This window comes from Barbus barbus (assembly GCF_936440315.1).
Source record: "Barbus barbus genome assembly, chromosome: 26".
NCBI classification, from domain to species: Eukaryota; Metazoa; Chordata; class Actinopteri; order Cypriniformes; family Cyprinidae; genus Barbus; species Barbus barbus.
In genome coordinates this window covers 26,135,532-26,279,710 of record NC_136754.1, presented here as the reverse complement: position 1 = coordinate 26,279,710, position 144,179 = coordinate 26,135,532, and the positions used below count along the sequence as shown (strand labels likewise).

At 36.7% G+C, this 144,179-nt stretch overlaps 5 protein-coding genes and 1 pseudogene across 8 annotated transcripts; 5 read left to right on the top strand and 1 right to left on the bottom strand.

Moving 5' to 3' along the window:
- The first annotated feature begins 29,774 nt into the window (after positions 1–29,774).
- LOC306846721 (regulator of G-protein signaling 4-like) lies at positions 29,775–31,368 on the top strand. Its single transcript, XM_079380303.1, has 4 exons — positions 29,775–29,896; positions 30,058–30,197; positions 30,306–30,472; positions 30,565–31,368. The coding sequence occupies exons 1-4, from the start codon at positions 29,856–29,858 to the stop codon at positions 30,736–30,738; spliced, it is 522 nt and encodes a 173-aa protein (XP_079236429.1). The 5' UTR covers positions 29,775–29,855; the 3' UTR covers positions 30,739–31,368.
- Positions 31,369–39,202: 7,834 nt separating this feature from the next.
- Positions 39,203–56,536, top strand: LOC306846510 (carboxyl-terminal PDZ ligand of neuronal nitric oxide synthase protein-like; the record flags this gene model as incomplete). Its single annotated transcript, XM_079379942.1, has 10 exons — positions 39,203–39,307; positions 39,616–39,687; positions 41,586–41,678; positions 41,827–41,885; positions 42,451–42,559; positions 49,586–49,664; positions 52,645–52,748; positions 54,113–54,244; positions 54,559–54,730; positions 56,196–56,536. 10 exons carry the CDS (start codon positions 39,203–39,205, stop codon positions 56,534–56,536), a joined length of 1,266 nt encoding a protein of 421 aa, XP_079236068.1.
- A 4,852-nt stretch (positions 56,537–61,388) lies between these two features.
- Positions 61,389–78,745, top strand: LOC306845838 (discoidin domain-containing receptor 2-like). Its single transcript, XM_079378818.1, has 17 exons — positions 61,389–61,585; positions 62,877–62,967; positions 66,083–66,185; positions 66,271–66,502; positions 67,140–67,287; positions 67,958–68,060; positions 68,140–68,323; positions 71,034–71,274; positions 71,436–71,501; positions 71,970–72,106; positions 72,804–73,005; positions 74,013–74,239; positions 74,322–74,443; positions 74,582–74,779; positions 77,257–77,491; positions 77,572–77,721; positions 78,350–78,745. The coding sequence occupies exons 2-17, from the start codon at positions 62,898–62,900 to the stop codon at positions 78,479–78,481; spliced, it is 2,550 nt and encodes an 849-aa protein (XP_079234944.1). The 5' UTR covers positions 61,389–61,585; positions 62,877–62,897; the 3' UTR covers positions 78,482–78,745.
- A 477-nt stretch (positions 78,746–79,222) lies between these two features.
- Positions 79,223–100,304, top strand: LOC306846688 (xenotropic and polytropic retrovirus receptor 1 homolog). Its single transcript, XM_079380240.1, has 15 exons — positions 79,223–79,617; positions 84,727–84,778; positions 91,411–91,512; positions 92,064–92,284; positions 92,659–92,808; positions 92,960–93,043; positions 93,134–93,215; positions 93,419–93,615; positions 94,062–94,241; positions 94,380–94,548; positions 94,646–94,840; positions 95,105–95,265; positions 95,386–95,525; positions 97,274–97,495; positions 98,797–100,304. Exons 1-15 carry the CDS (start codon positions 79,549–79,551, stop codon positions 98,849–98,851), a joined length of 2,079 nt encoding a protein of 692 aa, XP_079236366.1. The 5' UTR covers positions 79,223–79,548; the 3' UTR covers positions 98,852–100,304.
- A 1,527-nt stretch (positions 100,305–101,831) lies between these two features.
- LOC306846509 (lipoamide acyltransferase component of branched-chain alpha-keto acid dehydrogenase complex, mitochondrial-like) lies at positions 101,832–106,199 on the bottom strand (annotated as a pseudogene). Its single transcript, XR_013786010.1, has 6 exons — positions 106,028–106,199; positions 105,811–105,886; positions 104,330–104,503; positions 104,106–104,230; positions 103,786–104,002; positions 101,832–102,887 (listed from the first exon to the last, which is right to left on the bottom strand). The product of XR_013786010.1 is annotated as a lipoamide acyltransferase component of branched-chain alpha-keto acid dehydrogenase complex, mitochondrial-like (transcript).
- An 8,508-nt stretch (positions 106,200–114,707) lies between these two features.
- LOC306845668 (dual specificity protein phosphatase CDC14AB-like) lies at positions 114,708–134,602 on the top strand. Of its 3 annotated transcripts, XM_079378594.1 has the most exons (15): positions 114,708–115,107; positions 115,470–115,560; positions 115,675–115,750; positions 118,042–118,134; positions 118,333–118,412; positions 119,422–119,488; positions 120,096–120,158; positions 124,809–124,896; positions 125,027–125,257; positions 128,296–128,434; positions 128,525–128,690; positions 128,770–128,867; positions 129,775–129,903; positions 130,005–130,386; positions 134,042–134,602. In XM_079378594.1, the coding sequence occupies exons 1-15, from the start codon at positions 115,071–115,073 to the stop codon at positions 134,069–134,071; spliced, it is 1,770 nt and encodes a 589-aa protein (XP_079234720.1). In that variant the 5' UTR covers positions 114,708–115,070; the 3' UTR covers positions 134,072–134,602. The 3 variants fall into 3 exon arrangements, with proteins under 3 accessions (XP_079234720.1, XP_079234721.1, XP_079234719.1); XM_079378595.1 differs by lacking the exon at positions 130,005–130,386; XM_079378593.1 differs by lacking the exon at positions 134,042–134,602 and having other exon boundaries at positions 130,005–130,665.
- Positions 134,603–144,179: the final 9,577 nt, after the last annotated feature.

The following is a 144,179-nucleotide window of genomic DNA, read 5'->3' as shown; positions in this document are numbered from 1 at the left end:
AATACTGTGAATTCAGACATACAGTTTTCACATACTGTTTTCAAACAACTACACAAGTATACATATTTGCATGCAGACATATTCTTGTGGGCAGAGTTCCAGCTCCAAGTAACGCAGCTGGTCTTTTCAGAACATTGTTCAAAGGCTCAATGGAAATTTGACATCACATTATATTGAGATGAAACCTGTTTGAAATATATATATATATATATATATATATATATGGCGAGTCACTGAGAAATTAAGTGGACCACAAAACTGACACTTCTCAAATCCTCACTGACAGTACAATGCAGACGGACACAGGTTCTGTTGAATAACAACACCAACAAAACCCACAGAATAATAAAACGGAGACTATGGGGACTGTTCTGAAAATGTACTGAGAAAATAACAAGCAAGTACCAATTAGTTATAAAGATGAAAGACTTCAAAACAGACCTAACATTATGCTAATATCACAATGTAATTAAATATGCATAGCAATCAGAGAGAAAATCTCTGACAATATTTGCAGACTGACAAACATAAATCCCATTCAGGTCCCACAGATCTATACTCATATGCATGACGAATAGCACAACTGTCGATTCATTCAAGGGTGCGTTAAACTCAGAAACTGTGTTGGATGAGTGTTTGTATTCAAAGTTCTTTATTAAGTATTTTATTATTATTCTTTATTAAGTTTTTATTAATTAAAATGAAAAGCAATGTGATACAAATGTATAAATCGTATTCACGTAATGACTGCATTCAGTCACAATGAAAACACAAATTACACTTAATTTTCATTCAGCAAAATATAACATCTTCTTTCTTTCTGTTGGTTTTGGGGTGAAATACGACACTGGCATCCTCTTGATAGGTTTTGTGAGCTTCACCCAAGCTCTTATATTCTCTCTTGAGTCTGGTGAAGCACAAAGAATGATCTACGAAATATAGAATGTCACAATGATGTGACATTTATACTGTAGGTATATGTATGTATTTATTTTTTTGATAAGATTTGAAATATCTGGAGATCTGAGTATCAGCCCTCTACATGCGTCTTAAAAAGGCTGCATCTTCACTCAAAAAAAAAAAAAAGAAGAAGCAGCTAGAAGTGAAGGACATTACGAAGAAAATGCTAGAAGACCAAAAATATTCTTCCACGTTATTTTTCAGTTTTTAAACATCACCACTTGCTTTTACCTTGAGAGGCTGAAACAATAAATCTATTCAGTGGGTTTCTCTCGTTTGCTGGGGTTTAGATGCTACCCTGGGGGCTCGAGGTATGGGCTGGTGTTAATGAACAGTTGAGCTGTAAAAGCGCTAAAAGCCTAAATGATCAATACAAAAAAGCGATGTGCAAAAACAGGAAGGAATGTCTTGCCTGGATTTTCAGCACCGGGTTCCAAGTCATTCTGCCATATCCTTGAATAATAGCTTTTCTTAACAGAATGCCAGTGATGTCCTACAATTCTCACTCAAACAGGGGAGAGAAAATATAAGAATCAGCAGGCACACACACACATGTACTGTATGCAGCAGACAGGCAGCAATACCTGGTGTGTTTTAGTAGCTCTCTTGCTGTGAACTACATATTCAGTGAGTTCTGCCACATTAATGGGCCACAATGCAAAATATCATGACAAAGACCATCCTAAAGTCTTTGAAGTGAAATAGACGAGGACTATTGTTAGGTTTGAAAGAACATTCCTCTGGCATTCAAATTTGATCACGGAAGCTCAAGCATGTCCTACATACTTGATGAGTGAGAACCAATGACTTGTAACCAAGACTTGGAATAAACTGATAAATTCATAAGGATTTATTGATCTCTTTACAAACATGCATCAGAGTTTTGGATAGAAAGACTTTCAATGGAGGAAAGATAAACTTTCAGATTTCTGGAAAGATTAGCAGGAAAGTTATAGAATCAGTGATCTTACAAAATTCAGATTTGTGTTTTTCAGTGTTCAGTCAGTTCAGTTCAATAACTGTGTAAAGTTAATCAATTATGAAACAAGTTCAATTCAGCTATAAGAAGCTCAGTTCAAGACAATAATGTTAATATTCAGAGTTTGGATATATAGAGTCAGTTTAATGTGGATTCAGTTTAGTTGAGTAGCAGGGCTGATGTTGCAAAATTCAGAATAAATTAGATTCAGATATAAAGAAGCAACTTTACAGAAAACAATATTGTTATTATTCAGTTTGTTCAATTGACCCTTCACAAAGTTCATCGATGTTAATCTACTCTCCTGTCTGGTTTGTTTGCTAGACACAATGATTTGGCATTATGATTGGTCAGATCGCCTGTCAATCAAAGTCCCAGAGAAGGGTCAATGCAGTTACGATGTTACTGAATATTAAGTGTCACTTGAACCCCAGAAAACCAAAGGCGACAGCAGCAAAGAACCCAAACAGCCTTAGGAGCCTTTTGGGCTTAGGTTTGCGGGGCACCGGTGCAGGTGGTACTCATGGGCCCTATTTGAAATCGCGTAAATAGCACAAATAAATAAATAGAACAACGATGCAAATTAAACATTGTTTAGCCTACATTTTTTCAAGTTTGTAGGTGTTCAAGTACAGAAACTATATAATTAAATGTAAAATATCATTGCAGTCTTCACTGTATAGATTGCCCTGACACACCAAGCCGACGCTCGACTGCCAAGTAGGGTTTTTTTCTCACGCACTGGTTCGCCAGCTGAACAGCCAATCAGAATGATCAGATGGCCCGACTGACCTACGAGCTCCGACGCCGATTCAACATGTCAGATCATTAAACTGTTACGTTGCCTGTCCGAAATCAGTTTTGTGAGGTGCTTTTGTGCAAAAACACTGCCTGCAAAGTCATTGGCTCATAAGGCAGCGAGGCAGCAAGTCAGCTGCCTAAGTTTTCTGATGCAGCCCTGGTGTCAGAAGTTTGCATGAGAATGGCGTAGGACAGGGCTGGGCAACTTCGGTCCTGGATGGCCGGTGTCTTGCAGAGTTTAGCTCCAACCCTAATCAAACACACCCAGCCCTGGAATAAGACGACATAGAGCCCTTTCGTCATGAGTGGTACATACAGTTCATGCTATTTAAAGGGGTCATATGATGTGATTTCTTGTTTTCCTTTTCTTTACTGTGTTATGTAGCTGTTTGTGCATGTATAAGATCTGCAGAGTTACAAAGCTAAAAGTCTCTCACAAAATGATTTATTCTATCTAAAAGAGAAGGCTGATCCAGACTGGGCTAAAACGGCTCATTCAAACACTCCCCCACATGTCTACGTCACGATGTGGAAATATTTGCGTAATGCTGCCCAAATGTTCACGCAAAGAAAGAAGGTGTGGTTTCAGTAACCTCAGTAGTGTTGATGCAGCCATGTCAGGGAGACGCTGTGTGTTTCTATGCAAAAGCACTTTATTTGGCCTTCTGAAAGTAGAAGCAACTAAGAATCATTGTAACGATTTGTTTACAACATAACAGCACAACCCAAATGTTCGAATTTGTACAACGCATTTTATGCACGACGGTTTTGTGAACCTAGGAGAGTACAAGGCTGGCTGTGCACAAAGGCTATTTAAAAAAAAAAGAGGGTAAATTCCGACTTTGCTATGACAATCTGACGCTTCTGAATCAGTGACTGTAAGTATGTTTTGTTATTAGTTTAAGTATTTGCTATTGACTGTTCAAATACGGAGTTTTGCGCAGTGTAGAGTAACGCATTTTGTGTGTGTGTGTGTGTGTGTGTGTGTGTGTGTGTGTAAGAGAGAGAGAGAGAGGGTCACATCACAGTGGAGTCAGCTATCTTAACCGTGGCTTGTGTACTACAAATACATACGAGCAACATCAGTGTATTTGTGGTGTTCGACCAATCACAATTGGTCGAACCAGCATCACCAGCAATTACCAGCAATACCAGCATTGTGTCAGCTGGCCAATCAGAGCAATCTGCACTTATTAGAAGGAGGGGCTTTGTAGAAAACGACATGTTTGAGAGAGGCAGGGCATAGAGGAAATACAATAATGTACAGTATTTGAAAAATAATGTGTTTTTTGAACATTAAAGCATGTCAGCACATTCTGTTACACCAAATGTACAAAATAATGATCTTTAAAATAGCATCAATGTGAAAATTCAGAGAAAAGAGATTGTTCATCACATGCAGAGAAGAGAGCTGCGTAAAAAGATAAATGGATTGGTTTCAGGTACCACCACCACAAAAGTTCAACTTCTCAAAACCAGAGGAATGGCCAAAGTGGAGTAAATGAATTGATCCAGAAAGGGGGATGTGGTGGTGATATGGTTAACTACTGCCCCCTAGTGGGGGAGTGGGGAGTTTAGGCAATAAAGTTGCATGTCTTGACATTCGTCTCACCTGGTCTGTTTTAACACGAAACTCATGAATAGCCATCCTAACACAACATTTTTGTGCTTGAATGTTTAAATTGACGAGGTCTATTTCTTCGTTCAATCACAAGAACGTGCAAAAGAGCGTCAATTTAGTGTTTGCGTGCTGAGACTCAGCACTCTGAGTACTCCGTGAGTACTCATTTTAAGTACTGAATTGAATGTACTTAAAATCTCTTGTATACATTGGCCAGGTTAAAAAACACGCGCAAATGATAAGCTTTTGTGACGACATGCAGAAGTGGCCCATCAACTTTCCTGAGTGCTTTTTCATGCTCGTCTCGGGCAGTTGGTTGAAATCCCTGGGAGGGCCCCCCACAGCAATGGGCCCCTATGATCGTCACTACCTTTCACCCCACTAGCTACGACCCTGTTTGGGGGACCAGTTCTCTCTGGTCTAAATTAACAAACACAGTATGCATCACAAGTCAGATTTGTGAGCTAATGTTATTCAATTTTATTTCCATAATTTTATGCTTGAAGATGAGGATAAGTCACCAACATTAAGTGTGCAAGTAAGAGTTGCTGTTGTTTAGCCAGTAGTAGATGACTTGCTTATTAATGGCCATAAACACAATCAATGTCCTTCTTGGTAAAACTGTGTTTAGGTTCCAGCTGGTCCTGGTATTAAAGGTTTGTAGGTTTTTGAGTTCATAAGTTGTCCAGATTTTTGACTGGTAGTCACTACAATTTGAAAATCTTTTTTCTGCTTTACCATCATGCATGTGAATTCAGAACAATTGTAGAAACTCCCTCAAGAGAATTCATCTCAGCATGAAACATCAGGATTTTCATCCTCGTCTCTTTTCTTTCTACTTCAGAATGATACAATACTGAAAGTAATGACGAAAAACCAAGCAAAAGGATGTTATTTACGCATTACTCACACCAACAGAGCATTATGCAAATGCATGCTCACGCCCCATCAAACAGCATACCATTAGAACCTCCACTGGAGGAATTATGCAGCTTCCTCTGACTAGAGCACTTATTATATTCAACAATAACACTGGCTACAACAAAAGATAAAAGTCAAACTTACAATGGAATAAAAAATGAGCATTGCTTTTGAGCACTGCGCAAGCCAAGAAGAGAATATTTAATAATCTTATTAAAGATAATTTGAATGGAATCTTTGATTGTTAAACAGCAGCAGCGTGTTATCTGTTATCAGCGCAGAGTGAAACTGTAGGGGATTCAAATGCTCACCAGCTGTAGCCTCTGGGAATTTTAGTTTATGAAAAACTCATTAAAAAATAACAACACACAAACACCACTACATAAATCAGATATCCACACAACTGCACCTAAAGGAAACAAGAGGGGACAGCTTTGCAATTAAAGGACATGTAAAAAAAAGTCTCCGTGTCAGCATCTGTGCAGTCCACCGAGACATTGGAAGTCATAGCTTTCAAAACCTGGTGATAAATAATCGCACAATTTACTGCTCCATAGCCGATCGTGTTGGAAACAAGCAATGCAACACATTTTCTTTCAACATCTGTTAGACTTGACATAGCTTTCTTGTGTGTTGTTTCCATATTATCTACAAATTAAAGTAATTAAAAAATCTACAACGTAATCTCCAGATCCCTAAACTCTGGAAATTAATATCAAATACAAAGTCCTGTTATTAAAGTTGCTTTACCAGGTGGGATGTAACAGCAGGTGGTTTGAGTTGTAACACTAATAGAAAGCATGAGCATCAGTTTCGATTTTGTATATTCATTTATTTTAATAATGAATTTCATTAAAATTCAATTAAATTCATTTTCAATTAAATTAATTGTTAAATAATTTATATTAATTATATGTGTGTGATATTAAATAAAAAGTATTTTGAAAATGATATTAAAATAAATAAATATAAATGTATGATAGTATTTACAATACATATAATATTATAAAACAATTATTATTTCAAACACCAAGCAAACTGTCAGTTGTAACCTACACTATTTCATTTTTTATTATTTTTTATCATTTCTTGTTTATCACACACACACACACACACATACGTGTGTGTGTGTGCATATATACACACAGTGAATTCAGAAAGTATTCAGACTCCCTTCACTTTTTTTCAATTTTGTTGTTGCAGCAGTTATGTTATGTTATGTTATGTTATGTTATGTTATGTTGTTACAATCTACAAGTGTTTAAATTCTTCTTTTTTTCCCCTCATTAATCTACACTCCATACCTCATAATGACAAAATGAAAACAATTTTGGAAATGTGTGTAAATTTATTAAAAAGAAAAAACTGAAATATCACATTTACATAAGCATTCAGACTCTTTACTCTGTACTTAGTTGAAGCACCTTTGGCAGCAATTACAGCCTCAAGTCTTTTGGGGTATGACGCAACAAGCTTTGAACACCTGGATTGGGGGAGTTTCTGCCATTCTTCTTTGCAAATCCTCTCAGGCTCGGGCAGGTTGGATGGGGACCATCGGTGGACAGTCATTTTCAGGTCTCTCCAGAGATGTTCGATAGGGTTCATGTCAGGGCTCTGGCTGGACCACTCTAGGACATTCACAGAGTTGTGAATAAGCCACTCTTGTTGTGTGCTTATAGGGTCATTGTCCTGTTGGAAGGTGAACCTTCTGCCTGTCTGAGGTTCTGAATTTTCTGGACTAGGTTTTCATTAAGACTATCTCAATATTTTGGTGCATTGAGCTTTTCTTCTACTCTGACGAGTCCCTCAGTCCCTGCCGCTGAAAAACAGCCCCACAGCATGAGGCTGCTACCAGCACACTTTACTTTTGGGATGGTACTCTGCAGGTTATGAGCAGAGCTGGTTTCCTTCAAACAAGATGCTTAGAATTGAGGTTCATCAGACCAGAGAATATTATTTCTCACAGTCTGAGGGACCTTTAGGTGCTTTTTGCAAATTCCAAGTGTTTTCATGTGTCTTCACTGAGGAGAGGATTGAGTCTGGACACACCGCCATAAAGCCCAGATCGGTGGAGTGTCGCAGTGATGTTTGTCCTTCTGTAGGTTTCTCCATCTGCATATACGATCATGGAGCTCAACTAGAGTGACCATCAGGTTCTTGGTCAGCAGTCTAGACAAGTATATAAAACAGTATATGTGTATTGCAGTTTTAGAAATGTACAAATCTTTATCATTTTTTATAATCTGCTGTTGCAGTGGATGTTTCAGACCCATCAGTCTCACACACACACACACACACACACACACACACACACACACACACATATACATATATATATATGTATGTGTGTGTGTGTGTGTGTGTAAACAGATTAAATGAAATAATAATTGAACAATGACAGAATTTGCCTTTATTCTAACATTTTAAAGTTTAGGTTTGAGTAAAGTGACAGAATCATTGAATAAGTCTCCAGATATCACACAGAACAGAAAAAATAAGGCAAAAATAAATAAATAAAATAAAAAGGGCAGCAGTAACATTCTTCAATATATATGATGTTCATTTACTATGTCATCTAAATGAAGTTGTATAAATATTAAAGTCTACAAGTACATTCCCTTGTTCTTGAAAAAAAGGACAATTTAGCATACTTTTAAAAAGATTTCTTCTTAAGGAAACAATATACTTTAAAATAATATATTTAAGTGTGAACTAAATGTTTTTTGGACACTTAATGTCATGTTAATGGCGGTTAAATTAAAATGTATAATAGTTAAAATTTATATTAAATTCAATTAGCTGAAATTTAGAGTATCTTTACATGTAATTTCATAATTAACTAACAATACTACAATACTACTCTAAAATGTTAATGTAATTCTGTTGAATTTCATGTAATGTATTTAAATATATCTGTAATTTCTCATTTGTAATGGTGATGTTGCTATTTAGTACATTAAAATACATTAAATTTAAATGTATTATTATTGAATAACGCTACGTTTCTAACAACTTAAACATTACATGTGTTTTAGTATGTCAAAACAAGTGTTATGAAAATAAGTGCACTTCTTTAAAAAATAGATAATTTAAAAATCATTCAAAATGTACTTTGAAAGTAAATCATTTCTTTTTGACAAACAAGTGCACTTTTTAATATTGTTAAAAAAGTGTAAGAAATAGAGTCATGAAAGTGTATTGGTTCACTTAAGTGGCCTTTTATTTCATTAATATTTTATCTGTGAGTAAAGGTTTTAAAAAATCTACTTTTAAGATTGTAATTACACTACAAAGTGCACATTCAATCCATTTAAAGTCACTTGGTTGTAAAGACATTTTGAATGAATTCCAGGTTTATTGTAAAGAGCAGAATCTGTCTCAAAAGTATCTTGAGCTCAAAGCTCTGCTCACAGTCTTCAGATGAAAGCGAGAACCCCACACCAAGCTCAGAATCAAATTAATGACAAAATCTATCATGTCTGCTGCCAGCCTGTCACCATTAATTCACTTAGAAACTTGGTTGAATGAACCATGGTGACTGCCAAAATATCAATCTCCCCCAATAGCAACTCAAACATAATCAGTGTGACACCTCATTTAACTGAATCTCGAGTGTCACGTGTTGAAGTGCAAACCTACAGAAGGCATAGGTTAAACTGTGTAATATAGACTTTTATCTAAAGTGGAGTTTGCTCACGCTGATGGGGGTTTGAGATGAAACGATATCTCAGTCCGGTTCCGTCCTCATTATTCTTAATTGAGGTGTTCGCGAGTCCTCTTCTGGCACTCTTTCTCGCTCCACGTACACAGTCATTGGAATTGAGGGTGGTCGTCTAATAGGACTGCCAGGACGCTTTGAGGCTTTGATGGAGAAATTGAGACAAATTTGTCTTGAGAGACAGCAGCGAGCCATTTTGCCATGCTTTGCCACTTGAAAAAATCTCTCCCAGCACGGCTATAATTTATTTTCTTAATTAGTAGGCATATTGTAAAACGAGCCAAGAGTCGTATATGTCTGAGTTGGATGTATTTTTTACAAATTAGTTCAGTCATCTGATTTAATGACATGATTATCTGACGACGTACCCATCATAGCTGGTTTTTCCTTGCTTTTATCGTCCTTGGCTTACTCGCCGGCACGATTATCTGAAAAACTGCTTTGGCACCAATGCTCTGTTCCCAAATCTAGTGAGAAGCCTCCTCAGAGGCGCACACCTGATGCAAAGACTGTTCCAAAAGGTAGGCAGCATAATTATAAAGCATAATTACACTGCCTCCAGATATACCTGATTTTGCTTGAATTCCAAGGCAACAGCACATGTCTGCTTTGCAGAAAAGAGGATCCCAGAATACACTGCATCAAGCTCTGTGAGCAGAATAAATCAAAGATGGTAGATGCTGTTAGAGAAGTGTGGATTACAGGAAAAAAAAAAAAAAAATAGTTGATATTTTATCATATTTTATATATGATTTTACACACTTTTGTTTGTGCTGGTTTATTCTTATTAGTGTAACATCAAACTGGCAATGAAAGAGTAGTTTTTTTAGAGCGTTCCAAATCAGTCACTTCAAGGTTCAATCACTTATTTTGCTTCAGATGCAGCTTTTGCTTAAGAAATTGCTTTAAATTACTTTTTTCCACATCAATCTACATGCCATACTCCATAATGGTAAAGCAAAACAACTGGTTTTTAACATCTTTGCAAATTTATTAAAAATAAAAAACTTAAATGATTCCATTGCATAAGTGTTCATACCCTTATCTGGGACAGTTGGAATTTAGCTCAGGAGCTTTCATGTTGCTTGTAGATGTTGCTACACTTCGAGTGAAGTTAACCTGTGGCAAATTCAATTGAATGGATATGATTTGGAAAGGCACACACATCTTATTAAAAGTTCTAACAACTGATAATGCATTCCAGAGCAAAAACTAAGCCCTGAGGTCAAAAGTACTGTCTGTAGAGCTCAGAAACAGGTTTGCATCAAGCCACACATCTGGGGAAGAGTTCAGAAAAAAATTCTGCTTCATTAAAGGGTCACGGAAGCATGAAGTCTCTGTTACCCTTAATGGAAGAAGTTTGAAACAACCAGGATTCTTCTTAGAGCTGTCCTCCTGGCCAAACTGAGCAATTGATGGAGAAAGGCTTTGGTTAGTGTGGTGACGAAGAACCTGATGGTCACTCTAGTTGAGCTCCATGATCGTATATGCAGATGGGAGAAACCTACAGAAGGACAAACATCAATGCAACACTCCACCGATCTGAGCTTTATGGCAGTGTGGCAAGACTCAATCCTCTCTTCAGTAAAGACACATGAAAACACTTGGAATTTGCAAAAAGCACCTAAAGGACCCTCAGACTCTGAGAAACAAGATTCTCTGGTCTGATAAACCTCAATTCTACATTTACATTTATTCATTTAGCTGACGCTTTTATCCAAAGCGACTTACAATTGCTATATATGTCAGAGGTCGCACGCCTCTGGAGCAACTAGGGGTTAAGTGTCTTGCTCAGGGACACATTGGTGTCTCACAATGGATTCGAACCCGGGTCTCTCACACCAAAGGCATGTGTCTTATCCACTGCGCCATCACCACCCCATTCTAAGCATCATGTTTGAAGGAAACCAGCTCTGCTAATCACCTGCAGAGTACCATCCCAAAAGTAAAGTGTGCTGGTAGCAGCCTCATGCTGTGGGGCTGTTTTTCAGCGGCAGGGACTGAGGGACTCATCAGAGTAGAAGAAAAGCTCAATGCACCAAAATATTGAGATAGCCTTAATGGAAACCCAGTCCAGAGCATTCAGAACCTCACACTGGATAGAAGGTTTACCATCCAAAAGGACAATGAACCTAAGCACACAGCAAGAGTGGTGAAGAGGCAAGGAGACGAATAGCAGATAATTGCCAAATGCTGATGAGCAAAGCTTGTTGCATCAAACAAAAAAGACTTGAGACTGTAAAAGTGCTTCTGAAAAATATTTAGTTAAGGGTATGAATACTTATGCAGTGTACTTATTTCAGTTTTTTATTTTTTACTGGGACAATTTAGTTTTTGCTTTATTAGTATGGTGTATGGAGTCTAGATTGATAAAAAAAAAAAATACATTTGCAAATTCAAAATGTTTATAAAGATTGCTGGTCATGCTATTAGAAATGCATTAGAAATAGGTCTTTGACTGCTTGTTGGTGTTTTTTTGTCAATTTTGAGTTTTTCATTAGTTAAGTACATTTTTCTCCCATAAGACCTGATGGCAATTATTTAGTTTGACATTATTACTAGTCACGATAGACAACTTGACTAATGCATATTTTATTGTATTGTATTTTATTTTATAATTTGTTATTTTTATTTTATTTTATGAAGTTGGTCACCATATTCTTATAATGACCCTCCTGCAGAAACATCACCCAGATATGGTCTTCAGCGATCCTCTGATTTTGAACCCAGTTGTCCAAACAGAAACTCAACTCAGCCTGGGTCACATTATCCTATATAGAGGGCAATTTACACAGTGATAGATTCAAGGTGACATGATCTCATTTAGACTCCCATAACCCACCCTTCAACTGACAAGATGCTCAGACACCCTTGTTTGTCCTCCGAGAAAACTTTTGTCTAAGTGTGGAGCCTCATTTCAGATGTATTTACAACCTGCGTTTCACTGCGGCCATAAAGCGCTGAGAGAAATACGACTGCAGCTCCACCCACTGAGCGACTCTCTCACCGAGACACATTACACACACGCATAATGATTGTGTTGCATTAAAGTCCCAGCGGATTCCCTTAGCCCAGTTTGTATGTTCTCTCTGTACATGGATCATTTATGTGCTAGAATAATTATGACACAGTTTGTATTAATTAGGCCCTTTGGTAATACAATTACATTGTCTAAAAGTGTACATATTAAGACAGAACACAATAAAATAGATTTTCACATTTTCAGTAGTGCTTACCTGTGCAGATCTCACCTATACAATGCAAAGTGTCCTGGACGGTTGCCAAGGTGTTGCTAGGTGTTTGTAAATAACAACACTTTTTTTTTTTTTTTTTTACTGTAGAAATCCCTTCTAACCCTATCTGTTAGAAGGGATTTCTACAGTAAAAAAAAATAAAAATAAAAATAAATAAATAAATAACAAATGAAATAAAATAATGTAGATATAATTAACCAATATATTGGTTAATTATATCTGCAGTATTTTATTACATTACAGTTCACCTTGTTATCATTATTTCAGTCTGTATTGTCACACAATATACCAATAAAAAGATTTGAAGATTATTATTATTATTATTAATATATGCAATTACTATTATAGTTATAGTATATTATACTATTATATAATTTTAGTTGAAATTTTAATAATTTTGTTTTGCTATTTTTATTAGTTTTTGTTTTTATTTTTTTTGTAATATTTTTAAAAATGTATTTATATTTCATTTTAAAGTTGCTCTTACGTTTATAATGTGACATATGGGTCATTGACATATTATCTTTATTAAAGGAAAAAAACTTTTAAAAATCTAGTTTAAAACCAGTGTTAATTTTGTATTATTTAAATGATATTTATATTTAAAATTAATATTTTGAATAGCTTTTAATCTTATATATTTACAGTTTCATTTAATTTTTTTTATATTCTTTTGCAATATTTTATTCACTTTTCTTTTAATATTTAGTTTTCTTTTCATTTATTTTAATCTCCATTGTAGTAATTTTAGTGCTTAAACTTGTTTCAGTTATTTCTGTCAACTGCTGTTTAATATTTAAGTAGTTTTTCATCTAATATAACATATTTTACTTTATTTCAAATAACATTAACAAAATTGTCAATTAATAGTTAACAATAACAACACTGCCTCAGTGTTGCTAACTCCAGTTTAAGAAAAATCACCTTGTTTACTTGTTGTACAAAATTAGATGTTAATGCGTTAATTATATTCATAAATCACAAGACTAGCACTCACATCCATCACACAGAGAGATGAATGTACATGGAGGCATTATCATAACATTAAGGTTGAATTATAAGGTGAAAATCACTACGCCAACACCTATATGCTTATTGGTCCTGCACAGCTTGAGTATATGTATTAATTATACAGCTCAGATCCTCCACTATTACAATTACCGAATGCTTTTGTCACTCAGACTGACAGTAATGTTTGCAGGTTTAATGAAGAAACACTTTCCACCCCATGTCCATCTGTGCTGAGAGAGTTTTTCTGTTTAAATAATAAAACCAAGGGTCACATCATTGTCCCGGGCCGCTCTGTATGCTGATGGTCAAGTGGCTCATTTGAAAATGATCCCTTTTCTCAATGTCAGCACTTTCATCATTTAGTCACTGATTTCACTGCATGCAATCAAACTGTTAATTAATGCAAAGCAGCAATCAGTACTAATTCACACTTGAATGGTTTAGTTCAGCCTCACTTTCCAAGTGCTTTCCACACATGAAATGTTTTATAACTGCATTTAATTAACCCGTCTAAGTCTTCATTACTTACTTTTTGTTGTATTCTTGTAAAGAACAATATGTTTCATGCTGCATTAATGTGAGTTGCACAATCTGCAATGCAAGCAACAGCGATTCACTCATTTTGTTTGCGTTGTGGGATACACATCAAGTTCATCTGAGACTTCAGGGTAAATTGTTCAGTGTACCACCCACTATGAAACATAATGTAACTGCTAATGTGTACGATGTGTAATGTGTACGTAATGGAAAATAAACCTACTCTGAATGACAAAATGCATTTGATCATTCAGACAAAGGTTGTTGTTAGTATTCATGGCTGAATTAAAACTCTCTTTAATTATGTTCTGCAATAAAGGAGACATATCATCAAAGATCAAATGAGAGGAAAGTCTAATATGTCTCTGTGTGAGAATGGGTTTATGGGTCTTTTACTGGTTATATAGTAAGGTGGTTTTACAAGTGTGAAATATACATTAAAAACTGTGTCACTCAAAACATTGATTTTTGTTGCTGCTTGCTCAGTCTACTTAATTAAAATGAGCTAATGCAACATTTCTTGATTTTTTGTCACAAGCTAATTTCATTACAAGCAGTCAGTGTTAAATGAATGTGCTTGCGCTGGGACAACATGAGTAATTTTGGTTCTTTCAGGAGAGGGATTTATAGGTCCCAGTGTTAAAGTATGTGTTTTTGAGCAAGATGAGAAAAGGGGGACTTGTTGGTGTTTAATATACTGTTATGTTGGGAAGAGCGTTGTGAGTTTTGAGGCACAGGCTAATCAAGGTAAAGATTGATCTATATTCTGCTTTAGTTAAACATATTTACGTAGCCTAACTGTCCTCTCTTCTTTGCATTCTCGTGTGAAAAAGAAGTGTACGAATATGCCCTTGTAGTGTAGTCTTAAAAGTATATTTTTAAAGAACTGTAGCAGAGTTCATACTCATAAAATAAAAGAGCACTTAAAGAATCTACAAGTTCAACACAGTTTCGAAACGCAAAACATTACAGCCACAACAGAGACCCTAGAGACATATGCCAGTAAAAAACAAGAAACTGTTGATTTGTGAGGAGAGCAGTTCCGTTTATTTTGAACACTTCAATACTGCATTAAATCAAGGTCAACACAACAGCCTCTTAAACATCTACAAACACTCAGTTGCTCATAAAAGGCATAAGTAATGTCCTTCAAAATGGTCTCTTCAGAATAACGGATAAATAAAATATTAAGTAAAATGAAATAGTCAAAGCCTAAAAGTGTTAGTTTTGGCCTCATCATTGGCTGCATGAGCCACATCATATCCTCATCAGATGAAACGCCTGCGATTCAGCAACTAATGCTATCGCATTTGTGTAAAGTATAGCCTTGTTGACAAGTTTGTGTGCGCAATCTCACAAGATCTACACTGAAAAACTCCTATTGTCCATCATGTTATTTGATCTACACAACAAAATTGCGTTTCTCTTCTAAATTGATTCCCTTGCTTTCAATCGTAATTCTCTAAAATGTGCAATCTGCTAGATTCAATTATTTAGGGCAAATGTGGGCCGATCAAGTAGGCAACTCAAAAATGATTTTTGCTGAAACTGTAGTTCCCAGCATGCATTGCTTGGGACTTAACAAGGAGTTCAGTGTTATTTAATGTGTTTTTATGCCAGATGAGAAAAGAGGGAGACTTGGTGTTTAATATTCGATTATGTTGAATAAGAACCTTTTAATTTACACTGGGTTAAAATTGTGAAGAAGAGTAGAAAATTTGCTTTGGCTGTGGATGTGTAGAACACGTTTTTGTTGTTGTTTCAAGGAGTGTTTAGCATTTAGCATGCTAATATGTGCTACTGCAAAAAATGAATTCATTCCATAATTTGGAATTCATGTGAACAAATGTTGTTTGTTTAATGTACCTAAGTGATTCTTGTGGGATCGATATACAGTGCGTGATTAAATCATGTAAATCCAATAAGCTTTTTTTCAGTGTAGTAACTTCAATACTCTGTAGATGGCGATATCGCTTCTTTTATAGCAGAAATAAACTTCTGAAGCAAAAGTTACTTATTCAAAAATGTACACTCTCAGAAAAAAAGTACAAAAAGCGGTCACTATACCTTTCCCTAAGGTACTAATATCTACCATGTGAACTTTAGGTACTAATATGTAACTTTAAGGTACTAATTTTTCCAAGTAGAGAGTAATACTTGCTAATTTCTTTGATATTTAAAGTGCAAAGTAGCCAAAATGATACTTAAGTACACTAATGACATTTAGCATACTCAAATGCTTTACACCACTGTAACTATATCAGTGATGTCTTGGGTTTGTCCAATTCCATTTTAATCTTCATACGGTAATTGAGTCTGATTTTAAGACTGAATGTAGTCAAATAATGACTTTTTTGAGTGTGTATATTCATATATGATCGTATAACTGAATTGTTTTATATGTCTTGTCGAGCAGTAGTACAAAAGAAAACTAGAACAGGATACTCTGTCCTCGCTGGCTGTCCAATAACTGTCCAGTCACTGAGCTCTGAATCTAATTCACACAATCCGCTGAAGGCCTGTGATGAAGGGCAGTGTCTACATGAGCAATTATTTGAGAACCTCTATGAATATAAAGTAAATGATACAATCATTAAATCCAAGTTTTCAGATGAGCAGTAAAGCCGCTGTTCTTCATTACATCAAATTGCCCTTCCCTGAAAATAAAGCAATGGAGCTGTCAAGCTAAAATGAATTGAGCGGACACCTCACATTTCACATATAGCTTTTTACATTTTAACAAGGATTTCACTGACTCATGCATTCATATTTTTACCTTGTTCTCTACTTGAAATGACATTTAAAGAGTCAAAGACATCTGTGTCAGCAAGGGTCATGGGTTTAAAATGTATGAAAACTTCAGTTTTTTTGATATTTTAGTTGCTTGTGTTATTATTTCAATTTTTCTCTAATTTGAACCATGTTTCAGTCTAATCCAAGCTATTCTGGAGGAAATGTTGAGTAGCACTCGGCTGCTCTCTAGTGGTTTCAAGAGGCTGCCAGGCCTTTTTTTTTTTTGTCTTGGTGACAAGTTTACTATAGAGAGGTATTTCCACTAGGTCGAGAAGGACTGTTGCTTGAAAAACACACTGAAAGGCGATAGCCACTCAAATAACATCCTTTTCCCACTCCTGTGGTCTTATAAAACACAAAATAAAATACTAATAAATGAATAAATATAAAAATACATTTGCAAATTTGATTTAAAATGTTCAAAATTGGATTTCTTTTGATTTTCATATTGGATTTTTTTTAATATACAGTATAATGAGTAAGTCATATTCGGAATCGGCTATTAAAATGTCTATAATAATATTTATAATAATTATAATTAAATAATTATAATAGAATAGAATAATTATTCAATAACAGTTCTAAAACATAAAAAAATATTCAATATTATGTATAAAAATTTCAAATTGATTTGGCCAGTATAGACACTGTAATTAATTGTTTTACAGTTTTATATAATATAATTATATAAAGAATTACATACAATACATTACATACATTGTCACGGTCACCAGGAGTAAGGAGCGAGGAGACTCAGGAGATAACTTCTTTGCACGGTAACTCACCAAATGCACGGAGCGCTATTTACAACTTCCGGATAAAGATAAGCCAGCTCGTAATCTTCCGGTGAAGCTCATTTTATATGTGCTATGTATAGGTAGAGACTCTCACAGAAACCTCTCCTGCCTCATTCTTATCATAAACTGAAAAATATCTTCAATATTTTGAAATGTTTAGATTTAATTTAATAACTAGACTATATCGTTTAAGTTTTATCCAACACAGACCCAGTTTTGTTAGTCTGAATTTAGTCTGAATGACACCGGCTCGTCAGATGATTCATTCGGTTGCCACAGTCAATCATAGCAATGACTCGCGGCATGATTTAACGAATTCCCTCATGTAAATTTAACATTCGCATTTTGTCATTCCTGAAACAGTATAGGTGGACATTTGGTCATCTTAAACAAACAAAACTTTTCTCCTAATTGTGAATGGATTATGTAGAGAAACTGAGCAAATGGCGCTCCTCTTACGGCACAGTACACTTGACCGGAAATGACTGAGCTGGCTTATCTACAACCAGGAAGTAACCGTGCATAAGGTCAGTTGATGCACACAAAAACAATTAACAGCCAACCTGAAGACAGGGAAACACAGGGCTTATAAACAGAAGCTAATCTATATAATTAATAAAACAGAGCTGGGAACTAATGAACTAATAAGCAAAATGAGGACAGGAACAGGAACTAACCAAATATGGGCACGAGAGGAGGGGAAACACAAGACACAGAGAGACAAAGTCTGACAACAATATATAACATATGGCATATGTGACAACTTGCCCCAAAATATGCAACTATTCAGAAGTTTGGGGGTCAGTAAGATATATTTATTTATTTATTTTAGAATAATTTCTGAAGGATCATGTGAAACTGAACACTAAAGTAATGATGCTGGTAATATATCTTTACTATCACAGAAATAAATGATATTTTTCAGTAGTTTTGATCAAATAAATACATGACACTTCTTTAAAAACATGAAAAATCTTAATGACCCCGAACTTCTTGAGTGTAAATTAGACATTTCATCATATGGGCAAGTTTGTGTTTTGCAACGAAATCCCTAACTGTCTTTTTAAACTGTAATTATTAGTCAGAGCATTGACATTTGACATCCATATCATCTTTTTATTAATAATAATCTTTGATTCAACCTACAAGACGGGAGTTTCAGTGACCACAGGGAGGATGTGACATGTCACACAGAAACCAGCTCTCACATTCATTTAACTATCAAGCCATCAGTCAAAGTTCTTGTCAGTGAGCTGTTTTGTTTTGTGTTTAGATGTTGTCTGTCAACTGAATTAATCATCTCTGCCAGATAGTTTGCCAACTGTTGTTGGTTAAACACATGTTGCTTCAGGAAATCCCTTGAGATTTGAGCTACACAACAGAGATTGGGCAGGAGAGTGTCTGTCACCATCTAGCTCTCAGACCCATGTGTTACTCATCAGAGAGGGTCACAGCGCTGCGGCTGAATCTCACAGGGGATTGTTGCGTTAAACCGTTGCTCTGTTCGACTGAACGCTGCATTCATCCCATCTTTTGTAATGGGGAATCTACAGAGGGGGAAATGGGCTGTGATAGTCTCTAGGGACAGAAGGGCAAAGGGGTGGACCATTAAGAAGATGCAAAACTTCCTGTGTTGTTGTTGTCTGAAGATAGACTGGGCCTTTCCTTGTGAAAAAGTACATACATACATATATACATGCATACATATAAGAGTACTTATTATTCAATTAGTTTAACTTAAGAGTGCTTTTTTATCCATTCAATTAGGACTTAAGTCTATATCTATCTATCTATCTATCTATCTATCTATCTATCTATCTATCTATCTATCTATCTATCTATCTATCTATCTATCTATCTATCTATCTATCTATCTATCTATCTATCTATCTACACACACATACATAAGTAAAGTAATATTTATAAAGTATATTGTCATTTCAACTGAATCGTCATGTATTTAAATATAATGTATTTTTGTAATTATACATGTTTAATGTTTAATACATTTAAAATACATTAACTTTAAATGTTATCAAATACACTAAATTTAAAGTTACAATCATTTAAAATTATAATCACTACACTTAAAATTTTAGTCAGTGCAGTTTTAAATTATTTTGTGCTTTTTAACTTAAGAGTGCTTTTCTAACCCACTTAATTAAGACTCGGATTTATGTGTAATTTTACTTCTATTGAATTTAAAATATGGTTAAACTTGTGTGCATGTTACATATTTAAGTCTATTTGGAATTTCACATTTGTAATGACAAAGTTGCAATTACATACATTTACGATATATTGACTTTATAGATAATAACACACTACAGTTAAAATAATTGTACTCAACATTTGAAGTGGAGCAAAAAAGTTCATCAAATAGTCCTAACGCAATTTTGGTTTTAGGTTTTAGCACAACTTTGATGAAAGGTTTTGATCCACTTCCAATGTTGAGTACTAGTCAACACATCAAAATAAGTGTAATCTTTAAAGCACAGTGAAAGATTATAAAATATATTTTAAAATGTACTTCAAAGTAAAACTTTTAATTTGACATAATTACAAAGAGAACTTTTAAAAGTGTAGGCTACATAATTGTGTCGAGACACAGTCATGAAAATATACTCTATATTTACTTAAGTATTTTATCTGAACATACAGGTTTTAAAATATATATATACTCTTAAGATTTGAAGTGCACAAGCAATACAGTTAAGTGCATGTCTTTTTCACGAGGGGTTGTATTCTCGTTTTTCATTCAATTTATAGCCATAAGATAACACAATGTCTGATAACAACGAAACATTTTAAAACAACTTCTGATATGGAAACTGTACAATATAAAGGCACCTATTTCACATTTCATTTGATTAACTGTTTAAAACTGAGTGAATCAATATCAAAACCAAAAATTAATTTACATGATGCAATTATCTAAAGTGACATCTAGCTCATATATTAAAGGGACAGTCCCGCTAGAGTAAGCTGAGGTTAAGTGTCTTCATCAAGTGGTGAACATGACCTTTTTAATATTATTCTAGACCTTTAACTGTTACACCACAACACCCCCACCTAATCAACAATGCCTGTGTGTTTCTGTCTACTACCAATTTTATTAAACATTAAATGGATGAAGAATTTCTGTGTGTGTGTGTGTGTGTGTCTATATCTATCTATCTATCTATCTATCTATCTATCTATCTATCTATCTATCTATCTATCTATCTATCTGTCTCTCTATATATATATGGTAAAAAATGATAAATGTATATTTTTTACACATAATGACCAATTGTACAGTAATAAACTTGACCTAAATTTTCTCCACAAAAGTCCCCGTCATAATGTGATTATGCTGTAGATGGTTGCCAGGGTGTTATGTAGTTGATAAGGTGTTTTTGGGCAGTATTAGAGTGTGTCTTTAGTGGTCTGGGTGGATTCTTACTTTTCCAAGTCATGATATCTCTTTTGATGTAAATGTATGATGCTTGGAAAAATAAATAAAAAGCATGATTTGAAGTACCATTGTAGTATAAACTGTGTAGTTTGTAGTATAAACTGTGTAGGATGATTTCAAATACAATAGCAATACTCATATTTATTCTTGTTTTAGCGAACCGAGACTGAAATGCAATCCAGAATGTTCTTTACTATAAAATATACATGTAAAATAATTGTGTAGTTTCATTCTAGCAATGAATCATGTCTCCATCCTGTGCTAAAAGACTTCTTTTACTAAGGCAGCTTTGCAATTATGCTGCTAACAAAAGCTGAAGGTTCTTCAGAAGCCGCGTAGGCTGATATTTAACGACCCTGCTCTGTGGGGTCTTTCAGACTGCGAGCCATTAGTTTATGGATTTATGTATTGTGTAAGTAACCTCCCACAACTCATTATGTCTTTGAAGTGTGTAGGCAAGAGAATGTCATGCGTAGCACTGACCTGGCCATTCCAGTTTCACCTAGTTTTTGTGACTTCTGCTTTTGCAGTGCCATGAACAAAAATATTATGACAATAATAGTGGTTGAAATTAGAAGGATATATATTCATAATCAAATTCAATCAGTTGCATTATAATTTAGGAAATCATGTGTTTGTATAAATAAATAAATCATATAGAATGAGGAATGACAGTTTCTTGTCAAGTTGACTAAACAAAAAAAATTTAAGTCAGCACTTAAGTACATTTTTTAAAAAGTGCATTTTGTGATAATGACAAAGGAAATTTTAAGTTATTATATTTCAATAATCTTTTGTTCTGCTTTAAATAATTACACGATGTGTTGACTAATTATAAATGTACTTTACATTTACAGTTTAACTATTTTAATATAATTGCAACTTCATTATTTCAAATGTGTAATTACAAATAGATTTAAATATATGATATACCAGTTTTAACAGAAATGACATTAAAGTACAGTTTACCATGAATGTTTGTCAGTATGTATACTTTAACCATATTATAAAGACAATAGTAGTAATTATGAAATGTCATATAAACTTAAGTCTTAATTAAGTGGGCCAAAAAAATAACTCTTCAGTTCAGCTAACTGAATATTAAATAAATCTAAACTACAATATCGAGGGTTGAGAACCAGAAATGGAGACATATAGATCAAATGAAAGCTCTTAATGAGCTCTTTCTACTGGCAAAGGTACTCATCCATAAGTGTACAAATTTGTATTATAAACAATTGAAATCAGTACACAAATTCAGATCAAATTATGGTAAAATTTTTGTTTTGGCTCTCCTGTAAAGTTGGTGAAATGTCACTTACTTCTGGTTCTCACCCCTCGATATATTTTAATTTAATTGCAATTAAAAAGCAGTTGTCCTGAAAGCATTACATTCAGTTCAAACTTAAATATATATACAGTATATATTAGTCGGCTTTATTATTTCTATAAATACTTGTAATTTCACGAGATGATTGGAAAAACTAATGAGGAAAGAAAAGTTCATTTAAAACTGCCTGCACTAGTGATGTGATCTCTATAAAGACAATCACTCATCGGTGTATCATGGATAAACCCATTGCCTCCTTTTGCCCTTACTGGCCAGAGAGTCACATGCCAGCTTGCTGTCATAGAGACTGAAATACATGTGTAAATATCCATCTCTCTTTTATTCTTTCTTCTAATGAAAGCATCTTCCTGAAGCTTTAGCTGTGTGTTGAAGCCGTTTAAACAAATATCAGTGCTCAACCGGCACAGTTTTTACAATGTTCCCAATTAGGCGTTTTGTATGAAAACATCCTGTGGTGAGGCCATTTTCATTTGTTGGCCTGTTATCTTTCCAGGTACCTCCGGGAGTGCTTGATTCTGAAAACTAAGGAAAATTGATCTACTTGATGCAGACCACCGTTCTATGCAAACACCCCTGCTGTTCTTCACTGAAAACCCATCAAATGATTTTGAATGCAACTTGTATTCTCTATTGCCATAAAACGGCATACTGAGAATATGCTTTGCATGGAATATTCACACCATACAGAAGAATACATTTTATATCAGCTGCAACAGAAAAAAGTGCAAAATACACTGAAAAAATGGCAACCTGCAGTTTTTAGCAAGTAAAATTTACTGTCATTAAAGTAACTTAATTTTAGTTAAAGTAGTCAGCTTATCCATGTTATCTGTTACTGTTCCTCCAGTTACACAAATGGAGATTCTTATTTTTAGCAACAAGACCCTTTGAACCTTCATATTTCAAAACCTCTACTGGCTGACTTGAGGGAAAGTTGAAATTTGTTTAGGCCCTCAGTTTCTGGGACACTTGCCAGTTTGTGATGGCCTGGACCTTCAAGACAGCTATATTCCCATAAATTCAGTTAAATTCCAGTTATCCAGAATGTTGGGCAAATCCCATATTCTGGTGAAGAATAGCTTGGGCAGTCCCTGCTGAGGTCTAGTCACATGTCAACATCTACGTATATCCTGTTAATCATCATCTGTCATTTTTAATTCATATATTTTCTGTGGGTTTTTTAAACTGACGTTTTTCAAAAATTCTGAAAGACACTTTTATGTTAGAACATCAGTTTGGAAATGCAAATTTGTTTGTCAAAACAAACAGTTCTGATTACTTTAGGTTTCATTCTAATTATACAAGAGTTTGGGATTTTTTTTTCAGTGACTTTATCTTTATATTGATACACAACTAGGTAAGTGGCAAGGGGGTGCATTTATGAGTGAGTCATTGAATCATTCATACAACCAATTCATTCAAAAAATCAAGTGACTATGGCCCTGTTTACACTTGGTATTAAGATGCGTTTTGGTCGATCGGATCACAAGTGGACAAATACAGGTAAATACAGGTGTAAACAGGGTGTGAGATGTTTTGAGCTTGTCCACTTTCGACCACTTCCAGAGATAGTCGAACTTTAGCCCTCCTGCTCATGTTTTGATGCCGACAAAGGTATCCGCCCATTTATCCGCCTCTTGACGTAATCAGCACCACAGGGGGTAATCTGGTCAGAAGTGGTCAAAAGTGGATAGAAGAGACGGATTAAAACGCCAGGTGTAAACGGGTAAGTGTCTCGATTGTCCACTTGTGATACGATCGACCAAAACGCATCTTAATACCAAGTGTAAACAGGGCCTATGAGTAAGTCATTCACTCAGTCAAATTGTTCAAAAACACCTATTCATTCAGGAACAAACACCATGTAATGTGGTAATCAAAGGAACGTGAAGCAGATGATCAAATATAGCGATTTTATTCCAATTAGCAAGATGAAGATATCCAAACAATTATTATATATGACTACACATGCCTACAGACTGAACATGTAATATGCATGCTATGTTGCTCAGAAATGTGCAACAGTTGATTCTACATTGACTTTGTTTGGAACTATTTTTGCAGATAAAGTAACTGGCAATAAACCTAAAATTTAAGTTACTCAATATTAACTACTTGCTTATAAAACCAGTATCACACTTGCAAAAACGAAATGAAGCATCACACATTTGCAAGTCATCATTATTCAAAGCATTATGAAGTCAAACCATTATTATTTTTCAATTGCTTGTAATTTAATCAATTACTGACTGATATTGATTGTGTTTTACCACTACAGCACACGAATTTGGCAACCATGGATTTGTTAAATTCTGTTATGAAAAGCAACGTCAGAAGATGAGTGGTGATGATTTCCCAAGGGAAATTCTGTTGAATATGCCATCATGACAAATGTGTTGGTGGGGGTTTAATCATCTGTTTAGTCAACAAGTGCTTAAAACAATGACAATGTTTTTGTCAGCATTTGTGTAAAACGTCACACATTAACTTTATATAGAATGTGACAGCATACAAAAAGAACTAATGAATGGCTTCACACTTTTGAAAATAAACTGAATTTTAAACTTGCACAAACCTTGAAACTGTGTTCCTGTATTCAGACTGTTGAAAATAAAATTTAAACACATTTGAAAAAGTCCTTGATGCAAACATTCATTTCTAGAACATCATAACTGACACGTATCTGTTTTGATGATTTTGAGGTAACAGATAAATGAATGCAATAATAATAATAGTTATAATATATAATAGTTATATGTAAAATGAAAGAAATAGGTACTTTATAAATTTCTCTGGCCTATATTATTTGACTGAGTTTAATAAAATCAATTTTCCTGCCGTGATACAGAACACTGCAGAGCTGACCTAAATGTCTATTAAACAACACATTTTCATTATTGTTATAGTGTGATTAGATTAGAAAAGGGTTTGGAATTGGTCCGTTTATAGTTATCAGACCAGGCTTATGAAGACATAATATGTTCCATAAAAATCATGATGAGACAAGGTCTCTGTATTCCATATTGATCATCATGTGACCTAATTATAGGTATGCTTTTTTACTCACATCTTGGCACCATTGGTTTGGCATCAAATGTCTCACATCCTTTTCAACGTATTTAACACATATTTCATTCAAAATTGATGAGCTTTTCAAAAAGTAACATTATAACCAAACAACCTGTAACCTAGAAATGGGCAAAACATAAAACCAATAAGATGTGAAATTGACATCATACTGGGATTATTGTGCCGTTGAAGTGTTCCTGTAAGCTGAACGAGCCAACTTCTATGGAAAAGTTGGGTTTAAATAGAAACGGCACTGTGGTTCACATTTCCTTGTTAATTATTTCCATTGTTCAACGGACCAGGAAGCCAAACTCCAGAGACAGGCGGTTTTCCTGCAGCAGCAATTCACAAAAAGCTTGGCTGTGTGCATCACATCCAGATAATCAGGAACAGCTATAAGAATCTGTCAAACTCAATACAATATATATCTTTCAGTACATTGTCAAGAACACCCCCCCCCCCCCAAAAAAAAAAAAACACTAGTTTTCTGAAACCACCTGAGACTAAAAATAAAAAGGTAAAGATAAAATCGCAATGCAAGAAAGACTAATGATTATAAGATCTGAAGTCAATATCGTAAGATGCAATGCAGCGATTATGTGATATAGTGGAAATACTGTGAGAAATAAAGTCCTAATTATGACAATAAAGTTGCAGTTGTGTGATGCACACTTTAAATTATGAGAAATAAGTTAAAAAATAACATCAATATGTGATATACAACCCGAATTCCAGAAATGTTGGGACGTTTTTATAAATTTGAATAAAATGAAATCTAAAATATTTTCAAATCACATAAGCCAATATTTTATTAACAATAGAACATAGAGAACATAAAAAATGTTTAAACTGAGAAATTTTACACTTTTAGCTACTAAATGAGCTCATTTCAAATTTTATGCCTGCTACAGGTCTCAAAAAAGTTTGTGACAACACTGTATCACTCATCGACATGATTCTGTCATTGACATTACTAGATGGGCCCAGGATTACTTCCAGAAACCACTGTCGGTAAACACAATTCGCCATGCCATCTGCAGATGCCAACTAAAGTTCTAAATGAAGCCATATGTGAACATGGTCCAGAAGCACCGTCGTGTCCTGTGGGCCAAGGCTCATTTAAAATGGACTGTTTCAAAATGGAAATTATTATTAAATATTGGCAGCCACTATGAATGTTGAAAGGTATATAAAGGTTTTAGAACAACATATGCTCCCCTCCAGATGACGTCTATTTCAGGGAAGGCCTTGTGTATTTAAGCAGGAAAATGCAAAACCACATACTGCAGCTATTACAACAGCATGGCTTCGTAGTAGAAGAGTCCGGGTGCTGAATTGGCCTGCTTGCAATCCAGATCTTCCACCTACAGAGAACATTTGGAGCATCATTAAATGAAAAATACGTCAAAGACGACCACAAACTCTTCAGCAGCCGGAAACCTATATCAGGCAAGAATGGGACCAAATTCCAACACCAAAACTCCAGAAACTCATAACCTCAATGCCCAGACACCTTCAAACTGTTTTGAAAAGAAGAAGAGATGCTACACCATGGTAAACATGCCCCTGTCCCAACTATTTTGAGACCTGTAGCAGGCATCAAATTTGAAATGAGCTCATTTTGTGCATAAAATTTTAAAATTTCTCAGTTTAAACATTTGTTATGTTATCTATTATCTATGTTCTATTGTGAATAAAATATTGGCTCATGTGATTTGAAATTCTTTTAGTTTTCATTTTATTCAAATTTAAATGTCCCAACATTTCCGGAATTCGGGTTGTAGAAAGTCATAGTGAGAAATAGTCACATAAATATGTAATTGTGAAAAACACAATTGGAATGATGTGAAATAAAGTCACAATTATTAAAAATAAACTCTAAATTATAAGAAATAAAGTGTCAGTTGTGAGATTTAGAGTCAATATTGTGAGATACAAAGTTGCAATTATAAAAAGAAATTGCAGTTATAAGATGTAATTATAAAATATGAAGTCTAAATTATGTGAAATGTTGCAGCTGCAGTTGTGATATTTAAAGTTGCTTTGTGAGAAATCAAGTATATATTGTGAGCTACAAAGTTGCAGTTGTGATAAAGTTTCAATTCTAAGAAATGAAGTCACAATTGTAAGAAACAAAGTTTTAGTTATGAGAAACAAATTTGCATTTATGAAAAAAAGTTGCAAATGTGAGAAATCGCAATTACAAAAAAGTGACAAATGTTAGTTGCATTTGTGACAAATAAATTCACAATGACTAAACAAAGTTGCAATTTCTCAGAAGCGGAAAAGGGCTTCCACAGGAAATTCATTTACGGTGACAACTTATGACTATTTGTATCATGCATATAATGACAATTATAAACAAATGGCTTGTTTTCAGAAATTTTTTCTTTCCCACAATATTTTTCCAGCCATGATTTTGCAGGGTGTATATTATTTTCTGCATGGGCACTGGTAAAGAAAACATGTTTACATCCAGTCTAAAGTGACAGTGGACAGATTGGGGACGAGTCTCAATAAGACATGCCACAGCTGGCCTGAGACACACGCTGTAACACTCTGTCCCCAAAAACACTGACCTCTGATTGAGCATGTAAACAGAGCACTACATATTTGTCCTCCAAATTAATGTAATAAAGTTCACAGTTGCTGGAATCAAATCTCTGGCACTGAGAAGTCAATACCAAAGCCAGTCAACAAAACATGTTATTGCTAATGGTGATGGTTACAGGTTCACTTAAGAGAATCACAAATGAGATCTCTTCCATTATTGTTGTAACAGCAATATATGAAGAGGAAACGAAGACTTGAGTCGGCACGAAATGAATTTGAAATATTTATATATATATATATATGTATTTGAAATATTTTCAACCGTTTCAACAGAACAAAAGACATGTCAATACTCTTGTTTCATCTCACAGAAACATTGGTAACACTTTATTTCGATAGTCCACTTTAGACATTCTGCTAACAGTAAGTAACTTTACAACTACATGTCAACTAGCAGTCATTAGAGTATTAGTAGACTGTCTGGTTAATATCTTCTAACACTTTATTTTGATGGGTCCACAACATACAACATACTGACTATGAGAAACTCTGCAAGTGTCAACTTATTCTACTAACCCTAAACCTACCCTACTGAGAGTTAGTAGACATGTAGTTGCAAATGAATGAGAATTAGTTGGCATGTAGTTGACATGTAGTTACAAAGTTACTTATAGTTAGTAGAATGTCTAAAGTGGACCATCGAAATAAAGTGTAACCGAAAAAAAATTCACTCTACAATTATATTTCTAATTCTACTTGATCTAAAACTTGAAAACTAGTGATATTAAATAATATTTTTGATTATAATTTTTTATCTTTTGCGTATAAAGCACATTTTCTGACATAAAAGAACAACCTCAAGGCAACAGCATTTCTTCTGGGATAACACTCATTGCTTATCAAAAGAAATACAGAAGCATCTCCTCTCAGCACGATAAATAATTTATTTACACGCAACTCAAAAGAGCATAAAGAATCACATGAGGTTACATCTTTTGCTTTGATCCAAAATCATTTAGAACAAAGGAAATCACAATTCGAATTTCACCAGAACAGATTTCTCTTTAAATTTCCAGTTACCCTGTATTCTCCCACATATTCTCCGTCTCTATTTCCTGTTTGTACGACAATGCGTTTAAGACCCTCTGCTTTCATACCAGACGGGTTCACACAATGTGAGTCAATGGCATCAGCAGGGGTTTTAAGGCACGTGGGTGGGCTTCCTCCTGTCTACACAGATGTCTCCACTGAGACTTCCTATATGCTGCAAACAGCCCCTGCTTGTGCACGCATGTGGTTAACGCGTTTTAACTCATGTTAAAACATCAGTCTATAGTTATTTATAATGACATGTGGGCAGCTTGTTAGTCAATATAATATCTTTGTATTCACACAGTATTTATTCAAATCACAAAGCATTAAAAGTAATTAAATAAATGATTGTAAAGTGATTTCACACAATGGCATCAAAAATTAAAACATCTAAAAGCATAGTTCACCCACAAAGAAAAATTGTGGAAAACAAAAGAAGGCATTGTAAAGAACTGTTTTCGTCAAGTCAATGGAATATAAAAACAACACTGGATCACACTGACATTCAGTGTATGAAAAATAAGCACTGAAACATCAATATATTCGTTGGTTTGGAGCAACATAAGGGTGAGAAAATGTTATAGAATTTTCCTTTTTGTCTGAATTATCCTTGTGAAGTTCAACTTTTGGCATTGCATCCATTTCCAATGTTTTATGAACCAACTGGAGACGATTAAGCACAAGGGAGGAAAAAGTGAATCTTTAAGGCAGTGCCTTCTACAGGAAATGATTCACTGGAGACTAAAGGCTGCTTGAAGGGCAGAAGCTCCCCCTCCCTCCACAGCCTGCGTTTCATTGGCCGAGTCAAGTGATGTCATGGATGGTGCAATTGTATAAATAGCCCAGCACTGCTGACATTTAGACAGAATCAAAAGTCTCTGACAACACTAACTATCAGACATCCATCCACTTGAGGAGCATCTCTGGACATCTGTATTAACATGTGTCGATCACTAGAGCATCTGCCAGCCTGTCTGGAAAGGTATGTTTCATATTTACTTAAAAATAACTACTGGTGGAACAGCTATAATGCTACTGTTTTGTTTTAAACTAGACCTTAAGCCTAAATCACCTAAAAAAGTCACTGTTAAATAATAATAGTAGTTTCCCCACTGAAATGATGAATACTTTTGTTCCTCACAGGGCAAAGGAGCTCAAGGCTCGGTTTGGAAATTTTCTACTAAAGCAAGAGCTCAATATCATGGGCCACTCACAAAAAACTGACAAACTAACACCGGAGGACAGACAGAAATGGTCTTTCCATGAACTCCTGGCTCACAAAGGTAAATTCCTATCATCAAGAACGGTGGCAATATAAAAGCACAATGTTCTCAGGCTGTAGAATGGAAACTATCAGGGTCGTCTAATGTTTTCTTTATGTTTCTTCACAGAGGGGCTGTGCGCTTTCACAACGTTCCTGTCTTCTGAGTACAGTGAAGAAAATATTGCTTTCTATGTGGCCTGTGAGGACTACAGGAACACAAAGAGCTCCTTGAAGCTGTGCGCCAAGGCCAGGAAAATCTATGAGGAGTTCATCGCCTCTGACGCACCAAGAGAGGTACGTTTTCTAAGAATATTAACAGTTCAAAAGACTCGCACTTAATAGATTTAATGGAAAAAGTCTAATCATTCCTAATTGCATATTTTCAGGTTAATCTTGATCAGGAAACTAGAAACATCACCTTGAAGAATATGGAGCAGCCCACACTGTCCTGCTTCAACCTTGCCCAGAGTAAAATTTACACCCTCATGGAGAAAGACTGCTATCCTCGTTTCCTCAAGTCAACAGTCTACCAGGAACTCATCACACAGCGTGTGGGTTAAACTACCCTAAAGATGGCAGCGGAGGAATGTGTCCCTGATACACATGGCATTTGTGTGACATGATGGCCGCTGGATGGTCTGAACCGTTTTCCTGAGGTTCAGGAGGACTGGACACACGGACTCAAAAGCCGACTACAAGGCCTCGGGCATTCAAGAACATTGATTCTATGAACACCGCAGTGGAGCACACAGAGATCAAGATTGTAGCACTGGATAATAACTGTGAAAGAATGACTTTTGCACAATTATGTGTTTAGTGTGTATTTTGTATTGCCTATGAGTATTTATTGAAAAGTTGTATTGAAAATAGTATTTATATTTGATGAACAATTGTGGGTTATTTATTGAACTTTTGAGTGAAAAAACAAATAAATTTTTTTACATGCAAAGATTTGTCTTTAGCACTGCATTTTTGGGTACATGATCATTAACAGCAAAATGTATTTTATTATGTGAAGCTAAAAGGTAATGGCTATTTTAATGTCATGACTGCAGTTCCTCTTCACACACATCCTGCTTACATGGGTTATTTTATTTTGCTTTTTGGATTTTATTTTAACGTCATTTATTTTACTTTAATTACATTTTATTATTGATGGTATTTTTATTAAATTTTTTTATGTTGTGTGCATCTAAAGGAAACAGATGTTTTAATGTCATAATACGTAAGCGACATCCCCCCTCTGCTCTTCATCTTCCACGCATCCCACTCACATGGGTTAATGGAGGCTCTTAGTCACCTCCAGCACACAAAGCCTGGCACCTTTCTCAGTGAGCGTCATAAAAAGACTAAAAATCCCCTCTATTCACATATACATAATTAACTGCTACCAACAGGATCATTAAATTTTTCCAGAATATACAGCCAAGCAGAGGTGTTTTTTCCAGGAAAGCTATGTGGTGATGAGGCTGGTCTCCATGGCGACGGCGTGGACCACTCATCTCACCCACTCCACGCCTCTGCAGGAGTCTGTTTATCTTCTGCAGTGATGGCACTGAGAGACAGCGGCCCACTCTGACTCACCTGCTCTGAACCCCCTTATGCTGCCCTTTAAAACTGGTGTCTGCAATCATTCTCACCATTAAGATTTGAACAGAAAACTGGCTCGATAATGCTCGTAGAACAGACTAAACAGTCATAGAACAGGCTTATGAAAATTGACCATAATGTTAGTCTTTTTTAAAACCTTTTAGTTTTGAAGAGTGCTTTTTATTCTCTTCTTCTTAAAAAAATGAATGCCTTTTAGAACTCAGAATCCGAAACACTGATCTTATCATCAAAAGTATTTTTCATCTCCAATAATCCATATAGACATGGCTAGACACCCCAGGTAAATAGGGTAAAAAAATAACATTTTTTGTTTTAAAAGTTTTCTGAAATGTTATGTTTAAATATGCACATGATACATTATGAGAGAATTAAATATGCGAGAATTTGCAGAATATAGGACCTCTGAAGTTCAAAATTCTTGTTTCATTTTTTGACATTACAGTTTGTACAGGAAGGATTTTGAATATCTCCTTTTATCTCTCCATAAGCCTGAAAATACTGTCAACAGCCAGAAAAGGAATGGAATAAAATAACGCATTTTTGATTTTTTTTTATTTTCTTCTATTTCTGAAAAACCAAATAGCCCAAAATCTAAATATTATCCAATGCGTATGAAAAAACAATGTTAACAGAACGATGAAAGAGAGAGAGAGAGAGAAAGTGTTCCCAATATTACATTATATTGAGGGTCTTAAAATATTATGTCTACCCCTATTGGTAGATGTAGTAATTACATTTCTAAAAAGGATCTGTCTTCATTGAACACCATTTAAACGTAGTTGTGAATTCTAACAAAATAATTCAAAAATTATATGAAACAATGTATATATAATGTTCCCAGGAAAGTTCTTCTCGTGAGAATAAATGGCAGATCCAGAAGGTCCTGTGCCAGCCAAGCAACTGCCATTGAGATGAATGGGAAAGCTGATGAATTTCCACATATTAGAGACTTCCTTGTTATTACCATTAGATAAATGTATATATTGTTTCTATCTAACAAAACTATATGTTTGTGTAGAAACTGTAATCTGAACACTTCTAATCAATTTTGAAACTACAATTACTGTAGTTAAAAAACAAGAGTCCCTCAGTCCCTTAACAAACTGTTGTTTTTTTTCGTAATTTTATTAAATATATTTATTGCAAATAATGTGACGACAGTAAAACCTCTCTAAAGAGGCCTGTGGATTGCTCGACAGTGAGCTCACTCTGCCAGTGCTAAATCCAGGACTCTCTCTTACAGGAAGAGGACATTTACATCTTCTAAAGTGGTCTGGGGATGTGGTGCACTTTCTATTTTGGCTGTATGATTATGGTAAATGCTGATGAAATGAACAACAATGTCAACAGACTGCTATGTCACAGCTATTTGCAGTAAATACTGCCACCTTTAGTCACTGCTGATGTTTAAGGTGACATACACCCACCTCCCCGCAGAAGTTATTCATAACTCAGGGCTGTGTGTGGTGAAGTCACACTTGTGCATTCAGATACAATAGAGGAGCGGTATATGGGAAGGGGATAGATTTCAGAGAAATGATCAATGTTTTCTGTTTCTATTGTTCCGCATGACTGTGGATTATTTGTAGCCACTATTCCCGAACACGAGCTGGTGATGAGGAAGTCCTCAAAAATCTGTTGGCCACGAAGGTGGAGTGAGGGTTTTAACTACTGTTTATGTTTAATCCCGTACTTTACCCTCAACATTTGTTTAAACATAAACACAGAGGGATTATGGGGATTTGTCACACTTGAATGATTCAGATCAAACTAATTTTAATATTACACAAAGATAAACCAAGTAAATACAAAATGCAGTTTTGAAATAATGATTTCATTTATTAAGGGAAAAAAGCTGTCCAAACCAAGCCTGGCCCTGTGTGAAAAAAGTAATTGCCCCCTAAATCTAATATCTGGTTGTGCCACACTTTCCAGCAACAACTGCAATCAAGCATTTGCGATAACTGGCAATGAGTCTTTCACATCACTGTGGAGGAATTTTGGCCCACTCTTCTTTGCAGAATTGTTTTAATTCAGCCACATTGGAGGGTATTCAAGGATGAGAGGACTAGGGTGACCAGACGTCCCGAAAAATTCAGGACAGTCCCGAAATCTAAGATGCTGTCCCGAATCCCGAATCCCGCTCTAATTGTCCCGAAAATTATACTGAAGCAAAATCTTAAACAGTTATTGTCTGATAAAACATAAAAAACTGTCCTTGGAGCAAGGTTGAGTCATCCTGCAGCCTGGCAACCAGCCCCCGCCGGCTGCTCATTGGCTGCAGCATCTTGTTTTTTTTTTTTTTTTGGTTCATTAACTTCAGTTTGAAGTATAAAAATAGCCTAACGTTACTTCTATATTATATAAAATTATATGTATATGTAGGCTACTTATATTAATAAAAACATGATTGGTTCAGTCACTTTCGTTTTAAATTCATTATCTTTATTATTCATTACCCCCCCACCGCCGCCCCCCCCCGTCCCGTCCCGTCCCGTCCCGAATTTCAGCCAATCTCATCTGGTCACCCTAGAGAGGACTGTTTAAAGGATTAGTTCACATTTAAAAAAACTTTTGCTGATAATTTACTCACCCCCATGTCATCCAAGATGTCCATGTCTTTCTTTCTTCAGTCGAAAAGAAATTAAGGTTTTTGATGAAAACATTTCTCCATATAATGGACGTCATTGGGACCCAAACGGTTCAAGGTCCAAATGACAGTTTCAGTGCAGCTTCAAAGGGCTTTAAACGATACCAGACGATGAATAAGGGTCTTATCTAGCGAAACGATCGGTCATTTCAAAAATAAATAAAAAAGTTTAAGTTTTATAAGCACAAATGCTCGCCTTGCTCTGTTCTGTGATGCGCGTTCATGACGTCACGTAATACGCAATTACGTTGAAAAGGTCACGGTTGACTTAGGCGGAAGTACTGAGTCAATGTTTACAAATGTGCGGAAGGAGGACCATATACACATATTCAAATGTCTTTGTGTCAGTTTATCGTTTAAAATGCCCATTTCGTGTGCGTATCCTGGGTGTTTTAATATTAAAAAGCCTACTGACTCGGTCCTTACAGCAAAAGAACCAAAACCCACAACGACACTGGCCAAACAAATAAATATAGTAAACAAAAGGATAGCATCGACAGATTATATCCCTGTTTTTGTCACAAAATTACGCTTTATTATGTACGGAAAGCACATACTCTATCTATCCCGCTCTCTCTCCCTCACAGACGCACAGATTGCACACACGTTAACATAAGTGCTAATGTTGTTAGCGCTACTCTGACAATTTTATCAGTAACAGTTTAACAACTTAAAAACTACATGACTTCTCACAAGCGAGGTATAAACAACAACAGCGCTGTTCGTGAAGAAAGTTAACTTTAAATTTCACTATAACTAACGTTAGAGACATTGCTGCCGAACACTTCTGAGAGACGCACATACTCACAGAGGTAATCTCTCTCTCCTCTCATAACTTAGTTATTAACTGCATTAGTCTGCTATCAACGGCTCAAGCCTCCGTTACGGTTTAAATTTACGTTTTGGAATTAGCAAGGGATGCATTGGATGAGATGCGGAAGAAATAATATCTCGGGTGTGCATTATTTTTCTAATATGCCTAATATCACACTATATTGCCGAAAGTATTGGGTCACCCCCTTCTAATGAACATGTTTGGCTACTTTAGTAATTTCTATGAGTACAAATCTTAATATTTAAGCATATAATGATATTCTAGGGAATTGTGTGCTTCTAATTTTATAGCAACAGTCTGGACAGGACCCTTTTCTATTCTAACATGACAGTGCCACGGTTCAAAAAGATATGATTGATTGATTGAGTCAGTGTGGAAGAACTTGACTGGTCTGCAGAAAGCCAAGTCCTAATCCCGGCTGAACACCTCTGGTGTGACTTTAAATGTAGACCTTGAGCCAAAAACTCATCACCAAACACCAATGACTTGTACATAAGGGTACTGTCATTTTAGACACGTCCAAAACTGTTGCAACAGAGATGGAAATACAATTTTTAAATACATGAATTATGCATCCATCTTTGGTGCCACAGTTTTGTTAGTGCCTTTTTCTGTTCTAAAGAAGGGGGTGTCCAAACACTTTTGTCCTTATAGTGTCTACACAAGTCATTGATGTTTGGTGATGAGTTTTTGGCTCAAGTTCTGCATTTAAAGTCACACCAGAGGTGTTCAGCCGGGATTAGGACTTGGCTTTCTGCAGACCAGTCAAGTTCTTCCACACTGACTCAATCAATCATGTCTTTTTGAGCCGTGGCACTGTCATGTTAGAATAGAAAAGGGTCCTGTCCAGACTGTTGCTATAAAATTAGAAGCACACAATTCCCTAGAATATCATTATATGCTTAAATATTAAGATTTGTACTCATAGAAATTACTAAAGTAGTCAGACATGTTCATTGTGACTCAATACTTTTGGCAATATAGTGTATATATATATATATATATATATACACACACATATACACGCACACAAAATATTTTTGGAAGTTGTAATTTAAACAAAGATTAGTGGAGTATGATTTACCAAAAATAAATAAAATTACAGCATAATGTACTGTATTCATTTGAAGACATTTTCTGTAAAATTACTGTATAATATACTGCCAGAAAAAATTATATTTATATATATATATATATGTGTGTGTGTGTGTGTGTGTGTGCATGTTTATGTGTTTTATGAGGACACAAATTTGTATAATGACATGGGTATGACAGAGGTATTACAATATGAAGGTGGTTTATGAGGACACTGCCTATGTCCCCGTAATTCAAAAGGCTTAAAAACCATTACACCTATGGAGAGTCCCCATAAACCACAAAAACCAACATGTGTTTGTATGTGTCTGTGTGTGTGTGTGTGTGTGTGTGTGTGTGTGTGTGTGTGTGTGTGTGTGTTTTTACAGTGTTCTTTTAATCTTTGAAAATTTCATGTTTAATTTAATTTGTTACTTACCATTTCTTTGTAAATAAGTGTGAAATTTCCAAGCAATTTCAGATCGCAAACTGTTTATACATTTTTCTTTTTTTCAGTGTAGCTTACTCATTTCTCAATGATAAGTAAAACATCTTCCAGTTTAAGCCTCGAATGCATGATGGGTACTTTAGCTTTACTGAAAATGCAACAGTTACAACCTATTTGGCTTCATTTAGCTTCATTTAGCATCCTGCTGTTATCAAGCTAACATTTTTCTAAGGGAACATTCACATTCATCCTTCACATTGTGTCTGTCCTGTGTTCTTTATTTCTTCATCTCCGAAGGGGGCTGTTACACTGATTTGAGCTCAAATTGATAAAAGATGAACTGTGGAACAACAAGCCTCACAGTCCCCTGAAGTAATAAGATCAAAAGCTCAATAGGTACAGTGCGTTCTGAGACAGAATCTCCTCACCTGTTTCTGTACCGTGAAAACATAGTGTGTCAAGCAGTGTGCATGTTTGCTGTGTTATTGTGCGCACTTATTTATAGTCACATCACAATCAAGTTCAGCATGATGACGCAAGTCTCTCAACACCTTGAGAGGTAGACCCGTGAGCCAAAAGAACATAAAAAGAACATTAAGGTCATTGTTGTCTCTATAAAGGGAGAAAGTTTTGATAATGACGCCTGAATTATCAAAAGCTGCATCAGTGAGGCAGACTACGTGTTCATCTTGTTAGGCAACACCACATTAAAATGCTAATTGAAGGCAAAGAGAGCAAAAAGACAGTGCAGATTTAAAAGTGAAATTATGTTATTACCAAGCCAGAACTACAAAAATCTGGGTTTTACCATAAAAATGTACTGATAACCACCATGCTAAGGTGGTAAAGCTGAAAGCTATTGAACCAGAGTTATTATGGCCTGTCCATAAAACATTTCCAGCACTCAAAATAATATTTCAAACACTAAATAACATAAAATGTAATGCAAAACATCCAAAAGTAAATTATTGTTGCCAATTTTTTTATTTTTTTAATATATAATCATATGATGTGTCACACAGCAACTTCTGGGAAAGTCCTTTTACTGTTTTAAAACGCAGCAATTTATTGCTGTTACTTCAAAAAACATAAATTTCACAGTATTTTACAGTGAAATTATAATGCAATTATGTTAATAAATAATACAATATGTGAATAATTAACAAGGGGCCGTTTAGCAAGTGTACATTCGAGGTGGTGATGCGAAGCCAAGTGTTTTGTTATATTTTTGTTTTGTTTTTTTGTATATTGAAAGGGTAATTTATATTAACCAGTTAACAGGTATTAACTGTATTTCTTCTCTAAAATTTACAAGCATTTTTTTTTTAAGTAAATCATTACTAACAGTAACAACACTGAAACTGCTTACAGGGAGGAAGTGGGCGTAAGAACAACATCAACAAAGAATTTTATCAATGACATTAGGTAGGTGGAAAGAAGACATTTAGCAATAAGAGTAAAGAAGTGGAAAGAATAAGAAACATTGTGGTGATGCTATTGCATAATATCTAATTTGGTCTGAAATGACTTCTTAAGTTAGTTTCAAATTCCACAGGTTTCTATGTTTTATGGGCACACCACCAGGTTAATTATTGAAATTAATAATCGTTGTGGGGACATTTGGTCCCCATAATTTAGGGAATACCAGGAATGCACACACACGTTTGTTTCTATGAATTGTGAGGACTTTCCATAGACTTATATTAATTTAATACTGACCAAACTATATTTCTATCCCCTAACCAAACCCTAAACCTACACCTTACAGAAAACCTGTTTGCATTGTTTCACTTTGATATAGACTAAACACCATTTACTATTTTTTAATAAACGCACTCACCTTTTTAACCACAAGATGTCAGCACTATTTCACAGCCTGACGGTGACGATGCTTCACGCAAACCTTTTGAAATCATGGACAATAATTACGAATAATGAATATTAATTTAACTCCTGCATACTTTGCTTGGAAACCTTCCTATGGGGAATGTGTGCCTCATGAATATGACTCAGGTCGCGCTAATATTGCTTGATAACCTTCCAATGGCGAATGCTTGTCTGATGAATATTAATAGATAAGCCTTCTTCATAGTAAGACCCGTAAATATATACATTAAGGGACAGTCTGTGCCAACGGGGACAGGTGGGATATTTATCATCATGCTGCAAATCCAGACTTTGCGTGCTAACAGTCAGCGGCTGTGAAACAAACACTGAGGTCATATTTACTGTAAATGATGCTGCTGGATCCCTCTGAGGACGAGCATCTCTGCCTTTGCCTTTGGACATTTACAGGACCGCCGTCATATTTCTGTGAGAAACCCTTCAGAAATCAGTGCAGCCAGGAGGCTTCAGCATGTTTTGAGTAAATACAGGTATCGAACGAAATTTCCATACCATAAAACGATGCTGGAGAAGAGTAAATATAATTTGGTTGATGACTCAGTGGATCAGAGGACTCCTGCTGATAATGATGGCCAGTTCCAGCATGGGCTCACATTCGAGGTGAAGGTAAAAATGCAGTTTATTAAATGGCTCACACTTCATTAGTGTATTAATACTTCACCTGCTACCAAGTCTTTGCATTATGAGTACTAAATATGCAAGTTAAATCGTGTAATTATCATGTTAAAGGGATTGTAACAGCCCACTGTCATTGTAATTACTTTATTAATGTGTTATATTTACATGGACACTGACTTCCCCATTAAGTGCCTAACTGTACTTCACCTGTTGCACTGGCATGAATGCAAATCATTGTCTATTTCCCAGAATATACTGTTTATCTTATGTTACTTGTTTAACCTCTTCTGCCACAGTTCATCGGGAGCCTGGACATTGTGCGACCCAAAAGCAGGATTGAAATATTGGCTGCTATGAGACGAATACGGGTACGAGTTCCTGAATTTGACAAATGAAGTATAGGAAAATCTTCATAAGGATGCAGACAGTTGACCTTTTTGAAAGAATGATGAATTAATAGCATATCTTGCTCACAAATGACTGATTCACAATGTTTTACAATGATGATATTACCAGTTATTAGCATTGACTATAGAGTATTGATATATTGCATTATAATATTATATATGAATACTTACATAGCATTATACAGTATAATGATAACAATTTGATCATCAATAATGAACAGTAATATTATCGACAAAACAAAAATAATAATTATAATTATTTATATTATTATCAGTCAAGAACAAACATGTTAAAGAAACAACAACAAAAAAAACAATGATTATTAACTGAAAAATTAACATGTCAGTATGTCTATGTATTTGATTGGATTATAGATGCATGTGCTCCAAAATCTTGTGTAAAACCAGACGGTCTTTTCTCCAGAATGATTTGAAAATGATCCAAAGAGCATCTTCAGTGAAAGCTAGATCTTCTGAGAGTGTGTAAACAGTACATGCTCAATGACATTTATTTTGATATGTGACCTATGGGCTAGAAGCAGTGCAAATACTTAATTTATTTATTTTTCTTCATTTTGCATTATAACATGTTGTTGAAACCATGTAACATAATTCTCAAAAAGTTTTTCAAAGCTCTTAATGATTATACGTTCTGCTCTGAAGAACGGGTCCTGATAGGGCAACTTTATGCAATTTATGAAAATTCCCATTTATTAGGTCAGGCAGGTGGTCCGTGTTTATAATGTCGTACCAGTGTAAAGACTGTTCATTCATGTCTTCTCTTCTCAGGGGTCCAGTATTTATGAGATTGCACCAGTGTGCTGGCAGCAGCAGTACAGTTTAGCTTAATCGACTTTGCTCCATCAAAGAAAATATGTTTGTGAAATGTTTAGACTTATTTGCACAAAATTTCTATTCAGGGAACTTTTCCTGTTGATAAATCAATTGATAAAGTCAGAAGTATAAGTTTTTTTAGATATCACCCTGTTTTATATATTTTGGAGAGAACTGAGAGCAGCCGGAGTAACAAGCTTCTTAGAAAATAGCTCGCCTTGGTGGTCCATATTAGCATTAATCAAAGCTTGGGATGAAAGAGAGCTCTTTTAACCCAGCCACTCTTCAGTATGCCTAGTGCATCGCCTTTATTCCCACCCCTATGGATTTCCTCTTTATTTCCTAGTCTCTGATTATTCATGCAGTCTGCATCTAACAGAGCTAGCAAGTCTTCCAGAAGCAATAGTATCTTGATTGGTGGTTAATATCTTGATAAATCTCTTATCAGTGCAAGTAGCTCAAGTTTCCTAGACACTGATCATCTGTTTGATTTGAGATATACTCAAATCAATTATGTTATAATCCACATTTTTCAAACAGAACCTGTAGCCTGATAAATGATAAATTAATTTGCATTTCATATGTTGTTTTTGGATGTCCCCCTCAGACTTATATAGCATGTTGTGCGTTCATTAAAAATCAACTCTTGTGGACTGTTAAAAATAAAACATGACACTTGTTCGGGTCAAAAATGACCCATATAAGCCTCAGTTTAAAAAAAAAATTATAATAATTGACTAGTATATACAATACAAAAATATATCGAATATTAATATACAAATAGTTTGACATTGTTCTTTTGAATTTTTTTAAATAAAATAAAAAATGCAACATATAAGACATATGTGTATATATATATATATATATATATATACACACACACACACACTTTTTGTTGTTGTTGTTTTAATAAAACTACTTAATTTAGATGTTGCTGTTTTAGGTTGCTATTTTCTAAGTGTAAGGTTCATGTCATGATTCATGTTTTAATTAATTCAACCCATCATGTTTTGTATCATTTTCAGTATGAGTTTAAAATTAAGAACATCAAGAAGAAGAAAGTCAACCTTATTGTGTCAGTGGATGGTGTCGAGGTGGTTTTGCGGAAGAAAAAAAAGGTGAGGTGTTTCTATTTTTTTCTCCTTCTAATTTTATAATGACAGTCATTTCTGATGCTGTATATTCTGTACAATTTATTCTGTATATACGGTACAATTAATTATGAACATATTTTTTAAGTAAACATGTGCTATATATTTATGTTAGAAATATGACTATAGCTGGGATGAAAGCCAAGTGACACTGGCCCAGGACCCCATTTTCAGGTAATTTAAGCACAGTTTATTTACATAGTGTTGATTACTAATTTTGCTCATGACTCGAGTGACATGGCCTGTGGGGTTTGATGACCTTTATCATTTTGCATGCACACGTCACATCAAAATCATTTTGCTCTGTGAGCTGCAACACAAAACAGAATGTCTTTCGAAATCCCCATAGCAACCACCAGTCTCCAGTGCACATAAACACACTGTTTAACAGTAACATTATTAGTGTTGACTAGTGCCAGTCCACTCTAGTTTTATTGTGTTAAAACAATGTCATTTATTACCAACATGTTTGTTCTGAAATGGATCTATTTATAGAGTTTCAGTTTGATGCCAATGTAACGTAACACTAACATTTACTGTTGTATTCCGTTGCACTTTCAAAATCTAGTGAGCACATTTAATGCATTTCTGTAATGTTTTATGACATGTCAAAGGGACCAAGTCAGTGAAGAGCACTGGCCATGGCCATGAATAATAGTTCACAATGAACATGTTGCCATGGCAATGAAAAAGTTTTAAGGTCAATTGCTGCAGCTCATTAGTCTTTTTTTCTTTTCAGAATATTTTACGTCTCTCATGACTCACAGGATCTGAAGATATTCAGTTACATAGCAAGAGACAAGAAAAGCAATGTGTTCCGCTGCAATGTCTTCAAATCGAAGAGAAAGGTAAACATCACCATAATAAAGGAAATCCACTGACATTTAATTATATCTGCACAAATATGTTAAATAATATTGATTGATTGCCCAGGAATGGAAATGGTAAGGTGGAATGTCTTAGTGGAGGATTCATTCTGATGGAGATCAGTTATTTAGTTGTCATTTTATTCATGAGATGATTTACAATAACAGGGCTGAGTACTAAGGAAGGCCTGCTGGTCCAAGACTAATGTGAGAGAGTTTTGTGCCATACAGACTTAACATTTGGCTTGGAGGGTTTTCGAGCATGAATGGAATGTTTAAGGTCATGCCGCAGCATCTCAATCGGATTTAAGTCCGGACTTTGATTTGGCCACTCCAAAACCTTAATTCTGTTTTTCTTGAGCCATTCAGAGGTGGACTTGCTGGTGTGTTTGGGATCATTGTCCTGCTGCATAACCCAAGTGCGCTTGAGCTTGAGGTCACAAACTGAAGGCCGGACATTTTCCTTCAGGATTTTCTGATAGAGAGCTGAATTCATGGTTCCATCAATTATGGCAAGTCGTCCAGGTCCTGAAGCTGCAAAGCAGCCCCAGACCATCACACTACCACCACCATGTTTGACTGTGGTATGTTGTTCTTTTTATGAAATGCTGTGTTGGTTTTACGCCAGATGTAACGGTTTTTTTTCCAAAAAGTTCAGCTTTTGTCTCATCAGTCCACAGAATATTTGCCCAAAAGTCTTGGGGATAATCAAGATATTATTTGACAAATGTGAGACGAGCCTTTGTATTACGAGCCTTGGAACTCTCCCATGGATGTCGTTTTTGCCCATTCTCTTTCTTGGACAGATTTTTTCCCTTAATAATTGAAATGATCATTTAAAAACTGCATTTTGTATTTACTTGCATTATCTTTGTGTATTATTCAAATTTGTTGATGATCTGAATCTTTTAAGTGTGACAAAAATGCAAAAAAATAAAAAAAACAGCAAGGGGGCAAAAACCTTTTCACGGCACTGTATATAAAAGCATAATTTATTGGGTACTTTCAATTGGGAGGTGGCTGTCCTGAACCCTAACCCCTAAATTTATGAAAATGATTTATTTTTTTTTGCATTTTATTTCATTGTTGTTTTTAAAAAATATATATTTTTGATTTTTAAAAAAGTTAAACAAATATTTATTTAATATTTTCTTTGTCCACATGTGCATGTCACTACCAAAACATGAAGTGTATGTTTTAGTTCATTGACTCAGACACCCCTAAATTTATGATCAGGAAATATTCCTGTGTGTCCCTCTCTAATAGCTACAAGGTGTGAGTAGATAGGCCCATCATTTTGAGGTAAATTGTTTTCAAAGTCTGAAAATCTGTGTGTAAAAAAATTTCACTACCGAACACCTTTTTCTGCAATAAAGCACACTTTTTTGGGTGTTATTCCATAACATTTAGTGTTTATATGTGTACCACTGTTCAGAACTGTGCTAGGTATCCATGTGCTGATTAGCATCTTTGAAGTAGGCTCAAAAGTATAAAATTGTCGCTACCGAAACAGTCACGACCAAAACATGTCATCATTGTTTCGGTAGTGACCAAAGGGGAACACATAATCCTTTATTTGGGGGAAATAAACACAATTTTAGTAAAATTATGCAAATATTTTGTATTTTAGTGTGTTTAAGTAGTGTTTTAGTATGCGAGTTAAAATTCTGTAATGTGATGTGGTCACTACCAAAACATTTCTGTCACTACTAAAAATGTGCTGTCACTACCGAAACATGGGATGTTTTGTCAAAAATAAAGTATTGAATTATCAGTTAAGATGTTATGATAGTGTTTGGTTCAATGTATAAACAAACTAATGAACAAACTAATTAATCCTTAACTTTGAAATCTGTATGGTCAACTTTATGCCTTTTACAAAGAAAAACTGGATTCAAAATACAACAAATCTCATAAATCACACTTGAACAATTTTTAAAATTGTAATTGTTATTGATTTACCTCTAAAAACATTTTAATAAAAATTTATTAAAAAGGTAGGTGTAAGCTAAATTTTAATAGGCCAATATAACCCTTCTAATTAAATTATATATTACTGTGTTTTGGTAATGACAAATGTGTGTATGTGTGCACCTGGTATTTATCACGTTATGGGGACCAAATGTCCCCACAAGTATAGTAATACCAGTAAATTTTGATCTTGTGCAGACATTTTTTAGTCCCCATGAGGAAACAAGCTTATGAATAATACAGAATGCAGTTTTCTGAAAATCTAAAAACGCAGAAAGTTTCCTGTAAGGGGTAAGTTTAGGTGTAGGGTTAGTGTAGGACGATAGAAAATACAATTTGTACAGTATAAAAACCATTACATCTAGAATGTCCCCATAAAACATGGGAACACAGTGTGTGTGTATAGTAAAAACCTTTACAAAATGTACAAAAATGTACAAAAAAATATAAAAATCACTAAAAATAATCAAATTAAACTGTTTTCTGCACATACAAAAATTAAGTTCCCTGTCGATATTTCACTCGTACTGCTTTGTAAGACGCTGTATGGGAAAAACTCGTTTTTTTCCTCTTCACTGAAGCCTTTTCAATCACGCGGTGAAACTGCACGTCCATTGGTTCGTGCAGTGCAATAAAAACAAACCAGTGGCACGGCGGCGGCGATGAGCGAGCCTACGGCTATGCAGCCCGCCAAAATGGGGGGGGGGGGGCTTCTGGCTATACAGTATAAGCGTCCGCTTCGCCGACGCAACTCAGATTTCTTCTCTTCAGCGACGAAGATTTTTCCTCGCTGACTCTTCGCTGATGCCGAGATTCGCCGTTGAAACGCCTCAGCAGCCGGATTGGACCTCTCGCAGCGCTCAGCTCGCAGATCCCGGTCTATCCCCTGCAGTCATCCGGCGACGATCTAAAAGAGCCTCACAAAAGAGCAAATTCTTTTTCAAATTCAGTGTTTCAGCGTTGTTTCAAATGCCGCGCCGTCATTGTAAGACGTGCAGGAATCCCCTGCACGCTGATGACGGTCACGCTGCGCTCAGCGGGACTGACTGATGCTTGGGGTAATCCCACGCTGATGTCAGCGGGGCTGACTGCTCTCATTGCGAGAGTTTCAGTCTCTCCTCTGCGCTCGCGGATAGCTTTCTTTCTGAAAGCGACTCCGACCCTCGCGCCCTCCCGTTGTCTTCCTCCCAGGGACCTGCGAGGAAGAAACAGCGGGGCAGAGGATTCGAGCGGCCGGAGACAAGCAAGCTTACGTCGGTTCAGTGCCCACGTGCTTTGCCGTCACAGCAGAGAGAGGATTCACCGGTCCTGTTCACTCAACCTGATCAGCGTCCCTCTGCGGCTGCGAGCGACATGATCTCGTTTGGTGGGAGCGACAATGAGATGGACAGCCTTTGCCTTTTGGCTTCGGACGCGGAGGAGTTTTCGGGCTCAATGTCTGACCCCGCCCTCTTACCGCCGTCCTCTTCTCGCAGCGCCAGACCCAGATCGGATGAGGAGCTCGTCCGTATCATGACCAAGGCTGTCAGTGAGCTCGGGCTCGAGTGGTCTCCGCCTGAGGAGCCATCTCGCAGCAGGCTGGATGAGTGGTTTCTCCCGGGGCGCCAGAAGGCCCCCCGCCAACGCTCATCCCCCTTCTTTCCAGAAGTCCACGACGAGCTCACTAAATCGTGGCGCGCCCCCTACTCGTCTCGCATCAGATCTTTTGCTTCCTCCGCCCTCACCTCCGTTGACGGCGCCGAAGAGAAGAGATACAAGCACCTGCCCCCTCTGGATGAGTTCGTGGCCGCGCATCTCTGCCTGCCCTCGGCCATCGGATGGAAGGCGAGGGCAAACCATCGGTCCAAGCCGTGCAGAGCAACATCTGAAGTGAAGTGAAGTGAAGTGAAGTGACATTCAGCCAAGTATGGTGACCCATACTCGGAATTCGTGCTCTGCATTTAACCCATCCAACGTGCACACACACAGCAGTGAACACACACACACCGTGAACATACACCCGGAGCAGTGGGCAGCCATTTATGCTGCGGCGCCCGGGGAGCAGTTGGGGGTTCGGTGCCTTGCTCAAGGGCACCTCAGTCGTGGTATTGAGGGTGGAGAGAGCGCTGGACATTCACTCCCCCCACCTACAATTCCTGCCGGCCAGAGACTCGAACCCACAACCTTCGGATTACAAGTCCGACTCTCTAACCATTAGGCCACGACTTCCCCAGCTGCTGGAACTTTTCCAGCTGCTGGAAGCAGCCCCGCGGCCCATTCCCTTGAGACGGGACCTCCTCTCTCAAGCGAACGGCACGCTGTGGCATCCACGGCCCGAGTTATGGGCCCTGCATGTGTGGCTGCTCAACAGGAGCCTTTTGTCCTCCCAGAGCGTGTCTTAAGCAATATGGCAGAAGCTAGAGCCCCGTCTACTAGACGCCTCTATGCTCTGAAATGGTCTATTTTCTCGGCTTGGTGTCAAGACCGTGATTTGGATCCGGTCACCTCTGAGGTTCCAGTGGTTCTTTCGTTTCTGCAGGAGCTGCTGGACAAACAGCGTTCCCCATCCACCGTCAAAGTTTACGCTTCAGCCATAGCGGCTTTTCATGCCCCTATTGCTGGTCGTTCGGTGGGCAGAAATAGTGCGGTGGTCCAATTTATACGAGGCGCCAGGAGATTGAACCCTCCTCGCCCTCGTACAGTTCCACTTTGGGACTTACCAACCGTGCTGAGGGCCTTGAGAGGCCCCCCGTTTGAACCATTGCAATCTGCGAGCCTGAGATTGCTCTCGTTTAAAACCGCCCTGCTGTTGGCACTGGCGTCGGTTGAGCGGGTAGGAGACTTACAGGCCCTTTCTGTCAACCCTGCTTGCCTGGAATTCGGGCCTAACGACTCCAAGGTCATCCTGAAACCAAGGCTGGGTTATGTACCTAAGGTGCTCTCCACTCTGTTCAGAGCCCAGGTCATAGCGCTTTCTGCGCTTCCCCCCTCGACGGACGACCAGGAATTGTTCCTGCTCTGCCCCATCAGGGCCCTAAGGGTATACATCGAGCGTTCTGCCTCGTTCAGGAGATCAGAACAGCTTTTTGTCAGCTTCGGTAACCGCGCTAAAGGTCGCCCTGTTACGAAGCAAAGTATCTCCAGGTGGATAGTGGATGCTATCACCCTAGCATACTCCTCCATGGGCTTGCAGTGCCCCATTGGAGTCAGAGCCCATTCCACCAGAGGCATCGCCTCTTCTTGGGCATGGTCCAGCGGGGTGTCCATTTCTGAAATTTGTGAGGCGGTCGGCTGGTCCTCGTCGTCCACATTTATGAGGTTTTACAACCTGGACGTCCCCACCTTGCAGGCCAGGGTCGTTTCCGCTTAAAATTCGCCGTTACGGCTAGATAAGCTATCTCTGGAATTCCTTGACCATCTCTGCTCAAGGCCCTCCTTCTCTTGGAAGGTCCATATTATGGGCACTAAGTGTCTACTTCGGGATGACACCCAGGCCATGGTTGACCCGGTGGCTCGGCCTGTGCTTGGTGTAATCTTAACTCCCCTGGGCCCTCCCATGGGAGTCATGTTTGAGTCGTTCCCCATCATAGCACGGCGGGATTGTATTGGTTCCCATACAGCGTTTTACGACGCAGTACGAGTGAAATATCGACAGGGAGCGTACTCGGTTACTAACGTAACCTCGGTTCCCTGAGATATGGGAACTAGTACTGCGTTCCTGGCCGTGCTATGAGCTGCACGCCTCAGTCGCTTCTTTCGAAGAAATCTGAGTTGTGGCGGCGAAGCGGCCGCTTATATAGCCAGAAGCCCCCCCCCATTTTGGCGGGCTGCATAGCCATAGGCTCGCTCATCGCTGCCGCCATGCCACTGGTTCGTTTTTATCGCACTGCACGAACCAATAGACGTGCAGTTTCACTGCGTGATTGAAAAGGCTTCAGTGAAGAGGAAAAAAGGAGTTTTTCCCATACAGCGTCTTACGACGCAGTACTCGTTCCCATATATCAGGGAACCGAGATTACATTAGTAACCGAGTACGTTACTCTAATCCAACACAACAATTCAAGTTAAAGGGTTAGTTCACCCAAAAATTAAAATTCTGTCATTGATTACTCACCCTCACGTTGTTCCAAACCCGTAAGACCTTCGTTCATCTTCAGAACACAAATTAAGATATTTTTGATGAAATCCAAGAGCTTTCTGACCCTGCATAGACAGCAAGGGTACTACCATGATCAAGGCACAGAAATGTTGTAAGGCCGTGGTGAAGACTGACATGGAAGAGAAGAATTGTTGAATAAAGTTATTTTTGTTTTCTTTGCACACAAACAGTATTCTCGTAGCTTCATAAAATTCAACTTGAACCACTGATGTCTGATGGACTTTTTTAACAATGTCCTTACTACCTTTCTGGGCCTTGAGCGTGTCAGTTGCATTGCTGTCATGCAGAAAGCTATCGGATTTCATAAAAAATATCTTAATTTGTGTTCCAGAGATGAATGAAGGTCTTACAGGTGTGGAACAACATGAGAGTGATTAATGACAGAATTTTCATTTTTGGGTGAACTATCCCTTTAACAATTCAATTTAATGAACAAAAACTACTATTCAGCGTGATTCTAAATAATTCTGTTGCAAACTTTGTCTCGTGGGATATTTTAAACCAGCAACAGATTGTCTGTTTTCTACAGAAAAAGAAAGTGCTGTTGGCATAAGCTGCATGATATGACTGTCTTTGGCTTGGGTTTTGTTCACAGTACCAGGGCGCATCTGAAATGAACTTATCCATCACTTTGACAGCACCACTATAATGTGGAATTGACTTATGGGTGTAATGTTCTCCCTCTCTCACTCACTCCTTCTCTTTTCCTTACGTCTGTCATTCATTCCTATAAATCTCTTTTCCTCTGTTGAAGGTGAATTCATTCTTCTGTCTCTCCAAGTACAGCTTTTTGTCCCGTATCAATTGAAAATCTACAAATGTTTACCTGCATGTGGAAAAGCATGTTTGACATGTTCAATAAACCCTGGTTGCTTAAAAATCTGCTGTCTGTGTCTCAGAGCCAAGCCATGAGGATAGTGCGGACCATGGGTCAGGCGTTTGAGGTGTGCCATAAACAGAGTCTAGACACTGCTGACGGTGAGGAGACATTGACTTTTACTCACATTTCATTTTATCAAACATGAACCACGTTTCATCTGAACTTTCCTTGTATGGCACTTGCATTGGAGACAAATTAAAATAATTCAAATCAGCAAAATAGAAATATGTGGCCCTGGACCACAAAACCAGTCTTAAGTGTACATTTTTCGAAATTGAGATTTATACATCATCTGAAACCTGAACAAATAAGCTTTCCATTGATGTACGTATGGTTTGTTATGATAGGACAATATTTGGCTGAGTTACAGCTATTTGAAAATGTGGAATCTGAGTGTGCAAAAAAATCTAAATATTGAGAAAATCGCCTTTAAAGTTGTCCAAATTAAGTTCTTAGCAATGCATATTACTAATCAAAAATGAAGTTTCGATACATTTACGGTAGGAAATTTACAAAATATCTTCATGGAACATGTTCTTCACTTATTATCCTAATGATTTTTGGCATAAAAGAAAAATATATAATTTTGACTATTAAGTCTCTTATTAAGAAACCACAACTAGATTCTAATGAACTGGCAAATTACAGACCCATTTCAAATCTTCCGTTTATGTATAAAATTTTAGAAAAAGTTGTGTCTGCTCAATTGTGCTTCTTCTTGCAAAAAAATGATCTCTATGAAGAATTTCAGTCAGGTTTCAGGCCTCACCATAGTACAGAAACTGCACTTGTTAAAATTACAAATGACTTGCTTCTTGCTTCAGACCAAGGCTGCATCTCATTGCTAGTATTACTTGATCTTAGTGCTGCATTCGACACTATAGACCATGACATACTCATAGATCGCTTACAAAACTATATGGTATTCAAGGGCAGGCTTTAAGATGGTTTAGATCCTACCTGTCCGATCGCTACCACTTTGTTCATTTAAATGGGGAGTCATCTCATTTATCACCAGTAAAGTATGGAGTACCACAAGGATCTGTCCTAGGTCCTCTGCTATTTTCAATATACTGTGAATACTTGGTAATATTATTAGAAAATACAGGATTAGTTTTCATTGTTATGCTGATCATACTCAACTATATATATCTCAACAAGACCAGAAGAAATTTCTAAACTATCTAAGCTAATAGATTGTGTAAAAAAAATTAAAAGATTGGATGACCAATAATTTCCTCCTATTAAATTCAGATACGACAGAGCTATTACTTATTGGACCAAAAAACAGTACACATAATCTCTTGTATTACAATTTACAACTAGACGGATGCACTGTTACGTCCTCTAAAGTAAAAAATCTGGGTGTTATATTAGACAGCAACTTGTTCTTTGAAAATAATATTTCCCATATTACAAAAACAGCATTCTTCCATCTTAGAAACATTGCCAAGCTTCGAAACATGCTACCTGTTTCTGATGCAGAAAAGCTAGTTCATGCATTCATGACTTCTAGACTGGACTATTGTAATGCACTGCTAGCTGGTTGTCCTGCATCTTCAATAAACAAGCTACAAAATGCAGTGTCTAGAGTTCTTACCAGGTCAAGAAAATATGATCATATTACCCCAATTTTACAGTCTCTGCTCTGGCTACCTATTAAGTTCCGTATCATTTACAAAATATTATTACTTGCCTATAATGCCCTAAATGGTTTAGCTCCTGCGTACCTAACTTGTCTTCTACCACGCTACAATCCAACCCGCTCCCTAAGGTCGCAAAACTCTGGACTTTTGGTAGTACCTAGGATAGCAAAGTCCAGTAAAGGAGGTAGAGCTTTTTCACATTTGGCTCCCAAACTCTGGAATAGTCTTCCTGATAACATTCGGGGTTCAGACACACTCTCTCTGTTTAAATCTAAACAGACACATCTCTTTAGCCTAGCATTCACATAATGCATCTTATAATCTTGTACTGCAGTTATATCTGATCAAATGTACATTATTATTATTCTTTAGCTTGGGTTGAACAAATCATTTATGCTTAGATGGAACAGCAGCTACGCTAATTATGTCTCTATTTGTTTCTCTGTTTCTGCCACGGGATTAACATCTGGACATTAACAGTCTGGATCCAACCCTTAAATGATCTGAGATGACCGAACACCTGAGAAAAGATAATGCTAACCCCTCAGAGGACCTCAGAGGATGCCAAAGCTCAGACAACATACAGAATTACCAAGAATTACCATAAGTTAAATATATTAAGGTTCTGCAATATATAAATATATTGTGGAAACTTAATTTCCTGTAGAGCTGCTTTGCAACGATATGTATCGTAAAAAGCGCTATACAACTTGAACTTGAACTTGAACTTGAACCCATACAATGTTTTTTACAGATGTACCCCAGCGATTTAAGACTGGTGTTGTGGTCCAGGGTCACATATAATACAAATAAAAAATCTGTATTGTTATTATCTTCATCACAGTTTCAAAGCAACTTACATATTTGTTTTGTATGAGAAAATATGGTCTGTGCACTGAAAAATAAATCATACTTTTGACCAATTCTAAAATAATTTGTTAATTTGTCTAATTTGTTAAAGCCAAACTTATTAGCTTCTATCAAATTATGTTTATGGTTTGGTTCAAACCTTAATTAAAAATATTTATTGTCCAAAAGACACAAAAACATTCACACAAAGAAACAAATGTTATTTAATTATAAAAATATATTTAATCTTTTTTAGACATATATGAGCCAAAATGTTAGTCAATATAACAGTTTTTCAACTTCACGATTTCACAATAAACAAAAGCTAAATTAACTATAATATAGTTAATTAGATTTTTGGCATAATATAAAGCTAAAAATGTTTTGTTAGTAAACGTTTAAGCCATAATTTTTCAATGAGCCCCATATAAAAATTGTCAAAATAGCTAGAAAAATCTAAATATATTTTATACCATTATTTAGTCCTATGATTGGTTTTGGAAGGATCCTTGTCAAGTATTTCTTTGACTTGGACAAAAAAAATATTTTTTATTCTAAATGATGTGATTAATCTGAATTGCAGCATGGCTTGTGAAAGGTGAGGAGGAGAGATGCAAAGACGAGACTTCAGTTGCTGGCGGCACCGCTGAGAAATCAAGCAACGCTGGGCTAGAGAAAGATGAAAAGGTAAAGTCCTCTGTCTGACCTTAAAGTTTAGCAGAAAATCTGAAAGAAATGTGTGTCCAGTTGTCTTAATTTTTCCTCATCAATTACAAATTTTTAATATTGACGCAGTAAAATGTTTACCAACAGAAGGCCTTGCTTTTTTAGACGAAACTGGAAGGCAGAAGAGATCTCAGGTGTTGTCTTTTAGCTCAGGTTTTGCCTGTTTTCAGTTATTTATAGCTGCTACTGTTTGCTCATCCTACATGGTTTATAGGGCAGAAATTGGGCCATGATGACAAGTAGGACTAAAAGATGAATAATAAACAGCCAAATTTAAAGTATAATGTAATTCTTTGAAATCTTGTAATAACACTTAGTCAGAATCAGTTTAATTCCTTAAAAATGATCTAAATGAGCAAAATTTAGGGTAGTTTCAAATAAGTCTTGTTTATTAACATGCAAACTTCTTCCAGATATGGAGATTATTGGGGATTATTTATAAATTATGCATTTAAGGAAACACATTTTAGATGCTTTTAGAATTTTGGCTTGACTTTAATGAATAAGATATGAAAGCTGTCGATGCTGACACATATTCGATCACTGGGGAGTTTTTAGGAGGTTAAAGCTTTCATGTACTTGTAATGGTTTGCAAAATGACTTGCTTTGATACGGCTGAAATTGTGTTCTTTGGCTCTGTGAATCTGCTGATGTTTTCAAACTTATGCCAATCACAGGAGCAAACATATGAGACCAGTGTTTAACATTTTTGACATTTCCGTTAGCCCGGGTTTGATGTGAGGCTGTATTTTTCACTGTAATCAAATTCAGTTTGTGAGCAGATTTTGTGTTCTGTCCCTTCAGTTAAACTCACTTCCGAGTCGTTAACATAGTGGGTAAATAATTGATATTATTATAGCCTTTGGCTTGGCTGTGATATCAAACAGCAATAATGGGTTTCCATGTTCTCCATCTTAGACATCGTAAAAAATTTGACGGGATTGGTTTCACCCTTATATTGGTAGGACTCAAACTGCATTTTTTGAGACAGTAGTGGTGTTGACTGATGAATTTGTGATGAAACATGGTTTGTCTAAGTGTATTAGAAGTACCAGATAGACTTGTAAACAATAAAAACTTGATTTTCACCACGGGAGGTGTTTAAATAAGGATGCAATTAGTGTATCGTTACGCCTGTTAACTAACAAACTAAACTATTCTCACTGTGTGATACGTTTCAAAAGAACTAATGGATCCCAAAGTTACAATTAATGCATCTAGGTATTAACAGGCTGTACTTATCCTTTGCAAAGACCATCTTAAAGTTAATTTGTTGGTTAAAGATAGTAAACAGCACTACTCCTACTCTTACTTTCTCAATGCAGGTGAGTGAAGAGCCGGTGCTGGTGATGGAGTCGTCCAGGCTGGCATCTCCTCTGTCCGTGAGCCATCAGTTGCAGCTCCTGCAGAGACAGTTACAGCAGCAGGAGCAGAGGAGCCAAGCCGCCTCCGCACAGGTCACATCACACGTCCAATCACTTTGTCATGCTGCCTGTATTGACTTGTACACTCTTAACAATAAAGGTTCTTTATGGCATCAATGGTTCACCAAAGAACCTTTAGCATCCATGGAACCTTTTCATTCCACAAAAGGTTCTTTACAGTGGAAAAAGGTTCTTTAGATTATTCAAATGTTCTTCACACTTGAAAAAAATAGTTCTTTTAAGAACTGTTCACTGAAAAGTTCCCCAAAGAACCTTTTGGGGAACAGATATTTCACCGATATTTTCTTAAGAGAGAGTAAAATCTAGTAGTTGTTGTGTTTGTGCAGGTGGTTCTGCTGCAGCAGCAGCTGTCGGTGGAGACCAGCGCCAGGACGGAGGCTCAGGCTCGAGTCCAGCAGCTCCTGCAGCAGAACACTGAACTCCTGCAGCATCTCTCACTGCTGGTAAAACAAGTCCAAGAGCTGGAGCTTTGCACTCAACCACACAAAAACTCCCCCTGTAAGTCTCAAGACTCATGACGTTTGCAATCAAGAGATTTTCCTCTTTGTTTCCACAATGTGTGCAAGGCAGAAGAATGATATAGCCTGTTGTTCACCCTAAAATTAATATCCTGTCATTTACTCATCCTTATGTTGTTCCAAGATTTTCTTGACTTTCCTTTTGCCACTGATGACAAAAGAAGAAATTCTGAAGAATGTTCATGCTGCTCTTTATAATGAAAGAGAACAGTCTTTACAAGCACCATAAAATTAGTCCTAGGCCAGGTTGAACTCATTAGTATTTGTAGGTATTGATTTGTAATATTTACACATACATTTTTGTCTGTGTTTGGATATACATTGAAACATGCAATATAAATGTACCAACTATATCTAAAAGGCTAAAAGGCTTTTTTTTTTTTTATGTATGCAGAGCTTTAGTAATATCTTTACAAATCTAATTGATTAAATACAAACATATTTGTAAACATTTGTACATCTCTGAAATTGTTCAAACAATATATAAAATTTAGTCAAATATTTTCATTGTGCAAATGTACAAAACATGTGTGTGGTAGAATGAAATGTACTAAGTTTGAAATAACTGTCATGTAAATAATGACAGAATTTCTTTTGGGAGGAATTATTCCTTTAAAGAGTTCTTAACAAAAGGGTGTTAAAGTAAGTCCCGTTCACCCCAATACAACACAGCGGTACAATATAACTGGAATTAATTTCAGAGCATTTTTTTCCAACTGATGAACAATAAAAACATTGACAGCCAAACAGAATCCCCCCAACACTATGGGCCAGATTTACTATCAGCTTGCGCCAGCGCAAAGCCTCATTTGGCGTTAAAAAACTACTGTCAGGATGTACTAAAGACACACAGTGGGAAATTAGCGCTGAAAAGGCGTGGACACAGTTATTTTTCCGACTCGCCTTATTGAATATACATTTGTAGGAGTTTTGCTTTCGTTTCCTTTTGTAAAATTATGGGAGAAGAGTATTTAAATTAATCATGCAATGTGATTTACTAAGATTTGCACTCGTCAATTCACTGGTTTTTGAGGCATTATTTAACACCCAAAAAAAGCATGACTTAAAGCAGGCGGCAAGTTGCGCTGCTCTTGGCAGATTGTGCTGGTCATCATGGAAATGAGATGTGTTCTCTAATGTGCGCACTGTCAGTAAATCAGCCGCAGAATTCTCCCCTTCCTTCGGCACTTTTATGTAATTGCACCCTAACACTAATTTGCCTTGTTTAGTAAATCTGTCCTGAGCATTTAAAGCAGCACACTTTTGTCCATTGATGTTGATGCAAATATAGTTATTGTTATAGATACCACAATAGTTATCATTTTCGGTGGGGCCAGGCCTTTACTCTGGTGATTAGATGTTTAGCTTGACAAAGTCGGCTCAGTAATGGCACCTCTAAGTTATTCTATCACTTACTATGCCATGATGTCATTTCCTTCCTGCAGTGGGATCTCAAGACAGCCTTCTGGAAATCGCCCTGCGTGCCAACATGCCAGCTGTATCACGTGACCCCAACCCGAATCCTCCCTCAAGCGCTCGAGAGGGCTTCCCTCTCTCAAACAGCCTGGCTCGGCTCGACGGCTTCTGTTTCTTCTCAGAATCTTCAGAGCGGGAGAAAAAGCCAGAGCAGGACCGTGACTCAGGACAGGGTCAGGATGAAGATCAGTCGGGTGGTTGCTCTCCTCCAGGGAACCAGTTTCTCTGCACACTGGACACACCAGGATTCAGAGAGTCTGGTATCGCATCCGGATATGAGTCTAACACTGATGAGAGTGATGACCACTAGCTGTTGAAAAAAACAGCTCAGAACAGCAGCAGCAGCTGAGCTCTTCAGCTTTTGCATTGCAGCTTCAGCTGTCAGAATGAATATATAAATAAATAACAGAATATATAAATATATATTAAATATATATAATACAATTTCATATATATATATATATATATATATATATATATATATATATATATATAGTGCTGTCAAACGATTAATCGTGATTAATTGCATCCAAAATAAAAGTTTATGTTTACATAATATATGTGTGTACTGTGTTTATTTATTATGTATATATAAAGACACACACATACAGCATATATTTTGAAAATATTTATTTAATTTAAAATGTATTTAATTGAGTTATTTTAAGTATTTACATGTATATATTTATATTCACATAAATTATATCATATAAATATATTTAATATATAAGCATAACATATTTTTCTTAAATATATACATGCATGTGTGTGTGTGTGTGTGTTTATGTATACATAATAAATATACACAGTACACACACTTATGCAAACAAAAACTTTTATTTTGGATGCGATTAATTGTAATTAATCGTTTGACAGCCATAAATAAATGTAAATGTGTATATATATATATATACACAAACACACACACAACTAAAAGATGTTACACATCCCAATATATTAATTGATTCAATTATGCAGATCCCAGCCAGTGGGTGTCCAAGTTGTCCTAATCATACTCAAAAAATTGTTGAACAATGTAAAATTGTGTAAAAAGCATACTTCAATGAAAAATGAATATTCTGCCATTACTCACCCTCATGTCGTCCCAAACCTGTGAATTGTTTTTTTTGTCCATACAATGAAAGTCAGTGGTTTTCAATTAGTGTTGTTTTGGACCCCACTGACTTTCATCACATGAACAATACATAATTGAGGCATTTTTCATAATATATCTTTTAAAATTTTGGGGGTTATTGAGATTTTTTTTAAATTATTAATTTCAATATTTTTTATTCTGCAAGGATGCATTATCAAAAGTGACATTTATGTTAAAAATATATATTCCAAATTTATGGAATAGTTCTCTTTTCAACTTTCTAGCATCAGCATTTCTGAAGGATCATGTGACACTGAAGACTGGAGTGATGATGCGGAAAATTCAGCTTTGATCACAGGAATAAATTACATTTTAAAATATACTCAAAGATATTTTTTTATTGTACATAGTATAACTGTTTTCACTGCATTTTTCATCAAATACATTAATCTCCCATCACCCCAAATTTTTCATGGGTAGGGTATTCTTTTATATTCCACAGAAGAGAGTAAGTCATACAGGTTTGGAACAATATGAGGGTGACTAAATTATTTTGTGTGAACTGTCCCTTTAAAGCCAAGCATCTACAGTGTTGGCTGGTCTGTTAATATGAGTTTCAAAAAGCATTTGTCTCTCCTCAATTTCTTTGATTTCAATCTATTCTTCTGAAGATAGGCTATGTGTTTGTAAGCAATGAAGCAAGACTGTTTTTTTGTAAAGAGATGAATGGACACTTGGACAGACATACATAAATGCATTCAATGACAGTTTTATTTTAAATGTTTTCTTTTTATTACACGTTTTACAATGTTCATCACAATGCTCTACGAGTTAGGTTGTTGTTTTTGTGGGCATTTCATGATTTGTTTGACAGTATTTCTAATGTCAGGCTTGACTATAAAATGTTATGCAGCAGTGCTAAAGTGAAAGAAAAGAAATGATAAAGAACATGTTAAACTCAATGTATAAGCATGTTTGACCTTCACTGTCAATTTTGCAGCTGAGCAGCTTGAACTGTTTCACAGTGATACCAATGTCAAAACACAAGTGAACGTATTTGTGCAATAATGTCATATGGTATTTATCAGCATTCTTTCTCTATTACTATAATTTTTTATTTCTTGAAAAGAGTGTAGCAAGTAATACTAACACTGCATATTTTGTGCTAAAGTCTTGTCTAAAGGCTGCTGTGTTGTAGCATTCATTTTCCTTTAAATAAACCTTTAGTGTTGGTGGATCTTAGTTAACTTCATCCTTTGGAGTGAATGAAACTGAATAAATGAAAGTCATTTAAGATTTTGTTGTCTTTTATTTACCTTTCTTTATGTGTTATGTTACTAGGTAAGGGGTATGAAAACCTATTTAAAAATATGATTTGAAAATGATCTATATATATCAGTTGTTTCTGGTTCTAGAATCTGATTGGCTGAAAGCCTTTTCCAGGGGTGCAATATTCTATAACAGAACTCCATTTCCATTTGTATCACTCCGCTTGGGAGTGTCATTGTGGGCACCCAAAACCACTGTAATTTTATAAATAAAACTGTTTTTGTGTCATGGAATGTAGTTTTAAGAGTTTTTAATATAGCTGTTTAGGCTTAAAAAATGCGGTTTGTTAATAAAGATGTCTATTTGAAAATTTGCTTTTACGTTTTCGGAGATGTGAGCTCCAGGGTATCAGTGGCAATTCAGCACTCATAAACCTGCCTTAGCGGTCAGTTCTTCTGCAGTTTGCTGCTGACTCTGATGTCTCTATAGTGGTTAAACATGAGCTATAATTCATTTTGGGTAAATCTAACGGGCAGTCTTTGGTCTCATTAATATATTATTTGTTCCAGAGCAAGTAGTTTTGGTGAGGGCAAAGTCTAAAGTTCCAATTTTACATTATATCAGAGCACTGCTTTTGTACTTTTGACTGAATTGCCTAGCAACTTGATGATGACTGTTGTTGTTTATTAAAGCTGCAGCCCGCAAGTGTTGCCTCTTTGTCACCATCTCTGTTTGAAAACCTGGATTTCCGCTGTGTGCGGAATCGTGAGTGGGGTTGTGCTCCAGCATGGCTCCGGGGCGGATGAATCTAATGTTTTGAGGAGTATGTGTGTCAGTCTGTCAGTCACCGCACCGGTGTGGATACTGTACTCAGGAATCACAGATTCTAGCCTACGTCTTGGAATATATGACCCAAATAATAATTTTCACCATATATTGCCACCCGAACAAGTAAGTAACAAGTCTGCCACGTTTGTTCTGACCAACTGAGGAAAAAAGCATTTCAATAAATTGCGCTACCAATGGTAATTAAATCTAACGACCGGTTAGCTCATATCACATCTAACCATGCAAATTGTTATTATTGTTATTCTTTATTCTCAAATTATTAATGTTAACAACATCAGCATTGCGTCACAATGAGTATAGTGTGTATTAGCCTGTAGATTTCAATTTCTGTACAGTCTAATCTAATTGTCATGCCATTCAAATTTCATATGAAGAAATTATTTTTAACCCAAAAAGCAAATGCTCCCTTCGAAACTGGTTGTTTTTAAAATACAAATCTTGTGTAATCCCAGGCTATCTGTAATCAGAAGCACATTTAAAACTGGAATATAAATTCATTTCATTTACATGTGTTTCATAATCACAACGTGGATTACAATCCGCCATCAAAATGATACATTTAATTATTCTAGCTGCTGTGAGAAAAGGCTATAAACGACCTGCCACCTGCAGGATCCTCACATGCCATAGCCTACTAGCTGGGACAACTTCTTTATGTTTACAGATGTGACATAATGATGCAGTGCCATGCTCGAATTTCTGCAAAAACCTACCCATACCACTCAAATTAGAAAACATTATTATAAACTAACCGTTCTGAACTGGGCTAAAGTAAGGTGATAGTTTTGAATACTGGCTGGTTATGTACTTGCTCAAATATTGATTTCGGATAATTTTTAACCCAAAAAAGTTATGGACAACTGCCTTAAATAATAATTTATATAAATAAAAGTATTTAATAGAATTTAGTATTGAGAAACGTGTGTTCATGATAGTGATTAGTTACATTATTCCACGACAAGAGACTGTTTTTATGAATGAGTCAGCAGTAAAGACTTTTATATTGAAAGAGACTGAAACAGGGTTACAAACAAGGAAGTTATTTTTACTTTCAACAACACCTTAAGAAGCAACCAACAAATACACTGAGCAGCACTGTCATTGGAAATCACCTTTAACAGAGGAAACAGGAAAGGATAGTACAAACAAGATATCGCTTTCCGCTGGCATTCTAACCAATGATTTATTGTGAATATGAGATTGAGCTGAAAGATGCTGTTTCAGATGCAGGTTATCACACTCGCTCAGTCCATCTCTCTCTCTCATTACTCTATACAGTGAGCTTTTAATACAGTAATACAATAAGCTTTCGATACAACTCAATGTTACTTAGTTACTAATTCTAAGTGACCTTTTCGAATTAGTAACAGAGGCTCAGATGTTAAACTGTCAAACTGCCCTTACGAAAATTACTCTTTTGGTGTATTGATTACCATTTGTATAACCACAGTTTTACTTATACCATGGTTAAACTACGGTTAAATAATATATACCTGTGCACATGCAAATTTTGGTTGAACTTTATTTTACGGTATGTGTGCTTACAGTGTACTTACTTAAGAAAGTAGTGGTAATAAAAGATAACCACAAGGGGTAGGGTTAGGTTTAGGAGTAGGTTCAGGGTTAGAACTTAGTTATTACCCAGTTATTGTAATTACAATAATAAGTACATAGTATGTACACAAGGAACAGGACTGCAAAATAAAGTGCTACCCAAATTTCCTTGGATGTAGGACTTGTTCAGCAAACACAGATTTTTCGTTTTGATGATTAATTTACTGAGCACAATTCGGTGAAGATATCCAGCAAAAATTGTCAGTTGTTTAGTGTGTGCATATACTGTATATATATATATATTTATTAGTTTTACTGTGAAAAACACTGAATTATTGTGTGAAAAGATCCTGCTCTCTATAATTAAAACCTTCTGTTTCTCAGGTTGAAATTTGGGCTTTTGGACTTTCCCCAGGATGGTGCTGACTGTATCTTTTTTTCTCTCTGTTTATTTCTGCTCCTGTAAGAGGGTCACTTGCCCCAGCCGCTCATTTTCCCTCAGGATGGATCGTGAAGATGAGGAGGATTGTGTTTTGCTCAGAGGTTAATACTTTGAGGCGGTAATCTTTGAGTGTATGACTGAAGACAGCGGTAAGTGTCACTTGTGTTTTGTAGGATGTGTCAGTTGGCTCATTAGATGTGATTATGAGTTTGTTTCATATGCCCAACAAATCAGTCATGAATGATTGAGTCTGTGCTGGAAATTCTTTTTCCATAAAACCAATAATTCTGGGCAGTGTTAAGAAAAACAAAAAGTATATCAGCATATTTTATCCAAGAGTTACAAAATGTTATTGTTAAATGTTAGATAAATGTTCCTAGATAAATTTCTGTTACGTAAACTTTTCATTCAAGTATACTTGTAAATTCTGTTTCAAAATAATTCAGTAAAACATATAGCTGCTAATACCAGAGAAAGGTTGATTACACATTGCTGTTTATGATTTTAGTTGATGATTGTGCTCCAAAAAGAGTGGGATTCTCTAGGTCGCTGTACATACAGTACTGCTCTCCCACAGGCAGCTGACTGGAGCCATGCACAATATAAATAAACACCAGTCACATAGTGGACTTTGTATACAGGGAAAACTTACTGACCTGAGGGCAAATGCACCTACAAGAGCCACTTTGTTCCTCATCTTTTGGGTTCATGGTTTGGAAAGCTTTTTTCTCCCTCTTTTTTTCTATTAAGCATTATGAATATGTTCATTGTCATGCAAATACATTTTTGTGTCATGTAATATCATTATATGTATGACATGATTAAAGTATTAATAATTATTATTAAAAATAATAATACAAATTTTAATGATTGAATTATATTATAAATTCATATTTGTCCAATATTGACCAAATGTGACCCTGGACCACAAAACCAGTCTTAAGTCGCTGGGGTATATTTGTAGCAATAGCCAAAAATGCATTGTATGGGTCAAAATTATTGATTTTTCTTTTATGCCAAAAATCATTAGGATATAAAGTAAAGATCATGTTCCATGAAGATATTTTGAAAATTTCTTACCGTAAATATATAAAAACTTCATTTTTGATTAGTAATATGCATTGCTAAGAACTTAATTTGGACAACTTTAAAGGCGATTTTCTCAATATTTAGATTTTTTTGCACCCTCATATTTCAGATGATCAAATAGTTGTATCTCAGCCAAATATTTTCCTATCCTAACAAACCATACATCGATGGAAAGCATATTTATTCAGCTTTATTCAGCAGTGGTCCAGGGTCACAATTATTCCTAGTTTTCATTTTTAATTGTTTTGATTTTGAATGTGATGTGTTTAACTGATCATTTTAAATTCTGCACGAGTAAAAAATATGTAAATTAACAGATCATTTGTTAAACTACTTTGATCTTCTTTACAGGAATTGAGGTTATAAAATAAGATGTTCCAAATGAGACAATATCTTACTGTCCTTCTCCTGGCTGGAGCCGTGAAGTCACAGGTCAACCCAGGTGAGAGAAATGAAGCACAATTAATATAATTCACAAATCAAATGAGGAACAGCTTTTGATTCATAATATTATATAGTGCAAATTTATGTCAAGTAATTTTGCTGTCATTTAGGAGCAGTTGGGTCAGCATCAGGTTCACTGTAGTTAGCCTCATATCAATGTGTGCCTTAAAAATTAATTCAAGAGGGAAAAAATATCTCCTCACAAAAATACAGGAAAAAGCTCACAGAGATTCAGAAATGCAGAATTGTGCGCACCAAGTGTAAAAGGTTTTCGGGTTCAACTTCATCAGTGCCATACAATTACTTAATACACAACAAATAAATAAATACATAAAGAGAAATACAAGCAGAAATTACATCTGAAATCAAAGGATCTGATGATAAGACTTGGTCAGATGCCCTGTACAAAAGCAAAGAAAAAGAAAAAAGAGAGGGTTAAGGTAAAAAATAAATAAATAACGGCAGCTGTGGTTGTCATAACTTTATTGTAAAAAAATATGTTAGCAGCATTTTAGGTTTATTAAATTAATTTATATTTACAGTAAAAAACGCATATGTTTATGAACTGATATACAGTAATGCTAATATGCCAACTGAGATAGTAAAATATCATTTTTTGTACCTTCATATTGCACTGACAACCACCAAAAAACAGGCGCTGAGTGCTGTACAAATACAAAATACCATCATGGCAACACACGTCACACTAAAATAATGCAATAAATATTAAATAACTGCATAGAATGTAACATAAAGCCCCAGTGTACATAACAGAAGACAAAAGGTGTAGCTGACATATTTCTTTTTCACTTCCATACTGTCAATTTACCAGTATAATAACACGAAGTGTCCCATTAGATGTATTACAGTTTTTCACTGTATACACAAAGGGCAACCATCATTATCAATTAACGTTTTAGCATGGCATTTTTACAGTCTTTTCCTGTTAAAATGATGATCACTTGAGCAGACAGCTGAAAACAGGCATGTCATTGACACTAGGTAACGTCAGAGAGGAGACTATTCTGGGGGTCCAGTGTCTGTGTCATCTGCCAAGGCTAACAAATCAAATTTAGAGAGATGGGAAGTGTTTATCCACTGGGTGACTGAGTTTGTACTCCTCTACAGTGGAGTCTATCCTTACACTCCTATAAAGTTACTGCCAGGGAAACAAAATGGCAAAAAAGACGCTTTTGTCTTTTAAAAAAATTTATTCTGAGATTGATAGCTTATGGATTCTGTTTAGACTCTGTTTTCAGAAAACAGAATCTAAAGAGAAAGTTTCTATAATGTTAGGAATTGGCTCCTAAAAAAAACAAAGAAACTGGAATCATACAGAGAATGAATAGGAGAATGTTCTGTGTTTTCTGGGAAATATGTGACAAATAATAATGATGGATAATTCATCAACTTAGCAGCAACTGTTTCTCTACCTACTTTTTTAAAGAGAAATAACTTCACGAAGCTGAGAATGTCCTTCGGTTCCTGGTGAGCATGTCCTGGAATGAACATAAAAGTCTCTCTGTTTTCTGCTGAGGCCTCACGGATGGGGTTGAGTGGTATTTTGGGTATTTGCTTATGGGGTGTGGATTCCACCTATTCGCACAACCTCCCTGGAGCAGAAATACGGAGTTGTGCTCCTGCAGCACAATGTCACCTACTGTGTAGTGAATCTTAGTGTGGTGTTTCAGTTTGTGGAGTGGTGGAAACCTCATGCTTAAGCTCTAGGATACAAACACAGATTATCGGTTCAGTCCCAAAAACCTAGAACACGAGAACCTAGGATCATTTCACCTTCAAGGAAGATCCAGTTTCGGTCAGCGAATGCCTGCTATTACATTACAGTGGCAGTAATCTGTCTCTTATGCTCACCGAGGCTGAATTTATTTGATCAAAAATACAGCAAAAATGGTAGAGTGAAATGTTATTACAATTTAAAACTGTTTTCCATTTTAATATGTGACCCTGGAGCACAAAACCAGTCTTAAGTAGCACGGGTATATTTGTAGCAATAGCCGAAAATACACTATATGGGTCAAAATTATCGTTTTTTCTTTTATGGCAAAAATCATTAGGATATTAAGTAAAGATCATGTTCCATGAAGATATTTTGTAAATTTCCTACCATAAATATATTAAACTTAAAGGCAATTTTCTAAGTATTTAGATTTTTTTTTTCACCCTCAGATTCCAGATTTTCAAATAGTTGTATTTCGGCCAAATATTGTCCGATCCTAACAAACCATACATCGATGGAAAGCTTATTTATTCAGCTTTCAGACGATGTATAAATCTCAATTTCGGAAAAATTGACACTTAGGACTGGTTTTGTGGTCCAGGGTCACATATATTCTAAAATATAACCTATTCCTAAAGCTGAATTTTTGAGCATCAATAATGTCACATGATCCTTCAGAAATATTATTATCCATACTGACAGTTGTGTTGCTTAATACTTTTTATGGAAACCATAGATTTGTTTTCTCTTTCATTTAATTTTTCCCTGAAAAGAAATCTTTTGTTACATCATACATGTCTTTGTTGTCACTTTTGGTCAGTTTAATGCATTCTTGATGAATAAAAGTATTAATTTCTTTCAAATTAAATAAATTAATAAATATTTTTATTGACCCCAAACTTTTGAACACTAGTTTGTATATGTACTAAAATATTACACCAGACTTCTTAACACCTTTTTATTTTTTTATTTTTTTTATTGCATCTTTTTATCATATGGTTTAATTTTAAATTGTGATATCAGGATTGTTGTATCATCCTTTCTTTTATGCCCCATTTGAATTCTGAAATTAAAACATGTTAATTATAGAAAATAATATAAATTATAAAAAATATTGAAAATTATTTAAATTAATTCAATTTGAATTTGTATGTATTTTTGAATAAATTAATTGATCTGAACAAAACAAAATTGTCATCCTATTTCTCCATTGTTAAATGGCACATGAGTAACATCCATATCCATAATCCTTACAATTTACAGACTCATTAACAAATAATGGATACTCTCACTTTTGTCAATGCACATAGTTATAATAAAGGTCTGTGTTGTCAATATGTGTCATATAACCTTCTTAAATTTCTTCATGTGATAGCTGTATGTAGATACCCACTGGGGATGACTGGAGGCCAAATTCAGGATGAAGATATTTCTGCTTCCAGCCAGTGGTCAGAATCCACCGCAGCTCGATATGGCAGGTACATCTAACACACTGATCACACAACTGATAAGAAACACTAATAATAGAACTTATTTTCTCTACCATATCCCTCTCTTTTTCAGATTGGATTTTGATGATGGAGATGGAGCGTGGTGTCCAGATGTCATGGCTGAACCAGTCAATCTAAAGGAATTTCTGCAGATTGACCTTCGCACGCTCCATTTTGTCACTCTTGTTGGCACGCAGGGACGGCACGCAGATGGAGTGGGCAATGAGTTTGCCCAGCGATACAAGGTTAAATACAGCCGGGACGGCACACGCTGGGTCTCTTGGCGTGACCGGCAAGGTCGACAGGTGAGATTATGGCAATGTTATTCATATCAGTTACACTGAGACTGGGAACTTTGTTGGGATTAGTTGATAAATTTCAATTCTGTCATCATTTTACCGTCGTCATGATGTTTCAAAGCTGTGCGACTTTCTTTTCAAAAATGTTTCAGTTGATTTTCTTTCCATACAATGAAAGTCAATGAGGCTCAATGTCATTTGGACCCCAGCATTCTTCAAAATCTCATCTTTTGTGTTATGCAGAAGAAAGAAAGTCAAATTGGTTTTTATTGAGCCCCTGGGGGGACAAGGTGATGGAGGAAAAAATATATTTCAATGCTTCTGCATTCCCCCAAGAATCTTGACGTTCACTCACAAAACGTTTGTGGTATAAATAGTATGAGGTTGAAAGAAAAGGTTTCTCAAGACAATGCAAGACATTTTGCAAGAGAACTCAAAAGATTTGAGAATGACTGGAAAGTTTCTTGTGGTCATGCAATACTTTTTCACATATCTGTCTCCATTTTGGTTTTGAATGACATGAGGGTGAGTAAATGATGACAGAACTTTCATTTTTGGGGGAACTTTACCTTTAGGCCAGTGATGAGGATTGTGAAATGTGAGTTCATTGTATGTGTGTTCTCATCCTTATTCATCTATTTAGATCATTGAAGGGAACAGTAACGCCTATGATGTTGTACTTAAGGACCTGGAGCCTCCCATTATTGCTCGTTTTGTGCGTTTCATGCCTGTGACTGACCCCTCTATGATTGTGTGTATGAGGGTGGAGCTCTACGGCTGTGAATGGCTCGGTAAACTATGAAACATACTTCATTCAAGTACTTAAATGCAGACTGTAGCATTAACAAACCTCAAAGGAGTGAAAGAGTTACCTAAAATGTCTGATCGCAACAATGCAGGAAAATCATTTTGCATTCACAGTCATGTAGAGTATACTTCAAGCCTGCATGGGATTGATTCAGCCTCTTTAGTCATTGAATCATTTGCTCAGCCTTATGTCATTTCATTGACTTACGTTGACTTGTTTCTTCCAGAATGTCAAGATGTTCAGTGAATAACAACTTAAATTTCAGTCTGTTCTCCACACAAAGATATTGTTTTACTCAGAAGACACGATCTGTATAGACTAGTTTTGTGATACTTTTATGGCAGTGGCTATTTTAAACAAAGTGTAAAAAGGTAAATATGAGGAAGATACCAAGTAGCTATAAAAAGCCCCCCCCCCCCCCCCCCCCAGGATAGATAGATAGATAGATAGATAGATAGATAGATAGATAGATAGATAGATAGATAGATAGATAGATAGATAGATAGATAGATAGATAGATAGATAGATAGATAGATAGATAGATAGATAGCTTGCAAGCTGCAATCCCCATTAGTTGTATTTGTATGGAAAGGAGTGAGCATTTGGTCCAAAATTTCATTTTTGGGTAACTTTACCTCTCATCATTGCTTCAGATGGCCTTGTGTCCTACAGTGCCCCTGCTGGCCAGAAGATGTCTTTCAGAGGTCAACAAATCTATTTAAATGACACTGTGTATGATGGAGCCATTAGTTACAGGTAAAGCATCACACACTAAACACTAAAGTAAATATCACCACCTCATTCACTTAAATGAAACAACAAGGTTTTCTCCCAGCATGACAGAAGGCCTTGGACAGCTCACTGATGGAAGCTGGGGTTTAGATGACTTCACCAAAAGCCAGGTGTATGGGGTCTGGCCTGGCTATGACTATGTGGGCTGGACCAACGCTAGTTTCCCTGGTGGCTCGGTGGAGATGACATTTGAGTTTGACCGCGTCAGAAATTTCACATCAATGAAGGTTTGTCTGAAATACATCTGTGTCGACATGTCCTTTGTGAAAAAGAAGTGTGCTTAGTTGTATTGAATGTGCACTTGTAGTATACCCCAAATCTTATATATTAAGTAATATTAAATATAGTAATTATATTAAATATTAAATATTATATTATATATTTAAAAATACTTGTAGATTATATATACAGTATATATATATATATACAGTCCCCTCCATAAGTATTGGAACAGTAAAGACAAAATTGCTCTGTTGGCTGTGGTGTCAAGACATTTGCAAATATGATTAAAAGTGAGACGATATAAAAGATTAAAAGCTATTATTTAGTTGCAGATCCCTTGTGCACAATCTCAGCAGTGAGTCTGTGACCCATAGACATCACCAGACTCTTGGTCTCATCCTTTGAAATGCTTTTCCCAGCCTTTAATGCAGCCAATCCCAGTTGTTGCTTGTTTTGGGGAGTTTCTGCCTTTACTCTCATCTTCAGCTGGTGAAATTCATGTTCAATCGGATTTAAATCTGGAGATTGACTTGGGCAATCTAAGACTTTCCATTTCTTTGCCCTTATAAATTCCTTGACTGAACTGGCATGGTGTTTTGGGTCATTGTCCTGATGCAATATGAAGCACTTCCCAATGAATCTGGTGGCATTTTCTTGAATATTGGTAGGCAAGATGGTTGTGTACCCTTCCAAATTCATTCTGCTACTGTCATCATACATTAAGTCATCAGTAAAGTTGAGAGGGCCTGTTCCAGAGGCAGCCATGCATGCCCATGCCATGACACCACCTCCACCATGCTTTACAGATGAAGTTGTATGCTTGGGATCATTTGCAGTTCCCTTTTTTTCTCCACATTTTTGCTTTCCCATCACTTAGATAAAGGTTCATCTTTGTCTCATCGGTCCATAAACACAGTTCCAAAACTCTTCTGGCTCACCTTTGTGCTTTTTTGCAAACTCTAATCTCGCCTTTCTATTTTTGGTGCTGGTCAGAGGTTTGCATCTTGCTGTGTAGCATCTGTAATTCTGTGTCAAAGTCTCCTGAGGACAGTAGATTGTCAGAGCATCACCCCAGCTTTCTGGAAGTTGTTGGTGATTTTACAGACACGTCTTTTAGGGTTCATTTTCACAGCTTTTATGATTTGTCTGTCATCAACTACTGTTGTTTTCTCAGCTGATCAGGTAGTTGTTGGTTGCTGGTGTCGCTGGTGGTTTCCAAACTCTTGATTTCTCCATGCCCTTTGTTTTTGCTAGAGCTCTAACTGACTTCCTCTTTTCTTTTAGCATCCAAATTGCTTGCTTTTCTCTCAAAGTCAGCTCCCTCATCTTCATCCTGGTTTGTGTGTGTCATCATCGAATGCAAGATTCAGAATACAGAAGTAATGGATATAACTGATACAACACATTACTTGCTTTTAATATCTGAAGAATTAATGCAGCAGGACATAGCTGATCACTTAGAAAGACCTGAGAGGCAACTGCTCCAATACTTATGCTCACATCAGATAGAGGGATGAAACTCTAAAAGTGCTGAACTTCTTAGCTGGTAAAACATCTATGTGTTGAATCACCCAATAATAAAATGTGACATTCTGTAGTTTTGTCTCATATTCATCTTTTAATCATATTTGTAAATGTCTTGACTCCACAGCCAACAGAGCAATTTTGTCTTTACTGTTCCAATACTTATGGAGGGGACTGTATATATGGCATTGAATATATTATATAGACAGTTTTTAAAAAGTGATCTTTGCAATAATGTCAAATTAAATGCCTTACTTTAAAGTACATTTTAAATCATTTTTTTAATATTTTGTACACTTATTTTAATGTGTTAAAACTACATGTGTGAAGTTCTTGATAATAGTATAATATCAGGTTTAATAACAATATAATTTAATATATAATTTAATATAATTTTAACTTAGTGTGTTCTTTATTATAACATTTACAGTACATTTACATTTATTATAACATTTACAGTAAATGAACAAAATTTTTACTTCATCATTACAAATTTGTATTTGCAAATATACTTAAATACATGACAAGTTTTCGTTTTAGTGACATTAAAGTATTTTTTGTTTAACATAAATACTTGTAAGTATATTAGACATTTGAAAAAATTAAAACTAAGAGACTTTCAAATCACATGAGCCAATATTTTATTCACAACAGAACATAGATAACATAACAAAAGTTTAAACTAAGAAATTTTTACAATTTTATGCACAAAATGAGGTTTGATATTAATACACTATTAACTAATTAAGTCAATTAACTTAATTAGTTGCTAGATGTTCTCCCAGCTGAATCTTTTCAAAATGTCTTGCTTTTTCAGCCCTTTGTTGCCCCCGTGCCAACATTTTTGAGACCTGTAGCAGGCATCAAATTTGAAATGAGCTCATTTAGTGGATAAAAGTGTAAAATTGCTCCGTTTAAACATTTATGTTATCTAAGTTCTATTGTGAATAAAATATTGGCTCATGTGATATGAAAGTCTTTTAGTTTTCATTTTATTCAAATTTAAAAAAAACGTCCCAACATTTCCGGAATTCGGGTTGTATATAGGTTCACACTTTATTTCCATAATATTTTAAAAGTGCATTCAATTGTAGGTCTACTTCTTTTTTTTTCCCACAAGTAGTAACATGCTATTATTATAATTATGAATGAATGATATTGCATTGATTGGATAACCTTCTGTTTCAATAGGTCCACTGTAACAACATGTACACATGGGGAGTAAAAATGTTCCGACAGGCCATTTGTTACTTCCGTTCGGATTCAGACTGGGGGCCCAATCCTGTGGTCTTCAAGCTGAAAGCAGACAACATCAGTCCAAGTGCTCGGTTTGTCACAGTTGCTCTTGGCAACCGCATGGCCAGCGCAATTAGGTGCCGTTTTGCATTCAATGACATCTGGATGATGTTCAGTGAAATTGCTTTCCAGTCAGGTAATAGTGGTTTAATTACGCTGCATGTTCTTTCTTTCATCTCCAGCGCTTCTTTTCTTATCTGTTCACTTTTTCATGATTCATTTGAGCGTATTAATATCCTACTAAAAATACAGTACCTCTGCAGTTCAAAATGCCTTTCACCCAAATTCACCTTTCAGATACAGCAGTGTACAACACCTCTCGTGTTCCTCGTAAACGTAATCAAACTCCAGGGATTCACCCAGGTGAACGTTATATTTATTTTAGATACAGAATTCTTTGTGAATAATTATCTGCTCTCACACAGTGCCAACTGGTTGTTATACAATTTTACAGTATAAATTTGCAGGCAACAATGCCACCTGTTGTTCATTATTTCATGCAGTGGCCTTATGAATTTCACAGTTACACACATTAAATATATTTTTATAGACTAATAGATCAGTATGGCTTTTAGAGTTGTATGAAAAATAATAATTTGAAGATTTTTTTTTATTATGCTGCAACATAATACAAAAAGGCTGTGTGAATATTTTCACTATATATGAATGGGAGAAATCATAACTCTCATTATGTGAGTTCAGTCCCATCCACAGTTAAAAGTGCCAGTCGCTTTTTTGATAGAAACATCGCACTGCTTAATATGGCATTGATTTTGATTCTGTAAAATATAAAAATATTATATTGTATTTTCTACTCTGAACTTTCGGCAGGTGATGATCCCACCCATAAAATTGATGACAGCAACACAAGGATCCTAATAGGCTGTTTGGTGGCCATTATTGTCATTCTGTTGGCCATCATAATAATCATACTGTGGCGACAGGTCTGGCAGAAGATGATTGAGAAGGTAAGATTATTACAGATAACATCATCCTGGTTATTAACTCAAGTTTAAAGCCTGCTCTACTTTTCCTAAGCATGAAATGGCTATGGGAACCTTGTGCAATAGAAAGCTGTATAACGTGACAGTAATATTAACCCCGTCAGCCAATGTTTTTTAGTATAGTAGTAATATATATATTCTATCTGTATTCTAAATTTTATTTTGAATTTTAAAGATTTAGTCAAGTTTTGTGTTTTTTTCATTTAATATATTTTATTTTTTAAATATGTCTATATAGTTTTTATTCATTCTTTTTTTATGGTTTAATTATTTTAGTTCATCTATATATTATATATGAAGAGCTCATTTGGAAAAACAGATAATTCCGTTTATAACAATTTTCAAAAATCATGTTTTTTCATTGTGCATTCCAATTGATCTCAATCAAACAGCAGTTAGATTAAAAAATAACAAAAAAAATACAGCTAACTATCACAATAAAACACAATAAAAACATGATAACAAATCATGATTTATGAAAAGTTATCTGTTTTTGCAAATAAACTCTTCATATATATATGTGTGTGTGTGTGTGTGTCTGTGATTTCCAGTTAAAGTTTCTACAATTTTTTTTTTATTAATGCTTTTAGTTTTTGTTAAATAACCCTGCTGTCAGCTTGTGGTTATCAATGTAGCATGTATGTATCACTTTTTGTTGAAGGCCTCGCGGCGTATGCTGGATGATGAGCTGACCGTGGGTCTGTCTGTTCAGAGAGAGGCCTTCACCCACCGTCACTCCTCTCTGTCCAGCGATGTTGAATCCAATTCCACATATGAACGAATTTTCCCCATGGGATCTGACTATCAGGAACCATCACAACTTTTACGCAAACTACCAGAATTCCAGGCCACGGAAAATCTTGGTAGGGCTGCTCAGTATTTACACATCCTCATGTCATTCCAAACCCAGTAGTTTATAGTAGCCTCATATGTCTCGAGGAAGTAACACCAAAATAGGCTTATAAAATAGCTCTGTTTGATTAACAGCCTGAAATTTAGTTATTCACTGACAATCTTTCCATCTGCTGTAACTTTCATTCCAAATACGACTCATTTCAACATATCTTGTGACATTGGATATCAAACAGGAGACTTTTTTTCTCTATCTCAATCCTGCCATCATACTGGTTTTAAAAACTGTGGCAAAGAAGGAGATTATCAATGAATAACAACTTAAATATTTGTCTCTGTCACACAAAGCTATACAGCTTTAAAAGAGTTGGAGTATAAACTAGTTTTATGCAAACAGCTCTGATAAGATTCTTAAAAAGTTTGAAGTCAGTAGAATTTTTTTTTTTTTTTTGGGGGTGAATACATTTTTTCAGCAAGAAGGTATAAAATTGATCACAAGTTACTGTAAAGGCACTCAAAAGGTTTCCATTTCAAATAAATGCTCATATTTTTTATCTTTCAGTTCATCAAGTCCTGAAAAAAAGCTTCATAGTTTCCGCAACTGTTTTCAACACTGATTACAAAAGGTTTCTTGAGCACCAAATCAGCAAATTAAAATGATTTCTGATCATGTGATACTGAAGACTGGAGAAAATTCAGTTTTGCCATCACAGGAATAAATTACATTAAAAAACAAGTTAAATAGAAAACAGTTATTTTAAATTGTAATAACATTTCACATCATTACTGTATTTTTTTATCAAATAAGTGTAGCCTTGGTAAGCATAAGAGACAATTAAAAATCCTATTAACCCCACACTTTTGAAATAGTGATGTTTAATTCTGTATTTTTCAAGTAAATAAATATTAACAAATAAATAACAACTGTTTAGTTTAGACTGACGTGATGACAGAATTTTCAGTTTGGAGTGAACTATCCTTTTAACAACATATCTATGTTGATATGGTTCTGTTACAGCAATGATCGATGCCCCTTCCAAACCCTCTACGGCCCACCCTACAGATGAAGCCCCACACTACGCAGAGGCAGACATTGTGAGCCAGCAGGAAGCCGCTGGTGCCCACAGTTACCGCGTCACGGTGGTCAATATGCCCTTATCTCCAGGAAGAGACGGAGCTCTGGAGGAGTTTCCGAGGGAGAGACTGACTTTCAAAGAGAAACTTGGAGAAGGACAGTTTGGAGAAGTCGGTGAACAGTTCTCTTTAGAGAAAGAAAAACATTATTCTTGGTCAAGTTATCTGTTATACGTGTTCATTCCTGCTGTAGGTTCATCTGTGTGAAGCTGAGGGAATGCAGGAGTTCATGAAGGACCATTGTGGCGACGTCAGTGATGAGCCAATGCTCGTAGCAGTCAAGACCCTAAGAGAGGACGCAAACAAAAATGCAAGGTAACACACAGGTGCAGGTGTCCCGCAATCGATGTTACATGCCCGTTGTTGCTGAGAAGCACTGCTTTTTGCTTTACAGATGCTGTCCAGCCATTTTAGGACAATTTACATTTTCCTCAAGGGAATCTACATTTTCAGGAACGACTTCTTGAAAGAGATCAGGATCATCTCACGATTAAGAGACCCGAACATCATTCGTCTGTTGGCAGTGTGCGTTGAGAGCGATCCGCTGTGCATGATCACGGAGTACATGGAGAACGGAGACCTCAATCAGTTCCTGTCCCACCATGAGCTGCAGGATGAAGGAGTTCCAGCTGGCGACTCAGCTACCATCAGGTATATCACAATGAAAAAAAAAAGATATTTTGGAACAACTTAAAAAGAAAAAGTAATTTGATACAGCTTTTTGATACAAATTTTTTGTTTTTCTCAAATTATATTTATGGTTTGATTCAAACAATAAATTAACTAATTTCTTTCATATAAAGTAGTTTATTAGAAGTTTATTATATATTATTATAAAAATAATAAATTAACCCCCGGTTTCACAGACAAGGCTTAAGCCTAGTCCTAGACTAAAATTAAATTCTGAGCTGTTTCAACTGAAAGAAACTTGAACTGACTGATCTTAAAGTATATCAGTGCCTTTGTTTTGTCTCAAGATGCACACCAGTAATGGTTTTTCTAAGGCACATTTATAAAAATTACTAAAATGTCTTAATTGAACTATGGCCTAATCCTGTCCTAGGCCAAACCCTGCCTATGAAACCGGGTTATAATGTATTTTCTTAAGACTCAAGCCAAAATGTTACTTAATGTATAATATTTTTGGCTTTTTAAAACTTAATTTAACCATAAACAAAAGCTAAATTAGCAATAATATGAAAGTAGAATTTGTAAAAATAAATACAGTCATGGCCAAAAATATAGGCACCCTTGGTAAATATGATCAAAGAAGGCTGTGAAAATTAATCTGCATTGTTAATCCTTTTCATCTTTTATTTAAAAAAAATAAAAAAAACCTTTCATTGGATAAGAATTTAAAATGAGGGGAAATATGAAATAAAAGTTTTTTCTCAAATACATGTTGGACACAATTATTGGCGTCCCTAGAAATTCTTATGAGTAAAATATCTCTGAAGTATACTCCCATTCATATTCACAATTTTGAGCACTCCAGGGTGATTATGAACATGAAATTATCCAGCCATGGCTTCCTGTTTCACAGAAATATAAATAGGAGGGAAACAAAGCCCAAATTCCCTTAATCATCCATCACAATGAGAAAAACCAAAGAATATATTTCTGATGTGCAGCAAAAGATAATTGAGCTTCACAAATTGGTAAAGTGGCTTTAAGAAAAGAGCTAGAGTAGTGGAAATTCACATTTCTACCATCAGGGCAATAATTAAGAATTTCCAATCAACATAAAATGTTACGAAACTGCCTGGAAGAGGACGTGTGTGTCTATATCGTCCTAATGCATGATGAGAAGGAGAGTTTGAGTGGCTAAAGACTCTCCAAGGACCACAGCTGGAGAATTGCAGAAAATAGTTGAGTCTCGGGGTCAGAAAACATTAACAAAAATTGTCAAACAGCACCTACATCACCACATGTTGTTTGGGAAGGTTTCAAGAAATATTCTCCTAGCTCATCCAAAAACAAACTCCAGCATATTCAGTTATCAGACACGACTGGAACTTCAAATGGGACTGGCTTCTATGGTCAGATGAAACTAAAAAATGAGCTTTTTAGTGGCAAACACTCAAGATGAGGTCGGTGAACACCGGGATAAAAAGTACTCCATGTGTACAATGAAATATACTGCTGTATTTTTGATGTTGTGGGCCTATATTTCTGCTGGAGGTCCTGGACATCTTGTTTAGACACATGGCATCATGGATTCTATCAAATACCAACAGATAAAAAATCAATAAGTGATCACCTCAAAAACAACACAAAAATGGGTCACTGAGCACAAAACCAAGCTTCTGCTGGCCATTCCAGTCCTCTGACCTGAACCCTATAGAAAATGAGTGAGGTGAACTGAAGAGAAGAAGCACCAGCATGGAGCTGGGAATCTGAAGGATCTGGAGAGATTCTGGATGAAGGAATGGTCTCTGATCTCTTGTCAGGTGATCTCTAACCTCATCAGGCATTATAGGAGAAAATTTAGAGCTGTTAAACTGGCAAATGGAGGTTTCAAAAAGTATTGAATACGGTTAATTGTGGCCAATGTGCATTAGAGAAAAGCATATATTTCATAACGATATTTCCTCCTATTTTAAATTCTTATTCTCCAATGAAAGGTTAGATTTTTGTAAATTTTTTAAATAAAAAGATCAAAAGGATTAACAATGCAGATTAATTTTCACAGCCTTCGTTGTTCATATTTACGAAGGGTGCCAACAATTCTGACCAAGTCTGTATGCATCATCTTTAGAATAATAATATAATAATAATAAATGTCATCTTTTCTGTTAAGGAAAAAAACACAAAAAAAATTCATTAATCCGACAATAATTTCTGCAGTTAGTAAACAAGCCAGTATGCATTCTGCAAATCAACACTCTTTTGTATGGGTATGGGGAGTGTTATTTGCTTTTACACAAACTGCACAAAACAGGTTTAAAGAGGAAACCTTGATTTTTGCTTTGAGACCAAAAACAAAATGCAGACACTCCACTCAGAAGTTTGTTTCTTTGACTTTAGTGCTATATTCAGCGTCTTCTAAAGCCATATGATAGTTTTGTTTGATGAACAGACCGAACTTTAGGATAAAATATTGTAAATGTCTTTTTTTTTCTCTGCAGCTACAGAATACTGATCCACATGGCCTCTCAGATTTCCTCGGGAATGAAGTATCTGTCCTCCCTGAATTTCGTTCACCGTGATCTCGCTACACGCAACTGTTTAGTGGGCACAAATAACACCATCAAGATCGCCGACTTCGGCATGAGCCGGAACCTGTATCGTGGAGATTACTACCGCATACAGGGACGAGCAGTGCTCCCCATCCGCTGGATGTCTTGGGAAAGCATCCTTCTGGTATGTCTTTCTGGAGTCAAATTTGTGGGGCCACAAACTCACACACTGCTCTATCAGTTTGACCATCTGTGTTTCTACAGGGTAAGTTCACCATGGCCAGTGACATGTGGGCCTTCGGAGTGACCCTATGGGAGATTCTGACCCTGTGTAAAGAGCAGCCGTATGCCCAGTTCACAGATGAACAGGTGATCGAAAACACGGGTGAATTTTTTAGAGACCAAAACAAACAGGTGAGACATGAGCATGCAACCATTATAATGTAATTTTGTATTTTAATGTTATGTACTAAATATTTTTATTTGTGCATTGTAAATGACTAGTTTAAGAACATGTTAATTTAAATAATATTTTAATGGTTTATGTACTTATGAACTTTTTACCATCAACCTGCCAGGGAATACAGATGAAAATTAGCCTGAATGGCTAAATCTGGCACATTAACGTGATGGTCTTTAGTAGTCATGTTAATTGTGCATTGTCCCTTTTAAAATAAAAAATGCATATATTATTTTTTTGTTTAATATTTAATATAGTTTGTATTTTATTATTAGCATGTTAATTTAAATGCAATTTTATTTTATTATTACTTTTAATATTTAGATATAACTATGTAATTATTTTATTTATTTATTTTTTATGTTTAAATTTGACTCCTGTTTGAAAAAGAGTATATCTGCAGTATTTCAGTGTGTGTGTGTGTGTGTGTTTTTTTCAATCCTTGGACTGACATATATTTATGCTTTTTTCCCCCTTGTGCCTATGAATAGCTGGCACTGCAAGATGAGTCAGGAAAATTCCATGTAATAACTTGTAAAAAACTAAAGGTGTCGGTGCTGAGCTGTATTTTGAACCCCTCAGGTCTATCTGCCGAAGCCGCACTGCTGTCCTGATTCAGCGTACAGCCTCATGCTCAGCTGCTGGAAGAGAAATGCCAAAGAAAGACCCACGTTCCTGGAGATCCACAGCACCCTGATGGAATACCATGACTAATTCCATGCTGATGTACAGAGCAGCTTTTCCACACACATTCAACAATTCCCAGACATGGAAGGGAAGCCCAGCTAAATATAATAGCAATATCCTTCTTTTTCAGTGTAGGTTAAAAATAAGAAAATCATGTTGACCTATATAAATATGAAATATTATGTTCTAAAAATTAAATGGATGTTATTTTGTTCTTATTTTTATTTTCCTCTTTTTCTGTTCATTTTGCTGTTGTTGTCATTGTTTATTAAATACACATATTGGCTGACTTATTGGAGAAAAATGAGTCTTCATTTGGGAAAAATTATAATTTTATTGTCTTTTGAAATATTTGTGCTGTCTTTATGTTGATAAGTCTTGAAGGGAATCTGGGAAATATCAAAGTAAATTGGAAAATACATTCGTGTCATTTGATCCTTTTGCCAATATTTAACTCACATTTAAGCAAACGATTGCATAAATAAAATGAAACACATTTATACACCTACCTACCTACATAAGTTTTAAAAGACTAATTAATACAAGACACAGCACTTCTGTGTAGATTGAGCCTTGGACTCTATTGAGAAACATGTCACTCAGCCTAGATATGCTGTGACTGTCAATGATAAACAAGCTGGTTCAAGTGACACGAATTCGAAAACGGGTTACATTTTTGGTTAAGAATAACCTGCCCTTGAGTTCACATGTCTATAATTCACAGTAATTATTTTGAGGCATGAGCTGGAAAACATCCTCTGCGGTGACGCGCCGTGACGTCACTCTCCGACAATGATGGCGGCCGCTGGAGCCTCAGCCGCAGATATCAGGCGGAGAAAGAGTCTGTCAAGAGCTCCTTCAGCCCGCTAAACCACCGCTGACAGCGTCCCGCAGCACCTGAAGGGATAACGAGGAACACCGGGGACGGCTGTTTGAAAATATCGCAATATTTGCCCTGAATATGTGTGTGTCGCGGAGCAGCGAAAAACAGCCGTTAATCTGAGGGTGATTTTCAGCTCGCGATGATTCACTGGTAATTTTCCAGCAGCGCGAGACTCTCCTCAGACAAAAAACACCCCGAAATATTCATAAAAATGAAATTTACCGAGCACCTGTCTGCCCACATCACCCCGGAGTGGAGGAAACAATACATTCAATATGAGGTAAGAGCCGAAGAAAAGCAACTTTGAGCTATTTTACCTCAGACAGCATCCCTTCAGCTCACGGAACCCGTCTAAAATCAGTCATCTGTCGTTATAATGTAGTCTTTGAACGAAAGACTGTATTTATGTGATTTAATGTCTGTCATATCTGTTCAGGGTTAGTCTGTAACTGAAAGCTAACAGTGGATAGCTTTAAAGCTAGTGTGCGTCTATATGAACATCAGGGAGGCAGGTGAATCGGCCCAGATGTTTCGCGCTGCTCATGATCAGCTTATATAATAATAATAAACCAATAAGAAGATTAAATTAAATTGTCAAATTCAGCATATATATGTTTCTCAAAGGACAGTACCTGTTTTCCTCTCAATTCTAGGATGCAGTTGAAAGAACAGAAATCTCTAAAGTCAGTTTGGATAATAAATTCTGATTCAGATCTCGAATACAAATAGCGTATCCTTAATTTTAGGATTTAGAAAACTTAATATTTGAGAATTTACAGGGTGAACAAGTTCATCAGGATTATGACAATGATCAGAATCAAGCACACTCATTTTTTCCATCTCTACGTATTGCTCACATAGAACATTTAGGAGTGGCAGTGTAATATATATAATTTTGTAATATTTATCATTTTTTTTCTCCACATTGCCATGCAGTCGTTATCTGCATTGTTTTTCAGGTCTGTCATTACCTGTAGGGGTCATTCCTTCAAAACAAACATATATGGTGGTAATACCGAGCTTCAAAATGCAGGGCTTGGCAGACTACATAATTGCATTATTTCACATGAGCAGTTTTCTTTGTCTTCAACACTGGACTGGGTTAGAGTTGACAGGGCTTTAGTGTACTGCAGCTCCTTCAGGGTTTAATGGCCTACACATAATGAGATTATTGCCTTCTCCTTGGACATTTGCTAATTAATTAGTCATCATCTCTTTTTGAGAGTAGTACACAGCAGATTGTGTTTGTAAGGGAGTGCTGAATCAAATATAAATGATGGGGGAAAATAAATCGGTGATGGATTTGCTTTCTCTGTCACACTTAAACTTTATAATTCCCTCTCACCTGCCTGGAGGAGAGATCAGTTCTGATCTCGAGGAGAATGTTTTCCACTCTCTTTGGTAGCACACTTGTTTTTGCCTGCTGTGACTGGGCATTATGAATGTGGTGATTTGTTATGTTCTGTGGCCTTTCTTGGCCTTTCTCACACAGTCTTGACAAAGCTGATGTCAGCTTATTTAGAGATATGAGCGTTTCTGCTGATTTTTGTTTTCTGAGAGGGCAATCACATGATTCCTGACGCTCGGAAAGAGAAGAAAAAATTTTCACTGTCTCAAAAAAGCCTGCTGAAGTCAAGACTAAAGGCAAGGCTGCCTCAGAGTTTAAGACCTTTTTCTTAGTCATGGGAATGTGGTGTATGCTTGCCTGGGTGTAGAACAGTGCAGGCCTGCTGGTAGAACAAGTAAACATCCCTGATGCAGCTGTCAAGGCCACGTTCCCTCTGAGCTCATGTTTTCTTACAGGATTCTGTCTTTGCAACAGGCTTCTTCAGAGTCTGCGTTGTACTGTGTAATGCAGTACTGTATTAGCGTGTGAATTTGACATCATCTTGGACATCCTTATTGTTTTGCGATATTTGACCAGTCAAAGCATTCTATATTTGTTTTGTTCCAGCTCCACTCTAGGTATTTCATTTTCTTTTCTTCACTTAGGATATGTTTACACTTGTAGTCCGGTTCTTTTGGTCCAGACAAAAAAAATCCTAAAAATACACATAAGGATATGTCATAACCTGTTTGGACAGCTTTTATGACATACAGTATATATTGCAAACTTGCCGGTCATCCAAGACTGTTGCTGAAAAGCGTGATTTGCTGGTTCAGGTGTGATTAGGGCTGTAGGTCAACTCTGCAGGACAGCTGGTGCCCAGGAGCAGATTTGATTATAGTTTTTTTAATGCGATATCATGTCCTGTTTTTGTTTTGATGATGTATGTGTTTGGTCTGCTTAGCATCAATATTTCAGTTGACCCGCATCACAGTTTGACTACCCTTTTCAGGGGGTGTCTGTTGGTTTATTTGGTGTGCCCCAAAGTTCAGATGGCAGCATTCACACTTATTCAAATGAACCGCACTAACAGAGTTCATTTTAATCGAACCAAACCTTCCAAGTGTCTTGAAAGAAAAAGTGAAAAAATTTGCTTGCTTGCTTATGCACTATTTTGTGCCATTTTCTAGCACAAGTAGTATTCATACTGAAGATTCAAAAAAAGAACAAGTGCACTTTAAATACCCAGATGATGCACTTAATTAACTTAAAAATAAAAATAGATATGTTTTTTTTATATCATGATCTATATCATGATCTTCCATCATCTGGAAGAGGACAAAGAGATGTATTGCACATCTTTAGATTTTTTTATGTGAAAGGAATTAAAATATTTGTTACATGAGATGTTTGTTTTGTTTGTTCTTTTACGATTATATTTTATACTGACATTTAATAGCATTTAGCATTAAAATGCTTTTAATCTGGAGCCGTTTCAGAGTGATCTCAGAGTGAGAGAAAACTGACATTTCTCACATGCTCTGATTACAATGCTGTAGTTCAGGAGTAGTGTTAAGGTTCATGCTGAGGTCGGTGTCAAATGCTGTACTGAACATGGAAAAATTCCCACTTAAATCAATTTCAGTGTGGTTCTACACTTAAAATGATTCACATTTTGTATCTTCTATCTCTTACTTTTTATTCAAACAACATTTCATAAAAATACTCAGTGCTGTTATAATACAGAGAACTGTCTATGACTATGATATTTTATTATTCTTTATTTTACTGGTTCTGTTGGAGGCCATGTGATTATTTTTTTTTTGGGGGGGGGGGGTGTTCTCTTTCTCTGTGATGTAACAGTGAAGCATGATAACTAATAGAGGGCAAGCAAAATATTGATGGGTTGTTATTGATTTGAGTTCCACAGGCAAAGTTCCTGCCTCTCTCACTCAGTGCTTCTCCACTGGATGTGTATCACCTAGTGTGATGCATAAAAACCAGTAAAATACCCCACTTTCCATAATATCATTGCAGTGATTTGTTTTAAATTAAATCGTAATATTAATGCAAAGCATGCTACCAAATAAAGCAATTTTTTTTGTCATAGTAAGTTGAACATGCTTTTTAAATAGCCTTATGCGTTTTCTGGTGATTATGCACTTTTGTGCTAAGATGTGGCTAGACGTATGTCATAATTACTAGTGGTGCACCAATCAGGAAATTTGACGCTGACACCGCAATGACTGAGCTCAGCCCCATGCAACTTTTATAAACTATATTTTAAAAAAATCATGTTTCTATAAAGCTGTATATTACAAAAATGTACATTTTGTGACATATGACTATTTATACATATGTAGAAAACTGTTATGAGTAGTTTTATTGTCACTGCCAAAGTGATCAGCATAACAAAAATAAATAAGGGATTCATCATGTAGTGTAGAAGAATACATTTATTATAATAGGAGTTTTCGTGAGAAAACAGACTTCACTGAGCTCATTTTTTGCTCACTTTGGTCGCTTTCTGCATTATATATTCTGAATATTATATTTTTCATTTTGGTAAGAGCACAGCATCCACATAGACACTGCAACATTTTCTGAGTGATAACCACATCTGAATGTAGTTGTGAATCACCTAAATTATAGTTCCATATAACACCATGAGTCACTCCTAAAAAAGCAACAATTAACATTGATAACAATGGCAACATCACTGTCTTGATAAAACGGCAATAAACTTATTCACAAATCATTCTCACATTGTGTTGGATTTGTATTCACAAATCATTCTCACATTGTGTTGGATTTGTAGCTACAAGAACAATATGACATGACATTTCCCAAATTTTTGGACTTAAAAAAAAAATTCTAAATTATTTTTCTAATTTCTGTTGGTAAATTTGAATTATGTTAACCAACATTAATAATAGTGATTACAATATCAAGGGAAATAATCAACAATTATGTTTTTCTTTAATGATATCTGTGCAGTGATTATTCTTGAAAATGAGCACATTACAATTCACACACATTTAATATATTTTAATGCATTTAGTTGGAGTGCACATGTTTGTACAATTGTGTGTTATGATTTAAAAATATACACTGCCCTCCAAAAGTTTGGAAACACCCCTGGCAAAGTGTGGTTTTGAACGCTATCAGCATAAATCCTTATCATTGTTTGGTGCAAATACATTAAAGTAACTTGACATCATCATTGAAGACCAGCAATAATAATTTTAATTTTGATTACATAATAATGGCAATATATATACATACCCCTTTGCCAGCTGTGATGCCTGGTTACTGGTTTAAACTTGGCCCAGGTTTTTAAAAGATTTTTGGGTTAGCACACCTTAATAGCTACAACAATTGATTGCCAATTAAGATTAGAATACAGTGAACCAAGTAGAACACAATTTAGGTGAGATAGTTTACAAATAGCTATTTGTGGCTATGTGGATATTTTGATGAATCATAGTTTATACATAGAAAAAAACTTCTGTTTATGTAATAAAATATGTTTTTGTAGTTTGTGTTGTCCCTTATCAGTGCAAAATTATCACAAAATTAAAAAGGATTCATGCCAATATTGTCCAAAACCCCACTTTTCTAGGGCGTTTCCAAACTTTAGGAGGGCAGTGTATTGGCCCAGCATTATTTGTCAATCTCTGGTCACAGGTTTAAAATTAATATTGGACAGTCGAATGATGCATCCCTATGGAAATGCTGTAAAGTCTCCTACGCTTTATCTATTGTAACCAATGCATTTTTTCTGATTCAAGGACACAATGTGTTTCTTACAGAGGGGATATCCAATTCTAGATTTGGACAAAGTTAAAAACATCCATTTCCTCCATCTTTCTTTCTTAGTTTTAGTACTTCCTGTTCTGTACTCAAGCGCTCATGTCTTTCTGTCTCAGTCCGTCTGTATCCTGGCAGGGCTTCCCTTGTCAGTCAGAATTGGCGCAGTGCCAGTCACATGCTGCTGTGTAATATGAAAGCCAATTGTCTGACCTCTGGAAATAGTGTTTCATGTTCTTTTCTTCTCCACAGGCTTTTAAAGAAATGTTGTACTCGGCCCAGGATCAGGCCCCATCAATTGAAGGTAAATGCATGCAAACATACCCTGGAAATCAACCCATAAAAGCCCATAAAAATACAGTGTAAATACCAGTTTACTGTTCGTTTTAAATAAATCAAATAGTTTAAAGTGGATCATTTGGGATTTAGTTTGATCTAATCATAGTAAATATCATACACCTAATCTCCAGGGCTTTAGACTGCGCCCAAAGTAGTCGCATATGCAAAATGTTTATGAGAATGTGCAAGTTCAAATTTGACATTGAATGGTCTCCTCTGCTCCAAAGTGTTTTCTCTGCTCCACACAGCGCGAGCTGCAGCAAGAGTCAGATTTCACTGATTGCGTAAAGAGACTGAGAGAGGTGCTTTCAGTGTAAATGAAATCTGAATAAAGAGTTATGCTTTGTATGTTAATTCGCTTTGTACATTTGCTCTTTATGTAATTGTTTTATTGTTTTTATTCGTACAGTAGGCTAACTACAAATGTTTCAATGATTTCATTAACAACAGTCATTTTGAAGTAGGTAATGATTTAAACGTTGGTTAAATTAATAATTGCTTCAACATATATACATAACATTTTACTCCTATGAAAATGGTAATGCTAGTAAAGCGCCACAGAATTTGCGCCATCTTGAAGAGTCTAAAAATAGATGTTGCTCCATCAGGACATAAAACAATACACACAAGTTATTTGGAGAAATAACACTGACTACGTATGGAATGGACTTAAAGACATAAATCTTTATTTTCAAGCAATATTAACAGATTTCCAGCAATTTTAGGGTTCAGTAGTCACATTAGTTAAAACATTAGGAATCATGAACTAACAATGAAAGAAATCTTTTACAGTATTTAATGTTTTAATATTGATTTATACAAGTAGTACATTTATAAATGTGTAGTGTGTTTATATTACAAACAGTTATATTTAAAAATGACCCTGAATTAATGATGTAACACATTGTTGACCATTGTTCATACACACACAAACTTGTTACCAAATTGAACTTCATTATAAAACCTCATTGTTATCAGTTCAAGTTTCTTCAAGCTGCTTTTTTTCCCATGTGTATGAAATTTACAACCCATCAACCGTTAAATTCTGAAATTGCTTTGCTTGCAGTTCTCTGGTGTTTGTACAAAAACAAGCACCTGTTAGTGTCTCTGCTACTTGAGCTTCTGTGTTTGACCTCTCCCACATGCTTTCAGAAAAAAGCTGTTTTGGGTGCAGCTTGTGCAGTTTCAGCAGATACAAATTGTTTTTCAATGTTGTGATGATTTGCTTTCTTTTGCTTGCATGTCAGTAATAGAGTAGAGTAGATTTAAAACAGAGCAGTCAAAATGTATTTGCTAGACCCAGAAGTGTATACATCTTGAAAGAAATGCAGAAAAAAATAGAGATTCAATAACCAGTAAACATCAGTAAAACTCCCAGTGGCATCACACCATGCCATTGGATCTTCTGTCCCATTATACTGAACTACCATCTGGCAGTTTTCACATTCAAAGTCCACAGTACTTGTCAAACAGCTAAAAAAAAAAAAAAAATCCTGTCTTTGTGTCTTTTTTGGTTTGTTCAATCCTGCCGTAATGGCAGTAACTGGAAATGACAAATCCTGACCTAAAATCAGTGTAAGGTTACCTCACCACAGTGAACATGTGAAGTGTAGTTATCCTTAGCACAGTGTGTAATTGAATTGCTTTGTCAGATTATAATGTCTAAACATGGGTGATAAGGAAAACCTTTGTCTCGGTTGTAATGTCATGCTATCGGTTAGTTCCTGGGGTTCAGCTCAAGACCCATGGCTGATAAAAACTTATGGAGGACTGTTCTAGCGGTTTGCAACCAAAGGTTATAGTGCGTGCAAACACACACACACAAGCACAAACACATGTCCAGATGTAAATTTTTTCCTACAACAGTGTTAACGCTCCCAGAGAGCCATAAACCTGCATACTGAGTTTTTTTCTAAGCTGTGGGATGATGGTAGTTGTGATTATCCAGAAATAACTGTAATCTTCGGTCAAAGTTTGTGGTTTTTATGGGTGGTGATAAGTGTAGCTAATGGGATTGTTTAAGTAAAGCTATTATTTTGGAGGGGAACCTGCATGACGAGGGTTTTTCGTTAATAAGATGCGGATTTTTCTTGATGACGGATATCGGAAAGGGCTGATGGTGCAGGTGTTTGAAGTCATAAACCTCTAATTTTAAGTGTTTGCGTACAAAGTTACGCGAGTGATTATGACCGTCTTTTCTTGGCAGTGCTTCACAGTCTTAAGAATGAGATCATATTCCCTAGATTTCTTAAAGGTGCTGTATGTAGGATTTTGACTCTACTAAAGCATACAAATACCATAATATGTTTGCAGATATTTAAGAAACATGCTAAGTTAACATACTCGTTTATCTGAAAAACAATGCTACAGTCAGTTATTCTCCTTTGAAAATGTGCATTCCGGCCCGGAATGTCTGTGTTTGTTATGGTTTGTGAAACCGCCCACTGCCAGTTTACCCAATTGTATTTCGGCACCTGTTGGTGGTGTTGATCTGGCAACCTGTGTGTGCGTCAAGTCTGAGGAGGAGGGGCCAGGTGAAAAAAAACTGTCTCCAATATTTGGACTGCAATACCTAGTTCAACCGCTGGGTGTCAATTCTACATACAGCACCTTTAATGGAGATTTCGTCCAGGTACGCAATTTTTTCAAAGTTGTGTAATGTATAAATGCATTTTACCTAGAGCTGCGACTAACTATTAATTCAGCGTCAACTCTATTGTCATTTTAGTACATTGCATGGCAATGAAAAAAAAAAAGCAAAACACTGTTCCTCAGGAAACTACACTGACATATAGACAGTCGGGAGGACTAAAGACAACAAGACCGACAATACGAATAAGGTATAGAGTAAAAGAGAATTGACAATGATTAAGTGACAAGTCTGTTGATTCTTTTTTTTTTTTTTTGAATAAAATATATTTTTATTTCCTGACTTCCTGAAAATTGAGCATACTATTGTAATAGTAATATTTTGTATACAATTTACAGTATTATTTTTTTAATGTTGTTTTTTTTTTTTTTTTTTTTACAGTTTCCTTTTTCCATAATTTTAATGCATTTTAAACTGTGATTTATTCCTGTGATGCAAAGCGGAGGTTTCAGGATTTTTAATGTTGGGAATACTTGTTCTGCATGGCATTTTTGTGGAAACTGCTAATTTTTTTCAAAATCCTTTGATGAATAAAACATTCAAAAGAATGGTATTTATTTAAAATTGATGCCTTTTGTAACATTTTAAATGTCTTTAGTGTCACGTTGGTTAATTTGTTAGGGGTTATTGCTGCATAAAATTACTACTGACCCCAAACTTTTGAACATGTATGCTATGCTTCACATTTTTATTCCATAACAGTTACTGTTCAGACTATAAAAATATCAGTACTTACAATATTTTCAGTTTTAAACCTAAATGTTTCATCAATGTATTTTGGACAAATTTCTGAACCCTTGCATTGTTGCACTCCATTTTTTTTGTTTTTTGTAGAAATGCATTTTTCACTATTGTAAAGTTGTGTAATTGAAGAAGATTCTACATGCACAGAGCACACACCCAACTAATCAATAGTGACATTTGTTATCGATTTTATTGATTAGGTGTTGCAGCCATAGTTTTGTGTGAACTTAATCACTGACCTGGAATGACAAAAGAAGTAACTCCCTGATGTGGGCTTTTCAGTGACCGATGCAAAGGATCGATACTGTTGATACTGCTATGATACTATGATACTGTTATTGGCCAGTAATGTAGAAATGATCAGGTAGCTGATACACTGATCAATCACTCGTCAAAAGTACAGAAAGCAGTCCAGAACTGTTGTGTTAGGTTTAAATAAACACAGAGGGTACAGAGATAAGGTCATGCATTCCCTGGAAGATTTCAGTTCACAAGTTCTCAAGTAGTTTATTTTCTCTCTCAGGAGCTTCAGCTAAGAGAGAGAGAGCTGTGTATGTTCATCCCTGCCGAGCTGATATGAAACTGAGCTGTGTGCTTTCATAGCAGGCCAGACACATTTACCCAGCTGAAGGTCTCACTGGGGAGGGTTACCTAAACCAGTGCAGTGAGGGACTCCCTGCTGTAGAGCTGGAGTAATCCAGTATTAACACTGGATCAGATCAGATCAAACAGTTTATCTGGAGAATAACCCACAATCTTCTTAAACCTTTCACTTTGAAGTGTTTTTACACAATGAACTCACTGAACTTCAAATGGCCAAAATATTTCTTACATGTTTACCTGAGGGTTTTATAGTAACTGATATGTGACTTATCATGTGACAAGTCAACTGCTTACTCGGAGAGATTTTTGACCCATAAGGAGTTTTTGAACTCTGTTGGTTTAGTACTTTGATCAAGGAAGCAGCTCCTTATAAATCTTATATAGCCCTACCTAATAGCACATTAATGATTCTTGGCAGATTTAAACATGTGGCTAATTTATGAACAAAGCCTAATAGACTAACAGGGTTTGTTGTGGAAGTGAAGGATTGTGGGTTGTTCTGTTGAGTCTAGTGTTTCAAGGATCGCAGCTGAGAGTCATGTTTTAGTTTCGTCAGATGACACGTGTTTTTCAACCACATACAGACCACATTGCTTGAGCTTTGGTAAATGAAATATGAGTAATAATGTGCGTAAAGTAAACCTCCCTCTCTTTCCTCATTTTTTCACTCTGGATTCCACACGCTCATGTAACAATATTCTCCTCTTTGTTTTAAGAGTTACTCTTAAATGAGTCTCTACGCCTATGTGAAACTCCTAATTTAGGAGGCAGTGCTCTTAAAATGTTCCTAGGATAAAGTGATGCAGGTATTTCAAGCCATGAGTCATTTTCCCAAGTCTGAGAGTCCTGAGATAGTGATTCATTGTCTGTCTGTCTGGACAGTATCAGTCAGACTTACTGTCATTGCGCTCTGTGTTTTGTCCCTCAGAGGGGAATATCATGCAGTTACGTCTCCATGGTGTCAAAAGTATTTACAGTCAACAGAAACTTCACATGCCCCCTAACTGTAAATGTTTGAAGTCACGACCTGTGAACTGTTATGATTATTGTGATTTAAAACCATACTGACTTAATTGGTCTTGACTCTTGGTTCTCAGACTAAGGATCTTGGAAAGACATGACGCAAAATAATTATACACGGATTGCTTAAAGAGATACTTCAACCAAAAATGAAAATTCATACTCGCCCTCAATTTCATCATTTGGTCATCATTTACTCGCCCTCATGTCGTTCCAAACCTGTATGGCCTTCTTTCTTGTGCAGAATGCAAAAAAATACACTACTGTTCAAAGTTTTTATTTATACGTTTATTCAACAAGGACACGTTAAATTGATCGATAGAAGAAAAAAAAATCTTGTTTATTGAACTTTCTATTCATCAAAGAATCCTGAAAAAAGCATTACATTTTTACATTTTTTTTTTCAATTTAATAGTAAAACTGTTTTGAGCATCGGTAATATGAATTGTTTCCGGAGCACAACATCATCATATTAGAAAGATTTGGATATTAGAAAGACACTGAAGAGTAGTGACTGTGGAAAAGTCACCTTTGCCATCACAGGAAAAACTACTTTATTAAATCTGAGAACTGTTAAAACGGTTTCATTTGTAATAATAATTGACAGTATTACTGTTTTTACTGCAAATACATAAATGCGTTCACCAAGGCCGCATTTGTTTTGCAAGGCACTTTTTTTTTTTTTAAGAATTGTTTTCATAGACTGTGTGGTCCAGTGTTGTTTCCACTCCAGCATTCTTCAAAATATCTTCAAAGGTTGTCTACACTGGATGTGTAAAAGCAAATGTTCCAAATCCATCTTTCCTGTTGTTGGAAGCTGCACAAGCATTTGGAACATCAGGGAATCGGTGTACTGTGTAGTTACCACACTGCATCCAGTGTAGACTCAGATTATAATGGGTTTTTTCGTTGCAGCACACTGCTCGCATCAGGTGTAGACACGGTGTAAGGCTAGCTTTTAGAACATTTACATGGGTCTTTCCAATTCTGTATAAATCTGTGGAGTTGTATGTGGAGCTCTGTTAGTGCAGATTCTGTCTGGACCTGATAACGACGATTCCTTTGCAACTGAGACCACCGTTTCCTTGTGCAATTAATGAAACAAGATTACCAGATTAATTGATTGTTGGTCCAAAAGGGTATCCTCAGTTGCCTGAATGATGACCCTTATTTTAATCAGATTTCACTTGCAAAAAGGTTAATTTGAATCTTCTCTAAATGCTTATAATGACTTTTCCTTGAGATTTCTTCACAGAAATAAACAAGAATAACATTTTCTGTGGGCAGTGTGTGAACCTGCTACTTTTTAGCCAGTAATGTTTCAGACCCAGAGGTCATATTTACAAGGTCCAACAAATGAACCTGATGTACTGCTCTGCAGAAAGAGCTTCACTGATTTTTTTTTCTCTTGGTCTTTGAGCGAGAACAAAGTTTTCTACAAGTTTCTTTTCCTCTTTTTCTGTTCAGTACATTACCCGGCTCCTCGTTTTTTTTTTTTGTTGTTGTTCTTTAATGCGTGCGTGTGTGTGTGTGTGTTTTCCTGAATAACTTTTTTTTTTTTTTTTTGCTTCATCCTTTAGTCACAGATGAAGACACTGTCAAGAGATACTATGCCAAGTTTGAGGAGAAGTTCTTCCAAACATGTGAGAAGGAGCTGGCCAAAATCAACACATTCTATTCAGGTAATGTGAAGCTCACAGTTTCTGTCTGCTTTAGTATTTACAGTGACAGATTACACATCACAGAGATTTAACTTAGCAAAAACAGACATTAAAGGTCCTGAGCCAAAGCCAGGACTGACATTAAACCAGGACTGTTATTAATTTTTATATCCCAATAAATAACCACCTGCTTTCTCTTTCTCTCACTCACACCGTTCTCTTACTCTCATTTGTTTGTCTAACCAATGGCTCAGAGATTATTAATTTTCATAATCAATCAAGTTAACGTAAAATAGGGCTTAAATTTGAGCCCATAAATTTGAATCAAGTCATATGACAAATTAGACATTACTGTTCACGCTGTGTGCAGGAGAAATATTTAATCTGTGTTCAGGTTTCAGTCTTAATTGCTCATCAAATTCAATATTATCACAGTTTGTGCTTGTGCATATTAAGTTTATTTGTACAGAGCTCTGGACATGATAGGACATTCACAATTAGACCAGAAATATGCATTCCATCTTTCCAGCTGCATCGCATACTGATGATGTTTCCATTCTTTCGTGACACAGAGAAGCTTGCAGAAGCACAGCGGCGATTCGCCACGCTGCAGAATGAGCTGCAGTCTTCTCTGGATGCGCAGCGAGAGAGCAGTCGAGCCGCGAGTCTGCGCCGCCGTCGCACTGTCTTCCACCTGTCACAGCAGGAGCGCTGTAAACATCGCAATATCAAAGATCTGCAGCTGGCCTTCAGCGAGTTCTACCTCAGCCTCATCCTGCTGCAGAACTACCAGGTCTGAATGTATGCAAAACACTATTAGGCTACGGTTTACAAGCTTTAGTGCTCAGTTCTGATTGATTGTCTCATCTGATTTACTTTTTGATTGGCTGTTCATTATTTTGTTTTGTTTTTAATTAATAAAAATTGCCTTAAATGTTTTAAAAATATTTGAAAATTGGAAATTCTGTCATGACATTTGGTGTAATAGACTACATGGAGTCCTGTGCACATGATAACTTTCTTATTCCCTCGGTTGTTGCTTTTTCAGTAATTCCCATTTGCGTATGATCCAGCTGAAATCAAAGTTTTTTTTTTATTCATTTTATTCAGATTGGCCGTTCTTTGAAATCAAACCCATTTAAAGTGTAAATGGTTTCTCTCTGTCAGAACCTAAACTTCACAGGCTTTCGGAAGATTTTAAAGAAACATGACAAGATCTTTGAGACAGCACGAGGCGCTGATTGGCGTGTGGCCCATGTTGAAGTGGCTCCTTTTTATACCTGTAAGAAGATCACTCAGCTCATCTCTGAAACCGAGGTACCATACACTCAAATGACACTTTCCATTTTAAGTATAAGAATTTCAAACAAAAAAACTCTTTCTGCTTTAAAGAACAATTGAATTGTGACTGTCTGGTCGAACCAGCACAGTGTTTAGTTATTCTGATAGTATGATCTCAAATCTCCAGGGCCTTGTTACCACAGAGTTGGAAGGAGGAGACCGACAGAAAGCCATGAAGAGGCTCCGAGTGCCCCCATTGGGAGCAGCACAAGTAGGACACTCTGTGACTTTTACTAAAACACCTTTCATTAGTACTGTTTAAAGGACATGAACACTCACCATCCTGTGCTCTTTATCTTAGCCTGCACCAGCATGGACCACTTTTAGAGTAGGACTCTACTGTGGTGTCTTCGTTGCTTTAACAGTCACAGTCATCATCACAGGTATACAACCTCTCATATGCCTTTTCGAAAACTGCTATTTTAATGAAGCTTTTAGTTGTTTTATAAGGTCTAATATTTCGCTTGTCTCTAAAGTTAATTTACCAAATCAAAGACGTATAACAACGTTAATGTAACCCTGTGATCAGAATCTTTTTTTAAGGATTTGGTTATTTTGACATTTAATATGTTTTGCGCGACTGCAGGTGTGGTTAAACTTGTTACCGGAGATGAGAAGAATGTCTGGCCCCTAGTGAGAATTTATCGGGGTGGTTTCCTGCTCATTGAGTTCCTCTTTTTATTGGGCATCAACACATATGGATGGAGGCAGGCTGGAGTGAACCATGTCTTAATATTTGAGCTCAACCCCCGCAATAACCTGTCCCACCAGCATCTCTTTGAGGTAATTAGAAATCTGTGAATGAGGTTCTGAACAATAAAATTAATGTAATTTTTTATTTGAATTCCATAAAAGGTCATTTCACAACTGTTTTGTGAAACAAAGACTTGTGCTAATATAACACTAGAATTACAGTGTTTTTTAGACTGAAAAGTAATTAATTTGTTTGCCATTGGCCAGAGATGGTTAAATATAATGCTGTTGATTCATTTTTTAGTCCTTGATTTCATTTAACTTTTGAATTCACAGATTTCTAAAGTTTTTGAAAAAAGAACAGTTTTATGTGTGTTTAAAATACTCACAGATCCCTCGGATTTAATATGACAGCTACTTTATACATTTAGAGATTTAGCAGTGCAGAGCTCCTGTCAATTTTCCTGCCAGGCTAAAAACAATGTAAAATAAAAAGAACCAGATTTATACATGCATTTCTCCCTGTTTTTTTGCAGATTGCCGGTTTCCTTGGAGTTCTTTGGTGCGTTAGTATACTGTCCTGCCTCTTCGCTAAGTACACAATGATCCCTATTCAAGTGAACCCTCTAGCTCTCTATGGGTTCTTCTTCTTCTTCCTTATCAACCCTTTCAAAACGTGCTACTACAAATCTCGCTTCTGGCTACTCAAATTACTGGTAAGAGCCAGGAGAATTTCATAACACACGAGCGTTTGTCACACTTTTATGAGACATTAATATTTCATTTGTATGCTATTGATTAAGTTGGTCATCTCCTCTTTTCTCCTGCTTTATTGTCCACCTTTTTTTTCATAGTTTCGAGTGGTCACAGCGCCATTTCACAGAGTGGGGTTTGCTGATTTCTGGTTGGCTGACCAACTCAACTCTCTAGTAGTGGTTCTGATGGACCTAGAGTACATGATCTGCTTCTACAGCATGGAATTGAACTGGTCCAAATCTGAGGGGGAGCTGTGGATTAAAGAGGGTATCCAGATGCGCATTATTGTCTTTGCAGATTTAAAATGGTTTTTATGGGGCAGTTATTGATGACAGGTTGTTTGTTTTTTTTTCTTTCAAATCAGGTGGAGGGATATGTCACTCGTATTCATATGGAGTACGAGCTGTAATCCAGTGTTTGCCTGCCTGGTTCCGGTTTGTGCAGTGCCTGAGACGTTATCGGGACTCAAAGCGTGCCTTCCCTCACCTGGCCAATGCTGGCAAATACTCCACTACTTTCTTTGTGGTCATCTTTTCTGCTCTCTATAAGACGCATGAAAGTAAGTACATGAGCTGTTACATTCTTTAACTGAACATCAGATGCTTTGGATACTGTTTGAAATTCTTTGTTTACCCAACATGACATTTGTTTCCACTCAAAACAAGTCTAAAAGACATTCTTTGTTTGGTAGAATGTGGTTGATGTTGTTTACAAAATAAAAGCGGACCACACACTGAACCTTGAGGAACACCATGCAGCTAAGTCCTGTGTTTTCTTATATCTCTAATGTTCTCTTATGCCACTTCCTCTCTGTTATCATTAGCTCTTCCAGAAGGTCAGGTCTTCTTTTACCTGCTAATTGCCTGCAAGATCATCAACTCATGCTACACCTTATTGTGGGACCTAAAGATGGATTGGGGTCTTTTTGACCGTAATGCAGGGGAGAACACCCTCCTCAGAGAGGAGATTGTATATCCACAGAAAGTACGAATACACACACTGGTGGTTTTCATGTTTTACTATTTAAATATTTTTAAAGAGAACAGTCCTCTTTCACTGCATTTACACAGTCGTTGTGTTGATTTGTGTGCTCTCTTCGAACAGGCTTACTACTATTGTGCCATAATAGAAGATGTAATCTTACGCTTTGCATGGACCATTCCACTTTCTCTTGGGGTTATGACTACATTCCCAAACATTTCTGATATTTTGGCAACTGTCCTTGCACCACTGGAGGTCTTCAGGTGAGCACATCAGCATATATCCATACATTGATTAACCATTTCTACCCACAACCTGTGGTGAAAAGAATGGTTTTTCCAAAAAATGATGTTGAAAATTTGCTCACACTTAAGCCATCCAAGATGTAGATGAGTTTGTTTCTTCATTGGAAATTTGGAAAAATTTAATTACAGAACTTGCTCACCAGTGGATCCTCTGCAGTGAATGGGTGCCGTCAGAATCAGTCCAAACAGCTGATAAATACATCATAATAGTTCAAGTAATTCACACAATTCCAGTTCATCAATTAACGTCTTCTGAAGGAAAAAAAGCTGTGTTTATAAGAAACAATAGGTAGCTGAATTTGACCCACACTGCAAAAAAAGACCAAAAAAGGTCTACCAAAAATCCAATTATTTATTTTTCATATGCAAAAGTGAGAGTGACAAAAGTGCAGTGTATCAAAAACATACCAGAGAGCAGACGTTTCAGCCCATGCTTTCTTCAGTGCTCATCAAGCAAAAAAGCAACACCACACTTATATAAACACAATTGCAAATTATTGACAGCTGATCTTAATCAATGAGGGATAATTGTCATGCCAACAATTTCCCTTCACAAAAACCATGCAAGATCCATCTCTTCATTTAATCCTGTTGGGGTTTATGATTTCAACTCAAAAAGCCACTCTTTGTAATAATTTTCAATCACGATTACCACCTCTCCTGTGTAAAAGAACCCTCTCAATGCCCAGGAATTTGAAATCAGAAAAAGAATGGTTTGCAGATTCAATGACGAAAAACCGGAGAAGTATGAACCTGTCTCCTGATGGCGCTCATACGTTCAACAATTCTAGTGCGCAATGCACGTTTTGTTTTTCCAACATACAGTAAAGGCCAAGAACACAAAATTATGTATATCACGTGTTGTTTTACAGGTGATCAATTGTTTAATTCTATAAGCTTTACCTGTTTGTGGATGTGTAAATTAATTGCATTTTAAATAATGCGAACAGGCAACACAATCTTTACACAGAAAATTTCCATGGGCATCAGAGAGGGTCCCAGGAGTGGGGATGTGGGTATTTGCACGCACCAATTTATCCCGTAAATTTGGAGGCCTGGAGTGAACAAAGAGAGGTGGATCAGTGAACAGGCCTGACAAATCACAATCACTCTGTATGATATGACAATGAATACTGATTACCTTTTTGGACTCGGGGACTAAAAGTAGATTAGAATACACAAGAAAACGTCTTATTCTTGGGGGTCAAGCTGGTATCTTCTGGCAAAGATCTAATTTTGTCTAAAGCAGTATCGAGCCACTTGATTGGATATCCCTGAGATCTAAAATCGCTATACATTTCTGGACTTTGGCTTCAAAATCATCCTTGTTAGAACAAATGTGAAAAAGTCTCATAAACTGGTTATACGGCAGACCACAATTCCTGCTTTATAAGAAGCAATCTCATCTACAACTTGGATGACTAGAGGGTGAAATTTTCAGAAAAGTTTCATTTTTGGTGATCCGTTCCTTTAATAGTTAACCTATTTGAAATGATGGACCGGTTTTTCATGTCAGCTGTTTTCTATTTTAACATTACAGGAATGCTTTATTGACCAGTCAGAAAACATGACCTAATCTATTCATTCACTCTGTTTATATTTATCACGCCTCCATCCCCATCAATGTCTGCTCGAAGTAATTGCATATGAATTTTCAGCAGAAAACAGTAAAGTAACCTATCCTAATAATCTGTCGTCTGTTTTAGGCGCTTTGTTTGGAACTTCTTCCGTCTGGAAAACGAGCACCTGAATAACTGTGGTGAGTTCAGAGCTGTGAGGGATATCTCAGTTGCGCCTCTAAATGCTGATGACCAGACGCTGCTGGAGCAGATGATGGACCTGGAGGATGGTGTCAGGAACAGACAGGGAAAGAAGAACTGGAAGAGAAGCTACAGCATGTCCTTGAGAAGACCACGCCTCTCCTCCCAGTACGCTCAGAGCCACAGACACAAATCCAGATATAGAATACCTAAGAATGAGATTTGTTCAGCAAGATTGATTTAAATTAGTGGTTCTCAATCTTTTTGAATCATCCCCCTTTGTCCACAACAATATTTGATGACATGCCTAGTTTCTGTTACATTTACATTTCAGGAGTCGAATGTTTTTTTTTTTTTAGGAATCCTAGTCTTTTTAAACAATGAATTCACCTGGCTTTTCCAGTTACTTGTGATGTACTGGATAAGAATTAAGAACAAGGATTTTAATAACATTTTTACTCATTTCTATTTGATAAAATACCTATGGAGTTTAAAGGTTTTGCTAGACATGACTTTTGCTGAAATCATACTTTTTAAATTAAGCTACCTCATATATCCTGTGTTTTCCAAGTGGAAGTGGTTTTTACAGTGGAAAACCCTGTAAAAAATGTTGAAGGCATGAATTAAAAGATGATTTTATTAGCCAGGCGTTTTATTTGTTTTAGATCATTTTAATGCTCCCTTGAAAGTTTGCAGAGGCCCCCGTAATGGGCCCCAGCGCCCCTGTTTGAGAACCACTGGTTTAAATACAAGATCAAAAAGCTTATTTTCCATGCAATTTCCTCTAGAAATGCTAATAAATATTAGTGACACTAGCAAAGTCCTATGTTTTTACATACACCTCAACAGTTCTAATGGCATTTTCCATAGAGAGGGTCCAAAATAGGGCTTGAAACCACAAAAATTATTATAAATGTATTTTTTGTTTTGTTTCCAAAAAACGGTCAGTCTGAAAATTTGGGACATGTAATATAAAATTTTTGTTACTTCATTTTGAAGCAATTAACATTTTCCATTCAAAAAATGTAAATGCAAATTTCAGAATGAGTGTCAGGGTTGCAGATTTTGCCATAAAAAATAGGTTTCAAGCAGTTTCGGACCAAATGTTGGTTATTGATACAGTAAATGTGTATTTTACTTAACTTGGGGGGGGGGGGGGGGGGGGGGTCTTAAAACAACTTTGAAAATGTTGAATTGAATTGTTGAGAAAATCATCAAATTTTGATGGGTGACGAGTTAATGTCACGAGTTAAGGTAAATTTTTTTTTTTTTTTCTTTTTTTATTAAATGTAAACAAAATTTAACAGTTTATTAGTTCTCTCTTTATTAAAAAGACTATTTGTAATCAAGGGACATCAGGGACCCTGTTTTTAGAAAGTGCCTTGTAAGCACCATCATACACATGTCTTCATGAGATTTCATTGAGTTTGATGAAACTGAAGGATTTCTTTTCTTTTTTTTATTTTCAGGTCGAAGATCCGAGACACCAAAGTCCTGATAGAGGACACCGATGACGACACCTGACCCTTGCGTCCACAGTGGCTTGAGAAATTGTTTTCTACAGGACCATAGACCTCAGTGAGCCTCGACTTCAGAAGCTATCCAATCAGTCAATCCATCACAAAGCTGCCTGACTACACACACACACAAACACATTTCACACTAAGACCTCACTAACTCACACACACAACAGGACCAGCCACTTCTTAGTTACTGTACTGTTTATGATTCCTTCGTTACTGCCTTGATAATTTTTGTGAAGATCCAGTATGTGGAAGAAACAAAAATTGAATTCAATGGACGGTGTATATATACGTCAGTTCACAAACCGCTTGATGGGATATAAACATGGACACATCATCGCAGCAGTCGTGATCAATCAATCGGTTTGGATACTTTGTCTTTAAAGACTTTTATGATGAGGGTTATTCATGTAGCAGACACATGGACTGGTTTACCCTCATTCGTGAAAATGACAATTTATACTTTTCTTTTTTTTTTTAGAATGTACATTTCATTGTTATTTATGTGAAGGAGAGATGCCTTGAACTTTGCTTTAAAGGAAATCTTTTAAATATAGTAAGGATTTACCTTGGACTTTTACCCAGGACCTCTGCATGCTTTTGACCGACCCTCAGGTGGCTCTGAAGAAAAAATACTGATTTGATTCATATTTATTGAAATAATTTTGCAGTTTGTTTAAACACAAACCACCAATGTAGTTACCTGCTCTAAAATGCCAAATGAGAGTGTCTGCCTATGTTTGTTTCATGTGTCTTAAAGTCAATTCAGGTTGAAGAGGTGCTGCATTGTAGACCCAGAAGAAGAGAAAAACACCCTTTGCTTTAATAGTGTCAGGCTCATGTTAGTAGCAAGCCAAATATCAGAAGCATTCCTTGAGAACTTCTCCTTAGCTGTCATTTTGCTTCCTACATACGATCATCCTGAAACCCTGTTTTGTTGTTTCTTAAAGCTTGTTAAACACACACAGATCTTATTCAGCAATCACATTCCACCAAAGTAGCATTCCATGTCTACGATCTAGTTTAATTTTCAGCCGGTGTCTTCCAGAGTTTGACTAATTCTTAGGTCACCTGAGGGTTTTCAGAGGTTCTGGGAGAAACATTTTCACTGAATCTTTGGCTGTCACACGAGCACAATCTGTGTGTATCATTCATAAAACTTGTTGCATAAGTAGTCACATTCAATTCGGTGTGATAAATTATGTAAGGATGGATTTCTGAACGATTATGACCAGGTAGTTCTCATATGATGGTTTATAATCCATTCCAATCGAAAATCTGTATTTGTACCTCTGGAAGCCTAGCTGTCTGTGAATGAGATGGATGAAAGACAGGAGGTACTGCAGTCGCACATTCATGCAATACTCGAGACTCACCGGCTACACCTCACATACTATGTCATGTACTACTGTCCCAAGTAAATGCTTGGACCAAAATAAAAAAAATCAAGGGTTTCTCTGTTGTTTTCTCATGGCATTTGTGACTGACATTTAAGATTTATATTTCTAAATCAGAAAAATAGACTAGATTGCCTCGTTCAACTTGCAGCTTTTGAAGTGCAATATCAAATTTAAAAGCTCTTTGATTTCAAATGAGAGCTGAATACATCAGTTGTGATTCGGAATGGGATAGTTCACCCAAGCTAAAGTTTTTTTGTGTTTTTCTTTAAAACAAATGTTTTCAATGACATGAGAGATTTCGGTCACATTATATTAGCTAGCCTTATAGGGATTGTTAACCCAAAAATTAAAGATTAAAGTTCTGTCAGTTTCTGGCCCCCCTTGAGGTCCATAGTATAGAGGGAAAAAAATACCATAGTAGTCAGTGGGGACCAGAAACTCTTTGGTTTATTGGTCAACCGATATTTGGCATTTTTAAAATATCAGCATTGACCGATAAGTTTCTCTGTTTGGCCAGCGTGTTCAAGGCAACACTTTTATTTTGATGGAGCTGAGAACGGTCACATTCTCCCACCAATAATCAGATTTAAACTATCTAGATCTAAGCTTTATATTGGCCAGTGCCACCCTGCTTTGTAAGATATTGGTATCGGCTGTCAAAAAAAAAAAACAATAACCATCGACCACTAGTTTGGTTACCTACATTCTTCAAAATATCATCTTTTGTGTTCAACAGAAGAAACAACTTGAAGGTGAGTAAATGACAGAATTTTCATTTTTGGTTGAACAATCCCTGTAACTACTTTGTATTTAATCACTGGTTACAGTATACTTATGAACATACTTGGTCCATTTAAAGTAGTTTAAAGTAGTTACACTGTTAACTTTACCCCAAACTGCAACCCAACAACCCTAATCCTACACTTACTCCTAAACCTAACCATACCTCACTTGCATGTAGTTTCCCAGTAAATAAATAGTCATGTTAGGTAATGTTACTACCTAGTACTTAAGACCACCTAATATAAAGTGTGACCAAGATGTCTCTCCATTGAAGGTCTATTCCACCAAAACTTTGAAGCTTCAAAAACTTCATGAAGAGATTATAAAACGAATTAATGCTTAATCCAAGCCTTCTGAAGAGACATGATCGCTATACATGATGAACAGTTTTCATTTAAGCTTTCATTTACATATAAACCTTGATAGAATATAGTAAATGGAAGCTTAGACATGCTCGCACACGTAAGTGTTTGAGTGTCAAGATCTTGCATGTCAAGCCTAAATTAAATCTGTTCATCATATTAAGCAACTGCGTCTTTCAGTATTTAATGAATTTCATTATGCAAAACAGCTTGCCATAAAATCTTTATTCCCTCACATTTTAGCAATCTATGTACAGTATGTGTGGTCCATTTGTTCTTTTAACATTTAAATGATGGTCCTTTCTCCACAATGACTGGCACACAAGTGGTTTTAGATAAAGTGGCTGTCTGTCAGCTCAACGAGGCTTGTGTGAATGAATGAAGTCTCAGAGAAAATCAGCAGATAATGAGACACTACAGTACGATGTTTGTCCAAGAGTCCACTGTTTACTGTCAAGAGTGTAGCGATGTATGAAGCACAGCTCACACAGAAGTCACTTTCAAACCAAGCTGCTTTCAGTTGATTAACGTGGCAAATTTACATGACCAACTTGAACCCAATGCATGGGGAAAACATTCGCCCTCACACAAAAATCACAATCATCTAGATTTCTAATGAAATCCTAGTGAAATTTGCTGAACAATGATAAAGAAAACGGTGAAAAAAAAGTTATGAACTATGTTGGTTTAATATAGTTAAAAAAAATCGACTGTTTTAATTCCCTTATGATGAGAGATCTGATCATCGCTAGACAGCAAATAGAAGCCCACTGAAAGCCTGCTGTTGTTTGTGTGCTTAGCTCATAAAAGAAGCTCTTAGACTCTCATATATAACCTTCAAAAATGACAGCATAATGATCATGAGGCCCAAAACAGGGTGATACAGCGTTCCAGACCAAATACAGTGTGTAATTTATACACCACTAGTAGCGTAAAAAAGAACTGCAATCTGTTAAAGCATCAAATGATGTTATGAAATATGGAGATTTTTAGGAAACCTGTTTAGTCACAGTTATTGTTGCAATTCAGTTTGGTGGCACTAGAGCTGTAAAAACTGCACATTTGGGAATCTGCATTAAAAGTCTAAAACCAGGCGGGTGGAGTCTCACCGAGCCAATGTTAGAGAGTGTCACAAGTTCCTCCTGTGAGGTCAGCGGTGCCCAGCTGTCCGGCTGAACCCAGAGTCTGCAGACGGTTGCGCTCCACAGCAATGTCAAAAACACTGAGGGCCTGAATGCTCTTCACATTGGGCACCAAGAGGCCCTGAGGAGTGTCCATCGCCAAGCCGATGTTATGAGACGCATGACAAAAATGAAAATGTTACTCATGTTGGGCGGTTTAGGACTTTTAAGCGAACCTTGGCCTCAAAATGAAAGGCTGTGATGTGACTGAAGTGTTTTGGGGTTGGTCTTGCCTTGAATGTGATGTTCTGGCAGCCTTCATCCACAGAGGCATTGAGAACAGGAAACTGCAAGAGCCCGAGTGACGCGGCCTGAACAAAACAGTAAGAATACAAGCTATAATTATAACCTGACCTCAAACACCTGGAGTTAAAGGAATATTTCCCTCAAAAAAGAAAATGGTGTCATCATTTACTCACCCTCAGGTTGGTTTCTTTCTTCTGGTGAACATAAAAGAAGACATTTTGAAGAATTTTGGTCACTGGTCCCCATTAACTCCCATGATGTGTTTGAAAAAAATTCTATGGAAGTCAGTGGGTGCCAGAAACTGTCTGGTTACCTACATTCTTCAAAATATCTTCTTCAACAGAAGAAACTCCAAACAGATTTGGAACAACTTGAAGGTGAGTAAATCATGACACAATTGTCATTTTTGGGTGAACTACCCCTTTAATATTCACATAGTTAAAGCAAGTGTACACATTTAATCTTTTTAGATTCAAAATATTTTATTTTAATAATTACAGTGACTGCACAAGAGCCATTCTGTTTTTAAAAATGTTGAAAAATCATGTTTGTTTGTTTTTTATCCTGCATTGGGGTTATTTATCTTGCAGTTGGGTTGTTTTGATTAAATAATACCGTAAAAAAATACAGCTAACAAACACAAAGCACAAAAATATAAAAAAAAAGTGTTAATATATTTTTCAAAGTATTGAAAATCATGAATTGTTAATTCCTAAATATTAAATTTTTTGGGGAGTCGCACCACATTTAAGAAATAAATAGTAGATAATTCAAGAAAATAAATAAAAAAAGACAACTACTTAATAAGATTGTCTTATTTTTTGAATACCTCCCAACACAAAATGTCAATATTAAAAAATTATATCCAGAAATTAAAAATATGCTAATCACAGAAGAGGTGTTTTTAAATTATGGTATGCATGACCCATGTACAACAACATAAACACTGAGTGTCAAGCTCACCGTTCAGAGGCTCTGTCCCGTCTTTCCCGGTGAAGACGGGTCTCGGGATCGCTGGAGGAGCCATGATGGGCGTCTTTTCTTTGGGTGGGGTCTCTGCAGTGGGTGTTGGGGTTTTCTGGACTTCATACGGGAGGATAGCTCCTGTCTGCTTGGCTTAGAAATTGATAATGTCCTCTTTCAAAATACGGCCATCTTTTCCTGTCCCACTTAGTTTAATCTAGTAGAGGACAGATTTAGAGATCAGAAATGACCAGGAACACAATAAAGCCACAATGACAGGGTGTTGTAGGTGGTTACAGCCTGATGCAAGTCAGAATTACATTGTTCTCCATGGCCAGACGGTGCACCGCTGGTGTCGCCTGGGTTTTTTGGCCCTTGATTTCTGGATGTGATTGTATATGGGATATTGCTGGAGTCTCTACCACATCTCCCTCTGGGGCACCCTCTGCAGGACAACAGGCCAAACAGTTTTACCACACAGTGACAGAACTGGAAGGACATTTCAAAGTCAGTATCAAGAATAGGATCCACAGCAGTGACTGACCCAGCGCTTTGTCCGTCTCGATGTCCACAAGAGGTGAACCAATAGCATCTACGTCATAATACAGCTTACGGATGACGCCGTCATAACGGCTCGTGATGGTGACGGATGCTTTGTCGCTCTGGACTTCACAAATGCTGTCAAACTGGAGAGACTCGGGCTCCTTCTTTGACATACCTGCATAAAGACAGAGAAGCATCATTTTTTTAATATTTACGCAGTATATTATATGGGTCAATCAGTAAAATAAACATTTACTACTATTTACTGATTCCTATGCTAATTGACAAAGTCCTCAAAGTCCCCTTCGCACCTATAATGTTTAGGCTGTAACGCTAACAAAGCTGAAACTAATTGTTGTACATATAAATGCCATTTCAGATGCAATTTCAGCAGCACATGGATTTTGTTGTATTGTAAGAATTTGATATAAAAACTGACGTACACATTTGATAAGGGATAAAGTATTTGCCCTTACAAAGGTAAAATAAATAAATACATACATTAATTTAAAGGTGCAAATATCACCGCTTAATGGTTTCTAAAGGCTTTTGTTATAAATGCATTTCACCAGCATTCTGAGAAAAATAAAAGCTTGAGTTTGAAATGTTAACATCAGAGAACCATAAACATGTGAACTTTAAATTGGTGAAATTTTAACTTTAAATCTCAGCGGATACTTTAAATAAATAAGTGACGTCTAAGGGGTTTAGTTGACAAAGACATTTGGGAAGCCCTGCCTGAGCAAACACCTCAGATGAACCTATAGTCTAACTGCAAATTTGGTCACCCCACACCAAGTCTTATATTAGGTACAAAGGTCAAAGCTCAGATTAAAAGAAAGTTCTGTCATCATTTACTCACCATTATGTCGCTCTAAACCTGTATGCATTTTATTCCTTTGTAAAATACAAAAGATTTTTTGAAGAATGCTGATAAAGTTCAGGTTCCCACCGAATTCCACTGCATGGACGAAATACAATTATGCGTGTGTGTGTGTATGTGTATGTATGTATGTATGTATGTATATATGTATATATATGTATATATGTATATATATATATATATATATATATATATATATATATATATAAATAAAAGTGCTGTCAAACGATTAATCGCGATTAATTGCATCCAAAATAAAAGTTTTTGTTTACATAATGAGTGTGTACTGTGTATATTTATTATGTATATATAAATACAAACACATGCATGTATATATTTAAGAAAAATGTTGTTTATATATTAAAACTATTTATGATATAAAACATCATATATATATATATATATATATATATATATACACACATACATGTAAATATTTTCCAAATATATACTGTATGTGTGTGCATTTATATACACATAATAAACACAGTACACATACATATATTATGGAAACAAAAACTTGACAATTTTCAATTCTGGGTGAACTACCGCTTTAAAATCTGTTGCAGCATTTTACAAGACAAATGACATAAGCTTACCACTCTTTTACTGTCACTTCCATTATTCCCTCTCCAATGTCTGAGAGTCTGAACTGCAGCACCTGTCCAGGGGCCACTGAAAATACAAACAAATGAATACTGCAGCAGTCCAGTTTATTAAGAAAGCAATGACATACACACTGAAAGATCAGGGCTACTAATGTGTCGTACAAACCAATATGCCCGTTTGAACATTTCATGTTTGCAGCACACATACCATGGCTGCATCTGAAGCCTCTCCAGTGGACTGAAGTGAGGGGTGTGGAGATGTGAAATACAGGGGCCGGAGTAGCAGTCAATTCCGTTCCCCTTTGGAATTCCTGTTCCCCCTCGACGAAGCGTGTCTGCTTAATGGGTTGCCAGGTCTGCGTAATATACCTGATACAAATTGTTCATGAAACATTTGCGCCAAGTAGCCCAATTCCGCGGAAAAAAAGACTGTGGATGTGGCAACACGGCAGCATGCAAATACACCAAAACACAACTGGATGTACGGAAAGCGAAAGGGGACAAAAGAGTTGGCGCTACTTTCAAATGCCTTGCTACAATGCAGCGTAATAAAATTATTCTCACGATCCCGTTAATGGTCTGTGGTTTTTCTTATTCTTGCAATTGTTCCTTTGTTTTTGTCTAATGTCTGAGTTAATGCAGTTGAATTTTGCATATACAATTTAGCCTAAATTGTCGGTGCAGACATCTAAACTTGATGCCTCATATTATAGACTATATTTAATAAATTATAATATTTAATCTATCAGTCCTCTAAATGATAACTTAATGGCATATACTGAATTTGAACACTTAACATAATTGTCACAAGAAGGTCTCAATTTGCTATGTGCTCAGAATCTGTGAAGACAACACTTTTTAAAGCATACTGTACCGTCCGCTATGTATACTGCCCATTTGTGGCGGCATTATAGAAAGCGCAGCATGCAGAGACTTACTGTAGCTTATAATGATGGTGTGCGATTGCTGCTTAAGGTGCCACGATGGAGCAGTGCAAGCCAAATGTTTGTCAGTGCTGGGGTGCCAACCTGCGCTGCTGTGATGCGTAATCTCATGTACAGATGTATGTGTAGGTTATCAGAATCTATAAATAGTATAATTTTAACACTGACGAACTTGGCACTAAGTTCAGTCAGGCTTTTTGTCAAATATGTGGAATCATTGGCGTTTTAGTACACATGTAAATACGTGAGATTGTGGATTCTGTACTTGTGTGTGTATTTGTATGTTGTTATTGTTGTGTCTTTATTTGGACCAAGTGTGTAAAAGAGGCCAACCAAATCTTTTTAGAATTCCATGCCAGCCCCTATGGAGCACACCGCGGAACAGAAAAGACAAAGCCTCTGGAACTGTTAGGTATGGACCTAGTGGGTAAAGTCACCAGGACCAACAAAGGCAACGAGTACATTTGTGTCCTGGTTGACTACTACACAAAATGGACCGAGGCCTATGCGATTCCCAATAAATCTGCTGCAGTTGTCTCTCGCTGCATCATCAATTTCTTTTACAGGTTTGGGGCACCAAAGAGGATACTCACTGACCAAGGCACTGAGTTTGTGAACCAGGTTTGTAGCTTGCTGAATGAACCAAATTTTGTATGCAAAAATTGCGTACATAAAATATGCATTGAACCTTAAATGTTTTGTGCTAATCAGAATCCTGCAAACCTTATGCATGTTTTTCAAATAGATCAATAGAGAACTCTGTGCCTTCCTCAGTGTGGAAAGAAGCCTCTGTGCCCCATATCATCCACAAACTAACGAGCTCGTGGAAAAACTAAATGGAACCATTCAGAGGTGAACCTTTATTAACAGGTGGCTTTGTGGGAATACAATATTCAAGGTAATATTGGTTGGCTTTCCAATTGGTTATACTGATAACCTTCCACTCCTCTTGTAGAGCCTTGTGTAAACTCGTGGATGCACGACCTGAAAAATGGGAATGTTTGGTCTAAGAACCAAGACTCAGCTGACAACTAGGTTCTCCCCATTTTTCTTAATGTTTGGCATGGAGGCACGATATCCTTGTGAGGTGCCTGAAACGTTTGAGGTATGAAATGTACATTCTTAAAGAAAAATTAATGTTTCCATTACAAATTGAATACATAATTTCAATGTTCTATATTTTCCAAAAGGTCAACAGCACAGTGGAATCCGTAATCACAGAGGATACTGTGTCAGGGGCCATTTCTCTCAAGGAGAAAATGGACCACATAGTAAAAGTGAACGTGACAAAAAAACAGGAGCGGAGACAGAGGGTGGCAAATCAGGCACCGTTCTCTGTAGGCCAAAAGGTCCTACGGAAAAACATAAGGACCCAGCAGAGGAAGGGGGACGACACCCTTCACCTACACCTGTAGACCTCACCATCACTAAAGAAAAGCAGCCCTCACAATCACCACCATCACCTCCATCCTCACCAACGGCATCAAAGCTTTCTCCCCGTGTCTCCCCCAAATCATCCTCTTCCCTGTCTCCACTGGATTTATCAATGCCACTTTCCTCTCCTGTGTCCCACACTACTACAGTGGCAACAGTTATACCACCTGACGCCAAGGATGCAGCTGTTAAGTGCTGATGAAAAATCACATGTTGTAATCGATCAATGTCTGAATTATAATATTTGTCATGTGGTGTGCGCTGCTTTTTTTTCTTTTCTTTTTTTTCTGTAGGTATCAAAAGTGCCTGGGCTGGAAATGACAGTCATGTGCTGCTGTCCAAAGTGGGACCCTATAAGCTATTTTACCAAGATATTTTACAGATCGGCCCTGGGAAGGAGTTGGAGAGTGAGGTGTTTTTTGTGTGTCGGATAAGGCTTTCATGTAATGTATTAATAATTTGAATTAATGTTTCATTTTCCAATGTCTGCCAAGGTAATAAATGCATATCTGAGACTGAAAGTGAAGCAGCACAACTTGACCTCACCAGAGAAAGCATTCCATATGGACACATTTGCTATGACAGCCATGTGGAATGGAAAATATCAGGGACTCAAGGTCTGTTGTATTAATGCTTTTATTTATTAATGTTTCTATTAATTTTGTTCAGGCCATGTGTAAAATTAATGCGTGTTGTCTGTACAAATGGCCTTGGATGCTATGTGTAGATAATACTTGTTTGATTTATTTTTATTTTCAGGTGGATCCAGCGCACTATGAGGTCATAGTGGGCATTGTAAATGAGTGCCACCATTGGTTTTTAGTTGTAAGTGTTTGTGACGGAGAAGAGTTTTCTTTGAGCTTTCCCTTATCCCCTTAAAATGTTAATTTTTGCACTAATCCCTTATTGTGATGTCTGGGAATTTTGCATATTACCTAGGCTTTAAACCCATCCAAAAAAAACCATTCTGCTTGACCCACTTGGAGAGTCTGACATCAAGAAGAAAAGGTGTTTGGAAAAAACAAGGTATTTAATTCGCCAATCTGATGTAGTGTTTTGGGGAAGTTGTGTATGATTGCAAGAATGGAAAAATATGTTATGTCGAGCAATGATGAGAAAAAAAGGGAATTCCAGTTTCACGCTGGGTGTGTGAAAGTCTGTCTCATCCACGTCAGATGGATGCTACATCATGTGGTGTGTTTGCTTTGAAGGTGTGTGACATGGCACATATGAAATGTTCATTGAAATAGGAGGATTTGTTTAATTTCTTTAAACTTTTTTTTTCAGTTTGCAGAACATATTCTGCTAAATACCAACATTGACTTCTCCAATGCACCACAAGACGTAGCCCAACTCAGATTGGAGATTGCATCAACACTGCTTGACCAATCTGGTAGTTATTATTTTTACTTAACCATGAATGTTATTGACATGCCGTTTGATGTGCATCACTTTCATAAGTGTTTTGAAAATTTGACCTAAAAAAAAATCATACCCTATCCATTGTACTGTACCTCAAAGATGACCTAAGTGACCTGTGTCACTTTTGTGGGGAAGCAGAAACATTTGATGACTCGGATGCAGATGATCTCTGGGTAACCAATTTATTTATTAAATTGGTGTGGTTTATTAAGGAATAAACTAGCACAACTGCTGACAATGTTACTAACATTATTATTATTTTTACAGATTTCCTGTGATGACTGTGGGCGATGGTTCCATATGGGTTGTGTTAATAATCCATCCACAGAAAAAAATTACAAATGCTTTTCTTGCAATAAATCAAACTGAATTTTAAAACCATTGGTTTTGTAGTCTTTTTTTTTTTTTTTTAAATGTTACACCTTCCGCAAAATTTGGCTCTTTATTTCACTCAAAATTAAGTGACATTTAAAAACATACAGACATTGTGTTTCAAATAGGCCAGCGCTACGGAGTTCTGCATAATAACCAAAGCCTCAAACATTACGCTTAAATCGGTTGTAAGTTGGGGAAAAACCTCGCTACTTAAATGCATTTTCAAGTTTCGGAGAAAAGACGGTATTTTGAACCATTTGACTTTCCGTACATCCAGATGCGCTTCTTGCGCACACTAGTTCTGAGCGTACGTTTGGTAAATAGGCAACTACGCAAGAATTGTAGTACGGTTGCGTAAAGGGAAACAGAATCGACTGCTACACCGGTCCAAGAGCCTGGAGCACTGCTGGAGGCGATGGGATACAACCCGGGGCTGTGATGCACACAAGATGACAATTAAAACGTGCTGCTCATGTCAATTACTGCTTTAACTAATACATTAAACCCCGTTTTTTTTTTTGTTAATTGCATAACAGTTCATGGCATCCATGACACTAGGTCTGTTTTGTTTGAATTAGTGTATGCAGTCACTTAACTGACTTTAACAGCGGACTGGACTGAGCACCTCAGCAGTTCATGGTTATATTTTAAAGTTGTACATATTCGCTAAAAGATTTGACGAGGTAATCTGACGCTCTGTGCGGTGTGATATCGTTTTAAGGAAAGCATCATTGTTTATAAACTCACCAGACGTCTCGGTATTCTCAGAGAACACCGCACTGATGTCACCGCCGCCATGTTTGCCCAAGACTCTCACAGAGATGATAATCGCAGGAGATCTCTCACTCCACATCAACATCCTGGAACCCCGCGATATGAATAACCAGCTCAATGCGCACATAACAGCAGTTTGGAATACAAAAGCAACCTCACTGTAATACTACAACCACTTATTATTTAACAGAAAATGTTTTCCTGGAGTTGAAGTGAAGCAGGACTTCCTGTAATTGCGCACCGCGAGTCGATCATCTCTCATCTTTGAATTCTCTTGTTTGGTTACGTTCTGCTGACGTCATGCTCACGCCTACCTTAACCAGCCAATGGGCGTTTAGTTCTCTGATGCATGAAAAAATGGTTTGGCTGTATCTTGAAATTATTTTAAATTAAAAATGAAATATTTTGTGCTGTCATTACAAAACGACATAAGATTTTCACGGTTTATTATTATTATTTAGCTACCTTAATCCCTAAAGCTTTAAATGTGTAATTTTGTTGAAGAACGAAAAGTCAGTAAAATATGTTTACAGACTCTTGTGACTTTTATATTAAAATATAATATTTCAAAAGAATATACTGTGCGAACTAACTTGACAAAATCACAATGCACATTTTAAAAGCGTACCTGTGTTAAAAAATAAAAGTGTACTCTCATTAATTACAAGTGGCCTTTTAGTTCATTAGTATTATATTATTTGCAAGTACAGTTTTTTTTTAAATATACTTTTAAGATTTCATGTACACTACAAGTGCACATTCAGTACAATAATCCTTTTAAAAAAAAAATCACCCTTGTGATTATGGGTTTATGTCATGTTTGAAATAATTAAAAATGATTTGTTTTATACCAGTTTGATATCATATAAATTGCTTTAATCTGCAGTTGCTTCAGACATTGGTGACCTCAGTTAACCTCAGTCTCTGTCACTCACACAGTTCAGCAGTCATTCCTCTGATGGTGAGATTAGCACAGCCTTGACCCAGAACTTCTTTTCCACAAAACCTTTAAGCTGCTGATTAATTGGCTGATTCAAATGAATGGGTTAAGATGACAACAGATGATGAGGTCTGACTGTGTGAGATGAAGCAGGGATGGGTCGAGTGTACTATATCTGTACTGAAGGAGGATATTCATACATGTGTTGTGTTTGGTCTGGATGCTTAGACGATTGTTTGACCCATTACTCGTTTAATATCACTCCACTGATGCATTTCTGTGCAATGACATTTTGCCTAAAGGACACACAAGTAATTAGTGTATTAGCATTATTAGATCAGCATTGTGTTTATAACAACTTAAAACCTATCTCTTCATTTTTTAGTACATTTTAACTAACTTTCTAATTATGAAAATGATGCCGTTAAAATGCTGCTCAAAACTTAATGATAAATCATTTAATGATTAGAATCTATTACAAATGACTTTACATCACATTTTAGTATAAGAATAATTGGACATATTTTAGTATAAAAATTATCTGACACATTATGTGGATATTCAGAAATAAACAACATATTATAAACAAAAACTGGGTGTTGTGCGCTGCTTTTAAATTTATTTGTAGATTTAATTTCAGTTTAATTTGAGTAAATTCAAAAAAATTTCCAACATTTCTTGAATTTCACGTTTTTTAGGTTTACAGTTTTCCATCTACAATCCCAATTCCAGAAAAGTTGAGACGTTTTGTAAACTGCAATAAAATCAAGAATCTGTGATTTGGTCATTCCAATTGACAAAAGTATAAAGAAAAGATTTCCAAAGGTTTCACGGACCAACGAAAATGTATTTTGTAAATATGAACAAATTTTGATTTTGATGGCTGCAACACACTGCAAAAAAGTTGGGACAGAGGCAAAATTAAAGTGAAAAGGCTATAGAATATCCACATAATCTGTTTTGAAACAGTTCACAGTAAGCAGGTGAATCGGTAATAGGTCAGGGTCTCATGTTTGGGTATAAAAGGAGCATCTCAGTCTTTGCCAGCAAACCTGGATCATGGCTCATCACTTTGTGCCAAATTTCATGAGAGTAGTGTCAAACAAATTAAAATTCACATTTTGCAATGCAAAATCACAGAGAATTGAGGACTTTCACCAACTACCACATATAATAATATGAAAAGATTCAGGGAATACAGAGGAATCTCAGTCTGTGTAGGGTAAGGCAGGAAAGCTCAAATAGCCACATGGGCTCAGGTGAGTTAACACAGTCTGCCGCTGCATCTAGAAATGCAACTTGAAAATCTGTTACTCTAGGAGAAAGCTATACATCAATTCTATGCAGCGATGCTGCCGGGTTCTCTGGGCCAGAGCTCATCTCAGATAGTCAAAAAGACAGTGAAAATGTCTGCTGTGGTAAGATGAGTCCACATTTCAATGTGTTTCTGAGAAAAATGATGTTGCGTTCAAAGTCCCAAAGACCAAAGGGACCATCCAGACTTTCATTAGCGACAGAAGCAAAAACAAATGTCTGTCATGGTATGGGGGTGCTGAAGAGAAACGGCATGAGTGACTGGCATAGGTGTGAAGGTATACATTGGGATCGTACAGAGACATATACTGCCATCTAGATGATGTATTTCATGGGAAGTCCATGGTTATTATATCAGGCCAGCTCTAATTCTGCATGTGCTACAACAGTGTGGTTTCGTAGAGACAGAGTGAAATCCCTCGCCACTTTATAGTAACAGAGATTGACAGAGAACAATACGAATGTGTCACAGAAGTCGTATCACAAGCCCAGTCAGAGCAAGAATTCAGCAGTGACATTCCCACCTCTTTGAGTAACCAAAACCCTCGGCCAGCACCGGAGCCGCTGAGCTGTAACCCGAGGCCGTCACTTGAGCCGCTCTTACCTGTGCTTCGTAGCTCTTTGGCAGGTGGAGCTTCGAGGCGTTCTGGAGAAATGCAGCTTCTTTCTTCTGTTCTGTGACTCGAGGAACGTTCCAGCTGCCTCTGGTTTATATGAGGGAGAACAGGAGGACGTGATTCTTCATCAGCAATATCCTCTTCCTCCCTTTACGGACCTCAATGAAGGCATGTCCCATGTGTCGGCCTGGAGGGGACACTGGCGCTTCAAGCGCAGACGCCCGGTCATGGTGCCACCAACAGCCTGGATAACACACATCTCAGGTAAATCTATCTATCTATCTATCTATCTATCTATCTATCTATCTATCTATCTATCTATCTATCTATCTATCTATCTATCTGGCAGTCTATCTATTTGGCAGTCTATATATCAATTCACTTTAAATAATAAACTATGTACTGTACAGGCTTTATGTTTATACATGTCGGTCAGCATGGTTAATGAAGCTGATATGTGCTCTGATGCACAAGCAGAGGGCTGCTGGTGTTTGAGGCTGTAGCTGTATGTGAGCTGACTCAAGCCTGATCATATTAAGAGTTTTAGAGCTGAAGCACCTCAGCTGCACGTGTGGCCACTGATGCTGAGAGGTCAGCTGACACAGCAAACACACCTCAGCTCTGTCATTTAAACAATAAAAAAATCATTTCACAGTAGCATGGCAGCGATAGCATTGACTGACTGACTGCATCATAACAAATATTCATCACAAATAATCCTGCATCATGAATAATGCAATTATGCTACATAAATGTTTATGACCCACTTTAAAGTAGACATAATGTTAACTTTAACACTGAAGAATGCTTACAAAGCATGTCTTTACCTGTCTATGACACAAACATTTATGCAAAATACCAATCATTTCACGGGTAATAAAAAATAAACATTTTCTGGGAGATGTGCCCAATTCTTTTCAACAAAGTTGGATGCAAAAATGACATGATTTATTTCTGTCCATTTCTGTTGCTGGATGTATAACAAAATAATCCAAAATATCATCATAGCAGGCTTGCGTCTCGAACTCTGATTGGTCGAATTTAACCCCTCCTTAGCAACGCGCATTTGTGTGGGGTGGCACGTGGTTGCTATGCAATGTCCCTTTAACTTTTACCATGAAGTTTATAGCGATGGAAACTCTGGCACAGCAAAAGATATATGAAAACTGAAGGACACGAACATATGTGACTCAGCTGTTGGAAAATACCATGTTTTTAAGTCACTTTGCGTTCGGAAGAGATTTAGAGGATTTGCCGTCTATATTCGACACACGAGAGCTTATGGGACACACTGTGTTTACTTCTGTGTAAATGACGGATTTCATTTTATATACATTCATTTTCAAACTTAAGGAGCATAACAAAACCCTTTGGAACGAAACGAAACGCGTGGAAATATTTTAACATCCTAAAGTTTCAGTATTTAATAAAATGGGAGAGCTGCTCGGAGCATCTGAGTTTATCAAAGGTAATAACTTAAAAATAGGTTTTTCTAATCTGCTTAATCCATGTGTAGATGTCTTATTTCATCACTCTGCAGGCTAATACATTTTTTTGAATGTATTAAAACTATCATAACAGATCGTGTACATTCATCAATGGAATAAAATACAGTATATATGGTTTAAAGTGGCTTGCCATGTTGAATGTGCATTAACTAATAGGCTATGCTAATGTAATAAATGTGTTAATGTTACAAATGAAATTAATTGTACCTTATATTTATCTTCAGAATGTAGTCCAATGATCTAAAATAGAGCAGATATAGATGTGATTGACCATCATTTAGCTACTTTATGACTCAATGTATACTGTTGTGTTTTCTTTCAGATCGTCTGTATTTTGCTACTCTCAGAAGCAAACCCAAAAGCACAGCAAACACACATTTCTTCTGCACTGATGATGAATTTATTTATGAAAAGTGAGTCCTCGGGTTTCAGCACACTTAACTATTCAAGTTTGGATTGTTATAGCTCATATTTGATTGTTATACTTCATGACAATTGGTGATTTTATGGTTAATTTCTGTCACAAGCTTTTATGCAGATTTTGGGCCTCTCAATCTGGCAATGCTGTACAGGTACTGCTGCAAACTGAACAAAAAACTAAAGGTAAGATTGTATTCTTTGAATCAAATGGCTCCATGTTTGCGTTGTTCATATAACTTACTGATCAAATATATTATCTTTGAACTGATTCTTAATCACTGAGAAGAGCATAGTTAGTAAAGTAATTTGGTTGGCTAAAAACAAAACAAAGCAAACAAAACTAAAAGTGAATTGCTGAACCAAGTTTTAGTTTTCAAAAAAAAAAAAAAAAAAAAAATGGTGAAACACTTTGATATACATATGAATATATGAATCTTAGATAATAGATATTTGAAAATACCTTTCCTGGAAAATCCTCTGCAAATATAGGTAGGTTAAGTCTGGGCCCAGCATTACAAAGTGAATGGAAATGACCCTTAATGGCTCAGTTTAGTAAAACCTTAATATGTGGTCACAACTGTCCACCATCAGCCATCATATTTATAATGCTCGTGTCTAGAGATTTGTTTGCTAGTCTGTATAATGAGGCAGACGCAGTTCCTGCAGTGAGCAGGAGAGGTCTGTATAATGATGGGACAGAAGTTTCTGGCATGAATGATTGAATTTCAGTGACTGTCTGTGTTCCTGGAGCTGACAGATTTAAGTTGTATGGCTCATGTTCAAGGTATTTCTCTGCAGTGTGTGTGTGTGTGTGTGTGTTTATAATGTGAAGTGAGTTGAAAAAGTATTTGAATATCTAAGAAAAGTCTGTGAAAGATCCAGTGTACTGTTAGGTATATTTTTTTTGCAGGTGTTTTACCTGCATTTTGAATTATGTATTGATTTGTGTTGTGGAAAATTTAAGGAAATGTCTGTAAATTTAACAGAAAAGCTGCTGGTAATTTTGTGTTTGGAGAAAATAGTGCTAGGTTTTTCTATTCTTGTCTTCCAGTGTAAGCCGCACATAAAAAAAAAACAATTTTTCTTTATGATTTGTTTGTTTATTTATTTGGATCCCCATTAACTATGCCCTCAAGCATTGCTAGTCTTCCTGGGGTCCCCACAACACTTAACATTCATACATTATCACATACATTTTACATTACATACATACAGTTTATTGAGTTATAGTAATGGTACAAATTATGGTAGAGCTTTTCTCAGAACTAAAATAACTTGCCTTGTTTAAGTTTTAACCATGGTTTGGTGAATTTTAGTGTATCAAATCAGTTGCCCTAGCAGAGAGATCCTAAAAGTCTTTTAGCCTTTGCTTTCATTTTGAGCAATATAACATTGTTTTATAGTTTTAAACCTAATTTGTTAATCTTTCTTTAAAATAGATAACACTGGCTTTAGTATTGTGTTTCCTAATGCAGTGACTTTCATACATTTTAAAGTCTGGTGTAAATGTCTAAATACTTTTTTGGGGGCCATTCTATGTAGTGTCATTTGCCCTGCTTTCTTTGGCCCTGAATCTTTGTATGAACAATTACCCATTTTTATTAAATGGCTAAATAACAACAAAACTCCAAATTGGCTTCAATCTAATTAAATGTAATAAAAGGTATTAAAGGAACAGTTAACCAAAATATTAAAATTCTGTCATCAATTACTCACTAATGTCGTTGCAAACCTGACTTTAATATGTCTGACATATTTTTATAGGCCAACATCAAAGTTAGCATTAACCTGGTTCCCTCCACAAAAACCCAACAGTATTTTTCCATTAGCTTTTGGATTACTGCAGAAAATAAACTCTGTTACCAACAAAAGTTGTTGATTCTTAAATATTTTGTTCATCATGATAATCTTTGCAAATGCAAATGTTGCAAAAACCCACTGACTTCAGGATGATTGAAGCTGATTGGTTGAGCAATCTGAACTTTAAAATAAATGACCAAAAAGCAAAAAAAAAAAACCCCATTGACTTCAGGACGATTGAAGCTGTTATGGCTTACAAAAATAAGTGATCCCCCCAGCAGTCTACAGACAGAATGTCCTACACATTTCAATACATGGAAAGAAACTTACATAGAGACACCATGAAAGTACCACACCAACAGTCCATATGGATCATGCACTATGTTCCTTTGCTTTCTGAAACAGCTGGTATAGAGTTCTCAAACAATACAGTATTTTCTGTGAGGGACAGAATTAAAGTTAGGTTATTATTCACCAAATATCTGTTTTTCATTTATTCATTTTAAATATGTGTATGTTCAAACTGTGCACATTATTGGTGCAAATAATGTATAAAAGTTATACAGGTCTAGAACAAGCGAGGACAAACAACTGATGACAGATTTTTCATTTATTGAATGAAATATCCCTTTAACCAGCACAGCTCTGAAAATGTGTGTTGCATATGTCTACAGTCTTTCACACTGTCCAGAAAGCGCATCATCCATTACACCAGTTACGACCAACGAAAGAGAGCCAATGCAGCCTTCCTCATCGGTGCTTATGCTGTGAGTCCAGCTCTTTGACCTTAGAAGATGATCATTTTGTTGATTTTAACCATCACGTTCTAGGGTTTGAGAGACCACAGACAATAAGAACAAACTGATTATGAACAGTGAAAAACAACAGCTATGTAGACCCAGCTGACCTCGTTTTAGAGCCTCTCTGAGAATTTTTTAGTCATGACGTCTCGCCTCTGTATGCAGGTAATCTATTTAAAAAGAACTCCAGAGGAGGTGTACCAGGCCCTGATTTCTGGAACCAATGTGTCATACCTGCCCTTCAGGTGAGAAGCTGCTCACACGATCTGACACAAGCATCACAATCTGATCTAAACACGTGTTATCATGCTACTCATACCTCATTACTATATATCACTACTGTTCAAAAGTTTGTGTCATTAGATAACAATATTATTAATAATAATCATATTTTGAGATATATTAAAACCTTTATTCTGCATGAATGCATTAAACTAATCAAAAGTGACAGTAAAGATTTTAAATAGTAAAAAAAAAAAAAAACTACTTCAAAATGCTGTTCATTTGAACTTTCTGTTCATCAAAGGATCCAGTAAGATTTACATGGATTCCACATAAATATTACACAGCAAAAACGGTTTTCAATATTGATAATACCTCATCAAGGCTCTATTTATTTAATCAGAATTACAGTAAACAAATAAGTTCACTAATTTTGTGAAATGTGAGAAATACTGCAAGCAGAGTTCTGTTATCACTAGAATATTGCACTGCTGGAACAGGCTCTCAGCCAATCAGATTCGAGAACCAGAAAATTGTATAAAAAATTATCTTACTGATACCAAACTTTGGAATGGTAGTGTAGGAAATTTTGAGGAAGCACTGCAAACACACACACACACACACACACACACACACACACACACGTTGGTTTTTGTGGTTTATGGGGACTCTCCATAGGCGTAATGGTTTTTATACTGAACAAACTGTGTGTGCTATTGCCCTACACCAACCCTACACCTAAACTTAGCCCTCACAGGAGATATTGTGCATTTTTAGATTTTCCAAAAAAACACCATTTAGTATGTTTTTTAAGCCTTTTGAATTACGGGGACCTCATAAACCACCTTCATATTGTAATACCTCTGTCATACCCATGTCATTATACAAATTTGTGTCCTCATAAACCACATAAACATGCACACACACACACACACACACACCAGAGATATTTAATCATACATTCACAAAAAAAGAATTTTTTTTAATGAACATACTTTATCATCTATTTACTTTTTTTCTCTTACCATATAGAGATGCTGCATTTGGGAACTGCACATATGATTTAACCATATTAGACTGTTTACAAGGAATCCGCAAGGTACGTGTATTAAAGGGATCCATTTGCTATAAAAGTACCATCCGTTTTAACTATTAATATTTAGGAAGGTTAAAGTTTGTGACACTCTTAAACTTTTTTTGGATTAAAGCTGGACAGTGTACGTGCAATGCACTTTATCCCCAGATCATAAGCTTTTAGTCCAATTATCTGTCTATTCAATCTGACACGGGAGAAAGAACTGGCACAGGCACTGTCAGACAGATTACATGAAGTACATTAACACAATGTGATAACTGAATAACAGGAAGCACAAAACAAAGAAAATAGTTTGTGTGGGTGGAGAGTTTCATGGATGATATGCACTTGAAGGACAGTGAGATATTACACAACTTGGATGGCTGTACTTGTAACCGAAACATGATTTAGTGGGGTTGAAGAAAACCTTGGCAGTTTGTCTTTTTATGCATCAAGGATTTATCTAAAATGAGTTCATGCATAATAATCTCTTTTGAAGATGTTTCCTTAGAACCATTTACATTTCTGTTATTCCCAGAATAACATAAACCCAAATTATTATAATTTTTTAAATTTATTTAATGAAATGTCAAATCTCATGATGAATTATTCTTAATTAACTTTCTCTTAGGCCTTGCAGCACGGGTTCTTTGACTTTGAGAATTTTGATGTTGAAGAATATGAACATTATGAGGTATCACCTTTTTATATATTAATTTTGATTAATGTCAATATTAATATTCTTGATTCTCATACTCATTCTCATGAATGATAATATATTTCAATGTGATTTCTGTCAATTTGATAGATAACAAATATTGTATTTACCTACTTTAGAAACATTCCAGTGGAAGATTGCTAATAGGGATTATAAATGAAAAGGGGAGACAATTACATTTTAAAGAATCCGTGTGAAAACAAACTTGGAAAGATGTGAGAATGTGGCAAGAGAAAAACAGATTCTTAATTAATTCAGTGAATTATCCATGGAACATATCACAAATTAAATTGGGAGAGCAGACCACAAATGTGCAGTATATATTGTCTTTTTTCATATTGTTACAAAGGAAAACAGAAAATATTTAGGAGGAAAAGATATTAATCTCCTGCTGTCTGAAAATAGAACATGAAGGAAAATGTTGTTTATTCAGTCAAACCGACGGATAAGGAGTCAGGGTTCGTACAAGGTGCTTACAGTGCTTGAAGTACTTGAATTTGACTAAATCCTGGAAAACCCTTGAAAACAGCCATATTTTTGAGAAGGTACTAGAAAAGTACTTTCATTTTTAAAAAGCAGCATATATGAAATTAGTTCATTTTTTTTTTTCGATTAAACAATCTCTTGAGTTTTAGACAACCTGGTCTCATAAAAATACGTACCTCTGTGCACTTTCTGTGCGACACCGTTTTACGTACCTTACTGCACGTTTCGCCGCGGTTTCAAAGAGAAATGTCCACTGAGTGGCGCTAAAACACAGGTTAAATACGTGAACCCTGTCACGTTTTTATTATGTTGATATAGGTACGTATTGCTGTGTTTTTATTATGTTGCTACAGGTACTGCGGCGGTTCAGAATTCAAATATCCGGGGTCTGTCCCTAAAAGTTAATGCTCTATCGTGTTGGAAATATGCCCTACGCCAAACCCAACCCTAAACCTACCCGATACTGTTAACAAATGCAAAACTGGTATAAAAACACATTTGTTGATGCAACCTTGCCATTTCAACTTCCTTATATGCAGATTTGAATTGTTTTGTCGAACCATAGTTACACGGGATTCGAACAAACTTTCCTTCTATGAAAACCCATAGATACGAGGCTGGATATGTGCGATGCTAACATTCAAAAGCATTAGTTTTCAAATCTCCCAGCATATTAATATAGTTTTGAAGTCGTAACATGATGTTCTTAAAGTAATTGTGCGAAAAATACACTTTATTAATCAAAACTCTGTAAATTTGTGTGAAAAGGAGTAAAAGGTGTCAGAGTTTTACTGCCTCTAGTGTTTGTTTCTTTAGGAAACTGAAACTGCAGTAATATGTAGTTATTGGTACGTATTTCGTGTCTCGCTAAAAAGTGCACCCATGCACGTAAATGCCATGAGACTAGGTTGGTTTTAGACTTAAAATAGACTTAGTCTATTTGTATTACTATAAATATCAGATTACTCAATCAAAATAATCAGTAGATTACTTGATTACCAAAATAATAATTAGTTACAGCACTAGATTAGTTACAAAATACTACTGCGTTGTTTTGCTTTGTGTGATTAAAAGACAAATAATTTGTCATAAAAAAATTCTTAAAAATAGTAGTGAAATATTGTCTCGTTCTAGTGAACCAAGTATCTGTATTTTGTCTCATCTCGTGAGCTAAGTGTATTGTCACGCCCCTAGTGTCGATAAGCAGTAATATAGCTCCAGTGTTGGGGAAGCTACTCTGAAACTGTAGTTTGACAAGCTACAAGCTACTCGTAAGTTAAAGTAGTTAAACTACAGTCAAGCTACCCTTTTGGAAAAGTAGTTAGCTACACTACAAGTTACTATCAAAAAGTAGCTAGCTACATTGAAACTACTTTTAATTTTTTTGAACAACGTATATTATAAATAACTGAATAAATGTCTGAGGAATGTTTTAAGTAAAATATTTAGTGTTTAAAACAATGCAATACAATTATGATTTCTGTTTAATTATGGTTTTATTACACACAACACTCAAATATCTCAAATAGACTGTTACAAAAAGTGTAACCTTTACTTGTTTCTTTGAGAGACATGAACTTGGACAAATAAGGCCATGGGTAATTAACGTTAGTTGTTTCTCCATCCTCCAAATCTGCCGCCACGTCTTGCTCCATCATGGATAAAATGGGTGTGTCAACCCACTTCTGTACGTCAGTGAACTGTTAGCCGCAAGATGCGTGATTAAACAACAGGTGGCGGTAATGGCAAAAAATGAGTTTGTAATCTAACAAGAAGAATACAGGTCCTTCTCAAAAAATTAGCATATTGTGATAAAGTTCATTATTTTCTGTAATGTACTGATAAACATTAGACTTTAATATATTTTAGATTCATTACAACACAACTGAAGTAGTTCAAGCCTTTTATTGTTTTAATATTGATGATTTTGGCATACAGCTCATGAAAACCCAAAATTCCTATCTCAAAAAATTAGCATATTTCATCCGACCAATATAAGAAAAGTGTTTTTAATACAAAAAAAGTCAACCTTCAAATAATTATGTTCAGTTATGCATTCAATACTTGGTCGGGAATCCTTTTGCAGAAATGACTGCTTCAATGCGGCGTGGCATGGAGGCAATCAGCCTGTGGCACTGCTGAGGTGTTATGGAGGCCCAGGATGCTTCGATAGCGGCCTTAAGCTCATCCAGAGTGTTGGGTCTTGCGTCTCTCAACTTTCTCTTCACAATATCCCACAGATTCTCTATGGGGTTCAGGTCAGGAGAGTTGGCAGGCCAATTGAGCACAGTAATACCATGGTCAGTAAACCATTTACCAGTGGTTTTGGCACTGTGAGCAGGTGCCAGGTCGTGCTGAAAAATGAAATCTTCATCTCCATAAAGCTTTTCAGCAGATGGAAGCATGAAGTGCTCCAAAATCTCCTGATAGCAAGCTGCATTGACCCTGCCCTTGATAAAACACAGTGGACCAACACCAGCATCACTGACTGTGGGTACTTGACACTGGACTTCAGGCATTTTGGCATTTCCCCCTCCCCAGTCTTCCTCCAGACTCTGGCACCTTGATTTCCGAATGACATGCAAAATTTGCTTTCATCCGAAAAAAAGTACTTTGGACCACTGAGCAACAGTCCAGTGCTGCTTCTCTGTAGCCCAGGTCAGGCGCTTCTGCCGCTGTTTCTGGTTCAAAAGTGGCTTGACCTGGGGAATGCGGCACCTGTAGCCCATTTCCTGCACACGCCTGTACACGGTGGCTCTGGATGTTTCTACTCCAGACTCAGTCCACTGCTTCCGCAGGTCCCCCAAGGTCTGGAATCGGTCCTTCTCCACAATCTTCCTCAGGGTCCGGTCACCTCTTCTCGTTGTGCTGCGTTTTCTGCCACACTTTTTCCTTCCCACAGACTTCCCACTGAGGTGCCTTGATACAGCACTCTGGGAACAGCCTATTCGTTCAGAAATTTCTTTCTGTGTCTTACCCTCTTGCTTGAGGGTGTCAATGATGGCCTTCTGGACAGCAGTCAGGTCGGCAGTCTTACCCATGATTGCGGTTTTGAGTAATGAACCAGGCTGGGAGTTTTTAAAAGCCTCCGGAATCTTTTGCAGGTGTTTAGAGTTAATTAGTTGATTCAGATGATTAGGTTAATAGCTCGTTTAGAGAACCTTTTCATGATATGCTAATTTTTTGAGATAGGAATTTTGGGTTTTCATGAGCTGTATGCCAAAATCATCAATATTAAAACAATAAAAGGCTTGAACTACTTCAGTTGTGTTGTAATGAATCTAAAATATATGAAAGTCTAATGTTTATCAGTACATTACAGAAAATAATGAACTTTATCACAATATGCTAATTTTTTGAGAAGAACCTGTATGCTTGCATCGCGCTGATTCGCGCAGGCTCGACAAAACGCAATGTAGCTTTTGCTCGCGCTACACCGCTACTTGCTGCAAAAAGTAGTTAGCTACTGGAAAAGCTACACTGTTTAAAAAGCAACTGAGCTACTGCCAAGCTACTGAAAAATGTAGTTAAGTTAGTAGCGTCGCTACTTGTAGTTAACTACTCCCCAACACTGTATAGCTCATAATTTTCCAAGTGTATGATATAGCAATCATATATTCATTAAAAAACAGTTTAAATAAGGAAGCGATAACTTTGCCATAGTATCCTTTCAAATGTAAACGTTTCCACAATCATTGCATGCTTTTGTGCTGCACTTTATTTGTTCCAATTTGTTTTATTAGTTTATTAGAATTTTAAAAATAATAATAATATTGTTTGATAAGGCAGATCTCCGATTTTAGTCCTTGAAAACCAAAAAAGTAATGCTTGAAAAGTCCTTGAAAGTCCTGCAATTTCATGTTGTAATTTATGTACAAACCCTGATTGTTTGTAGTGCAGCCTTATGATTTGAAATTATTTGTTCTTTTGAGTGGAGCTTCCCCAAACCAGAAGAGCTTCTCATAATTTAAAACGCAGGACACTCGCTAGGAAAATGATGCTGTCCTACTGTAAATAATTAAATGCAATAAAGCATCTACAAAACTCAACACATGTAATTTATTTTCATTAGTTGTTAACATGTATGTTTTTGATGAATTCAGATGTTTTAGCATGTCTTCTCACCTTTTGCATTACAAGCGTGTAGAAAATGGTGATTTTAACTGGATTGTGCCAGGAAAGTTGTTGGCCTTCAGTGGACCTCATCCCAAGAGCAAAATAGAGAGCGGTAAGCTGGCACATTAGATCCAGAGCTAAAAGCTTCTGCCCCAACAAATACTAGAATCTAGTAGTTATTGGATCAATGCTTTGGTAATTGTTCTTCACTTCTGAACTGATGATTGTTTTGGCTCTTTCAGGTTATCCTCTCCACGCTCCAGAAGCGTACTTCTCCTACTTCCGCCAGCACAATGTCACAGATGTTGTGCGACTGAACAAGAAGATTTACGAAGGTCGGCGCTTCACAGATGCCGGGTTTGAACATCACGACTTGTTCTTTGTAGATGGCACCACACCTAGTGATCTCCTCACAAGACGCTTCCTGCACATCTGTGAGAGTGCCAAGGGTGCCGTAGCTGTCCACTGCAAGGGTGAGACACTTTCTAGATTTATGAAGAAATTGCATCTTTCTTTTTATTTGCATCTGGAGTAAGGTGCACTATTGCATAAATAAAAAGTGTAAAGGAGACATTGTATGATCTTGCAAATTATTGTGAAATTATATTGCAGGACCCAGACTTTATGTTGCAAGTGAACCTGTATTTTAATGCAGTCTGGGTCAAATTTGATGCATTTGATGTCACTTTCAAACCAAGCAGATTTCTGTTGGTCAGTGTGGCAAATTCGTGTTAACTTAAAACTTTTTTACCCTCAGGTAAAACTTGTCAAATTCTGATTGGCATTAATAGATTTAATCAGCAATTAAAATTAATGTCTACACCTTATATCTGTAACATACTGGTCATCAGCTGATTTTAGGCATTTTTAATGGTGTCAGTCTATATTGCAGTTTTATTTGGTCATGATTATATCCCCTATTTTAAAATTTTTTCACCTACCACTCAAAGTACATCTTTAAAAACACTATTATTATTTCATCGATACACATCGTAAGGTGATGGCTGAATTCATTTTTGCATTTAAAAGTGCTTGATTTTAGTTTTTAGTAGTTTATTTAGTTTCTCCTGCATCTACAAATATCTTTTGATGCTACGCTAGGGCACATCAACAGTGATATTACCTGGGGTCTCAGGGTGTTTCGGGTCTTTCGAATATCATACACCCTCGCACAGGAAACCCGACCAGGGTTGATCAGACCCCGGCCTGTGCCTTAACAGCAACCAACGGATCTGCCCTCTTTAGCCAAATCCACCTAGATGCTTTTTCAACTGCGTCTATCGTGGTGTTAATCGCTTTCCTCTGCCTCTCTCCTGTTATTCCGAGGGCTGTGCATACCCTGTACAGTGACTGGCCTGCAAAGCCCCGACTCCCAACCTCCACGGGCCAACACTTGGCTTTCCAGCCTTTTCTTTGGCAGTTGTTCCTCAGTTCCTCATACTTTGCTCTTTTCCGCTCAAAGGCCTCCTCCATCCACTCTTCCCATGGTACGGTGAGCTCAAGCATCAGAACGCTCTTTAGTGAGTCTGACCACAGCACAATGTCAGGCCGCAATGTAGTCTCTGTTATGTGGGGAGGAAACCTCAGCTGCTTTCCCAGGTCTACTTCCATCCTCCAGTCACGAGTAGTAGAAAGTAACCCAGCTGCCTTTTCATGTTCTCTAGTTGGTCTTTCTCCCTCTTTTACAAAGTGAATGGCATTCCTGCTCGGCCCTGTCCTCTGGCAGATGTTAAGAGTGTTGCTGATGGATTCTGCTATTGTCCTGAGGACCTGGTTGTGCCGCCACCAATAACGGCCATCAGTGAGAGCTCTTTTACAGCAACTCAGGATATGTTAGAGTATGCCAATTTCCTCACAAAGAGGGCAGGCCGGTTGTTCCTCTAGGCCCCAGCGATGCAAATTAGAAGGACTTGGGAGGACGTCATAGACTGCTCTGATAAGAAATTTGATACTCTGTGAACCCATTCTCCAGAGATCATTCCATGTAATCTTTCGCTCCATCACCTGCTCCCATCTGGTCCTGGCACCCTACTGTCTCATCGCTACTGCTCTGCTCATTCTCTCCTCCTCCACCTCTGCCCTGATTTCCCCTCCCTTGTTCTTTACCGAAACGTGGCACTTCAAGGCTTCCAAGGCCAGATCTTCCCTTAGCAACTGCTCCCACCAGCACTTTGTGTTGCAGCCGTGCCTCAGCTCCTTCCGCTGCTGCTTCTGCTCTCCACTTCCTTCCTGTTTTTACTTCCACTCTTGCTCCTATAACCTTTGGATCTGAGGATTCACGGTACTGCAACACTTCTCTCACTCGCACTACCTTAAACTCCTCCTCGATAGATTTCAGGGGGAGTCTCAGTTTGCAGGACCTCCCATACAGTGCAATACTACTGATATTTCTAGGTAAACCAAGCCATCTTCGCAAGAAAAGGTTAACTACCCTCTCCAATTTGATGATGGTTGAAATTGAGAACTCATATAGCAGCAGTGGCCAGAGGATTCTTGGTAATATGCCATGCTAGTAGACTCAAGCTTTAAACCGCACTGGAAGGCCACTCCTGTCAACTTTCTGCATCCATTGCTCACACTTCTCCCAGGTGTATCTTATTGCAGCTCTGTCCTTGAGTGCTGCATTGAAAAAGTTTCCAAGACTTTTTACAGGGTTTTCTGTTATAGTCAGGATTTGGATGTTCTCTATTGAGAATCTGAATTTTTCAGAGACTCCCCCTTCTTTAGCACTACAGATTTCGACTTTGCAGGCTTAAAGGACATCCTAGCCCACCCCATCAGCCTCTCCAGCCCCTTAAGTATCCACCTGGTACTGACTTTGTTGTAATCGTCAAGTCATCCATAAAAGCTTGTATAGGTGGTTGGTGGATTCCAGATCTAGATTTTGGGCCTCGGCACTCTGGCTCTGCAGATTTAACTAACATGCATTGCCAGGCTAAACAGGGTAAATAGTACAGCCTGTGATGATTCCAACCTCCAACCTGCACCAGTCCAATGTAGCTGGCCCTGTTAAAACTCTCAGGTGGAACTCATTATAATAGTCCATAATGAGCTTTGTAATGCCTACAGGAACATAATGCTTCTGCAGGGCATGCTCAACAACTTTATGGGGAATTGAGCCATAGGCATTTACCAGATCTAGCCACATCACCACTAAGTTACTGTTTGTTTCTCTTGCCTCCCTCTGCAGCTGTTTAAATTTAATTTTCAACAAAATAGTATAAATATGGTCGATTAATAGCCATAATATGACAACAATCATTGCTAACCAGAATTTTTGCATCTTTATTGATTTATGATGGTAAGTTACGCAACCCGTCAATGTTGGATCTGTCTTATTTATCTGGCTGTGACAGATTAATTAATGCCAAAATACTTTGAACAAAATAGATTTATTGCATGCATATTTTTCGATGGGAAGCATTTTCTGTTTAAAATATAGAAATAAATATTAAAATATATAATAAATATTTAGATTTTTAATTGTTATTTTCCCATTTTATTTGCACAGCTGGCCTTGGCAGGACAGGCACTCTGATAGGCTGTTACCTGATGAAGCATTATCATTTCACAGCACCTGAGGCCATTGCCTGGACACGAATCTGCAGACCGGGCTCCGTCATTGGACCACAGCAGCACTTTCTCGAACAGTAAGTCCAAAAATTCTAAAGACAGATTGGGGCACATAAGGACATAAAATGGTCTAGAGGTCTGTTTAGAAGCGCTTTTTTTCTCTTAAGGAAACAGCACAGTATGTGGGTGCAAGGTGATCTCCATCAGTCCAAGCAGAAGCAACTGCAGCTGAGGCAAAGCCGCCAACAGGAGAGAAACATGGCCCATCTCATATCCAGCGTGGACAACATGTCCATCGACAGCACCATTCTGAAGCCACCAAGTGTGGATGAGGTGAGCCGTCTGAGGAACTGAATCTACCAATCATATCTGAGTTCACACTGTTATTGACACAGTTTTTTTTACACTACAGAATGAGTTCAGAGAAGAGGACATGATTCCAACTCAAGGAGACAAACTACTAGCTCTAAAGGGCCAACGCCACCCCAGATCTACTGCTACAGTGCTTAGGTAGACCCTCATTTATACTAAATAAAGGATATAATTGTCATTAATATGGTCTCAACAGTCTCACCCATGTGAAAAAGAAGTGCACTTAAGTATACTTTTATAAAGTATACTTCACGAGTTCACACTTACATACATTTAGCACGAGTTATGTAATGCGTATTTGGCGACTATGGTAATACATAGTTGGCGTGCTGTCCTGGGGAAGGGCTCTGAGCTCGGGAATGGCCCGAACCCAGAGTATCCCCCCATAGTATGGTGAGAACTTAGTGATATTGGTGGAGAAGGGGTGGTGGAGGGATGCTGATAGACCGTCAAATGAGTAGAGGTATGTCAGCTATATTTATATCCGTGAGTTGATTGACTTGATTATGTGCCACTTGTGTTTAATTAGGCTAAGTATCTGACGTGCTCCTCCCAAACTTTGTTAATAAAACATAATTTCACGAGTTCACACATACATATATTTAGCACGAGTTATGTAATGCGTATTTGGCGAGTATGGTAATACGTAGTTGGCGTGCTGTCCTGGAGAAGGGCTCTGAGCTCGGGAATGGCCCGAACCCAGAGTATCCCCCAAAAAAGCAATGGGTGTAGGACAGCCGCCAGACTGAGATCCCCCCCAAAATACGCACTAGAGATCTGGCAGGAGCTAGTTATGAGGCGTGGCCTGTATTGCAGGGCCGGGGGAGCCTATGAGCTCTGAGGGAGCGTATTGGCATGCATGGTTAGGCCCCACCGGTCGCTGGTGAGAACTGCGTGGTTTAGTAAATAATTACTCATATTGAAGTACTGCACTGAAAAGAAACAAAAAAGCTTCCTTCCATCCATGAGGACATTCTGGAGCATATGCCTAAATAAATTATTATCTTTTAATAAACTTGCTCTGTTATTTGTCATTTTTTGGCAGTGGGATAAATCCAGCTCCAGGCACCATTTCCCCTCCCAAGTCTTCCAAAGCTCCTCTCTTCCTCTCCTCTTCCACTGCACCACGGAGACTAACAAGAAATCCTTTCTCCTCTGCCGGCAATCTAAAAAGGTACATTAATGTTTAGATACACTGCCTGAGTGATTTTTTTTTATCCAAGATCCTATTTATGCACCCAGACGTTTCTAACCCCGCTTTATGCACCTGCACAGCTTCAGTCCCCGTTTAGCCCATTCCCTCAGCAACCTTTACGATGACAACAACTTCAGTGACGATGACAACAGCACACCTCCTTCATCCTTCGCACCCTCCCCATCTCCTGCTCTATCACCCACACCTCCATCTGGCTTCAGCTTTGGGTACACCTCTACTGAGCCCCAACTTCCTCCCTCACATTTAAACTTCAATCAAGAGGCCAACACCAACCTCAACAGCCTTACTGGAGCTAATACGGTTAGCACTAATCACACAGTCAGGCCTATGAGCAGAACCGGCTATAGTCTGTTCTCCAGTGCTCCAACGAACCCCCGTAGAGGTCCGTTGCGAGGTGGACTAAGCAGGTTTCCAGGGCGCTACCTCAGCAGATCCATTCCAGTGAGTGACCATCTGGCCGCCTTTGTTGTCTCTGTGACACTTGATCTTCACTCACTACTTCTGCTGTTTTACTAACTTTCCTTCACTTTGTGTTTTTCCTCCAGTTTTTTTCTTGGTTCACTTACGGTTTCTCTGCAAGAGTATAATTGTGAGATTAATGTGAGATTTTTATAATCAGTGTTATTTCATAATTTAAAAAGAACAGCCCATGTAAAAAGGAAAATTGTCATCATTTTACCACCTCTTTGTCATTCCAAACACGAATGTGCTTTCTTCCATAAAAAAAAATAAAATAAAATTGCTCGTAAATACAAATTAAATCTGAGCTGCATCAGAAGCACAAATTTATAGCAAATAATGATTAATTTTGAGGTGGTCCTCGTATAAGAAGTAAAACTGAGCAAAGGTGTGGTAATTAACAGTTGTTCTGCAAATTTTGTGGCTGAAATCCAGTCATTTCAATAGAAATCAATGGGATTGTGTATTTTGTGCGAGGGCCGATTTTCATGTGAATTCACGTCATTGACCAACAAAAATATGCTTCGTTTGAAAGCTACTTCTGCGTTAGCTGAGCTTCATCTGCTACACTACTGACAGATTGACAGCACTTTTTGCCCACAAAATGTTGCCTCAATTTCATTAATGTAACCGCACCTCAAGTTGTGACAGTATTTTCATTTTTTAGAGTACATTTACACAACATTTGTACTAAAAGCAGAAAAGCTTTCCTTAGCATTTTTTGTTTAAGTTTTGCATATAGGCAACACAGTCAAAACAATCCGTTCACACAGATCTGTGAAAACGGCAAAAAACACTATCATTTTACTATCTGTTTTTAGTTGAAAACGTGTGTAAATGCCCTAGTGGTCATCGGATGCAAAATTCACTTTTACATGTTGTTTGAACATAAATGTGTTGGCAATGTTTGTACATATCCACCCTATAATGATAGACATCGCCCTGGTGTTTTTTTTTTTTAAATCCCTATAAATAATAATATCCCCATTCTCAAATCAACATCACACAGACCCAGGCCCCTCCCACGATTGTGGATTGACAGTAGTGTTTTACCTTAGACCTGTCATCAGTCCGTCATTGTTCCGATGCCGGAGCAGGGGCTCGTTCTTCGTACGTCGCTAACTCAGTTAGCTGGATTTGATTGTTGACGATTTGGCATGATCTTGGATCGTTTGGTTCTTCGACGCTCATCCCGGAGTTGCTGTCATAGCAACAGGTGCGCAAGCTTAAACCTGCTCGGGAGCAGGCTTATTTCATGTAAACAGGATTAGATCGCAGCTTTATAAGCGGAGGAGATAGGGAAGTCTGTCGCAGCCATGTCTTGCCCGTTTTTACGAGAGCAACCTGTTGCGGAAGGTGCGAGGATAATTCGCAGAGCTTTTAGAATTAATCGCGTTTTGCGACACAGAAAGGATCCATTAGCACAGCGCGATAGTGTACTTTTTGAAAGATATCGTTTTTCACGTGAGTGTGTCATTTACATAATAAACTTGTTAGAACCTCATATTAGAAGTTCTACTCGTCGGAGTCGGGCTTTAACCACAGCACAAACTGTGTGCATCGCGTTGAGATTCTTTGCGAGTGGCACTTTCATGTACACTATTGGGGATGCGGAGAACTTGGCCAAAAGTGCTGTCTGTCGTGCCATTCGTAAAGTTTACCTGGCGCTAAAGCAGTTTTTAGGTGTTTTTGTAGTCTTTCCAAGCCACTTAAGACCCCAAGTTGTAAAACAGAGCTATTTCGCTATTGCAGGTACATTCTACTTGTTAATGAAGATCGTATGAATATGACCACACTAGTAAATATAAATCGATTGGTATGAAAGATTAAAGTATGAAAATGTTTAATGTACATATACTGTCATAACTGATTGAAAACCTCTAACACAATCACTACTTACGCATTTAATTTGTCTGCAACTTTTTGCCAGCCCTCTCTCCTGGCTTTTGCAGCCTTTGAGGTGTTCCCTGTCATTTTTATTAAATTTTGGAACTCCCCATAGCCCTCCATCAAGAGTTCTTGTTCTGCCGCTGAGAAAAAGTGGGCGCGCTCTTTGGCCATTGTGGGCAACCAATAACAGCGTTGCTGATCAGTGTTTCTACTATCAATACATATCCCCTTTTAAACCAGCGCATGAACGCGCAATTATCTCAGATAAATCAATCCAGCGATAAACAGCAGGTGTGTTCGAAGAACCCAATTAGCCGGATCACGATTAGCACGATGAAATCATCTCGGATGTCTCATTTGATCTCGGATGTTTTAAGCAACGTACGAAGAACGAGCCCCAGATGTAGGCAAGAATGTCTCCTAAGTGATTGAGGTGTTCTGTTGTTGTATGTAATAATGAACATAGCAGGCGTCATTTACTCCCGACATCTGAGCCGCTGAAGATGCAGTGGATTACGTTTTTGAAGGGAATGCGTCCCCTGATCTACCTAAATGCATCTATGTTCGCGCAAATCATTCATGATCCTGCCTCACCTACAGAAAAAGGGAGTATAAGGTTCTTTTATGAATCTTTGCAAATTGCCTTTCCTAATAAAGTGCTAGTTAGCAAGTTCTGAGGCTAAAATAATCGGTCTCATGAGAACAGTTCGTCACCCCACGGAGGGGGCATTTAAAGATACATGCACTAAAACGGGTTGCTGTGTGCAGAGCTGTTTTTGGCAAAGGGTATTGTTTTACACTACCATTGAGAATTTCAACCAAAGTATGTTATAGACTTTTCATTAAGACCCTTAAGATTCATATCAACTTGTGGAAAATGGGCATCCGATGACCCCTTTAAGACTTAAACGGATAGTTCACCCAAAAATGAAAATTACCCCATTATTTACTCACCCTTAAGCCATCCTAGGTGTGTATATGACTTTATTCTTTCAGATGAATCCAATTGGAGTTATATTTAAAAACGTCCTGGCTCTTCCGAGCTTTATAATGGCAGTGGGTGGGTGTTATTTTTCAATAGTCCAAAAGAAGTCCAATAAAGCGCATCCATCCATAATAAAAAGTGCCTCACATGATTTGGGGGAGTCAGTTCGGGGGTGAATAAAGGCCTCCTGTAGCGAATCGATGTGTTTTTGTAAGAAAAATATCCATATTTAAAATTTTATAAACAGTAATCTCTAACTATCGTTCGCACGTTTACAATAGAATGCCGTTCCATATTATATTCCATCGAGTTCAATAAAAACAAATATGTTTGATATTTGAATGCCAATTGTAAAACACATTTTCATTTTTCATGTGTCAGGAATGACCTGAAAGTCTTTTAGTGTGTGATCCTCAGTTGTTTAGTGCCTGATGCCCAGTGTTTCTCTGTAACCATTTTCTAAGTTTGCAAATGTATGACGCATAAACTTGGTTTCACAGTGCTTAGATTAAGCCAGGATTAGGCTTTAGGTAAATTGGGACATTTAAGTAGTTTTTAAAATGTACCTTAGAAGATACATTATTGATGTGCATCTTGATGACATCTTGACAAACTGCTTTTAGATAAAACAGCTCAAATATGCATTTTAGGACTAGGCTTAAGCCTCATCTGTGAAATGGGTTTAGTGTATTCCACCCTTTAGTATATTTTGCACACATCTTTTATATAAATTTAGTAATTTCATTCTCTTTCTCTCCACAGTCCCTTCAGTCTGAATATGCCCAGTACTAAGGCTATGATTATACACTGATAGCCATCGCAGCTGACCACTTGACCATGGACAAATCATTCAGTCTCTCCTAAAAGCTGATAAACTGTTAAAAAAAATAATCACACTCTGGGCTTAAAGTGTTTTACATTTATAGTGTTTTAATTGAGAAAATAATTTCTAGAAGTCTGATGTATTATTCACAAATGTATTCAGTAATTGTTTTCTACATCCAAAATGGAACGTAACTGCTGGCAATTGTTTGTGACTAATTTTACACAAGGCAGCATTGTCTCACTTTTATTTTTTATTTTTTAGAAAGTCAGAATTCGAATGAAAATCTTAGCAGTTGTGCACGAGTGTGTGACAGTATGGGTGTGTTTACAAGAAATATACGTGTATATATGATCACATGATGCTGATTCAATTATGTTTAGTAATAGGATTGTACAGAAATCATGATTTTTAAAACATTTTGTACAGATAGTTGCAATTTTAACTGGAATATACTTTAGGTGGAATATACTTTAGATGCATTAAATCACTGTCCTTACACTGATCTCTTCATTTTTAAAGACTTGTGACATGGTGATTTATGATGTACAAAAGACTCATTTGAAAAAGATACACTGAAAACAGTAAATGGATGCAAAATATTAAAGTATAATTTAATTATATGAACAAATTGGAGGATATGAGGAAAATGTGAGCGGGTGTGGCTTGGAGTCTGATGAGTGAGCCAAATGGATAATGTTTGTTTGGAGAAACAGAAAGTAAAAAGGAATAGGCGGGATGGTTGATCAGTATCTTGGTTAGAAAACAGCCGTGGTGGGAATATCCAACAACAATATTGTGTTATTTCTCAATTTGCATGCTGAATGAGTGAAACACAACAGCAGCAAAATGAGTGGAGTGAAATGCATCACGTTTGCACTGTGGATTAATATTCTTAGTGTAATAACAGGTAAGAAGATCTCACACAGCTGTTAAATCAATGTTAACCTTCCACATTTCATTATTTTGACAGTACACATTTTTTTCCACAGGAAAAAAATTTACAATGGAATTAAATCCAAAAGAGCCAGTGATTCATGTTGGTAAAGATTTGAACCTGACTTGTAGAGTGAATCATTGTCCGGTTAATGTGACCTTCGTCTGGAGAGCAGCACTGGATAAATATATCGATGGAGAGGTTGACAATGAGCAGACTGTTTCCCGCCTCCTGATCAGGAACATCTCAGTCAAACACAGTGATACAGTTGTGTGCAAAGCCACCTGTCAGCAAAATCAACAAGAGAGAATGACAAACATACATATGTTCTGTAAGTAATGTTTCAGCTGTACTCCTAATTAGACAGTTATTAATTTATGGATATGGCAGGCTGTTGTAACATTAATACGTATTTTTAAACATCATTAACATTTATTTATCCACTAACCTACTCCTGTACTGACTAGCTATGCTGCTTGGTACATAAATATTCCAATAATGTATCTGTTTTTTGTTAATAGTATCTACCTAATTTCAGTGTTGCTTTTAATTACTTTTTTTAATTACTATTCAATTTCTTTATATTTCCAGTTACTAGTTAATGATTGCAGTCCTTACAAATAGCAGTTTTATACCAGTTGCGGATGTACTTTTAGATTGTAATGACTATTGTAAAGGGATAGTCCACCCCCAAAATAAAATTATTTCATAATTTCTCTGTCCGCATGCTGTCCCAGATGTACAGCTGTGCTCAAAATTAATCATACACTTGGTAAATATAATCAAAGCAATCTGTGAAATTAAATCTGCATCGTTAATCCTTTTGATATTTTATTTTCAAAATGACCAAAAATCTAACCTTTTATTGGAGAATACGAATTTAAATTTTTTTGTGATTTTGATGTTTGTTTGTGGATCATTGTCCTGTTGGAAGATTCAAACATGACCCATTACAAGATTTCTAGCAGGAACAGTCAGGTTTAGATTTTTTTTTTTTATCTGTTGGTATTTGATATAATCCATGATCTATCTGAACAAGGATCTCAAAAATAGGCCCACAACATTTAAGATCCAGCAGTATATTTCATTGTACACATGAGGTACTTTTTATCCCTTTTCACACCAAACCCATCTTGAGTGTTTGCTGCTAAAAATCTCATTTTTTAAGTTTCATCTGACCATAAAACCCAGCCCTGTTTCTGGCTTTCAGAGACTTAACCATTTTTTGCAATTCTTCAGCTGTGATCTTTGGAGAGCCTTTGCCCACTCAGCCTCTCCTTCTCACCATTCATTAGGACGCTATAGACACAAATCCTCTTCCAGACAGATCTGTAACATTTTGATGGTGGAAAAGGGTATTTTCAATGCTTTAGATATTTTCTTACAGCCACTTTATAATTTGTGAAGTTCATAATCTTTGGCGGCACATTAGAAATATATTCTTTGGTTTATTATATATTTATATATTTATTATTTGGTCCTTATTGTGATGGATGATTAAGGGAATTTGGCCTTTGTTTCCCCTCATATTTATATTCTTGGATAATTTCATGTTCCTAGTCACCCTGGTGTGATAAAAAATGCAAATATTAATGGAAACATACATATAAAGAGATATTTTACTTATAAGGATTTCTGGGCTACAAATAATTGTAGTCATTGTGTATTAGAGAAATATAAATATACACACACACTCCTGAACAAAATCTTAAGACCGGGGGAAACATTACAAGTATTTGCATTTTGCGCTGGTGAGTTGTAAGATGCAAGTACTGCTTCGAAATGCCAAAAAAAAAAAAATAGGGAATAGGCTTATTGAAAACTGCATTTAAACTCAAACAGGCTGTTCATCAGCTGATCAAAAGTTTAAGACCATAGCCTTAAAAAGTTAAAATCTGCGCAAAAATATGGCTTTCATGTCATTGTCCTTCAGGCAGTAAGACTGTAATGACTTCCTGCTGGCAAAGGCAAAAAGTCTTTTTTGTCTTTGAACGTGGCAGGATTGTTGAGCTGCACAAGCAACGCAACGCGCCATCGCTGCCAATGTTGGACACAGTAAGACAGTCATTTTACATTTCTTAAAAGATCCTGAGAGCTATGGGACAAAAAAAAAATCAAGTAGTAGACCCCAAAAAAATTTATTGCATTTATGAGCTGGCTTATCTTTATGGTAAAGTGGTAAAGAATGCTCCGTGCATACACTGTAAAACCTGTTATGTAAGGAATACTTATTGCCTCAAAACAAACTTTTTTTTTTTTTTTAAGTCAGTAGAGCTTAAAATTATGGCGACAAGTGGGGTGGGGCTGAGAGCCATGGGAGCCAAGCCAAGCCTCGCTTCCATGGTCCCACCCCCCACACTTCACAATGACAATTATATATAACTTGCTTCCATAAACATCACATTCATCCAGATCTTTCTCTTTTCATTCATATCTAAGTGCTAGTTAGCAAAAGCACACCAACACATATTGATGCCATTAACAAAAAGATCCTTACTATACACTTGCATGTAAATAGTCAAACAACATGCAGTATACATAGCTTTAACATTTTGCAGTCCATCCTAAACCTAACCAAAGGCTCTACTTTTCACCACAATGGTAATACTACAAACCCTATGTAAATCCTAACATAACATTGAAGTACTAACTTCTGTCTCCCTATGTTAACCTTGCACAAACACACAAAACACTTAATTTCAACATTTTCCTTGTCTGATGCAAAGCATGCTGGGAAACAGAAAACTCAATCATTTTAAGTTTCGCTTACTATAACAACATTTTGCACGCACGCACGCACGCACGCACGCACACCCTGTTCTGTGGTGGAAATGCTGCTTAAATCTCCACTGCTCCCTCTCATCCTCCAATCAGTGAGAGCAGCCAATCATTGGAGACAGGTGGCGGCCATTACCTCCTACTTGCGAGTAGAGGGGGAGAGAGAGAGAGAGGGAGAGAGAGAGAGAGAGGGAGAGAGTGCAGGAGAACAACAGCAACAAAAACATACATCCTAGGACGTAACAATTAGTTTGATAACACGTGCTGCAAACACTCACAACACGACCAACAACAAAATAAAAAAGCGTTGCAAGTAGCACAGACCACAGCATAAATGATTCAAGGGGACTGCAACAAGTTGTGAAATTAATTTAGCCAGCTTACTTACCTCCGGTTTCACAGACAAGGCTTAAGGCTAGTCCCAGACTAAAATGCATGTTTGAGCGTCTTAACTGAAAATATCTTGCTCTGGCATAACTTAAAATATGTCAGTGCCATTGTTCTGTCTCAAGATGCACACCAGTAACGAAGGCATTTTTTATGAAAGCTGCTTAAATACCTTAATTTAACTAAGTCTGTGAAACCGGGCCATAAAGTAGAATTATAGTAGTTGTGAATTTCGTCTGCTTATTTAGGTTAATAATATCCAAAAAGCTACACTCTAAAAGAAATGCTGGGTTATTTTATTTTTTTTTAACCCAAATGCTGGGTTCAGCCTGTTGTGTAATTTTATTGGGTTATTTTTTCCTACCAAACCGCTGGGTTGAGCTTGTCCCCTGTGAAACTCAGCCTATGAGAGCGCAGGCTTTTAAAGTCCATAGGAGATAACGGTTCTCAGCGCTGCCTCCGATTTGGGCCACTCTTTTAGGGAAATAAAGGTTTATATACATTTTATTCCATTAATAAAGTCTTTAATGTGGTGTAAATTATATTATTTTATGCAATGCAACATAAGGACGAGATGTCAGTCAGCTGCGGTCGTTTCACGCTGGAAACGCCTTTCCCTTGCATAACATAAATGGATTTTATTCGTTATAATACTGAGTGTAATTTAATTTGATGTTAAAATATGTTCTCTAATCTCAGTACTGTTTGTTTTTGGGCAGGTTTTATAGTCAGTCACACTATCGAGTGAAACGCGGTCTAAAGCAGCCCATCACCGGCTCAGATTTCAGTGACACGCTGACACGAGAATTAGCACTATTTTGGTAAAAAGCGGTTGAATACACTTAAATTAAAATACTACTTCTATATGCCATTTTTATTTCTAAAATGCTTGTCAAACGAATGCACGTAATATTGTAAATATGCTGCATTCACCCAAATAAATTCAATTTGTCTTTTATTTTGTCCATGGGTGTTCTTGCTTAATAATAAATGTTCATCTATTGACGATTGCTGTTGCCTACAGTAATTCTGTGTGTTATTTTTAATTTCCAGCCCATTTTAAGCCAGCAATATAATAATTTTTAAACAACAAATTAAACAAGCCAGCATGGTGGGTGAAAACGTTTAACCCAACCAGCTAGGTCAAAATAACCCCGCATGTGTTCTGTTCAATGTTTACCCAGCGCTGGGTTGCTGGGTTTTAGCCCAGCATTTTTTAGAGCGTAAGGAATCATATGATCATGTCCCAGGCCAGGTTAGTTTGTGAGTATTTGTTGAACATGATCAAACTGACGATGTTGTTTTCATAAACATTAATGATGATGTGTCCTTAAAACTAACAATAACATTGTCTCTATGGTGATTATATTTAGGCTATTATTATTATCATTATTTAGGTTTAAAACTATGATGATCTAAACAGAGTGTGAAAAAAGTAAACCATTTCAGTATTTATTGTGTAAATGATTTGGATGCTGTTATGATGAAGTGTGTTTTCTGCAGCATTTCCAGAAGATCCCATACTGCCCAAAATAAAGAGTTTGATAGCAAACCAAGAACAGAAGCTGATCTGCACAGTCCACAACATTTACCCTTTGGACAGGTTTCAGATTGAGTGGCTTCGTGGAAACAAGACCCTCCATAAGGATGAACCTGGTTACTCGACCATGATTTTCGACCATGTTCAGAATTATTCCTTTGTGTTTAATTACACTCCTTCTGTCGATGATCTTGGCAAGAATATTAGTTGCAAGGGAACACTGAAACTCAACAATTGGGAGAGAACAACAACTGCTGAATGTAAGTTAACGCACTCCAACTTTTATTAAAGGAATATTCTAGGTTCAATACCAGTTAAAGGGATATTTCACCCCAAAATGAAAATTCTGTCGTCATTCATTCACCCTTAAGTTGTTTCAAAATTCTTTAAATCTCTTAATTACTCGTCGAACATAAAAGAAGAAAGAAACTCAAATGGGTTTAAAACAACTTGAGAGTGTATAAATGATGATTTTTAGGTGAACTATCCTTTTAAGCACAAACAACAGCATTTATGGCATAATGTTGCCACAAAACTAAAGATTAAAATGAGGCAATTATAATGGAAGTAAATAGGGCCAATGTTTGCATGAAAAATATTCATTTCAGGATTTCAAGAACACTTTCATTAATTATTCTGTTAAAACCTAATGCAGATGTAAAGTGGCTCATTATTTTTTTTTTCAGTCGTTTTAAGCATTACATTGTCACAGCAGCAACATTTTAATGTTGGCTACAACTTTACACAGAAAGGGTTAAATGATTTTTCACATTTAAATAATATTAATATACATACTGTTTCAACAACATAAGATGTAAACAAATGAGTATTTTAACGCCCCAAACACTTCTAACTCAGTGTAACCCAGACTGATTCATCTTTAGAAACTGTTTTAGTAGTAATCAACATTATGTCAAAAGTGTTGTCAATTGAGCTTAACTAGTATTGACCCCAGAATATTCCTTTAGAAAATTAACAAGAATTATAGGGGTCATGAACTGCCTTTGTTTTTTTTTATTTTGTACTGTTCTCTGGGGTCCACTTATAATGTTATCAAGATAAAAATATAACTTAGAAGTAATTTAGAATTAGAATTTAATTTAGAAGTATTTTTTGTCCAGTTTTATTTATGTTTTAAATTGTATTTATGGGCTTTTATGAATGAACAGGATAGTAGAGAGCAGACAGGAAAGCATTGGGTGGAGAGAGGGGAGCGGGATCGGCAACCCCCCTCATCAGAACGCTCTGTTTGAATAGGCGCGTGGCAGATTGTAGACTCAGAAGTAAACACCCACTGCTATGATTGGATAATAGTTGTGTATTCTTCACAGATGGATGCTGCAGTGATTTCGGTTAAAAAGCATAAATACTCAGTACATATCAAACATCTGTTTAACAGACAAAGCAATTGCGACCACGTTATAAAAAAGTTATTCACACTTGTGTGTTGTGAAATCACTGTCGGATCCAATATAATCACACAGCATCATCTTTTAGTTTTAATCTTTCTGAAAATCCCGCATTGAATTGTGCCTGGTTTGTAAACTAATCTGCGGTAAAATGAAATGAACAAAGGACCAAGTTCTTACTGATGCAGTCTCCAAGGCAAGTAAGGGTATAAGAGACATTTTAATAAAATAAATAAACCCCAGGCCTTTTAACCCTGGTAGAAATTCTCAGTTTGCTGGAATAAAAAGAACTACAAGGACAAACGTGTTCCAATAAAGAGAAGGTGCATTTATTTACAATGAGGGGTAACGTAAAATCAGTTTCCATCAATTAGGAGACATTTAAAAAAACAAACAAACAGGGAGCAAGACTTGAGCAAGGCTAAATCAAAGAAATTAGTAAAACAATCCCCACTCTATCTAAATTCCCATTCGGCGCTCTATGCACCCTTCACAAACTACTCTAATTAATTCAACCTAAACATACAAAAACAGCACCGCTCCTTACCTACGGTGCTAACAGCATGTTAGGTATGTGTAAAATGGAAGTCACGTTACATGCTTCCCTAGTGTTTCCCCAGCAGGTGATCACAAATCATAACAAACTGGCAAGTAGCAAAACAGATGCTCAAAGTATTAAAAAAAACAAGAAAAACATGAACAACATTTAACACAAAAAAATGAAACAAGTCAAGCACGCCAAAATAACTAAACGTGACCTCTCTTTTGCCAAAGTTCAATATTATAATTTTGCACTATAAGAGCCCACCTCATTAGTTGTTGGTTTTGATTGTACATTCAGCACAGGAAAGTGGATTGTGATCAGTATAAACTATCACTGGATAAGCTGTAGACCCAACATAAACTTCAAAGTTCTGAAGTGCCGAGAGCAAAGCAAGTGTCTTTTTTCAATAGTTGAATACAGTGGTGTAGCGGACGGGCAAGTAGGGCACACACTACGATAACCTCGAAAGATGATGATTGTGTATTGGCGATAGCTAGAGATATTGTCAAAAGCTTCAAATACTGGCAAATTTAAGTGCATTTGGCATTTCCTTACAATTAACGTAAGCCTGATACATTCTTATTATTAGGCCTATTATTATTATTAGGTTACTTTTATTATTAAATGTAAATTATAATTAATTTGCCCCGCAATTATTTCATAGCGCATCACTGCATAACTGCGAGGATAAAGTGGCAATACAATACAATTTGGTTTGAATTTCTTTGAAAAGTAACAAATAGGGTGGTCAACTCCATTTGCGTCTTCCTGAAGAACTGCTCCCACACCAATGCACTAGCATCAACTTCTAGCTTGCACTGTAATGAGGGCTTCAGGGCGGAGAGTACCAGAGCGCTATACAGAAGGGATTTAATACTCTCGAAAGCCTGTTGACTCTCCAGTGACCACATAAAAGCTCTGGAAGCAAGTCTATTAAAAAGCGGACAACAGTGGAAAAATTTATACAGAAACTTCTGTAATAGCCATTCCGAGAATTCACCTTAATTCACATCGGGTTGTAGACACAGGAAATTCACAAATGGCTGAAACCTTAGCTTCCACTGACCGAACCTGGCCCTGACCTATCCGTTTCCCCAAATATGTAACAGTTTTACCAATCTCACATTTGGCAAGATTTCATATTAATGATCCCTTCTGAAGCCGCTGAAATACCATTCTAAGCAAGTGTAAATGATCAGCCAAACTCTCTGAATACACAACTAGGTTGTCCAAATACGCACTACAATTAGAGACCTCCGCTAGTACAGTATTTACTAAGCGTTGAAATGTTGCTGGCGCGTTGCGTAACCCGAACGCCATCACCCTGTATTGCAGGAATGAATCAAGTGTAACACAGGCAGGATATCTCAGAAGCTCAAAGTGTTAGAGGCACTTGCCATTATCCCTTAAAGGGATCCCTGGGTATTAAGACTTGTATTGCTTAATATAACGTAAATGATGTCTCTTACTGAAATATGTAGTAGAAAACCGATCAAAGATCTATGTTATTTAAAAAAATCACATCGTTTTATACATATTTTGAAATATGGGGGGTGCCATTATTCTGATGATGTAAAATGGTTGAACTTGGTGAGCTACTAGCGCTACCTGTTGCTATTTTTACCACAACACAACTCGGAATAGACAACTCGGAAAATAAAATACTGATATGATGACCACAGCCACTGAAAGAGCTTACAGGTGGCGATGGATATTGTAGCGTTTCAAGTCCAGGTAAGCATGAAGAGTCAGATTCCAGAAGTTACAATTCAAAGATTTATTGGCATCAGCGGTCAACAGCAAACAGATATTCAACTGTTCAACAGCAAACAGATATTCAACTGTTCTTCTACACCTTTTATAGGTACCAACTTAATAACCCATAGTGCCCTCTTCTGGTGAATCAATAATACAAGAACACAACATATTCCTCCATTACTTAGAAAATCATACATTCCTCCTGAATCCAAAATTGAAAGTTAACACAATAGTTCCATATTATTCACACTAAAGCAAATATTAATGAGCATAACTGATTCTAAATATACACCATGGAACAATGCACTACTTTAATGCTAGTTACTTTTTAAAACTAAGTAACATAATCCTGTGGCCAACGTGGAGGTCGTCTTACACGTGCTGAACCTCTTCCAGGAGCAGTTGAAGGATCTGTAGAAAGAGGAACTTGAATAGGTGAGTTCGATTGTTCATTTTTAAGCAACACTCCAGAGGTAGATGAGGAACTCGTTTGAAGGGGCAGGGCCACAAGTTCATTTTTAGTGGAACATTCTATAGGTGCCAAGGTAGGAGATAGATGAGACGCATGCCACTTTTTCCCATCTGACAACTGGTAAGTACATGAACCAATCTGACGAGTGATTTGCAAAGGTTTTGAGAATTTTGGATGTCCTTTTGGAACATGAACTGGACTCTGTATACGCTGTATCCCTAACTCTGTATAAGTTAGGGGTACGAGCTCTTC

What these genes read in the sequence shown, in the direction of transcription:
- LOC306846721 (XM_079380303.1), top strand. Translation starts at nt 29,856, where the DNA reads ATGTGTCGATCACTAGAGCATCTGCCAGCCTGTCTGGAAAG. An exon ending in TGAACTCCTGGCTCACAAAG is followed by an intron (nt 30,198 to 30,305) that starts GTAAATTCCTAT and finishes GTTTCTTCACAG; the next exon opens with AGGGGCTGTGCGCTTTCACA. An exon ending in CCTCTGACGCACCAAGAGAG is followed by an intron (nt 30,473 to 30,564) that starts GTACGTTTTCTA and finishes GCATATTTTCAG; the next exon opens with GTTAATCTTGATCAGGAAAC.
- LOC306845838 (XM_079378818.1), top strand. Translation starts at nt 62,898, where the DNA reads ATGTTCCAAATGAGACAATATCTTACTGTCCTTCTCCTGGCTGGAGCC. An exon ending in CTACGGCTGTGAATGGCTCG is followed by an intron (nt 67,288 to 67,957) that starts GTAAACTATGAA and finishes TCATTGCTTCAG; the next exon opens with ATGGCCTTGTGTCCTACAGT. An exon ending in GGCGACTCAGCTACCATCAG is followed by an intron (nt 74,780 to 77,256) that starts GTATATCACAAT and finishes TTTTCTCTGCAG; the next exon opens with CTACAGAATACTGATCCACA.
- LOC306846688 (XM_079380240.1), top strand. Translation starts at nt 79,549, where the DNA reads ATGAAATTTACCGAGCACCTGTCTGCCCACATCACCCCGGAGTGGAGG. An exon ending in AGATTGTATATCCACAGAAA is followed by an intron (nt 95,266 to 95,385) that starts GTACGAATACAC and finishes CTCTTCGAACAG; the next exon opens with GCTTACTACTATTGTGCCAT. An exon ending in GCACCACTGGAGGTCTTCAG is followed by an intron (nt 95,526 to 97,273) that starts GTGAGCACATCA and finishes CGTCTGTTTTAG; the next exon opens with GCGCTTTGTTTGGAACTTCT.
- LOC306845668 (XM_079378593.1), top strand. Translation starts at nt 115,071, where the DNA reads ATGGGAGAGCTGCTCGGAGCATCTGAGTTTATCAAAG. An exon ending in TCCTCATCGGTGCTTATGCT is followed by an intron (nt 118,135 to 118,332) that starts GTGAGTCCAGCT and finishes CTCTGTATGCAG; the next exon opens with GTAATCTATTTAAAAAGAAC. An exon ending in CAAGAGCAAAATAGAGAGCG is followed by an intron (nt 124,897 to 125,026) that starts GTAAGCTGGCAC and finishes TGGCTCTTTCAG; the next exon opens with GTTATCCTCTCCACGCTCCA.